This window comes from Cyanistes caeruleus, chromosome 1 (assembly GCF_971803275.1).
Source record: "Cyanistes caeruleus chromosome 1, bCyaCae1.hap1.1, whole genome shotgun sequence".
NCBI lineage: Eukaryota > Metazoa > Chordata > Aves > Passeriformes > Paridae > Cyanistes > Cyanistes caeruleus.
The window spans coordinates 48,793,713-48,937,891 of NC_141701.1; the positions used below are offsets into that span (position 1 = coordinate 48,793,713).

Below are 144,179 nucleotides of genomic sequence, written 5' to 3' on the forward strand. Positions count from 1 at the left end.
CATCTGTGACATCAGGGAAAAAAATTAGTTTCTAGACTATAAAAGACTTTCTAAAAAAGCATCACACAGATCTCATTAATTTTGAAGGGAACTAAACACCTCTATTTTTTTTTTATCCAGCTATGAGTCAGTGCTTTGTGAAAGTCATTGCTGAATACTTTCTGCAAGCTAAAGTTGTTCTCAGATCCTTCACTCAGCCCATTTACTCCACATAGCCTCTAAGTGTTCATTTAAATCACAGTAAGCTATGTGAAGAGCACACTCCTAGTGCAAATTATCAGAAAAATAACTACAGGCTTTTCAAGATTTTCAAATATTTTTGGGACTAGCAAGCGGCCAATTACTACTGTACAAAATGGGACTGTGTATTTATCAGCAAATAACTTATTTCAAGGATTGTTTGACTGTGTCTCTTTTCTAAATAAATAAGTAAATACATACATAAGTGTATATTTACTGAAGATGCACAGGAACTAATCTAAAATCACATTTACTCTAAATTTAAGTTCATGTATAGTTTAGTGAAGTTTTACTCTTCTGTAAGGAAAACTCCACTGCTGTGAACATGATATTTAATATCTCTATTTGTTCTAGGGTCATCAATAGAATACAAAGTCACTAAGTCCTTCAAAATACTGTTGAGTAGTCTTTTCTGAAAATTCCTTCCATAGTTTTCAATGAAACATGTCTTTCTGCGCATGGCCATTGATACCAGGCAACTTACCAGAAAGTAATTTTGACTATCACAGGTACAAACCAGTTCAGGATAGTCTTGGGTGAATAAGAACAGTGAAAAAGCTGAAAACATACCTGCTAGATAAATTCTGTGTGGAGATTGGTTTTTCCAATAGAACGTGTAAATTTGAGGTGCACACTTTCATCACACATGAGAGACACTCATTTTCAGTGTTTACAGTATCAATTTCAAGGAGATATCAATTTCTCCTGTTGTTGTGGTCATTTAATAGAGCACATATTTTCAGTTGTCATTAAGCCTAGCACTCCTGAGGCAATGCCATCCTGACAACTCAAAATTATTTTTAAAAATGCAAATGATGGTTGTCTTAGCATTATACTTGGAGAAACTTGGGAAACTTAATTCTGAGAAGCTACCAAATCCAGTGGCAGTCTTCATTTTAACTGCAGAAAGTAGGACAGACTAGCACATTCTCAAAGGAAAGATTTCAAAGAGTAATCACCATATAATTGAGAAGGTAGTAGTACCCACACACACTGCCTCACTTTCTTATTGTCCATATCTCTTGTACCCTGGACAAGTATTCCAGGTGGGAAACTGGAAAGGATTATTTCACAGGAGAAGCACAGACATGAGAGATGTCCTGGTGGAAAGCTGCATTAGGGAAACTGCCATTTCTTGCTTGAGATCACTCTCATATAAGAGAAGGCTGTAAGTGTTGCTGTAGGTGTATTATCATTGCCACCACTGCCCTGGGGAAGACAGTGGAGAATAATGAACTTTAATTAAAAACAACAGACTTTTTTCTGTTGAATTAAAAAGAAAAAAAAGATGGGGGGCAGGGGCAGGAGGTAATTTGAAACAAGTGAGCATTGGCAGGTGTCGTTGTTTCTTCCCCTGTTTCATTCAAACCATCAGATCTTGGGATTTCGACATTTCCAGAGGCACAGCTGGCTGTAGAGCTGGTGAAGGGGAAAGTGGGTTCTGTCCCCAGGAGCTCATTGTAATGCAGAGGAATTGCTCCATGCAAGACAATACCACTGCAGTTTAATGCAGGTTTTAATTCTGTATTCTCAACATGGTATATTTGGAGCCATTAAAAACAAAAAAGCAAATTTGGTGTAAGGAGTACATCATGTCTGGCAAGAGAGGCATCTGTCTGCACCAAGGCAGGCATGCCTCTGAGCACCCATAAATCAGGGGTCTTCCCTTCCCTGTCAGGCGCAGCGCAGCCAGGGGAGATCCACACCACACACCAGTGCCCCCAGCATGTGGGTCCGTCAGAGCGTGTGTGGAGGGGGTGGTGTCTTTTGCTGTCCCTCGAGAGAGCACAACTCTGCCAGCAGAGATGTTACGACATCTGTTTTTACAAACCCAATAACGCTCAGCATGCTGAGAAGCCAGGGCAGTTTTGATGGATGAACCCACTATAGCAGCACGATAACATTCTGTGAGCATGCACGAGGGATTAAGCAAGACACCAGCCCACTTCAGCGAGGTCAGGCTGTGCTCAGAATCTGAAAGGATGTAATATTAATGTCTATCTAATTGGTGAATTTGTCAATGCAGTGTTGCCATTAAACAGCCAGCCATCTGGACCCCCAGGTTTATGTGATCACAGCTGATTGTCAAAACAATGGCATTTTACTGACCTTATGAAATTTAATTAAACTGTTGTATTTCTTTCCATGCAGTAAAGGTACACAAACTGATAGCTAAGAATAAGGTTGTTGCAAGGGCTGCTGCTTCTGTTTTCTACAGTGTAAAATCATTTTCACATAGACACATACTCCTAGTAAATCTAAAATAGCACGTGCAATTGCACTGACACTTTGAGCAAGTCACGTTTCCTTGCTGTGTGTTCTAATGATTCAGCAACAACCAGAGGAGATTTTTCCAGAAAATAGTACTCTGCAATTCCATTCATCTTTTTTTACTTAATAGTTTATTTAGGACATTCATTGCCCAGATTACAGCTCAGAAGCTGTCATAGTATAAACCCAGTAACCCTTTCTCTATTATTAATTTAACTAGAGTTTTATAGGTCATGACAAAAGAAAAAAAAAATCTTCTTTTCCACACACTGACCCCTCAGATACAGAAATATGGGACAAAAAAAGTTTCCTGGGTGACTGAGTTTCCCCCTCCATATTGCATAGCTCTTTTCATAAGCATGTTGAACACCATCTTAAAACAAGTTAGTATTTCTCCTAGCCAGACTGAGAGGTTGGTTGAGAACTTCAGTGTTCCAGTTGTTTAAAACCTTCCTTTAATTTCCATCTTAAAATTATTCTTGGCCAGCTCATACTCCTTTGTTCTTATGCCAACATTGCCTTTTAGTTTAAACAGCTCTTCCCTAGTGTTTACCCTCCCTGTGAATTTATAGAATGCAATCACCTTCTCTCAGCTTTCTTTCAGCTAGAATGAAATTCACTTTCTCAAATCTCTAATAAAATATACTGGCTGTTCTCCTGGACACGTTTTCTCATCTGCTCCTCTGACACCATGAGTTCACATTTCTTGAACGGGGGTAGAAGGGATACAAGCAGCATTCCACATTATCTCTAGCAGATGCCCTAAAGAATGACAATGATATTGCCTTCCTTTGCTAGAAACCTTCCATGTAAGGAGATTTTTGCTTCCTCATAGCAGCTTCACACAACCATTTCCTCATTATGCTGGCCAGCTGGAACACAGACTCATCTACTGTGGTCCAGTTTGGTTCTATGGGGGGCCTGTAGCCCTTAGCAGCTTTTACAAGATTTCCAGTACTTCCTCACCACTTACAGTGGGATTTAATTTGTGTTGGTTTTTAAAGACATTTTTTATATGGTATTCTGTTTTGCTTTTTGCCAGTGACTGCCAAGTGGGGTCCTCACAAATTATATCAGCAAATTCACCTGTTTTTGTGAAGTGCAGTAAGGAGTATAAGGAATATATAAAATAGGAGTTTATACAGAGTATAAACTTCTGTAACTTTCTTAGAATATATCTTCATACTGGCTATTGTGTCTTCCCTTTGAGACCTCTTCTTACACAGCTTATGTCTTTGCTAATAATTTTTCACACAATATCACATCAGCTATTCTGTTGAAGATAAGTAAGATTGGTCAGAGGTTGAGAAAATGAAAGATTTTTAAATTAATTTACAATAATAATTTTAGACTTTTTATTTTATTTTGCTTCCATCTCTTCCATAATTATTTATTTCAAAATATATTTTAAAGTTTCATATGATACTGGACTCTAGGTAGCAGATTCAGTGTCTCATATTTTCTGTTGGTTTTTGAGGAAGTTTTTTTGACATAAAAATTATATTGTTACTATCCTTTGGTCAAGTGCTTTGGTCATGCTGCTCCAAATTTGATAATTTATTTTTTAATATTGCATTATCTGGAGTTCAGTTTCTTCCCATTACCTTTTGGGAAGCTTATAAGCTATTTTCCTTGAACTTGCTGTGTGTGGTGAGTGCATACCAATGGGAAATGTTCAACCTGTGCAAGAACAAATACACTGAATTACTCTATCATTTTCTCTTGTGCCAAGATGAGGTTAAAATAGCTAGAAGCAAGAAGTTTCTAAAGTAACTCAACAGCAGACTGCATGAAAATACAAAAAATCTCAAGCATATGGAAGTGATGCAGGTATTTATAAAATGCATCCAAAACATTACCGCACTGATGTGTTGCTTTTGCCATAGTGTGTAAGGTAGAGAGAGGTACTTTCAAATGCTTACTGGGCAAAGCCTGTATGGCAGGCTTATTGTTCTGTCACTTGTGAATAAAGCACCAACTGCAACTTCTGGTGACACGTTTGTTTCACTGACAGCTCATCTTTTAGTAGCAGAAGCTTCCATAAAATGAAACTCCCATCCTGCAGTTGCTTCCATGTCAGTGCAATATCAGTGCTCAAATCTACTGCATGAACATGATCATGTCCTTCTTCAAACTGTACCATAGGAAGTTGGTGAGCAAACATTTTAAGTTTTTGTAGCCTCTGCTAGCTGCAAAGGACTGACATTGTTTCAGTCCTGTGGGTCAGTCCTGCACATTTGTAATGCGTCATTGGTAGAGTGTGACAAAGCGATTTGAAACCAGACACTGATTAAAATGCCTGATCACATACTGGGAATATTGTTAGTTAGTTAGAACAAAGTTTTCTCCACTGTGAATCATTCCGCAAAGCTGACTGTCTTGAAGGTTAGTTGTAGTACATTTTTTAATCCCAGTCCACTAAAAATGAACTGCAGACACATTTCTCATCGGTGAATTAATTATCCTGTGGAGATCAGCCAGTGAGTGCTAGAACATGCTATTTAACAACCTTTGGGGAATTGGATCCTTTTTCAAATTCACATCCGCTCTTTATTAACATGGAGTTTGGTGGTGGGAAGGGGGCTTGTGATAAAGGTCAGAGCTGCTCATTAGAAAGCTAAATGAAATGTGGTAATGCAGTTCATTCCTCTAACATTACAGCTTATGCAAATGAAAAAATACATAAACACATTTCTACATGGTACTATAAAAGGAGGGCAGTTGTACAGTAGCTTTATGTTACTCTAAAGCTTACATTATCAAAATACTTTGCAGCAGCCCTTCCAATTATACCCAGTTACTTCAGGTAGGAACTACTGCACAGCCTAGTTGGATTTTTCCCTCCAAGAAAAAGTGTTCAGACTAAGTGTTAGAGTCTTAGAGAGGGGGAAATGTACCTTCTGCTCTCAGTGACAGAAGCAGAAAACCATTTGCTCCAAAAGTTGAGTGCAGGACAAGAACAAGGTGGTATTGGGTTATGCCACATAAACACTGAATTTCTCAGGGTCTGGGCTGTTGCAGCCCTGGAGGAAAGCTGGGTGTCAGCTCTCAGCGTCTTTAGCATTCACAGAAGTTAATATTGGCCTGTCAGGAGTCCATGAGGATCCAGGCCTGGCTTTACTTGCTTGCTGGCTGTCGATGCAGTCAGGAGTACCAGGTCTCCAATGAGAGCCTGACGTGCACAGTGGAGCCTGGATGGCTGCACAAGGGAACTCAGAGAAACCCACTACAGCTTTTGACACTAGATCTAATCTCCTGCTGGTAAATAATGATGCTGCTACTGACACCAGTATATCTGTTTTGAAGAATGGTTTTGAAACAGGAGCCTTGATGAAGCACCATGTAAATTCTCTTGGGGACTATCTACCCTTGTGTTATCATCCCAGCCCTCCTGTATCGGGAGCACAAATACTCTGGGTAAAAATGTGAATAAAGAAATATAAAAATGTTACAAACATGGAAGATGGCAACAGAGAAAACAGTGTATTTTTGCTTTCATACTGGACCAAATCCCTGGAGACTCTAATCATAGGGATAGGTCCTACCTGGAGGACTGACAGGGATGACTGCAGCTAACTACTCCCTAAGGAAGATAAAGCCACATGTGTGTGAGTTGTGAGAAAGAGTCCATTTACAGGGCTGATTCCAGTGCTTTATCCCAACCCTTCACTGTCTCTCCTCTCTAATTTGTATCAGCGTTTGACAGCTTGTTGACAGCTCATTAGGAAAAAAAAAAAACCCCACATGTGGCCAAAGCACTCAGTGCAAGCAGGGAGATCTGCTCTCTAATTGTGAACTGGATTGAAACCTGAACCAGATGTGGCACAGCAGATCAGAAACCAGCCCAATTAGCATGTTTATTAAGCGATTTTAAAATTTATTTAAATTATAAGATAGTATAAAATGTAAAAGAGCAGTAGCAGCTCTTGTGAGAGTCTAAGTGGCAAATCAAAGAAAACCAGAGAGGTTTTTTGATTTATTTTTTCCTGAAAGAAGGCATGGGGCAATATCAACGGCTTTAAACCTTGTCAGCTCTGCCATTGAACAGGAGCCATTTGTGGGCAGGTGCCTCTGGTCTCAGTCCAGACTGCCATCAGCTCTGAATGAGAAAGTTAGACTTATTGCAAAATCAGAGCTGTGTAAAATCCAGCCACATTTCACTCGTGGGATTTTTTTTCTTTTGACACTGGTTAAATTTAAATTAACTATTTGAGCTTATATTTCTGGGTTTATATTGGCAATTCTGTTCATTAGTCTCTGTTCTCAAAGAGTATTCTTGAATTAAGGGTGTCAGGTTTTCCTAATATAATGCAGACTCTACAAATCAAATTACTAGATTTGAAGCTTCTCTGAGGAATTGCTGCACCCTTAATCTGAAGGAAGTTTTTCTGAATTCGTTTTTGGTGTCTGAGAACTGGAAAGACGGGCAGCTCTTCACGCAATGAAAAGATCTGTTTGGGTTTTTTTCTTTCTTTGCATTATTTTTGAACTTGACACGCTTACTGAAACGTCAAAGCAAACAGTCAGGCTAGGAGGGGTTCAATATATACATGCAAACAAAGGAACATAGCTTAGGCCCATTAGGAAATACTTGTAACTTCTGCTGTGCAAAGACAAGCTGGCTGAATGCTTTATGGACCCTTCGAGATGATGTGTTTATGTCATGGAAATGGCACTCAGTGGTTAAGATGTAGGTAGTATTTTCCTGCCCTGTACTCAACAAAAAGAGAAATACTTGCACAGGGCTGAACTAAATTATTACCTGTGCACACCATGGGGCAGATGCATCTATCTCCCCCACAAGCTTCCCTCAGTCCCAGTAATGAGCTGACCATTTGTTTTTAAAAGTTTCTTAATTATGTTCAAAATACTTAGTGTAAGGCATGAGAATGCAGAATTTTCTGTTTGAATAAATTTAGAAGAAAAAGCCCTCTGAGAGTAACAGCTAATGCTTCATCTAAGGACACAAAGTCTTATTGAGGCTTTTGAGCTATAAAAGTGGAAAAGCATATTTTGCAAATCAAGCTCTGTAGCAAAAGAGTATAATGAAACAATGTCTTTCACTTTTAAATCCATGAGAGTGATAACCTGAATAAAGTCACTCAGAACAGGTATGCCTATTCAAACAAGATGCCATCAGGAGAATCATCTCACTATAAAGTATAACTTTTTAAACAAAACAGCTGACAGCTCTGTGCGTGCAGCTAGTTTACTGAATCCAAAATAATATGTTTGAAATTACCATTAATGTCCTCTGCATCTCCTTCCTTTAATCTTTTTACTAGCTCTTGAACATTATTTTCTTCTTGCTTTTAGAATGAGTGTAAATATTCTCATTTGCGTTCTACAGCTAAATGAGCTACAAAAACCTAGTTTTGTTGCTTCCTGGGTAATTGATCTGCATGATACACATTTCATAGAATATTTTTTTTAAATCCTGCAGCAATGGCATTTATGTGACTGTCCATGCACTTGGCAGGGTAGGGAATTTTTGCACTTTATTGCTGGCACCGCAGGTTCAACTTTTCATTCTGTAGATCTGTCCCTGTCTGTCTGTCTGCCTGCCATGAGATGTGGTGTGTTGTTTCCCAGCAACACACGCTCGGTGGTGTTTTAGCGTCTGCTGCACTGAAGCTGCTGGATCACTTGCAGAAAAAGAAAAACCAAACCCCAAACAAAACAACCCTTTGGCACCCCTAAGGGTTGCTAAAAGGGAAAAACCCACTTCATTTCACTGTCACTGAAGTGCTTTCTCTTTGGTTGTCTTTGGAAACATGGCAAAAACAACAACACAGGAATGAATCTGAGATTCCTGCCACCAAGAGAAGTATTTGAGTCTCTTGCTTGAGTTTGCCAGGTATTACCTCACTCCTACCTCACAACTGCCTGAGCTTTTGCTAGGCTTTAGTAAAGCCTTTCACTATCCCTGCTTTCCCTCAGGAACCATTCCTCTACAATTTGAGCATTGCCACATCATCTATAAGACGACACTGAAGTGCTTCTATCATCAGCACTGTGCAAATTGAACAGTACAGAGAGTACATCTCATAGCTGCATAAAATGTGTCATTGTTATAACCACACAAGAGAAAACACAAAAAAATGATGGATTGGAAATATTTGTCTGATTTTTTTTCTTGTTTTTTTTTCTTTTTAAATCTGGTTAAAGGTAGTTTTCTTCTTCAGGAGAACAGATGAGAGAAGAACATGCTTTCCTTTCTTGCTCTTGGGGGGTTTCAGTTGCCTGCTGGTTGTGGTCATCAGCAGAAAGCCTTTTAGGCAGAGCTTTTCATTACTTTATTTCATCAGCTGTAACAAGTGCCTCACTGCTTACCCAATTATTTTCTGTCACTATGAAAATCTTAGTTTTATATTAATTACTTAATAACAACCTTCAGATGTGCTGAAATCATAGTCTGATAGGAACTGCAGGATATTTACTCTGATAAGAGCTGCAGGTATTAGACATCTTCAGGAAGTTGATTTAATCTCCTGAATTGAATGCTTTTGAAAATGTGTTAAATTCTGTTCACTTCATTTTAGCAATTCCCAATTTTACGACTTTATTTTTTTTTTTTGCTTTTTAACTAGTTCCAGTCTGTCTTTCCCCACTGTTTTGAATCCTAGATTTCTGAAGTTTGTTCTATTTCTTATGCACATTGAGTCCTCCAAATCAACAAGAGACATGAACAGTGTGTTGATCTGTAATCCTATATATTAAGATAAGAAGCATTATTATGTTGTGGAATTCTATGATTTTCAGGAATCACCCCAAGCTTTTTATTCTTGGCACCATAACATAATGGTTCTCTTAGTCTGTGACTAACACTCATGGGGTGAGGTCACAGCCCTGGGTGATTGCTACTTCATTTATTTTTTATATACATAGCATTTTGTGAAGGCATTTATACACGAATCTACAGAAACAGTTGCACAATAAAATTGAAAAGTACCAATCAAATGTTTGTATTCAGAAGCAATAATATCATGCATACATGTCTATACACTGTCTTAAAGAGGAAGAGAATTTAGAAAGACCTAGCTCAGCCTGATGAAAGCCACGTGTTATATCCCCAACGACACTAAATTAGGGATCCAAAATCTTCTCGGTAGGAAAGACAACTCTGCTTAGCTTGGGAGAAAAGCTGAATTCCCAAGGATTCTATCTGCCAATTCCCAACACAAAGCTGTCAGGAAGGTGCTTAAATTTGCATCACAAGTGTTTCATATCATCTTCAAAAAACACTTCCTTCCAGCTAGACAGTTGAGCTTGCTCCCTTTGAAGCCCTGTCCTCCCACAGCTTCTTGGGATTGTTATTTTTGTTTCATTCAATAGACTGCACCTAAATTGTTGGTTGTTCAAATGCTTGGGGTTTGGGTTTTTTTTGTGTTATCAGTGATGTTAAATCAAAGCACTCCATTTGGACTTTACCTAGGAGAAAATTTAAAGTAATGGGCCCTCCTGAGACTTTAACAAGCATGTTGGAGAAGAGAGTGGAGGTGGAGCTGCTTGCAACCAGCATCTTCTCTTTGAAATGTTCATGCCCAGAAAGCACGTTCCAGACCATTTTAGCGACAGCGGGGGCGCTTTCACATTTCGGTGTGTTCAAAAGTTCAATCAAAAAACAATTTTGAAATTTTAATTGAAACTGAAAATAGAAAGGAGCCCAACTGCCCTCTGTTGATCACAGCAACAAGGAGGATAAAAGAGAAATATTGCCGCTATGAAACAAAAACAAGCACTGCAGGGATTTTCAAGGAGGATCTTGCTGTTGCTGCCAAGTAATTTTTTCAGTGATCCGTTGATATGGTCTAACAGAGAGTTTTAAAATTAAAATTCCCAGTATTTATTGGTGTTTCACCCCATCTTCAGATTGTTTGTGTGTGGATTTTATTCAGTAAATGTCAGGAGGTGAGGTTGCCTTTGTCGCCTGGATACACAGAATACTGGGGGTACCAGAAGGGTTGAAAAACTGAGTAGCAAAGCAAAATCCCTTCAAATTGTAAAGGAATATAGCACTGCCAATGGGAAGGCAAAGGCCACTTTATGAATGCAGCCAGGTTTTCATCTCATAAAGGACATTCACTCTCATTATTCATGACAAGTTTTAGCTTTGCCAAGTGATCTTGAAACTGCTGTTAGCAATTATCAAGGCCACTTGACTGGATTCCACTTCTGGGAAAGGATGCCATGGCCACAAGTAGGTGATCCACCATAAACACAAAACTTCAAGTAAAGCGAGTCTATTAAGAGGTATTTGCTAAGAAAAAAAAAACTTATTAAACAGCCCTGAGATCTTTAATACATCTCAGTCAGATGTGCTATTTTCAGTTCCTGTAAATATGTTACTAAGAAAGGATAATAACAAATGCTTCAAAAGAAGTCTTGATCATAACAGAATTTTTTAATTGAGTGTTGAGATTAAGAACAAATTAAGGTTAAGAATAAATTTGTTGGAATATCATATATCATAGATAAGATAAATCAATATCAAAATGTGTGTTGGTTGACACCAGCAAGTTATATATTTGAAATGAATGCAAGCACACTGACTCACAAAAATAAGCACCTTATTTGAGACTAATGGTAATTTTAAATACAACACAGTCATCTCATTTCTCTCATCCCATCTGTTGCCAACAGCAAAATATAAATAAATTATGAATGGCATTTTTTGCCTTTTATTCACTGTTTTGCAAATACAGAAGACGTTTCATTGAAGAGTTTTGAAGCGCCTTTGAGAGGTAAGGATCACTGCACACGACAAATTATTTCACTTTTTTTTCCCATCTTGGTGAAACAAAGCAAACTAAGGGCAAAATTTATTCCATTCATTTTTGGTTTTGTCTTTGGGTTTTGGGTTTTTTTAAAATAACCCACAGACATTGATAACACTATTAAATATAACACTTAATTTGCTCTCTGGAGTAAAAAAGGAAGTGATGTATTATATTTCCAATATAGAAAAATCACAATTCAACATAGTCTGAGCTCCAATGCTAGCAAGGACAGAGGCCAGTTTTGAATTTCCTTAGAATTTCTGGTGTTTATAGCGAGTTGTGCCTGCAGACCCCTCCCCTTGCCAGCAGGGACTTAACAGCAACAGCTTAGTTAAGCCACACTCAAGGAGAGAAGTGGAAACTGGACTGATGGCAGCAGCACTAGCTGTTTGAATTGTTGTTTCCTCTCCTCTCAGAGGAAACCAAGAAAAAGGCAAAAGTTTGACAGAAATTGACATTCCTCAAACGCTGTCTGGTCAGTCAATGTTTTTTTTCATGAGATCATGGAGAATGAATGATGAGACACTCTCAAAGATGTCACATAGTTCTTTTGAGACATGGACCAGTATTGTAGCTGGATGAAAACTGCAGTGTGGTGATCTGCACTCCCATCAGAGTCAGTTGTTTCACATCTGTTTAAAGAAATCTGAGCCAAACTGTCTGAACTGAGCTCAGGTAAATCTCTTTCTGATTAGCTCCAAACACTGAGCCAGAATCAGCCAAGAGCTTGGTGGACCTCACAGCATAAATTCTGCACGTGATGGACAGCATGGAAACTTTTTGTTCATTTCTTCTAGTGTGCCTGCAAACTGTTTAGCTGAAAAAATCACAAAATTTAAGACTGGATCTGTTTAGACTGGATCCACTTTTAGGCTGGATCTGTATTTGTTTGATACAACAGCTACATGAGTCAACAGGTCACCTAAGCAATCTCATCTGTATTAGCCTTTTATTATTCACCAGGTTACATTCATTTTCATTAATAGGTTAACATCCAAAACAAAGCAATTTGCAGGTACACTAATGCATATCAGTAAATTAAGAGGATTTCAGAATACCTCCTAGGCTGCTTAGTGTTCTATGCTGTCTGCAACCTAGTAAGAAAAAAAAGATATTTTTACCTTCTGACACCTCATCTTACCAGCTCAGCCTGTTGCCTTACTGGAAGAGAAAGTTTCACATTCCATAATTTTAAATTGCTGTGGGTTTTCTACCTCTTTGATTATTTTCACTGTGTGAGATCGATCTCTGTGCCTTCTGTGCTGATGTGAGGTGTGCTGAAACAGTTTCTGTCCCTTTCATCAGACCTGTTTGAGAAGAATGACAGCTGTAAACTGGCAACCTAATTTTCTGGCAATTGAAAAACATGTCATTCAATATGTCTCTACAGTCAACTCAATAGCACAAGTTTTTCTAGTCATTTATATTTTCTGTTAAATTAGCATAGGTATAGCGTAATTGAAGAGAGATGAATATTTATCTGTCAGTGCAGCATCCAATTCTGCCTGGTTCATGCCTGCCTTGTCAAGTGTCCCTGAAAAGAAACAAAGATTTATTGCATACAGGAGACTTATTTGATAAAGTTTTCTGACTCCAGGCCAAAGCCACAGATAAAGGTTTTGCTGAATGACCCCTGAGATAACAAAGAATCTTCCAAACCCTGTTCCATCAGGAGCATGGAGCCTGAATTCCATTCAACCCAAATTCCTTCAGAATGAACAGAGACTTTCCAGCACTTTCAACTCATTGAGAATCAAATCTGAAAACTGCAAGATGCGCTCCAGGAGCAGAAACACAGACTAAATCAAGGCTGTATAAATTCAGTAAGTTTCTTTTAATAATTTCTTAAAAGTACCATTCAAGTAATATGCCCCAAAATTTGAAGCCAAAGTACTCTTACTTTGTGTTTTTTGTTTTTTAAGTTTTTTTTAATCAGACAGATTCCATTCCTGGTAATAAGATTAAGTAGTTGAGCCAAGAGTACTTGCAAGCATTTCAATGTCTTTATGCTTTGCAAAGGTAAACACTGTATTATTTGGTGAAATTTGTACTCTGTTGTGGACTTAACCAAATAGGTTTACATATGTAAAATGTCTTAATGTCATGATATGTCACTCATGGTGAATTTTTGAGAACAAGAAGGCCTAGAAGTAGAGGGATGGAGGACATGTTTCAGTAAACTCAATACCTACGCTCTATGGAGTACATACATGCAAGTCACATAGTTCAGCCTAACTCAGGAACAAAGAATTTCAGAGCCCAATTTTGAACATTTAATTAGATAACAGTCAGCATTTCAATTTTTAACTGTCATCAGGTTAAATTAAGTGAATGATTTTAGTTCAAATAAAATGGAAGTACTGCTTTTGTAGGATATATTTTCAATATTTTATATTGAATTTGTCCAAGGCAGAATTTAAATACTATTTGAAAATCACACGGATGTCCCTGCTCACATTTAAATCTTTATTTTTCTTTGACAAATGCTGATGGTAGAGCTCAGGAATAAAAGGTCAAGTTACTGTTTTAATTCACACTAAGGATAGCAAAGGAATCTTGTTTTAGCTGTGGTAGTTTCTGATGTGATGATTCATGAGAGACACCAGATCAGAGCAATTTAATTTGGAAGAGCATTACACAGAAACACTATTATTATTTGGTTTTTTTCCTTGCTTTTTTTTCCTTATTCTCTGTGCATATAATCTATATATCATACTTATCTGCAGAATATGTTTTCTTTTCTGCATTATCTCCTCAATCCCAAATGATTACTGCATTGCTTGGTGCTTCTGAAAGTGTTAGTCATGTGAAATGGCACTGAAATAATTTTGCTTTTCCTGTCAAAGGAAATGAAAGCAAAAAGATTATTACTTTTCCAAGTTACAAAGTAGTATTGTTATTGACAGGAAGCAAGCTAAAGTAATAAATCCTGATGACGTGCCAATAAATAATATATAAGTTTATATACATTTGGCCTCATTTTACACCACTTCAAACCTGGAAAAACTTCACTATAGCCAACATATTTATAAATAAGAGAATACTCAGAGCCACTACATGCCTCTGAATTATGTATTAATGGCAAGAAAAATTTTAATTTATTGTATGCACATCTTCACTGATGGGTGAAAATGAATAATGTTGAAATGCTAGAAAGTGAGTAAATCTTAATCTTACAATAATGAAAGGACATTTCCTGTGCCAGCCTGAACTCATACAGTCAGATCCTCCTCTGTCCCAGGGAGTGTTGAAGCCAGGAAAGTTTTGGCAGCCATGCTAAACAAATTTTCTCACCAATTCAAGAGATCCATACAGCCTAGAAAAGCATCTAAATATTCTTTCTTACAAGTCTTTCTGAAGGTAGATAGTTAATGGCACAAACATAATGAGGAGAGTATTATGAACAATAATAGGTTCAGACTGATTGCCTGGCCTGATGAAATCATCCATAGATATGTTACTTCAAATGCTGCTGGGTTCATGTTCAGTCAGGCTCAGGCTTCCACTTCTGGTTTCATGGTAAAAATTTTCCTTCTATTGGGAACGGCGAGAAGAACAACACAGACTCTCTTGGAGTCAAACAGGAGAATTCCTCTCTAGCTTATTACTTCAGGTCTTTTATAGACTGATACGTGAAAGCACAGAAAGGTAAAACTCTTATTGGTTAGTAAACTAACACATCACCATCATTGGTCAGTGGGGTTCACCACCCCTCGACCTTCTCTTGCCAGAAAACAAGGAACAGACAAACAGCACCTGCAAGGCTGTTTTCTATCTCTGAGGATTGTTTTAATTCCTCCTTATGATTTCCCAGGCCACTTTCTCAGGCGAGACTGAGAAAATTATGTGGCCTGCTATTCCACAAGCATTGTGCTCCCTGCTTCAGTTAGCATCCATAGTAAAGCACTTCAATTGTTCCACTATGACCTTAAGGAAAGTATCTGACTCCTCAAATCATGCTGCTATTGATTGCTCTTCCTTGGTCGTTCAGGGTAAGCAGACTGTCTCCAAACCTCACAGCAGGCAGATCTAAGTCTGGTCAACTGCACTTGCTGCCACAAGAGAAGCAAGACAAGTGCCTCACCCCAGGATGAGTTCTGATGGTGGCTGCTGGAGGAAAAACAGGAAGAGTGCTAGGGCTGAAGGCTGACAATCCTGAGAACAGGAGGACATGCAAAGCTTGGAAGAAGCCTTGGTATATGTACCACAGTACCACCAGGTATTCTACATGCCCCAGAGGGGCAGTAAATCTGTGCTAACCTGATAAAATGGCCAACCACAGGTTTAGTTCTTGTTCTGGAGACAAATCAGTGTGTTTAATAGCAAACAATTTTAAAAACAGTAAGTAAGGGAATACTATGTGACATGAACTAGCTTTCATTCCGACCAAATGGACTTGTGAGCTGAACACTAAAGAAATGAACATGGTAATACTCCCTAGTCCTAATTTTGTATTTCTTAAGACTTGTTTACATGCAAAAGGTAGTTTCTATTAAGGTAAAGTATGAACTAAAAAATATAGCTGCTGTTGCTGAATTTCCCTTAAGAATTTCTGTACTTGGGCTGACAGATACACAGAGAAATCCAGAGTTAAAAATAAGAGTAGAGGGAAATCAAATGGAAGAAAAATTACTTTTCATTTACTTGACTTTTCAATTTTGATCTTAAATAAGTTACATGTTATGTATTTACTTGAAAGACAAACCTTTGATTAACTTTCTTGCTTGTAGAGCATGGCAAAGAATGTACCAGCTATTCCACTATGAAACAGAATTATTTCAAGATATTTTAAACTCTTAAATTTTCCAATTTTTCTAAATCACCTAATATGTATCCTGACATGGTCTGAAATGTTCTAGTGACCAGTGCATGCTTATTTGTTAAACTAACATATTTTTGCAAGGGGGCAGTCTTACCAGGTTCCAGCTTGAGTAATGTAGTATAGACTTGGGCTTAATGTATCCTTTCAGAGATCCTCCACATTTACACACATTTAAATGCATTTAGTCAGCTGCTGCCCTGATTGCAGAGAATATGGGTAACATGGAAATGAGCATGCATTCCTGGAAGTCTGCAGCAGTATATGGTGTCCTCTTAGATCAACAAGTTCTGTGTTCATCTTGTCTCTGCCACAGGCTACTTTTAAAACCTGGATTTTGGGCCTTTCTTTCTTCAACACTTTCTTCCTGTTTACATAAGCATACATTCACTCTTGATGTCCCCTCAACAACACTGAACAATTTTTGTGCTGACAGCTATAAGACGAAATGCATCCTGGCGGACAGGATGTTCAAATGTTCATTGATTTTCTTCTTTGTAATCAGTAATTTCCCTAAGTTCCAGGTTAACTGATGTGTTCTGCTCATTAGAAGTTGTTCTATTTAGAAATGGATTTATTACTATTAACTCACATAAGATAAAATTTTCCAAGACACATAGTGTGGATTTCATCAGATCAGCATTTCCAGTTCCTCACAACATGTGCAGGACTCCACTTCTTGAATCCAATTAAGTGAATAAATATCTGGGAAGGGGAAAAAAATGCATTGCTTTTAACATGAAAAAGATGACAGAATAGGCACAGATAGATATAGAAATTCCTCCTCTCAGATGTTGCAGAGTATGAACTTGCAAAAATCCATGTGGAAAACTATATTTGTGCATATAAATTTCACATTATACATGTAAAGAGTAAAAAAAGGTTTAACTAAATTTTGATAGCTTTCTATGGGCAAGGTTGGAGTATCACTATCTACCTGCTAGTCAGGCATTGATCTTTACCTAACAGAGTTTTATGTGACTGTTTAGGTCCAGCACTATGATACCACATAGTAAAAAAAGAGGAAAATTTGTTTTTAGAATATGGATCAAATCTTGGATGATGCTGTAAGCTATGTTTAATTTACTACTAAGTAGCTCAAAACAGTTTTTTACATGGAAATCTCATATACCATGAACCATTTGGCACACTTACCTGAGGGGAAATACAGGATTTTAAAGAACCATAGGTAGGACTGTGAAAAAATTTCAGGATCAATAGTAGTGCCCAAGCAGGGATGTGAAACCGGTGAGATCCTGTGGTATGTTAATCTAACCTTCCAGGAAAGTTTTTCCCCCTGCCACATATTTTAAGACATAAATAACCTAAGAACATATTGTGGCTGCCAGCTCTTTTGATATTATTGCAGCTCACAAAATTTGGTCTTTTTTTTCATGGAGCGCAGGCTCCTTGAAAGGATTCAAGAGATTTTCAGTTCATATCTCAGGAAAAAGAAATTTAAACAAACAAATGAATGAACAAGCAAACAAAAAACCACCCAGATATGTGTGGCTGTGGAGATTCCCTGCTGTAATGATAAATTTGCAAATGCAGTAGAATCTAATGCGTTTCACAGTCTTGGAAAGACTGAATGCAAAGGGTGGGCTAGTGGCATTGGTAGAGGCAAAACTGTAAGCTAAGAAACATGAGACAAATTCAAAACTATTTCTGACTCTTAGATAAATCTCTTTTTCAGCAAAATCGCTTTTGCTGGCTTGAGTCATGGACTTCTGAGAAGTAGGAACTGACGACTTGTGGAGTTTGCTTTTTGCTTTCATTTTTAAATGGAATGAGCTGGTGGGAGCTCCCCGGGTCTTGGCCTGGGCTGGTGCCCCCGTCCCTCCCAGGCCCGTCCAGGCCTGGCACACGGGGACAACGGGACTCTGTGGGCAGCCCGAGCGCGTTACAAGGTCTGAGGGGATGAGAATAGAGAATGGATGGGTTTGGTCATAATCCCTCTTCCCTGTCCCCTAGAACCACTCCTACTTCTTGTACAGAACAATCTTTTGTGCCTGAGTTTTGGTTTTCCTTCTGTTTGATTTTTTTTCAGAGCCCGAGGATACAGAACACACTCGCCTTTCAGAACAAGAGAAGAAAATCCCCCTTGTGGGTTCTGCCAGCTCCCCTGACCTTTAGGGCTGCCCATTCAGGCTCAGAGCCACCCCAGGCGAGTGGCTTCAGAGACAAACGAGCTCCACAGAAACACCCAGACAGAAATTTCCTCCCAACTAATTTAGCCAGTGAGTCCCTGCTCACACCCGGAGCTGCATAGCAGCCCAGCACCTGCCCTCTGTGCTCACGGCTGCCTGTGCCTAATAATCCCGGGGAAAACCAGATAACCTCATTAACTGTCCTTCAGCTTTTTCCCCAGGCAGGGTTTGTTATCCCAGTTTTCATCATTTAAGAGAAACGGGCCTCTCCAAGGGATCTTGCAGGGCAACAAGCAATAAGTGAGGTGAGGCTGTGAATATACAGCCAAAGGAGAGGCTTTTCTTTCTTGGAGATTTTTCTGTCTTTCTAGCTGAATTTGCTAGACCAGCTCCCATCACCTTAGTGACCAGTAGATTTATTAGTAACCTTGTACGGGTGGCTGACAAGAATCCTTCCCAATGGGGAAGCTTCTCCCTCTGTAATTCATAATCCTCTAGCGCTTCCTCTCAGCCACAGGTACACACTGCCACCACCAGATCAAACAGATTCATATAACAAATTTGGGGGGGCTTAGCTAGACCAAAACTGTCAAGTTCATCTGGTTTTTAACAAATGACAGTTTTTAGGATGCTGCACTCTGCTGCTTGAAAACATTTAACTAGAGCTGATTGGGATTTTTCTGTCAGATTATGTTTCGAGCAAAAGTACAGATAGTTCATAGAAAGTTCTGATTTTACTGTTCCCTGAGTTTCTGCTGGGAAATAATTTAGATAGATTTTTGTTTACTTGCTTTTATTGTTGTTTTGTTAAGAATTTGAATTTTCATTTTTTTAATATAGTACAACCTACTTGAAATTAAGTTTCATAGAATATGTAACTGTTTTGCCAGAGTAAAGTGTTGTAAAAATTTACTATCACCTCTGTTTGTGGCCAGTCTCTGCTGTGGGAAATGTCTCTTCTAACACACCCTGGCTTTTCATCTGGTCAGGCTGGAACAGTGCAGCATCAAGCACACAGTTCAGTCAGGAGGTCTGGCCATAGTGCAGAAAATAATCATCGGATTTCTAAGAAACATCTGTTGATGATTTTGAGCAGTCTTTTACCTAGAAGTCCATGTCTGGTGCTATCTTAAATATTTGGATTCTGGGTATCAGAAAACTATGAATTTCCTATACTTATCATTACTTACTGGCCTTACAATTTACAGGAAGCAGAGTGTCTGTTTGTGATCTAAGTTCAGGTGTGCCAATTATTTGTGTACTTCAGCTGGCAGTTTGGGTTCTATGGGAAACATGGATGCAGATGCGCTAGAATCACTCAGTTAAGCTATGACATACCCTGAAACAAAAAGGGTTCTTGCTTTTTCCAGGATACAATTAGCATGGATCAGTAAAGAAAGCAGTAGTGGCTTGGAGCTTGCTGTCATTTTCTAAGTTACTCTGGCATGAATGTCAGATATATGGCAGAATGAAAGCAGGGCAATTCATTAAAGGAATTCTGCTCTAGTTGCTAAAAACAGAATGCTCAAATCCTTTTGCTGATATGGAGCTATGAAAATATGGAAGAAAATTAGACTTAGCTGCCTCCAAAGAAGCAAAATTGTACCATAATGTTATACAAACCATTTATGGTAGCAAATTAAATACTGTTGGTTTTCAGCCTTCCACTGTAGTTTTGATGGTAAGTCTTGATAGAATGAAACAATTCTGTATTGCAAAAAACATACTAGAACTTCATTCAGCTCTGAAAACAATTAAAGGCTTGTTTGAAATTGGGATTTTTTTCAAGCCACACAAAGAAGAAAATATTTCTCACAGTTGTTAGCTGCTGTGCAGCTGAAGGCAGAAGAATCTATCATGTCCTTGATTATTTTCCAGAAAGCAAGGAGATTGCTGTAGGAATATTTAAAAATAAGTTACAGTGAAATTGTTTGAACTTTTGAGAACATATCATTATTCCCTGCTCACAGCAGTAACTATAACAAGAGTAAAATCTACAATATCAACATAGATTTTACTTTATTAGTTAGCAAGTTCACATTCTTCTTAATGTAGCAATACATGATAAAAATTGACATTTTTTTTAAAGGCCACAACATTAACATTTTGATCCTTTTCTTCAGAATTATGGGGGATATGACATTGTGTCAGCCCCAAACAGTTGGGAATGCTGAATATAATCTTTGCAATAATACTGTTCAGGCCAACCCAGAAGGAATCTTTTTTCAACAATTAACAGATCCTTTGTATGTTAGAAATGGACACCTAGACAAAAAGTTTTAATTCTTTAAGGCTGGGAATGATGAATACAACCAATTTTCAGTTACTGAATACTGTATCTATTTCACAATACACTAAAAGACATTTATGACAGAGTTTTAAAATAGCAACTCTTTTTGTACAGGCAGAAATGAATGACATAAAGCATTCACTGATGGATAAACTATAACAAAGAATGGATGACAAATCATTTAGTCATAAATATGACTCTTATCTGAAAGCACACCTTGGTGAAGCAGAACAAACAGCAATGTCATTCAGTGTTGTGTGCTTTAGTTTTCAGATACCTAAGTTCGTGTCACTTCTGCAAACAAAAATATTTCAGCCTGATTCAGATACTTCACAAATATAAAAAAAAATTAATTGCAAAAAAAAGAAGTGAGAGTTTTTCTGGAGCTCTAAGTCCTTTCTAATGAGATAGAATTTGACAAAAAAGTTCTGAATATGAGCTGCATAATATTGCTCTTGGAGATCGGCAGACTGAGTAGTAATTAAGCAGATACTTAATAAATCAGGTAAAGGGATGATTTAATATTTCGCTTTGAAGTCTTAGTTTTTTCAGTCTTTAGTTTTAGAAAATCAATGTCCTATCTTGCCTCCCAATAAACAGCTCCAAAAAAAATGCTTTCTCTGTTTATACAGGACACCTCAAGAGTTTGGCAGAAATGTGCCAATTATTGCTTCTGCTGAGGCTGAAACCAAAGCTGAAGTCAGTTCCAGTTTGACAGCCTGGTGTATAACCATGTGGTCATCTGCCCTCCAGAGCCAGTGGAGCTTGAAAATTCATCTTCCTAATCTTCTGCAGATAGTAAGGCTGCTAACTGGCTACAGTGTTTTTCTTCCTCTTCAGCAAACACTTCACATGATGGTGTCTGATATGCCAGGTATTTGAGTGCCCTCAGCCTCCCGTGTTTGGCAGCATCCTGAGTCTGTGCTACAGACATACTGGGATCTGGTCATGTACCTTGCCCCATTCTTAGTTTCTGCTGGAAGGCAAGCAGCTTGTTCCCCAGTCTTCCCACAGTCCTGGTCCACATAGTTGGGACTCCATTGCACTGCACTAGCTCTGCACTACTGACCTGACACAGGAGAGTTTCTGGTTTCTGCTGCTAATATTTACTACCTTAATTGTACATAGTTAGTACAAAACCTGTGCTCTGGCCCTAGATATTATCATTAGTTTCAAATGCTAATGTATTTTTTCTGCATTTAGACTTTTGTATTTAAATCTCTGGGTTAATCAACTTGAGGAGAAAGCTACAATTTCAAAGGCAAGCATTCCAGTGGTAGGAAATGTCAGATTTAATGCTGTCTGTACAGCATTAATCTACAGCTTTGTGCATTCTGATACAGCCTTCAATTATATAATCATTTGCTTCATGCAGTGCCCTAAATGAACAGTGAAAAGAAAGGAAGAACTGGAGATAGGCTTGTTAACTTGGTACTCAGGAGGTATGAGACTAAGAACCATTGCATGTTCTTGTATAAACTCTGTATTAATTCATTCAAAAGGCCAAGTCTGGGTGGCAGGGGCCTTCTTCATTTGATGTTTCCTAACTTTTCCTAACTTTTACATCATTTGTCTTGCCCAAGATTTGTTTGGTTTTTGTTTCGTTGTGGTTTGAGGGGCTTTTTGGATGGGTGTTGGGATGTAATTTAAGTCTTTATTATACATATTATAGCAGCATGCAGGAGGTTCATTGCCCTGGGCAGTATGCAAATCAGGTTTGCAGCTATCAGTTACTTTTATCTATTATAGACAGTAAGACAGGCCTATAAAGTTAATATTCTCTTCAATTTAGTTGCCCTTTCCTTTTTTGTCTCTATGTGTCTCCCCTTACAGCTTTATCACCTATTTTCCTTATTCTTCATTTTAACCAGATGTTTCCTTCTGACAGCAAGTCCCAGAGTTTCTTTGTAGGCAGAACTACATTTATCATTTTTGTTGATCGCTGCTATCTCCCTTAGGACTGATACACACATTTTTTTAAGCTAAACTACCTGCTTTAGGTTCCTCCCCAGTGAAATTTATGATTGTAACAGTTGAATTGCCTGCCTGTCTCCATTTTAATCATTATGTAAGTGGTTGATTTGGGATTTGTTTATTTTTTTCCTACAAATTTCAGATCTTTATTTATGTTTATGCTTTCTCTATTCTGCTTTACTGTAGCTAGCTAAAAGTGATCATGGAATATAAAGTCTGGAGTTCAGTATTCGGCATATTCCTGTTCCTTTGGAGACTAAGTGGAAACCTCATTGATATCTGCAGCATCCTCACAAGAGGAAGCAGAGGGACAAGCACTGATATCTTCTCTCTAGTGGCAGGACACAAATAACAGAGTGAAGCTCTGTCAGGGGAGGTTAGGTTGGATATCAGAGAAAGGTTCCTCACCCAGAGGCTCCCCAGGGAAGTGGTTACAGCACCAAGCCTGACAGAGTCCAAGAAGAATTTGGAGAATTCTCTCAGGCACATGTGTAGTTCCTGGGGATGTTCTGTGCAGAGCCAGGAGTTGGATTTTAATGATCCTTGTAGGTCCTTTCCAGCTCGGGGTGTTCTATAATTCTTCCAAATACGTGCCAATACTTTAGCTGCACCTATCGTATGCCACAGTTTTAGAGTTCATTGTCCTGCCTTTTTCCTTCTGAAAACTTAAGGTTAAGAGGATATGTCTTGCAAGGCTCTGGCTCACAAGACCACGATAGTTTCAGGCAATAGAATGGGATTGATCTTCTGGCAATAGATGGGCATGGATTAAACATTTGGGCATACATTCTGCATTTGGGAGAGGTAGAGAGATTACTGGATCTGTATCCAGTGTCCAGGTTAATTGTTACTAAAGGGATGGCTTGGCAAGGGGAGTGTCCCATGGCACTTTTTTTCATATTTGCTCCATTGTCTGCTGGTAGTCCCAGGTGTCCTGGTGCTCAAAAGGGAGGGGTTGGTTGCCTGCACTTAACCTGCTGCCATATGGTTAGCTTGCACTTGCACTGAACTGCCTCCTGTGGTTTGTAGGGCGAAGCAAGAAATGAGGAAAGCTGTCTCTGCATTTGTGCACAACTGGTCCTACTGAACTTTTGGTGAGCTTGACTATTTCCAAAATTGGAATTCAGAGAATTGTATTGTATACCATATTCATATTGTGAGATTAGCAGTTATTTAAAGACTGTAAAGGATGTGCTGGGTAGTATTTAGTATGAACCACTGAGCATGGCAAACGGTACAGTAAATCCTTTACAAACAGTCATTAAAATAGCAATCCTATTACCTCATCCTCCTGGGTGCAGCAGTCCCAGCACTCTGCAGGGCTCTCTCATGCCTGCTCTGCAGAGACAGCAGCAGGAATGAGCCAAGGGTCATTCCTTGTGTGTGCAGGAGGAAGCAAACATTAAAATAGCTGGACTTCCATTGCTTATGTCAGTGAATCAAGAACATCAAACAAGCCATGGGCTGCCTACATGAGCCCATGCTCCTAAAGCACATTCCCTGGCACCTTCTGATGTAGCAAGGTTTATTACATCACTTACTTTGTCTCTTTTATATCACATTTGATATGCTCAAGTTGACACTGGGAAGGTAGCAATCACTTGAATCTAAATGGTGGACTGAAGTTCATTTGTCCTAGGCTTTTTTCTCTGTCGAGACAGAAGACATTCAAGTATGAGTAGACTCATTATTTTGCTGTAGAAACCATTTCCCTGAGGATTTTCAGTGTCAAAATTTAATCCCCATTGGCACTCTATGAGATAATAGAAACCTCTTACATGACTGCATGATATACTTGAAAACCACTGACACCAGCATAGTCTCCAATCAACAGGGGTTTATCTTCACTTTCCTTGCCAGTGATAATGGAGTCCCTGCAGTTAAAAAACACCATTCAACAAATGAGAATACTTCCCCGCACATTATCTTGCTCATTATAATTTCCAGTTTTAACAAACAAGATAATACTGTTCATTGAGAATAACAAAAAGGAAAAAGCAGTGATGGAAAGTCTCTCCTAGTGAATTCAAGTTGCCTAGCTTGGATTCCATGTGAAAAATGTTGCTACATTAACCTACACAGACAACACATTGGCTCCAGTATTTTCTTAATATCAGCAAAAATGTAATTCTGCACAAGCTCAATGTGGCTGCTTTTCTTCCTATTTTGAAGTTTTATTAATAGTTGTAAAAGATGTTTGAAGCATCCTTAAAGCTTTACTCTATAATTTTCCTTGCAAATGTCTTTTATTTTTGATGCACCATCATTCAGACTGAAGCGTGGTAAAATGTAATGGTGAGCAACTCAACATCACAGAAACAGGGGGTTTGGGAAATTGGGCTGAAGGAGACTTCTTGCAAGGTGTGAGGTGAGAAGCCCTAAACCATCAAATTGTTCAGTTTCTACTGTGAAAGCCATGACAAAAGACATTTTTGGACTCAATGATCCTTATGAGTCCCTTCAAACTTCATATAGTCTATATTCAGTGATTTTTAAAATCTTAACAATTATTTGCTGTCACTTCTTTGACTCTTGTTTCCATTGTTGGATTGATTGTTCATAACAAAATCTCTTGGAGATACAAGAGTGTCAGGCTCTTTTCACTCTATCCTGTACAGCCTCATGTGCTTTTGGTTAATGTTGGGCAATATTAAGAACATTTTCCCCATAAATTTCCCTGGTACACAAGTTTTAAAGAGCACTAAACAGCTTAAGGGAACATCTTATTGTATTTTAGACTGATGGACACTGCTAGAATCATCAGAATCCCGGGTCTTAGGGATATATCCCCTCAGTAGAAATGAAATATTTTACTGTTTGATAGTGATCTCTAACACCAGGGTAAGGTAGAAATAGACAGAAACACAATCTTCATCTAAGGGAACCCTAAACCTACAGTGTGAAGCTCTCCTTGGGAAGGTAGAACTGCATATTTATTTCTTTTTCTCATAGCCTTCCCTAATATTCTGGTTTTAATCTCTGTGTCCATCTGACCCTTCAGAAAGGATAGGCAAAAATAGACATATTTTGGAGGAAAGATTTAAATACAAGGCAAACTTCTCCCAGGAAATGGTGTAAGCTTGTATAAACTTGTTACAAAATAATAAATAAATAAATAAATAAATCATATAAAATTGAAAAATAAAATTAAATTAAATTAAATATAATTAAATAGAAAATCAAAAGCAACAAAAGTTGGAAATGTATTACCTTAAAAATCAAAATGAATATGAAGGGCAAATTCCCAGACATTTAATTTCTTTGAAGGTATGCACAGAGCTAGTAGACTCCACTCAGTACTTTGCCCTCAGGTGTGAATGTCCAAAGCAATCTTTCAAAAAGCTCCTTTGCAAAGCTTGCTTCTGCTGTGGCTGTGAACAGTTAACTTGAGGAAGTCAAGGAGCAAGAGGTCTTAAGATTTCCCTGTGGCCTTGTTATGGATGAAAGGATGTGAAGGGAAGTTAATCTGGCATTAAATGACCTGGAAAAGCAACATCAGCTGGAGCCCTTCAGGTGCAGAACTCATGCTGCAGAAGGGACATACACCATAACACTCCATTCCCAAATGGAGTCCCTAAAGGGCTCTTCCTAATAATAACCTAAACATCCCATGCCATTACAATGGAATGAGACTTAGCCCTGCCTCAATACATTGAAAAGATATCCCTGGATTACTTTGCCTAGAAAAAAGAAGAGGTGCATTTTGAATGTCATTCAGAAATGACTGCAGAGCAGAGACATGGAGGAGCACCATAAAACCCATAGGGAATGGGACTGCTTTCCCACACACTGTCTGTGGGCCACTGTTTGCTGGTACCTGATACATTCTACATTCTCTATATTCATCCAACCCTTTGAGACTGGAAATTCTTGAGTTTTCATCTTAGGAAAATGGTGATACTCACACATGCCTTCTAAATATAGAGTTGCAATGTGTTCAGAGATGATTCTGTGCAGAAATAAAATCCTTTATATCAGCCCATGCTTGCATCAGTTCCGAAAGGGTTCTTAGTCTCTGAATCAGCCAGTGGTCAGAATAGCAGTACTGTTTCCCAAGGCTGGGGATGAATTTCTGGTTCAAGATCCTCAGGTTTGGCATCTTGGAGGACAATCTGGATATGGGGATTTATGTTCCATCTCATAACCCAGCCTCTTTGATGTAAACAGTTCATGTTCACACTTCTCCCAGTTCAACTCTAAAAGGATTTCTCAACTGTTAAAGTAGTCTGATTATTAGTTTTTTAGGTCTACTTAGGGAACTGAATTTCTCTTTTCCTTAGGAACCCTCAGCATTTTAGATGCCAACTGAATAAAGTCATTTTCTACTAAAATTGAAAATTTATCCTGTTACTGACTGTGCCACAAGTTGAATAACTGCAAAAAAATATAATCATATAATCACATACTATGTAACTGGTTTCTGGAGATCACGCAGCTCGACTCCCCACTCAAAAAGCAGCTAATTTTAAATTAAGATTCACCTTCAGAGTTAAATTAGACCCTTGTCTAATTAAATTTTAAATAACTCAAGATTTCTTGAGTACTTCACATAGCCTCTCTGAGCAACTTGTTGCAGTTTGACTACCCATAGTGTGATATTCTTCTTAACAGCTAATTTGACAGTTTCTAAGCTACAATTGGATCTGCTGCCTCTTTATTTTACTCAACTTTTCTTTTTCTTTTACTCCACTATCTTTAAACATCAACATTAGGTAGATGAAGGTAGTTCAAGACAGTTCCAGATAATTAGATATATCCATTTCAGACTACCATTTTTGTCTGCTGTTCCTCATTCATCTTGTTCTGCACTCCCCTTAGCATCCTGGTGTCCTTCTATTGTACTCGCTTCAAAATATGAGTATCTTTCCTGCCAGGGTACCCAAAAATGGATGGAGTACTTCAGCACCATGTTCAGACTGCTGAACACAGTAGAGTGTTTTTTGCCTCACCCTGCAATCCCAACAGTTCACTTTGAGGTGTGGTTACTTTTGTCACGGCAGAGCCACACTCCTGTTTCATATCCAGACTATGCTGCTGAGCATTAGGACTCCAAGGCTTTCTATCCATTCTGCTCCATACCTGTCCTGTTGCATGAGGTTATTCCATCACTTGTGGAAGACTTTGCATTTTTATTCCCAAGATAAATCAGTGTTGGTTATTCCAAGTCACTCAGTTGTTCCCAGTCTTCTTCAGAAGTCAGAGTATGATTTCCAGGGAGATTTGCTCTACATACTTCTCTGGATCTAAGATTAGGCTGACCAAGCTGTAATTCCCAAGTCTTTTGTGCTTTTCTTCCTGAAGAGGTGCATGACATTTTCCTTCCTCATGAGGGAGATTCACCAGTTGCTGTGACCTTTTGCAGGTGATATGAAGCAGCCTTGCAATGGCATTGGCCACTTGTCATGGGACCTCTGGAACACAGTTGATTTGGAACACAGTCACAGCCAGTCAGTGACTAACCATGTCTTGACTTCCTTTTTAAGTGAAGGGCATCACAATTTATTTGGATTAAATAAATATAACCACATGATCATCATCTCTGGCACTTAGTCAACTGAAAAATTTTTAGGTGAGTGATTTCTTTTCCTACAAGAAAGAATGTCTGCCAATTTGTAGCTAAAACTTAGTTACCTTATACAGCCTACAGAACATGCTGCATTCAAAAATTACTGTTTAAGGGTGGGTTGTAATCAACAGATACCCTGTAGGTTGCAGTCCATGAAATAGAATTAATTTTCTTTTTCCTACACATTACACATGATCACTTATCTCTCTTGAGGGGTCAGAAAGTCAGGAACAAATGTACTTTAAGTCTGTACTGTTTCAGTGATTATAATGTTAATCCTCAAAATTTTTGGAGGACTTATGATCCTAAACCATCCAGGATTCAGTAGCAGAAAACTGCTTATGAAAAGGAAAAAAAATGCACCCAAATTTCTACCATTCTCCTTTTGGAACAAATTATTGACATTAAGTTTTGAATTCTCATTGTATAACTTCCCAGCAAGCTTCTGTCAGCAACAATTTCCCTTTTATTCCTCCTTTCTCACTTCACATTTCTAAATCTTCTTGCTAATCACCTGTATTCTTACTTTGATACATAAACAAATAATTAAGAATGGTTTACTTGTATGCCCTTTTGTTCTTGTAAAATACTTTTTTTAGTGAGGATTATGACTGAGTCTAGCTTGTTTTATCTTTTTCTGTCTTCTGCTTGCTAAAAGTTCTTGGCAAGTTATGAATTTCTTTTTTAGCTTATACAAAACAATAGTGCTTTGAAACACAGCTATGAAATAAAAGCTGAGGAACTAACGCAGCACTATTATTATTATTATTATTATTATTATTATTATTATTATTGATATTAATATTAATATTAATGTTAATATTAATATTAATATTAATATTAATATTAATATTATTATTACTTTGTGTCTTGAAAGAAATTGATTTTTTCATTGGTGATGAATAATGGATTATTCTTCCCTAATACTGAATGTTCTCTTTTGTCACGTAAGCTGTTTCCTTTGATTGCTTCTATATTAGTGTGTAATGTCCATGATCAGGTGTTTCTACTTGAGTGTTTGATTTGATTTAGGTACTTTTCTCAAAAACCTGTGCTTTTTCATAGATGTTGATTTCTTCACTGGTAGCTGTATCATTAGCAGTTAAGGAACTGTGCCCAGGTCTGCACACACACTGCCTTAACATAGCACTCTGTTGTGTGGTCTGCAGCCTCTCTGCCCCCTACCTTAGGCCAATTCTAGTACTTTGAATTAGGTACTGCAGAAAACAGACACAGAAAATTGTTTTCCTGACCTCTTATTCTTGCAGTAGCCATGAGGACCAGTTTTGAGAAAGAGCATTTTTTTTAATGTAACTTTTAGTGAAAAAAAAAATTACAGACAGTGTTTTCACACTGTGCAAGTAGCACATAGAACTGCAGCCTGTCTCGTGGGAGAGTCTTTTGGGATCCGCAGAGGATATTGTGTCTGAGCATCACAAGAAGATGCAATGTTCCTTTAACAAAGGATATGAAAGAGTAAATCCATGTCTTTATTGCAAAGGAGTGAAATAGCCTTTATCCATCCTTCAGAAGTGTCTACCCTAGCTCAGAAGTGCAGCTATTATCAGTATTTTTCACACAAGCAACATGAGAGTACTGGAATGCTAAAGGCCAGAGGCTGCCTAGTTTATCTGTCCTATTATTCCCTCTAACAGAAGGTCCAGACCTATCTGATTTCTGTCTTCAAAAGCTGTAGTTTTTCAGATACTATCAATTGAATCAGACAGCATTGCTTCTTTTCACCTGTACTGTACACACTGATTTAACTTTTTCAATTTCAATCTGAGAAACACATTTCTTCTTTAACTTCCTAAAGTCCCCTAGCCCTAGCCTGCTTTGGGGTCATTCCCTTCCCTTCCCTTCCCTTCCCTTCCCTTCCCTTCCCTTCCCTTCCCTTCCCTTCCCTTCCCTTCCCTTCCCTTCCCTTCCCTTCCCTTCCCTTCCCTTCCCTTCCCTTCCCTTCCCTTCCCTTCCCTTCCCTTCCCTTCCCTTCCCTTCCCTTCCCTTCCCTTCCCTTCCCTTCCCTTCCCTTCCCTTCCCTTCCCTTCCCTTCCCTTCCCTTCCCTTCCCTTCCCTTCCCTTCCCTTCCCTTCCCTTCCCTTCCCTTCCCTTCCCTTCCCTTCCCTTCCCTTCCCTTCCCTTCCCCTATTTTCATTTCCATTTCCCTCTCTCCATCTTGGCCCAGGAATAAAATCTGCTGCTTCCATTCTGTGGTGCACCTCAGACATATAATCAGGATTTGTTCTGTACTAGATGTAGCCCAGCAGATGAACCTGTATTGAAATCTTGACATTCCACAGGCTGCATTATAATTAAGTAAATTCAAGGTGATGCTGCCTACAGATTCACAATGAAAACAACAGATGTAGTTTCAACAAGAAATTTTGAAGATGCTTATTTTTAACTTGCTGTTATATGGGAATGTTTTTAGTGTACTTTCTTTAGTTTGTTAAAGGTGAGCAGACTGCATTTTTATTTACAGAGCTGCTGAGAATGAGACATCATGAACAAAAGTGCCTCCGAAATGTAAAATTTAAATTACAAATCAAATCCATACAAAAATATTTCAAAAAGAAAACATAAAACTTGAAAAAAATAATACTTAGACATCAGAATATTACCCCAGTTCTGAGATCTACCAAAAAATGTGAGATAGAAATAAAAGCTAGAACTTTCCATTTCAGGTTAGTCACTCACTGGGGCAGCCTGCTGCTATAGTCTTTAACTCAGAGATGTAAAGCTCCCTCCTCCAAGAAGAAACTTATGCTGACATTTCTGTAAATTATTATCTCTCTCATACAAACATTCTCCTACCACTAGTACTGATACTCCATTTCTATAGAGCTAAGCCCAGTCTTTTCTTCATCAACATTTCATTGATAATGGTTTCATTACAAACAAAAGTAGGTGTCTGCAGCCAGATCTTTCCATCATGCAACTTTAGAGAAGAATTTAACCTGAAAATGAGTCTTTTTTCCCCTGATACCAGTAAAATCAGGCATAAATCTAGACCAACACAGCCAAAATAGTTTTAACATTTTTTTTTCCTGGTGATCATGAAGGGCAGATTTCAGATAATTAATTTGGAGAGCAGCCTACCATGTATTATAATCCCTTCATTACTTCAGCATGGCTTCTCCTGATAGGATGACTTATCACAGGTCAGGAAATTTAAGGTTGTCATGAATGGAAGGTAGCCAACAAAACCCTCCTGGTGAGAGAAATATCTTTAACTAGCTGGCTTCTCTCTATCTTGTGATAACTGCTGGTTGCGACAGCTGTCCTTACACCTTGGTGTTTGAGCACGCCTGAGGGAGACAAAGCAAATAAGGGACATGACAGTCACTTAAGGACTCAGTAGCCTAAGTCTGAAAACCTCTTTGAGACACAAAATTTTCCCATTACATGTATTTTCAGGGGCCATCATTCCCAGTGCCAAGTTGCTGTCATGAGATGTGCTAACAGTCTAACACAGGAGTTTGGGGTGGCATGACTTATAATCACCACAGAAAACATTTCTGAACATCAAGAGTCCTTCTACACAGAAAGTATCAAGCAGTTGGGCATGAAAAATGTGTGGATATGAAATTTTGTATCTTATGGTTTCTAGATGCTGTGAAGGTGCAAAACTCTTACTGGTCCCTGTTTCTCACTAAAACTCCCCACCATACATGAGAACACTCTGTGTATATTACTTTAATAGTTACCCTATAATGCAAAAAGCAGCTGCTCTTTTCCCCTTAAAGTTTTCCAAATGGAAAAGGTCTGTATTGACTACATGCAAAACAATGATTGCTCTAAATCAATATTTGTATCACCTCAGGATTTCCCTTTCTTCTTTTTGTTTGAATAGTTGTCAGACAAGGATTAAACTACAGAGATTTGGGCAATACAGTAGAACTAAACTATTTGTGGAATAAATTCAACCAGTAACCCTGAAACATGTGTGTTTAACAGCAATGCAGATGTGCACAGTAAAAGTGGGGCAGCTGGTAGGATAACTGCTAATGGTTTCAACTTTTCTGAAGAGCGCCAACGTGTATTCATATATACATACATACATACACTGTTAGAAAAGAGGGATAACACACCCCTGAGAGCAAAAACCTGTGAAACATTTCTTGTTTGTGTATTTTTCCTTTCCCCCTTTCCCTTCACTTTTCTGTCTCTTTCTCCTTCTGCAAATCAGAATCACAGAGTGGGTCTGGTTGGAAGAGACCACAGAAGGTTCTCTGGTACAGTCTCCCTGCTCAAGAAGGGTCATCCCAGAACATTTGGCACAGGATTGTGTCCAGAGACTTCTTGAATATTTCCAGTAAGGGAGACTCAACAGCCTCTCTGGCAATCTGTTTCTGTGCACAGTCACCCACACAGTAAAGAAGTTCTTCATATTCAGGTGTAACTTTCTGAGCATCAGTTTCTGCCCCAATGCCTCCTGTCCTTCTCCTTCTCCTTTCAGAAAATTAAACAATAAATAAATAAATATATAAATAAATGCATTCTAGGGGACAAAGACCTTATCTTTGCAATGAATGACCAAAGATTTTAATACTTCTCTTCTTCAGAATAATTACAGTATTGTCAGGAGGCTTGATTGCAGCACCTGGAGAAACACTAAAGTAGATATAATTTCTGTCTACTTTACACTTGTTTTCCACTTCCTAGGCACACTACAAAGTTATGTCTCTGACTATTGCAAGCCTGTATCTTTTAATTTCTTAGTTCATTTCTCTATACCATCATACTTCTCTTTTCATCTGCAACATTTCCTGCCCAGAGCACCCTTTTTGCATTTCCTACTTTATCTTTTGCTTATCTACCTTGCCCTTCTCCTTCATTTCATCTTTGCTCTCTCTTCTTCCTTAACAATTACATGTCATTATCTGTTAACTGATATGACAATAACATCTCATTCAGTAGAGTAGACTCTAGAAATAACCCTAGGTGTAACTCTACAAAAAGGAAAAAGGACACCTATTTGTTATTTTATCTGTCAAGTTTGCAATCTAAAATTTAAGAAAAAAAATCTAAATAATTTCTTTTTTGAAAAATTATTTTGCTCAAAAACTGAGGTAGTTCATTCTTTCTAAGTGCCAATTTTCAAAAGCCTGGACTAAAGTTATATCTTGTGTTTGCAATTACCGAAACACTTAATGGTCAAGTTCACCTCCCTTAAGAGATGTATATCAGACTACAGACCCTAAAAAAAACCCAGTCTTGAAGAATCTTCATATTTAATCAGTCAGGTTATTGATTTGGTTTTGTTTGGGATTTTTTTAATTAGTATTCTATCTCTTAAAGAGATGTGCAGAAAGTCAGTTCTGGACTGAAGTCTAGTTTGAAAGAACCTGATGCAGAGGAATCTGGGAATCAAGAGTCAAATATCTTCATATACCAACTTCACACAAGCCACTGTGCTTTTCAGTGAGACCTGAAATGAACTACAGCATTGTAGAGAAACATGGCAAAAAGACAAAAAAATTAAACAATAAAGTTGGTATCTGAAGGTGGGTCCCACGAGGAAAAGATGAAAAGGGCATATTTGCTCACTACTATGTGTAGGCTTCCCAGAAAAATACCTGTGACCCAGACTCTGAGGTAAAACAACTCTTTGAAACTCAACAGGAAAACACCTTCCACTAACAACCAGTCATGGCTTGTCAAGCTCTTCATCCCCATAAATTGTCTCAGCATTTCTGAAAGCATGTGATAGCAAAGGCAGATTGTATTAAATATTATATTACAATATAATATATTGTAAATTTATAATATATTTTAATATTATATTAAATATTAGGTCAGGGTTTGTGGCTTTTCTCACTCTGGAAGGCACCCTACATGTGTTCTTTCATAAATGTTCACCGAATTCTTAGCCACAAATTCATCCAGTTTAACAGCCACATCATCCCATCCTGCCTTATAAATGCATCCATGTGCAGAGCTGTGTAAACAGCTACTGCTGCATCAAAAGATGGAAAAACACTAATGTCACAGGTTGCAGAAGGTGAAAGTAATTTCCAGCTTTCAAAAGCAAAAAGCAGCCTTAAAAGGTGGAACAGTGTCACCTTCCCATTCAAATATTCTCAGAAAAAGACATTAAATTCTGGAATATTCCTGTTTGTACAGCTGACCGTTCTTTGCTAAAACTCCTGAAGTATCTGTTGATCCAACATTCAAGCGGTGAGAAAAGTCCATTTAAAAAGTGTCTATGCATTTGGATCAAAGGCTGAGTAGGTTGAACTGATTTCAGAATAAAATTAAGGTCACAAAGTTGGCATCACAGAACTACAATAAACAAGCAAAACCTTAGTGAATTAGTATTCACTACAGATATATTGAGAGAAATGAGTTCTGTGAATCATCAGAGTGGGACTTCAGCAAAATCTCTGGCAAAATGACACAGGCAGTATCTGTGATGGTAAAATTTGCCACTCTTAACCACCCATATCTGTATCTCCATAAAGGGAGAAGGAATAAAAGATAAACCCAAAGCATAATGTCTTGCAAATACATATTTTAGCCAGCCGCAGTCTCACCTGTACACAAAGGTGACATTTTCTTGCCAGCTTGTCACTCTGGTGCTGTCAGAGCAGAGTCTTGGCTGGTGTTTTTCCACAGAATGGATTGGAATAAAAATCTATCCTTCCTTATTGTCAAGAAAGGTGCAAGTTCATGTGCATTATGAAACAAATTCAGCAGACTTTTTCTGAACTTCTCCTTGCTATGCAGATATCCTGACAAAGACCAGAGTGATTGTTGTTTGTCTCTGTCAAGTTTTTCAGAGAACAGCTGAAGTGGAGGGTGAAAGAACAAAATCTAAATAGAAAGATTTCCCAAGTAATCCCAAGTAGTTATCCTGTTTCTGTCTTGGGATCATCATAATATATGTAGTCTCCATACAGAAAATAGCATTTATGGATGACAACACATCTAACCAAGACTAATTTAGATTAATGTGCCAGCATTGTGAGTTAATTGTCCATATTATATGCAACAAGAAGGTGGCCTCAAAATAGAGAAAGAATATTACATTTGGACTCTATTTCTCCCTCTGTGGGTTCATTTATAATCTTCATATATGGACTTATGTTGGGCAATTCTTCAGAAAAGAAGAGAAGACAATGTACATTTGTATATCAGTATTTATTTATTTTTATTTTTTTTTTAATCTGAGAACTAATAAATCAATTTGGAGAAGTAGTGGGACTATTTCCCTTATTTGATTATTTGGTAGTGAGCTAACTTATTGCACATCTTTATCTCTAAAAATTATTTACTTTTTAATTAATCTTTGGTCTTGGATTTATTTTCCAGTATTTGTTCAGAATTTGTGCTGTTCATAATGTGCTGGTCATTGAATCAGTTCTATTTTTTTATGTACCTGAGCCAGCAAAATGACAAATCTTCTAACTGAATCTTTTCTTTTGAATATTTTAATGTTTGATATTTAAACCTTACTCAAAGCTGTGAGGAAAATTAATATAAAATATTTGTGAAAATATTTTGTAGTGTATTTATGCCATTTGTTTAATGCTGTACTTGGAATCCCTACTGCTGCTCAAGAGAAACTGGCAAAAATGGGTCTTAGATGAAATGAAAATTAATCTGTTCAAGGAACTTTATGTAGAAATAGTAAAGGGAACTAAAATTTCTATTCATACGTAACAGGAGCCATGTCATCCCATACAGGTTCAGAAACATCCTCATCGTGCCTCTCTATTCTCCACAGGTACATTTTGTTTGCTGGGTTGCTCTCTACCAAGAGAATGGGATAGACACATTGCTCTGACCTGCACTCCTTAGTCAAACACTGCACTTCTCAGTATATCATAAAAGGAAAATCACAATATTGTTTCACAAATTATCATTTCACGCGTACTGAGGGTCTCATACTGGCCATACTAAAATATTATCTGTATTTCCTGAAGGATCTGAATGAAAACTTTCACTTCAGGTACTTTTGCACTTAATTTTGTGTACCAGTTGTGACAAAGGAAAAAGTTCATCAGAGATCTGATTAAATCAGTGGTTACATTTTTTATACTCCAAACAGAATATTGGGCCAGTAGCATAAACATTAATTTCTTTTAAAAAGGGGTTTGCAAAGGTAAAAATAGTTATAAGCCTAATCTGTTGGTATAAATATTAAAGCAGCAAAAATTAAATGTCAGAAAAATCCAAAGAAACAGGAAAACTATACAAGCACTTAATAATTAGGCAGAGAAATGGGAGTGTTCAGCAAACATTTCTCTTTTGTATGTGTGGGAAAAGGCAATGGTTTTAATGACCCAGATCATGATGCTGAAATAAATTCTTTTACAGTAATAACACCTTAAAATGTTAAATACATAACAAAACTATGATCTTCTGTAGTTTTTTAATAATTGGACATAGTTTAAAATCCTCTCTTTAAAATGCTGCTCAAGCTCTCTGGACCAGTAATGCCAACTTTCAAAAATTCCAGGAACTCAGTGGATGTCCCAGAAAGCTCCAAGAACAGAAACTTCACAACATTTTGAAAAGGACAAACAGGATGAAATATCCTAATGTTGATCACCAACTAAATAATGCAACAACCACTTGAGGAGACTTAATGGATAGTAATATAATTAATATCAATCAACATGGCTTATGAAAATAAATCTTGTCATATTAACTTTCTTTTTGAAATGAAATTTGGCACTTGACCTAGCACTAGCTGACATTTAATGGTAAATGGAGCACTCTGAATGGATTAAAATCAGGCTAACTTCTCAGTCCCAAAACATCTTTATAAACAGGCAATTATCCCTGAATGGCCATTTTGCTATTAGAGTTCAACAAGAAGTCATCTAACCTAAAGAGGATTTATGCTTCAGTGTAGAAATTTTGTTCCTTCACTACCTGTGTAGCACAAATAAAACCTTGCTCTCTCTCCTGACAATATCCCAGCAACACAAACACAGCAATTTGCTACTGCCACACCAGCTACACCACGTACCACGCACAGCACACCAGACCATGGATTGCTGGCAGTTTGTACCCAAACATCCAGCGGTGACAGGAAAGGAGAGCATGGAGAGATGCTATTCCTGCATTTCAAGAAATGCATTCCAAACTACAAATGAAATAAAGGATATACAGTCTTTCACTTGACTAGAAAAAGTGGCTGACATGGATGAGAAAACCTGGACTAGACAGTAACCAATAAAGGAAGAAACATATGCTTGTTTTTGGGTGTACAAAATACAATTTAGAATACAAGCAAAGGCATAAGTAGTATGGAAGAGATATTTGGATGTATGAGACAGGTGATGTATGTAGCAGTTCAAAAGAGATAACCTTATTCCCATCAATATGTGTGATTTTAGAGTGTATTGTAGGACTGACATCCAGGCTTTCCCTCAAGAGCAGAGATTTCTATCCTGAAATGCAGGTTAGCCAGAGAGCACAGCATTGAGGCAGAAATGAAAAATATAATCTAAAAAGGCTTGTCTGCTAATTCTAAAATAGAAAAGCATAGTATAAAACTCTTTTGAAAAACTGTTTTCTAAATGAATGTTAAGCTCCAAGGGGTTACCCAGGGAGCTATATATTACACTGACATTAACACCAAATGGGTTCATCTTGGTTAATGTTCTTACAGTGAATGCCAAAGTAATTCATCACTAGTGGTTACATATGGTAAAGTATTAACACATTTCATCAGGAAAACATTCTTTGAATGTCATGGTTCCGGCACTTGGGACCTGAGAGTAGTTCAAGATGCATGACACAAACCACTATCACATTTTCAAATGCTATCTTACAAGTTATAGATTAATCTGGTGTCTGTTAAGTAGGTACGCAAATATTTGATTACTTGACAGCAGCTCACAGTCTACTGAGAGCAATCACTCATAAAAAAATTAAAGGTGAGTTCATTTTAATGCAACATTTTTTAAAATATTGGAAACCACCTTTTTTCCCAAAAATCAGATTTGGGAATATATTTGTTTACCCCCACCAGATACTCTCAGATAGTCCAGATTTTATCACTATTGCCTATAGTAGGAAGCAAACTCATTCCAGAAGCAATAAATACACAATGGAAATAGGGATCTGCTGCTGTCTTACCCAAAAGCAAGGGAAAGATCATAACAGTGGAATTGTCCTTATGCCTTCTGGAGTGAGAGTATGCACTGGATGCCAGCATTGGCCACCAGAGGATAGAGGAAATGTTCACACCAGTGACAGTGCAAGCCTGTAAACCTTCCTGTGAAAAGAGCCATTTCACCACATATTGAGTCCCTGGCCCAAATTACGGCATTCTTGTTGCACAGAACCATATATATCCATGTATACATCAGGGCTGGATGGTGGAGACTGTAAGAAGACAAGTTTGAAGTCCATGGAAGAAGGATAGAGAAACTGTTAATGACCATCCTGTTTGCTCAGATTTTTCACTCTTCTACATCTTCTGTGTACATGAAAACCTTCTTCTCCCATCCACAGTGGTATGAATGGAGCTGTGATAACTGAGGAAGAAACTGGTTTCATCATCTTAGGTCCTTGACATTGACGGTAATGATATTACCCAAGAGCTCAAAGAAAGGGATTTTAGATGTTGCAGATGCACCATTCTGTGACTTTTCTCTTTGCATACTGTACTTGTGCTGTTCCTTCACAGGTCTGACCCAATGCACAGGTGCTGTGTGTTCTGTTTTCCCTGACAGGGAATCAGGACAAGGGAGACAAATGTCATAAACAATACTTATGGGTATAACCTTAAATAATAAAACTGTATCAGGATAACAATAGGAAGAAGAAGAGAAGAAGAACAACAACAGTAGTATCAGGCTTCTGTTATTATCAACAGCAGAAAACTATCCCCATGGTGTTTATTCCCTCACATAATTTGCTCTCACTCAGCACTGCCCAGCTGGAGCAGCAGCTCAGGGGTCAGACCCAGCTGTTGACTCAGAGGCAGAGAGACAACAAATCCCTCAAGGGATCCCTTGTTTCATCAGCATATGTATAATCCCATATTCTTTCTCTAAACAGAGCACATAAAATCCTTCTTGGATGTAGTTGGATTTACACAAGCTGCTGTTGCTGGTAGCCTTGTGCAGATCTGGACAGTTTGTGGTGTCCTGAGTTTGTCAGCTCTGATGAATCCAATAAGATAACTAGTCTGACAAGTTTATAAACTCTCAGCAGCCTTTCATACAGTACTCCTAAGCATGTATTTTTTCTCTCTTTGACCAGCTATTTTTGGTAATTTTTTCTCTAACCACACCCTATATCAGTAGAACTCAGTAATACAAATTGACAAAGGCTTTTGTGACACAAAGCTCTCACTTCAGACATATAAAATGTTTATAATCAGCAGAGTACATAGCATATCATAGCAAGCACTCTCACTCAACACCTTTATTAAGTTATTTTTACTGATAAATTATTATTTCTACATACTTAAAAGTACAGAGGTCAACTGATGTAAGCAGTGAGCAAATTAAACACAGTCTGGGAGATTTCATCCATGGCAAAGGTAAAACCATTTCTTTTTCTATTATTTTATCTTTATTACAGAGATCACCTGCTATGCTTGGTTTGGGCCTGTCACAGTGATATTCCCTTTATACAGGGAAGAGTGGGTAGGACATTAGAAGGCCAGAAAGAAATGATGTAGGGAGAAAAGACGGAAGGAAGGAAAACTCTTGGAGATTTTCTATCTCTTCTAATGAGCTCAACTCATTATACTTCTTGTTTTTAGAACATTTGAGGTAGTCTTTTTCACCCCAGAGAAGGAAACTCTAAGCCTCTAAACTCCCAAGCCCCAGACAAGAAACAATAACCTCTCTCTACAACTCTCTAGGGCAGCATACTGACCTTTAACAATGCAGCAACACCCACGCTTTTGAAGATAGAGTCTTCCCTGAGTCTTTTCTTCCAGCTTAGGGAATCCAATGGGTCATGGCCATGGTGCTGACAAAGGAGAAGCAGAATAGAGGCAGTTGTCATGTTTCATCCATGTGTCTGAAGGAAAGAACTGACACTGAAGGGCTCCTACATACGCATAACTTTTATATGCAAAATGTCCTTTTACCTGTCCTTGGATAATAAAAGCATTCATGAGAACTTAGATATGAAGTGTACATTTTTTGTCTAACAGTCAAGCAAGTGATATACAGCTTTTCCTGTCATGTCAGATTTTGAGGAACAATGACAAAATCAAAAACTTCAAAATTTTCCTACTACTGTTTTACTGTGGCAGGTTTGACTTGAAGGCTTTGTAAATTATAAAAGAAACAAGATACTGACTTTCCCCCAGTGTAGCCCTTGATTAAACCAGTGCTTTTTTAGGTATTCGAGCTTGGCAGCACCCTTTGCAAAAGAAGTCATATACACTGTGCTCACAAATCTTCATCTGACTGCAATACATATTTATTAGCACCAACAGTTTGGAGGGCTGCTGTTCTCCATTTTGTCATAAATCACTTTTAATGGTTATAAGCAAAACTTGAATTTTCTTCTTTTCTGTTCCTAAAGCTTAACAGAGTGTCCATACTCCTGTTTGAAGTAGCAGTTCTCTCATACACCTCCTTAGGACCTAGCATTTTTATACCAGAAGCACAACAACAATGAAAGGTATAAATGGCACAAGCCCAAATTTGGTATTTAGAAAGAGTCTCAACTAGCTCCATCTGTGGACAAATGATTCCAGTGGTGTGGAAACTCTAGCCACAATCAGGCAAATTAAACTTGCATTAAGTTTAAGATGAAATAGGTAAAAAATGGAAGGTTTCCTCATGCTCATTTCCAAACCTAAACTTTTCTCCTGGGGTCTTGTAGCTATAACAGGAAAAGGGAACACCAGTCATCCATCCCAACTGTGCTGGGAAAGAGAGGATGCACATCTGGAAAGCGCTGACATGGCACTCTCGTCTCCTCCTTTTGTGACCCACTAACTGCATCGGAAATACTCTATATTTTGGCTGACAGGAATTGAGTGTTTACATCATGCAGAGGTGCCAGAACCAGCTTGGTCCAGGCTGGTGTGTCTAGACAGGGCTGCGTCACACTGGCGAGTTAGCTCAGGACACACAGCGCTGCAGCCTGGCACTGCGCCTGAGGCAATTCATCTTGCTTTGTAGCGGGACTAATTAGTCTGGGGGAAGCACGCGGCTGACCGATGGACCAGAGCAAGATTATTCAAGGCTTTTGCAGGTGCCACTGCACTGTGCAGTGTTGGGCAGCATAAACATGCCCGCAGGAAAAGTGCATGGCAAATCCCCAAGGCATGAGGCTGTGGGGGCCTGAATTTGATCTTCATTAAGGTCCTGGTGCAAAGCAGCCTTAGTGAAGTCATGAGAGTAATTGTCTTTGGGAGAGGATGCTAACAGCTGGGAAAGGGGAGAGCCTTGGAGGCCCTTGTGCTTAAGGCCCTGGGATCTTTGCATATCACTTTCGGAGAGCTGATCTCAGCTGAAGTTTTTGGACAATATCAACATAATGAGCAGCAAACCAGAAAATTGGCAGTCTGCTTCTGATACTGGGGATTTTGCAAAAGTTTTTCTGCCTGAAAATTCATCCCAAATTTTTTAAAAAATAGTAAAACCCAATATTATTTTATAAGCCAGATGAGCAACCTGAGCCAGCTGGCTGTCCAGACACCAGATTCTTTGTGCTGTCATAGGGGAATGAGCAAGACAGGGAGCAGGCAGAGAGGCAGAGCTGCCCTTTGGAGGCAGCCTGCAGTGAGACTGAGCTACATGATTTACAGTCATGGTCATCTACAAGGGATGGAAACAAACAAAAGTGAGCAAACTGTGGGTGAGCAACTTTATTTATAAGCCTCCTGCAAGCCAAAATGCAAGCAAGGCTTTCTGACAGAAATCGCCATCTCACCATTTAACAGTGACACATAGGACTTTTTTTCTTTTCCTTTTGACTTTTATTTCCCTTTAACTAAATATTGATGTGTTTATTTCAAACACTGGCCCCAAACTCCTTTCCATTACTTTTTATTTAAATGGAGAAGTGCAAAAGATACAAGAGTTCTGGTTTTTTCTTTTTGTCTTTCTTTTCTTTTTCTGTTTGTTTTTCCTAAGGAAAAAAGAATAAAAAAAGCAGAGATGTACAAAGGATCAAGGAAGGCCACTGCATGTTAGCTGAAAATAATGGATTCACTTAATCCTGCAGAGGTAAATGAAAGCTGACTGCTAAAGAGAGCCACTGCATCATAATAAAGTTGAATGAACTTGGGTTTCAGGTCCTGGAGAGGTTTTGAGGTAAAACTGTGAGCCAAGAAGTGTTTCTTTGAAAAAGAGTAATTTGAGTCTACATAGAAATAATGGCATATCTCCCTTTTTAGGTATCATGCTTTATCTCATTTCTGGAAAAGTAATAGCTTAGAGGTGGCAGAGACACATGAAATTTCACAGATACTAAATGAGAGATAATGAAAACTTTTATAGTTGTCATCACATCATTATATTATTTGCTTGTCTGTAAGATAAATCAGTGTTCTAAGAAAGAGAGCAGGGGAAATGAAGACATGGTGTCTAAAGACATGTCATCTGCAAATCCAGTGGATCTCTAAAGTTTTCCAGTGGATCTCTATCAATTCTTCCAGGGTCCTCATAAATACTAGATGGGTCATTATCACAATGGTAAGCTAATTGATGCTGCTTCTCACCCTTTATGTAAATTCTATCAGAATATTAGATTTTTTTTTCTTCACCTTGCTTAAAATTAGTGGAGAAAGACCACAGCCAAAAGCATAAATCATAGATATAAACTGTGTTTCTAATGACACTGACCTCTGCCAGGTGCCAGGGTGGCCCACATAGGGCAGAGCTGATTGCCAGATTTGTGAGCAGTAATATCAGAAGAACAAAAACTAGCTAGAATGTTCTTATCTTTCCTGGTGGCAATGGGCAATATCTATTTTCTCTCATCAGCTGCAATTTCCACCTCATAAATAAATATCTTTTAATCACAAAGATCTATGACATTGGCAGTGATAAATATTGTCACACCTTTCTGTGGTGCCTCATAGTCATGACCTTCTGGGCCTTTTATAAAATTGTAGCTTGCTGGTGTGTGCTTTATACAACTGTGAGTGAGGATTTGGTATTTTGAGAGTGATTCTAGATCAAACATCTTTTTTAGCCTGAGAAGACTCACTCTTTGTTTGTTCAGTCAGATCTTGTGTTCACAGGAAATGCATTCAATGATGACAAAGTATTTTTTAATCTTTCACCTTCATCCTTCTTTATTTACTGAGATCCTGTGTCACCCTGTAGTTTCACAAGCTCTTGAGGAAGAATCACAGGCAAGGAGATTCTCACATCAAAATCCATGCCATGACTGTGTCTGTCCAGCAAAGGTGTGTCAAAATCATGTCTACCATCCCACCAGCCTTCCAGTCCAGCTGCTCTGGTGGGACCCTTGTTGATTCCTAGGGCTGTCACACATGTGACTGAGCCAGTTTTCCTTGTGTTCTGCAGTTAAACATTTGAAACTGCCATAGAATATTATAAGATCCAGAGCCTGTTGCAAATAAATGGTATGGATGAGATCACACAGGGCAAGGAGAGGAGGATTTATTCCCGCAAAGGGGGTGTTGTTCCGTGCCTCTTGTCCTCATGGACAAGGAATGTCCCCTGCCCTTTTGGTTACCAGCCAAAGTGAAGGTAATACTGAACTCTGTTGTCTATGATCTTTCAGAAGGAAGTCTAAGCTCACCTGTTCTTCAAAACCCTCAGGAAGAAAACCTTATCCTTTCCTGCATGGATGTAGACCACTGTAGCTGTCCTCAAACTCTGTGACTGTACTGCTACCTCCCCTGGGAAGGGGGACATGGGTAGCCTTTTGCTGTAGGAAGGAGAGGCAGGAGCACCAATACTTCTTATGAAACTACAGCACTAATCTTCTTACTTCTTTGGCAGTTCGGGGTTGTACCTTCAGAACTGCAGAACTTTTAAACAGCAGGACTAGAAAAGTATGGAGAGAATTGCAATGGCAAGTGTGACCCAGGAGGGCATTTGCTTCTATGCACATGAATTCTTACGTGGCACCAAGGAGGATTTATCTTCTGTCTGAGTACCTGAAGAGCAATTGCTGGAAAATTTAGAAGACTTGAATAGTGCAGCATGAATAGTCTGGGTGTCAGTAACCCAGTAATAATTGTGTTGTCACTTGCTAGGCTTTGATTATTCGTGCAATAAAAAGAGATGTATCACGATCAAGGAGCCAGAACGGGGCAGAATGATGGTGGTTTAGTAACAGCAGACTTAGTGGTAATTAAGAAGAATACAGTGGTGCTGTATGACTAAGGCAAGCCATTAGAGCCCACTGTGACTGCACTATTGTCAGGCCATGCGCTGCTTTGTGTCAGTTTGTGAGCAAACTGTACTCAGCTTCTGTATGACTTTGAAATGAATTGCTAATGACCTTTTGGAATCTTAGGAAAATCATTTGATTTTGGAGGTATATGCCTGTTGTGCAAGACAAAGGAAATGATAAGTAATGATTTTTCATAAGATAGAAATGACACTGAGTAGTCATAAGGAACAACAAAATCTGAGTTTGCAAGTCTTATCTATTGCTTTCTAATAAAGAGGCACTATAATATAGTAGATTAATATCACTATAACAGAACCAGGTAATCAACCCAGAAATATACACTTAGCATGACAGTTTGCTCCTGAACTAATTATAGCATGTTTACTTGGTTTCTGGCAATAATGTTTTGTGGTGTTCCTTCTGATGCAGCTGTTGGTACTTGTGCCTCTTTCAAGCACTTCTTTCCCCTCATGGGTTTCTCACGTTTGGGGAGCTGGGGAGATTTGAACACATGCTTTCACTTTTCCACTTACCCTTTTCATCAGCTCTTTTGCAATTATTAAGGAAATGCCTGTCAAATGCTCAGGACACCACTAAACTTACTAAAGAAGCATTATTTTTTTCTTAGACTTAAGACATATTAGAATTAGAGGATTAAAAAAGTTATGCATTAAAACCCTTAATATATTTAAGGATTTATCATAACCCAGGCAGAGGTTCATAAGGCCAGATTTGCCTTTCAGATGACACTCGGGGAAATTCACCAGCTCCCAGCATGCTGAGGTGGTGAGGGCATTTACTTAAAATTTGTTCTCATTGTGACTGTGCCAAAGAAGGGAAAGAGAAATTATCTCCAGGTAATATCAAAATAAGCCATTTATCTTATTATTTTGGTATCTCCTAAAGTTCATGTAGAAGGAGGTGATTTTAGCTCACATAATATTTCTGAAGGACCCAGATTCTTAAGGAAAACAATTGCAATGAGGAGTATTCTATTTGTCTGTGAGCCAACATAAGGTTGTCTTTCCCAAAAGAGCAATGAAGCTGTTAAGGCAAGGTGTCCTTCCCATACCAGGGGAACAAAATAAGTTGGATTCCCAAGCAAGTGTAGTAGGACTGTGTCTGACACCAGGAGGCTCCTTCATCTCAGTGTCAGTCTTGTGGTCTACAAATGAGAAAATGTGCCATCACTACAGACTTCTGCAAAAGCAGCTCAGCAAGAAAATTCCCTTTCTTCCAAAGGACTTTGCTTAAAATTGATAAATTACCAATTTAATTAGTTTTTCTTTGGAAATAAAAAATACGGTTTTTCTGCTATATTTTTCTTCTGAATTTTGTTTAAATGTTGCGTGACCTACTTCAGTGGAGGACTCTTTCTACTCAAACTGTTCCTGTAGAAAATGTGCTTACTGGCTCATCAAGAACATGTCATGGTTATGTTCCCATTGTTTAAATTCACTCATCATTATTTCAGCTGACTTCCAGAAAGCACTTTTGACATAAATAATGCAGCAACCACATGAGAGTTGTCCCCATGCAAAATGGGTGGCAGAAGATTTTGACCTTTGAGCAGCAGGCTAATCTGAGTGATACTCACTCAAAGTCTTACATATCCAGACAAAAAAAAAAAAAAATAATTACTGCAAATGCATGCAAGGATGTGTGAACCTAGGTCAGACTTGCAGGCAGAAGTGTGTAGTCCAGAGGTGTAAGCAACTCAGGAGACAGGTGATTTTAGTAAATTTCAAGACCTCTCACTCTTTCTCAGTGGGAAACATAACATGACGACAAGTATATCTTAGTCTTAAATATCACATTTCATGAAAAAAGAAAGCCTCTTCTCTGTAAATGTTATGCTCCTGTCCATTTCTATGCTTTAGCAGGTTGAACAGTCATTTCAGGTTTTCCATGGAACCAGCCTGCAACCAATTTGAAAAATTAGGCAAATCAGAAACAAATAATAGAGTAATTTTCCAGTGATTGAAATTGTTGTCATAGAATTAAGGCATTAGCAGGACCCAACCATAATAATTTTGTAAGCATATTATCTTCACTGGACAGCTGATTTCACATAGTATGAATGACTTTATTCATCAGTTCCATCTCTTGCTTATGGGGAAGAGCTTCCAAAAAAAATTCCCTGTTCTTAAATCAGCATTATTCTTGCATTGCATTTCAAATCCCGTAATCAATATTCAGCCTTTGCCCTTTTTTTACCCTGCCTTTTACCTTTAGGAGAACTGTGTGTGTGTGTCAGCCTATTATAATTTTAACAATGTATCACAGTTGCAAATCTGATTCAGATCAATGGCTTGAAAGTGACAAACTGTAATGATCTAATCTCCTATTAAATATTCATGAAGGAAGCTTGGAGAATACACACTCCCCTCCTTCCTAATGGATGTAAAAGAACCAGCTGCATTTTACTGATTGATCATGTGCATTTTCTTATTACAGAAGTGTATTACAGAAAGTACTCTACATTCTGAAACTCTTGCTTCAATCTGCAGCATTTATTTACCATTAAAGAAAATAGCAACATCATTCCTTTGATTGATAGATAGATATGTCAAAAGCATATTTATGCTGAACATACCCATTCTTTATAGTAGCTTTCAGGTAAAATCCTTTGTGGGATATAAGCCATATGGGATCCACAAGGATCCAGAGACATAAAGCCCTGGCAGCCATGAACTCTGAACCTCATGATGATTTCTAGGTAAACAACCAAGGACAGCATATAGAAATAACACAGGTCTCTACCATGCTAAAATGCTACTGGGAATGCATAAACCTATAAGAAACTCCAAGTACTTGATGATCTAAATAAGGAAATGTATATAGTAAGATACACACTTTTGCTCACATCATCTTCTCTTCTCAGACATGGCCTTTAGATTTTAAACTGTAAGAAAAAATATATGATTGCAAAGAAGCCCTGACAATACTAGCAACTCTTCATGAAACACTCTTGAGAATATCAGCACCCTGGTCATGTCAGGAGGCTTGTGATTCTCTGCAAACACTGAGAAATGGAATTAAGTGAATAATCATCTTCTTCTGCCTTAATTTCTATGCTGAATTTTTGCTTTGATTTTAATTATCACTTTTTAAATATTAGGATGGGGAGGGGGATATCAAAAGCCACAACGTTTGCAAGTAAAAAAATAACTTCCCACACTTTCCAAACTAGCTGCTTGATAGAATAACTAAATTTGAGACTTAGGCTGACTCAGCACTCAAAATGGGCCTGATTCGGAAGTTGTTATGCAAGTGATGATCTCTGCTGAGATCAATGAAAGTATTGCCTGTGCACATCCTCTGAGATCAGGGCTCATCTATGACTCAGAGTCATTCTCACCCCCCCTTTCTTCCCTTATCTCAAAAGATCCTAAATTTGTTCCAGCCATAATGTCATTAGATTTAATCTATTTTGGTACAAGCAAACAAAATTTAACAGCTTTCCATGTATATTTCTGTGCTGTCCTGACTAGAAAGGTTTTACTGCAGCAACCCCTATATTTCCTTTTTCATATTTAATTCATAGGACATAACAACTCAAAAGGCTCACTACTGTATTCCAGCCAAAGGATAGTTTCCAACAAAGTGATATTAAAGTGTGCCCTTTTCTTTCCTGCAACACACCAGGTAGATGAATTGTGACTCCCACCGAAAACAGAGATGGCATCTGGAGTGTTTTGCAGATCATGGTTTGACATCTTGGCTCTTTTTGATTTACAAAGGTCAAATGGTTTGAGAGTACAAACCACAGACAGTGAGACTTCACAGGAAGGAATTTGTCTAAGGAATATGCAGGTTGAGTCTTCTGTCTGGACCTGCTGGTGTTGAGAAAGAAGCTGGTGTTTTATAATCTAATAACAATGATACGCAATGATTATATGAATAGCGGATGCAATCTAGTCAGGGAAGTGACATTACTGCGTAAGAAGTTAATAGTCTATTCAGAAAAAGTAGGGACTAGCTAAATAAACCAAAAAGAAATGAGGATGACTCCTTTCACCTTGGCAATAGCATAAATGTCATCAAAATAAACAGGAAAGGAAAGAGCACTTGCATCAGAACAACTTATTCCAAGCTGTGACACAGATGTTTGGCCACTGCAGAGAACAGTGTCACTATGCAGCTCAGGAGTGATTTGCACTCCTGAAGGGGATGGAAGGTTATAAAAGGGTCCTGCACAGCGGAAAAACCTTTTCCTTGACACCAGACAAGACAGAGATGACTGGTGAGTATGACACTGCTGCCTGCATCCCAGCTGCTTTGTAAGAGCTTTAGGACACTGTGAGCATGTGGGATCACCATATGGAAGACAGACAGATGCTATACAGCCTACACATAGCTACAGACAGTTCACTGAATCCTTTTTTCCTTTAAGGCTTATGCTCTCAATAAATTATGCTTCACTTGTAGCAGACTGTTCACACAGGGTCTGTGAACACCCCTGTTACCCCATGTCTCCTGCTCCTTTTCAAGCTCTTGTGGTATGGGTAGAGTTACATGGAGCTGAGTGAAGGCTGGGGAGTTTGAAAACACAGGTAGGTTTGGAGGCTGGTAGCACTCTGCAGGGTCCATGTTCTTGGAAATACCTTTCTGCCTTTGACTCCAGTATGGACATCCCCTAGTAGGTCATATGCACAGGTTGAACACCACTTCAAGCACTGCACTCAGTAAGCCCCAGAGACAGCCCCTGGGGTCAGTTTGAAAGGGCATTATCAGTTCCCTGCTGAGGAAGAGGTTTATTTGATGGAGGAGACTTTTGGATGTGTTACGGACCCTTTTTGAGTCAACTTGCTATGGTGTCCTTAGCCAGGCACAAGTTTAGCCAGGATACACGCAAGTTAAAAGTAGAAACCAATTACTTGGTGGTTAACTCACACAAAAGACAGCTAGGATTCACCAGCTACTGAGCTAAGCTTTACTGTGGTCACCATCCCTGACAAGGCACTGGAGTCTTTCTCAAGCAAGCAAGAGGGCAGCTGCTACAGCCCCAGGGCAGACAATCAGCATTGGGGAGTTTTGTGTTTTGACCCCATCCAGCAACTAAGCAACACTCAGCCACTCAGTCTCTACCTTGCCAGCAGCATAAGAGAGACTTAAAAAAAAATAATAATAAAAAAAGTGAAAAAGCTCTGGGTTCAGATAAAGACAGTTGAATAGGGAAAGCAAAAGCTGTACATGGGAGAAAAGCAAAACAAGGACTTCCTCACCATTTCCCATGGTCAGGCAAGTGCTCAGCCCAGGAAGGTTAGGCTCCATCATGTGTAACAGTGACTTGGGAAAACAAATGTCATAATTCCAAGTGTCCCCCCTTTCTTCCTCTTCCCCCAGCTCTATATGCTGAGGATGAATCCATACAGTCAGGGATATTTCTTTGGTCAGTTGAGATCAGCTGTGTCCTCTTCCAGCTTCCTGTGTGCCCCCAGCCTCTCCACATGCACGGCAGTACCAGAAGCAGAAAAGGTCTGGATGCTGTGCAAGCACTGCTCAGAATTAACCAAAGCATCTCTGTATTATCAACTCTGTGTTCAGCACAAATCCAAATCATAGCCTCATACCAGCCACTGTGAAGGGAATTAAGTATCCCAGGAAAAACCAGCCCTCTGAGTTACCATTTACATCCCCTTTGTTAATGTAGATGGTACCAATAGTTTGGCCTGGCAACCTGACGATTCCCTCTTTTTCTCTTTAGGATTTCACACTTTTTCACATAAACCCTATCTCTTCTGGATCCTTGAGCTGCTAACAATCCCAAACCAAAATCCTAATTTTTGCCTTCCTTTGCTCCATATGGACTTCATCATAGGTCTTTCTGGATTCCCTTACTCAGCGGTCTGGGACAAGGTTGCACACTTGTGCTGTGCCACAGCCGGGTCCTGAACACTTGATGATGAGGGAGCTAAAGCCCTTGGGGCAGCAAAAGGCTTTCACAGACTGAGGTTGCAGAAGAGGCAGGCCTGAAACTGGCAAAGGATCACCCTGTGAGAGCAGCAGCATCCCCTGTGGCTTTGGAGGAGCAGTCACTAGTGAACACAGCTCTGCATGCTGCACTGTCTGGGCAGGGATGTTTCTGCACCACCGGCAATCTATTCAAACCTGAACCATTCCCTGCGATGAATTACAGAGCTGGTGAGTGGGAGGGCGTGTACGAGTTAGCATTCTTGCTAAGGTGTCATTTCCAAGGTGCTCTTGCCTGCAGGCTTCCAGTCTACAGCTGAATCTCAGGGATAATGAGGAAGTGAGGAAAGCACAGCAGAAAGTGTGTGGTCACAGCACTCATCCCTGAACAACCAAGCATTTTTATGATGTCACTAGTATTTAGATTTTTGATATTCACAAGATATTTGATTTAATAATTGCTATTTCTTTTATAACAGAAGTTATAAAATTATATAAATGATGTCACTGGATCGTCATTTCAAGAATCACATCAGCCTTCAGTGTTGTCATATAGGTAAAAATAGCACAAAGCTTTGTATAAGCCTTTCTCACAACTCTACCACTGGAATATCTTCTCTAAAACAGGAACAGGAGAACTTATAAGAACTTGTGTATCAATTTCAATCACTTCCCCTTCTTTAACTTGCCAGAGTCATTCCTGAGATCAGCAAAATGGACCCAAAAAAGGGCTTATCTGTTTCATGATTTCTATGGCTCTATAAAAAGTAAAAATAAAAAAATAATAATAATTTTTGAAAAAGCCCTTCAGCAAAATAAGCAGTGGAGATTGTGATAATGAGTCACAAATAGGCTGGATGATTTAGTGAGGACTTGTCAAAATTCCTTACTTGAAGAAAAATATATATTTCCTAATACTCCAAATATATGAAATATTCAAGGGCATCTTATGTGAGTGGAAACCCCCAGACAAGAGTCTTGGGTTGTGTAGATACCGATTTTATCTATACCTATGCACAGACAAGAGCACATCATTATATATTTTATGGCAAATTGCTAAATCCCACATATTTAACCATGACACTACAGATTAAGCGGCAAAATTTTTCCAGTGGCCTTCAGTATGAACAGAGCTGTTTCATCCTAAATCCTAAATCTGCTTGCATCAGTGAAAATAATTCTCATTTTGGCACTAGGAGTAAGCCACTTCAGCATACCTTGTTCTGCTTTCTCACTTGAAAAAAACCTACTTTTAATAAACAGGCATACAAAGCTGTATGTGAAAGGGGCTCAAAATCCAAAATTTTCCTCATTTACCTCTTCTTTCATGCAGAATTAAGGCAAGAGTATTCTTTATCCAACTCAAATTAGAAATATTTTGGGTTATCATTTTGTAGTAAATAGATAGTGAGAGAGTATTTGACAGGCCAGAAAAAGTTAAAAACGAACTAAATTTATCTGCTTACATTACAAGCTCTTTTATGTGCTAAGGAGATTAAAAAAAAAAGTCAGCCCCAGAGCATGTAAGACTATTCCAAAATTAGACATAGTTTTATGAAGATCATCTCAAATTAAAAAAAAAAAAAGTTACACTTATTGCCTGCAGGAATTTTTATTTTTACCTATGTTAAGCTACTTGTTTCTAGAATCTCAAAATAGAAGACAGCATTGAACAGCCAGAATCATAACAAAACCAAAAGATTCAGCTAAGTTTCCTTGGTCTTCCACACTGGAATGACTGAGGAGCCCCATGGCTGTAATCAAAGGTGTGAGAGGAGTCTCCAGCATCACATTTGGCTCCCAGCCCCCAAGAACTTCACCCTGACTCATAGCTGGGTTGATGGAGAACAGTCTCAGTGTGATTTTGATTTGAGGCTTTCCTTGCCCCTTTGTTAGATTTCTTAGCTTCCCATATGCACATAAAAAGAAAAGTATTTTTACTCAAAAGTGCATTTTTAGGAAAAGATATTCAGCTGATATAAATACACACCTGTGTGGCTCTGTTGAAGACTGTGAACCCAATAGTTTATACGAGCTAATAAAATGCCTTCAATATGAGAAATGTGCTCATAATAAACAAAAGAGAATAAGCTCAGTAGTGCAGCTATAACATATTAAAATACTTCCTTGCATAGCTCTACTTAAATCTGGTGGAAGTTCTGATGACTGGAGAAAGCTATAAACTGTATGATAAATGCAAATGTAGACTGGACCCAGTAGTGATAATACCAACTGGTTTCTGTAAGATATTGGATGTCAGGAATGAGTAAAAAGGGTACCCATATAACTTATTTCTCCTTCTAACTGTTTCTCATAAATTGATTAAGGGAATTACTGACTAGGAAACCAATGTAAATACTTATTTGTGCTAAAACTGTGTAACTTCTATTTTAAAAATTACTTGTATTCTAGGAGTCATCCAGAAAAGTGAAGAAAAAACAGAAAAGCATTTAATTGACCAACTATCCAGTACAAGCAACAGATAAGGAATAGCAAATAGTCAAAGTAATAATGTCTTTCCAATCTTAGTGAGCAATTTAAAAGATGAAAATAGTCCAGATAATTTTTTTTTTTTATTAACTTAATGTAGGAATCTGATTTAAATGAAATGTAGGCATATACCACCAGTGAAAACAGAAGATAATTCTGCATATAAATTGTTCACTGCAAAGCCTGGGACCTAGTCTATTTATTAACATAATTTTAGTGACAGTATCATTATTACAGGAATGGTTCTGAAACTTACAGGGTTAGACATTGAAATAATTGCCAACAAGATGGCCTGATAACAAAGAGAATATCCAAAACAGTTGTGGCATCCCAAGTGAAGTTAAAGCAGCCATAGATAGACTCTCAAGAGATCTTGATTAACAGTCTGAAGTAGGGGAAACTCTTAATAATTTACTTTGATATGTTTGTTTCTTTTAATTCCACTGCCTTTGTTTGACACAGGTACAAGTCGTGCAATTAGAAGCTGTGTTCTGCTAAGAAATTTGTGTTAAATGACATTGAGCTCATTTATCAAGTCAGAGTAAACAGGCCATGCAGATTCTTTCAATCTTCTTTCTCATCCTAAAATTAAGGCAGAACACAGTAACTGGTATTTGACATTAAGAGTGATTGGAGGTTTTCGAAGTAACTTATAAATAAAGATTACATGGGAATATATGCTATAAATCCAATATATTTAAAAACCAATATGTATGTGGGACCTCACAGAGCAGTTTCCTTCCAAAAAGAGACATAATTTACTTTTATTAACTATTTTTTAGGTATTTGTGATCAATAGTTCAACAAATTGCATTTCTTATTTTCAGATACATTTAGACAAGGACTGCAGGAAAGAAAACGAAACTTTTTTAATTAAAATTACTTTGAAATTTCATTCATACAGTTTTCCAGTAGGCTGTTAAATGAATAATACATCTGCTGTCTTTCAGGGTTAGGAAAAATGAAATCCATTTTTGCATATTGGAAAGTGGCTGTGGGAAGGTCTCATGTTATTTACCTTGCACACAGGGCTTCATCCTGCTGTCCCAAAGACTAAAACTCTTGTTATTCCAAGTCAAATCTTCTGTTGAGCTGTAATAGGGCAGAACAAGAGCCTAGAATTATGAATCTTTGTGAAATCCTTGGGAATTATCATACAAATTATTAATCCCAGTAATTATTCTTGCTCTTAGTAAATAATAAAATTTAAAAAGATCTTGCTGAATTGTCTATAAAAGAATACAGGGAACAAAAGACAGTTTGACCTTAATCTAAGTTTTTGCAGGTTATTTGCTCTTTTTATATCATTACATTTTGAAAATGCAATCAAGAATAAAGCATTCAGAGTAAAGCAATAGAAAAGTTAAATGCTCAGCGGGCTCTAGGAGATTTAATAGGATAACCTAGATATTTTTAACTGATTATTTTTACTATTTTACCACACTGTTAAAGACTCTCCTAATTCTTCATAGACTAGTCTGAAAGAATGCTTAACATCCTGTTACACTATTTTTAGTGACAATAATCAATATCACAATGCAGATGAAACAAAAAGCTATAAAATTTAAATTAACTTCTGTCCTCTGCCACGTTGATCAATTGCCTTTGTGTTTCCAAATGCAATACTGCTGTTATTGAGTTTACAATTCAGGTACTGCCTGTTTTTTCTAAATATATTAAAGAGCTATTTAAATATGAACTTCATAACTCAGCAGCTGTTGATGAGTACACAAGCAACATAGTTTGCTAATGTTCATAAAGACCTGGAGATAAAGTCAAGGAAAGATGCAACAAGATAGGGTCAGAAGCAACAAGAAAAGATGCTACAGATATGCTGAGGTCCTTTATATTCATGTCAATCAATATAAGAACCATTGATTTCAAAATATTAAGACTTTGGTATTCAAAGAATTCCCCAAACATTTAATACTACTGAAAACGATCATGACTAACAGATGCCAATAATCTACTCATTTTCCTGTGCAATTCTTTGATTCTCAAGAGACAAGAATCTATAAAATGAAACCAAAATTTTATTTATGAAGATAAAACTTCTATGTTAACTATCAGCTTGCAACAAGAGAGATAGGAAATTCCCAACAGAAGGTTGTATCATCTTATTAATTTAAAGCTCTGTTTTTTTCTAGACAAAGGTAAAGTAAAACTGAACATGAATAGGAAAAAAAGGCCCCATAAACACACAGAAGAATAAAATAGAAATCTTAAAGAAGATTGACAGGTTCTTTTAAGAACCTGGATGTGATGAGACTGAGTGCAATTATAGCTCAGGAAAATGAATGATCCCCTCAAATGTGTATGCCTATTGTCAGAGCAAAAAATACTTAATTTGGGTTCTAGCTCTCACTGCTTTGGAGAAGGTAAGGAAAAATAGCTGGGTTCAAAAATAATAAATTTCTATTCCTGACACAGAAAGATTAATTAGAGGTAAAGGCCCTTAGGGAGAAAATGAGGAGAGAAGGTATTTCGAAAAAGCACAAAGGCAATTATTAGATCTGAAATATATCACTTTAGCATGCAGAAGATGGAATGTGGATTTTTTGAATCACAGACTAAAGAAGAACTTGCTGGTTTATTCTGAATCTCACTTTACAAGAAAACTAACTCTCTAAAGAGAGAAAATTTCAGGTTTGAAGCAGTCTTTGATAAAATGACAATTATTTCAGTTGCAACAAGATCTCAGCTGATTTCTGAGGTGTGTTTGTGCCCTAGATTTAGTGGGGAAGAAACTGGTGAGTTGGATATTCACAGATGAGGGAAGATCACAGACTGATGTTTCTGTCAAACAAAATGTCTCAGGTTCCCTTTCAGTGCTAACAGGCACAGTTTACAAACTAGAGTTTTTGGATGATGGCTATTTCTCTTGCTTAAACCCGCAGCAATAAGGGTCAGCCCGATGAAATTTAATTCAGAACAAGTCATAGCGCATTTTGCACAGAAAATTCCAAGCAAAAGAAAAATCAAATAGGATTTTAGAATTCTGTGTGTGGAGACACGCAGTTTTTAAGGTATAATTAGTTATGACCCACTCTGCAAGATTTAAGTCCTGTGTTTTCAGAAAACGTTATGATCGAGGACAATGTTACACTACATGCTTTACTACAACAATGATGATTTTATGGTCAATGTGAAAAGAGCCACACAAAGTTTGCCCTACAGACACTTGTATTTAGCACTGGCACATCACTTTGAAGACATTTTGACTTTTCATCCCTAGCCCAGCTAATACAGACTTCTGGTTTTCACTTGTGCTTGGAATACAAGCATGATCAATACCATCAAATCACACATAAATACAATTGTTTACAAATTGCCTCAGAGATGATTTCCTGTATGACTGCTTCCTAAGTGGTGCACTGCTTCTCTGGCCCTTCAAAACCTAAAAAGAAATTGCAATGTGCGAAACCACCACCACTGACTCCTACTCTGACAGAAGAAAATCCCTCCAGCTATAACTTAAGCTTCTACAACAATATAATTTTCACTTACCACACTCAGTTTGGATGAGAGGAACCTTATTTTCAATTAGAAATAATATTTTTGAATCAAAAGTAGATACCAATTATCTGAACACTCTGTGCATTCTTAGTATTCATGTCACAGCTTGTCATATGACATATATATGTATAGGACCAAGGAAAAGCTCAACCTAATACCAACCAGCTCCAGTACCAGTCAGTTTCAATTGTAGATCTCCTAGTTTCATCTGAGACCCCAGTTCCATATGATCTGCTCTGTGACAACTTCAGTGAGTGAAAACAACCTTCCCCATTTAAACATCACGCCACTTCAAGCAGTCAGGGACAGGAGAACCAAGCTGTAAAGTTTTGCTCTTGAATTTTCTACCAATCAATTATTGGTAATATAATGAGATGAAAGTCTGGTCCATCACCAGAATTTTAACTCAATGCAACATAATAAAAAGTCATTTCACTGTAAACACCTTTTAGAAAACATCATCAGACTACTTCTCAGTATATTAAGATAAAGATTTTGAAAACACAAAATATTCCTTTTAAGTAAATCAGCACTTGTTCAGGGAGACAAGAAAAAATATTCAAGCATGTCAACCAAAACATTTTCTCCAGTTCAGATGAGTTACTGTTACATTTGCCTTAAGTACAGGTAGAAATAGAAAAGCTGACTCCAGGGTTTTGCTTTTGTGTTTTTCTTCCAGGTTATCTTCATTTGACTGGCTGATTTTCAAAGACACACAGGACAAGTATATAGGTAAGAGCCAAACTCTTGGAATATACTTTGGCAGGACTACTTTGTAATTTATGTATGGACTCATCCAATGTCTTACTTACTAACACCTGATGAAACTTTTTAAATGTCACAATGTCAGCTGGAATTGAATATTCTTCATCTGTGTGTATGTTTAGTGCACAAAGATCCAGTTGCAGAACAGATTCAATCTCTGATACAGACCAAGATCCAGACAACAGGACAATTTCCACTTATACAGTCAAAGAGTGTTCATGAAGGACTAGCATCATTTGTAGATGGTAAATCCATTAAAAAAAAGAAGAAAAAAAAAGCCTAGGTTTGTTTTGTAGGTAAAAGCAGATATTTTCCACATTGCTACAAGCTGGGTTTCCTAACTGCAAAAAGCTAGAAAACAGTAAAAATACACTAGGGAAAGATGTTTTCCCATGTTTAAAATAAACTTTCACGTGGAAAGCCTGCTCTTACAGATGACAATATTTGCAAAGACATTTTCTCATGGACCTGTTCCCTCATCACCTCTATCTTTAACATCCAACTTGGTGGCATAACAGGTGTTATATAAGCAACACACCTTATATATGTCAACAACAGATTATAGGTTTGTGTGGTGTTCATTTTCTTATTTGCAATGGCCCATGGGGACTGAAGCCTCACTGGAAACAGCTGCTCACCAGGAAAGCCATGCCATAGACTCAGCCCAGCAGAGCCAGCCTTCCAGTCAAAGAGCCCAAGAGTTAGGGCTGCTGTAAGGTTTTAGTCAAAGATGGCAGAACATATGCCATTTGCAGAAGTGAACTTCCCGGGAATTGTCCATGCAAGGGGAATCTTTCTGAAAGTATTGACATTCTGAATCTCACTGCCAGTGTAAGAGAAGTCTCAGGTGGTTGCTGATGCTCCCTTGGACTTGCTCCACTTCAGAAAGCTCATTTAGGGTTACCTTTACGGCTTATTTGTGGGTTTTATTGATGATACTGGCACTGTGTCATGAAAGAAAAATTTTGGAGTAGAAAAGTCCTTTTCACTAGCACCTCAAGAAACATAGAATAGCCTTTAAGTGGACATCTCTAACTGGCACCAAGAGACTGGATGAATTCTAATATGTGCAACTGTAAAGGTAGTTCACAAGGCAGATTTGTGCCTTGCTTTGTAATGTTGCTTTGTATTCTCACTAGCTTCACCCTGAGTGTAAGAAGAGGAGTAAAGTAGTTCAGCAATGTGACCTAGATGTCCCGATGACCCAGGTTCATTCTCCTAACTTAGGGACTTATGCCTTCTCTCTCTGAGAGATTGTTTTGTGAAACAAAGGAGGTTCTGGTCTTGAATGTTGTATGGAGTATATAAACACTTGCTCACTTCAGTTCTCATCATGCTCCACATCCATTTTTGTCATTGCAAACAGCTAAACCACAATGAATATGTGGGAGATGTCTATAAGGCAGTGTTAGATTTATACTTGGGACTTTGTCCATGCAGTCCCTCTTTTATCTCGTCAGGAAGCAAGTCCTACAGGCCTGGTGGCAGTCCCCCCACAGCACTTCAGGGAGTTTCCTCCCTCCTCACCGGTGGGAGAGGGGCTGCCCTCACCTGCATGACCACTAAGCTGGCCCTGAATCCCAGCAGACAGCTGTCTGAGGGTGGGATGTTCTCCAGGCCCTTGGAGTGATTTGAAGGCCCCTTGCAAGGGAAAGCATCCAGAACAGAAGGTCTAGCTCCTCGGGAGGGCTGTGGGAGGAACTCTTGGTCTCAGACAGGATGTGTGATGGAAGGAAATCAGCAAGTATTAGTTGGAAACCCTGCAAAGGACAGAGATCATCTCCACAGATGTGCAGGCCAGCCCTGCTGGCTGCCTGAAGCACAGCAGGAAGAACTCCAAACACCACAGCCTCAAGGAATGTGTGGAGAGCAGGGAGACACTGAGGTCCCCAGACACCACAGCTTCTTGCAGCACAGACTGCTGCCCACAGCTGTGTTTACTATGCCCAGTATACTTCAAGCATCAAAGGAAATAAATAATCTCCCTGCATCCAAGCCAAATGAGCTAAACTTGAAGCAGACCACTGCATTTCACTGACAACATGATGATGTCCACTGCATTCAGACTACCACTGTATTTTCACTCTTTGGGTTGCTTTATATTTCTGACTGGAACTGCAGCAGACTAAAGAATACATATGAGTTTCTTAACTCTCTTTGTATAATTCTACACATTGAAAAAGACCATTTCACTGGATGTTCCTTGAAAATATATCAGCAAACTCTCATCCACACAGCTCCACCGATTTAATTTTTGAGGACCTGGTGCCTTTTATTTTCCTTAAGAAATAAAAATTATTGTGAGGCTCCAGGTGTCTTGCAAATTTTCCAAGTTCTTTTGAACCTCAAAGAACTTTAAACTCCTCTGGATTTCCTAACTTATTTAATGCTTGTTTCAGATATGATGAAAAATCACTGCTATTTTGTTTGGCTTATGCAAGCCTGGTTTTGTTCAATATTAAAAAAAAAAATTGGAAAATATCCAGAGACTGATTTGTTGTTTGAGAATTTAATATAAACTGGATTAGTTATGGGACTAATAAATATATGTATTCTGTGGCTGTATTGAATTTTAAGTAGATGATTCTAGGTCCTCTGAGAATCATTCTGAAAATAGAGAATTATTTGTTAAGATTTATGTCAAGGTTGGAGAGGTTAAGGGTTAAAATGAATTCAGAGATTGATTATGCCAGCCATTACTGCTATGAAATTTTAATCTTAATGGCTGTGCCAGTGAGTCTCTTTCAATTCTCTCCCACTGTTTCCAGTGCTTTGTGCTTTTGTTGAATTCTACTTGTACACAGCATCACAGAACTTTGGCAGAAGCTGACATAGTATTTTAGAAACAGTAAATTTTAGAATCAGACAGCTATTCAGAAATCGACTAGAACTACAGAACCATGGCTATATCTGTAATTAAAATACAGAGTTAAACACAGAATATAAGGAGATGTAAAACTTCATGGTGTGTGAATATATTGATAATTGTTCATGTTTTAAGGAAAATTTTCACCCTGAATTTTGTTTGAGGAAATAGGCTGGTATATTAGAGAGAAACTGGATAAAGAAAACTTCATCTTCTCTTTACTTCAATGGTGAACTTCTCTCACAGGAGACACAAGGGTGAAATACTTTCAGCCCTTGGATTTATGGGGTTTGAGCTGTATTTTTCCTACCTGCACATGGTCTCTGTAGGTGATACTCACCCCGTGCAATATCCCAAGACTACCTGTGGAGATGCAGTACCCTTTGTGTAACAGATCACCATCACTCTGTCCCATTCAAAACTGAGGGCAGCTCCTGTCCCCAAAGCATCATAGACATGCTCCACACTAAATCTTAGATTTTAAACATTTTGCTCAGGTAAATGTGGCTTGTCCTTAGCTGTCACATGAAGTTCCCTTCTCTAGGTAAGTTGACAAGTGACATTCTCTAAGTTTTCTTCTGATAAGAGGTGCACAAATATGGAGAAAGTATTTGAAATAAATGGTCCTAGTCCTGTTACTCAGAATGAGCAAGTGTGGTGTAATCTGCTACATTCAGGGTCTAAATGAACACAGCTGTACACACTACATCACATGAGGAGCCCTGAGAGCATGTTTCTTCTTTTCCATAAGGATTTTAATTTTCCCTGGCTTCCCATGGAAGTGGACAGAACGTTCAAATGCTCCACAGTTTGCATACTGCATCCCCTATTTTAATGCCATTTGGCTCTTGCAGTTGTAGAGTTCACCATTCACCATAAAATCTACACTTTAGGACAGAAAACAATGGAATGTCTCCCCTCTTTCAGGAGCAATTCAAGGTAATATCCTCAACTGTCTCCACTGGACAATGCACTAGATCACCGTATGCATGCACTTAGTTCCTTGTGTAATTAATGTGTTTACATGTACATAGAATTCAAGGTAAACGTAAAAATGTAAAAAAGTGAAAATGAAATTTGTGGCATAAGACCACCTTGCAACAAAAAGAAAAGGAAGGCCAGAAATTTTCTGGTCACATCTTATTCAATAAAAGAAGCACACTGCTCAGATCATGAGAAACACAGATTAGAGTTCAAAGTGCTCACAAGCACAGTTAAGCCCTTGATGTTCTCCCTTGGTTCAAATACCAGAATTATCAGCTATAAAATAGGCATGAGTTGGAAGAGAATTGACACTCAGAGGAGTTCAGTAAAAGCACACCCTGAAGTACTGTATGCAGTTCATTTCTTTAAGCCAAGCAATGGTGTGAAGTGAATTAAAGTAACTACCTTTTAAATTTTTAATTATGACAACAAAAATGAAAGCACTAAAGCAAAATGAAACTTAAGATAAGCTTAAACCCTCAATAAAGAACAGCTGAGCTAGTTTAAACCTGATAAGCTGAAAATTTAAATATCCATATCCAGCAATATGAATTGCAGAAGGAAAGTTTCTACATCAGCAAAAGGAAAACTATATAAAATGTGAGTTTGTTGCTGATGTCATTGGGAGGCCATTCTCAACTGTCTTGGAAAGGTCATGGTAATAAAGACAAGTTCCTAAGGAATTGAACTAAACAACGTCATTCCTTTCTTCAAGGACAAAGCAGAAGACCAAGGATCTACAGGCTGCTTGGCTTTACCTCAACATTTGGGAAAGCAGGAAACCAAACAACACTGAAAGCCATTTCCAAACATAAGAAAGACAAGAAGGGCTTTGCAATAAGCAGCACAGATTTGTAAAGGGGAGATCACACCTTACCAACTTCATATTCTTTTGTGAGGAGGTGATTGATATGGTAGATGAGGAGGGAGCAGGGGATGTTGTTTATCTTGAAATATAGCTGGAGGCTTGTCACTAGTGGTGCATCCCAGGGCTCAACAGATATGCACTGATAAATAATCAGGCTCAAGTCAACACATATATATGTAGATATAAATATAATCACATACTTATAGCAGTGTAAGAAAATCCGCATGAGGCTTTATACATTGTACTGCTCAGCCTTGCTCAAGATTTCCCAGAAAAAGGAGCCACTCTGAAAACTGACTGACTACAGCCAAAGGATATGACCCAGAAGGATGCTGGTATGAATTTTTTGTAGGGTAAAGTCATTGACAGATCATGTAAAGTGTAAATGAAGATGAACCAGAATAATTATTTCTGCTAAAGATATGATGCATTATTTTAATTACTTATCTGCATTTTAAGGTTAAAACAACTAAATGCTTAAAATAAAAAAAGGTTGCTTCTGAATCTGTAACACACATTGAGACAACATAGTACTTGAATTCTGCCAAGTCACTGAACCATGATTTTATATAAGAAAACATCGATTCATCTATGTTTGTGTAACTAACAGCCTCTGATATGTACACAATTTCAAAGCAAAGAACATTTCAAAAGATGGCTGGAGGGGACAAATCCTACATTTCCTTTTAGAATAGCTTTCCTCCTCTCCTTCCTTGCAACTGTGTTATTTCCTTTATTGTTAATGAAAGCAGCTGCATGCTCCAGAGAATACAGCCATGAAAGCCTACCAAAGCCTTGTGGAAATATTTCTTTTTTGCCTAAGTCGTAATCAATGAGTGGAAGAAAGAAATTTCCCCTTTTTCCCCTTTTTTAAATTCTCTTATCATCAGAGACACTTGCACATGACAGAATCTCACTATCTTGAGACGTTATCTGCTCCTACTGTTAGTACATGATACCCACAATCCTTTCTCTGAGACCTCCAACCCCTGGCTACAGTCAGAGCTCATAGCTACAGCTCAGTTATTCTAATGGTAACAGCAAATAGTTAATCCCCTGAAGGAAAAAGCAGCAGGCAGGACGCCAACCTTAGAAACAATATACATTTTCTTATTGGTGGTTTTCAATTCCTGGTGTAATGTTGATAACCTCACTGAAAAGTTGACCTCATTGGGATTTCACATGTCCAACAGGTAAGCTTCATCAGTACTATACAGAGTCACATTTGAAAAGCAGTGTGTGTTAGTATTTCAACCTGTAGGATCCTGTTAAATCTTTGGAGTCCACCACTTCCATCCCTCTTGGACCTTCCCACCTGCCCTGCCACAGGGTGACTTGGGATTTCAACCAGAGAAGAGAAGGTGATGCTGCCCCAAATGGCATTTAATTGCTGGCTGGGGACAAACCATGACACCTACTGTCCTAGGCTGACAGTTCCCTCCCAAATCTGTCCCAAACCAGAACACATGCCACAATATGAAAGAGGTTGTTTCAGCTTGGAAGAACCAGTCTATGTGGAAAAACAGTGGAGCCACATGGCTGGTTTAGAAGGCCTTTTCAAGAAACATATTGTGGACAGAGCTGGTAAACACAATGCTTAATATTTTCAAATATTTAATACAGTCTGATGATTTTGACTGAATTATATGTTATAGAGTTGCTGATAGCTATTTTTATATTTATTATGGTTTTTATCTATTTGTTTGTTTAAAGGTGCTTATTACTTCCCACTTCTAGAGAAGTGTATTGAAGCATATCTAAATGCATTGAAGATTTATACTGTGCACCATCTTATATTATAGAACCACATATTTTTTAAGAAACTGATTTTATTACCAACATTCCTTTCATTATTAAATTTTCATCTGACTATCAACACATTTGCGTCCTCTTCTTCCTCCTAATATTCCATTTCCATGATGTTCCACACTCTTATGCCATCTGAACTGCTGCAATAACCTCCTTCCTTTACATCTTAATAGAGAAATAAATGCAAAGCATAAAAAAAGGCAGTTTTCAGGCCTGGCCTAGCACAGACAATTTAATCAATGTCATGAATTAGCATTTTCTAGTTGCTAGGAAATGCCACCTTGGAACATCTGACAGGCGGATGCACTTAGACTTGCTCTCCACGACAGGAGAGGTTAATTTGATTCCAACCACTTGCCAATAAAAGGGAATCTATTTGTACTCCTATAGCCAAGACTTTCCTCATAGCATTTCTGCTTAGATTCTGGGCTTTATTTTCATGAATTGTCTATTAAATACATGTATTACTTAGTATCCAAAATGCACAGCTACCATCTTTAAAATTAAGAGAGAGGAACCCTCAGATTATACCACCATTTGTCAAAGGGAATAACCTCTCTACACCTACAAGCACTGTTCAGGTTTCCTTGGTATTTACTTAAAATAAAATTTTTTACAACCCCTTAAAAATAATCACCAGAATAGTTACAGTGAATTTCCTTGTTAAATTGTATTTATAATTTTTAGCCTATTAAAAAATTGCTTTGGAATATATCTTTCCTTTTATTAGAGTATTAAAGAAAATGAAGTTTGAGGCTATTAAGTAATGAAACCCTGTTTAAGAGTATCTAATGAATTTACCTGAGGCAGTAGAACTTCCCAAGAAATTATTCATCTTATTTTTTAAAAATTAGTCCAGGTGTTATTAAATCAATAACAAATGTAATAAAGTCACCTGGTATATTTTCTCTAGCAGAAAACTATATATAAGGCTGTGTGAGAAATATTTTAAGAGTTTACTAAATGTGTGCTGAACATATTTGCTGAAATCCATACAAATTCCAGTACTTTCCTATACAAAACAATCTAGTCACTGAGAGCTAACACCAAAATCATCTCAGAGAAAAGGATTTAAATGCATGAACTATACTGTTCAGAACTCAAGCTAACAAGCTGACTAGGAAAAAAAGTGTATTTCAGACCTAAAGGTTGAAATGCGGATGCACAAATATCAGATGGAAAGCTTTTAGGGCAAAGATTTATTAGTAGGATGATTGGATTTTGTCTTTGTACATTTCTGCTTGAAACGAACCTTTTTTCACAAATGAGGGGTGACCTATAAATAATGTCTGTGGCTGTGTTTTTATGTTCTTTTCATGGTTTAATTATACCGGTTGTCCTTTACCAATTATGCATCAGTACCAAAGCACTGCTTTCTCATAAATGTGAAGTGCAATGTCACAAGTGTGACTTTGGAAAATAAAATAACTCAAACTTCAGCAAGCTTTTGCCAGTGAGTTAAAACTCAGAAGTAGGCAGGGTCCAGTCCTGCTGTAGTTGTTCAACTCCTTTGACTGTTGACTTTAATAAATGGCAGTTTTGACCATTAATTGATTGAGGGGAAATACAAAGTTTTGTTTCCACTGTGAAGAAGGAAAGAGAGAGTAAGATGGGGAGCAAGAGAAAGAGGGAGAGGAAGGGATAGAGTGAAGAAGAAAGCCACTGTAATGGACTTCTTACAGCATCTATAACAACTTTCTGCTGAGAGCAGGGCCAGCTGCAAATCCAGATTGTTTATGGTCTAGTCCTGCTAAGTTTTCACTACCTATCTCCAGCACTGTGGAACCCACATCATGGCACCTGTCACAGTGCTCAGCACTCTGAACCACCCCCAGAGGAAAGCACTCCCAGAGAGAAGCTCCCCAGATGGGGAGACCATTTTCAGGGTGAATGTGGGTTTCTTCAAATGTTCCATCCCATGCAGGCTCTTCAAGTGTCAGAGCAAAGACCAGTGCCCACTGCATTCACTGAAACCTGGTAAAAGCAGATGCAAGTGCCAGGAACTGTCTTGGAAGAGCTTAAAAATTAGTTTAGAAGTATAAAGAATACAAATAGAATAAAGAAAGTTACAATTAAGGGAAAAATTGTAACAATTCCAGAGCAAAACAAGAGATGCAGGGTTTGTGCTAGTACATAAGAAGAGCCCAGCCTTACCCATCGACAGCTGATTCACCAGCAGAGGAAAATGGAGCTCATTTGTCTGTAATTGTCACACCATCACTAGTCTTGGGATTTATTTTAACTTAGAGATTAATTTTAAAGCATCAGTTAGCTGGGATTCGTGTCCAAAATCCTGTCAAACTACAAGGACATGTTCTTCAACCAATATAACCTGGTGTAATTCTACTGAGGCCAGTGAACAGGGAGGAACCAAAATCAAAAATGACATGATGGAGACCATCAAAACCCAGTGTAAATTAATCTTTGCATATTCCATTAACAAAAATTACACAAGCATAAAGGCTCTGGAAGAACATAACACTTTGAACCTGCTGGTCTGCCCCATTCAGAAGATGTTTTCATATAGCAGACTATAAAGATTTTTTTAATCAGTTCTGTCCAGAATAGTTGCTCAATAGGGACAAAGAGTGTGTGATATGGATTGGTTTTGCCATTCAGGGAAATTCTCTTTCTTTTCTCTTCATACAACAATCTGATTATACCCAAGAAGCCTGGAAAAATATATTAATTTTTGCATATTTTTCCAAGGAATGTTTGGCTGAATGAAATAGGTCCCTGCTGTCTGTCAAGCTAGTGAAGCCTTTCTGAACCTATTAAGGCAGGTGCTGAAAAGGTATCCTGAATATCTATTGCAAATAATTAAAGCCTGTCTTCAATACCTGCATGTTCCCTAGCATTCACCCTTTACAGTTCCAATCCATTTCTCTGAAAAGTTATTTCTAAAGTAATAGTGTGCCATGACTCAACATTCTCCTCAGCAGATGCCACAAAAGCCTAATGGTCATATTATACAAGCAGAGTGTTGCTAACAGGAGGGAGCAGTCAAATAGTAATAAAGACAATAATGTCCTGCTTTCCTTAAAGTCCTATAGCTGCTTGGAAAATCCAAATTTAATATTAAATACAATTAATATTTTTCAATCCTCAAAGCATAATTGGACCAGATTAAAAAGTGTAAGCAGAGATGCCAAAACAAAGACAAGTGTAAATAGAAATTGCTTCCAAAGCGAAGTCTACAGCATGCAAATGGAGTGCCTTTGCCCTATGCATGTAGCCTGGAAATAAACTGAGATGTGAGCAGCACAAGGCCTTTAATTCCTGCTGTATTTTCAGAATGGTTTTATGAGAACAAAGATAGATGAAAAGTTAATAAACCTGAAAAGAGCAAAGTTTTTATGCAATTCTGGTAGTAGCAAAGCAGAGAATTTTCACAACCCACCTGTCAGGAAAAGAAATCAAATTATATACAGACTCTGGAATTACAGGGTGAACACTGAGGCACTTACAAAGCATCAGCTAGACATGGACCAGATACATCTGATACTCAAAGTTACATTGAGAAGGAGAAGTCTGGAATGAGAAAATCTCAAAGAGAAAAGCTGGAATGCAATGAGCTAAACTTTAAATGAGGCATTGAAAAAATATTTATTCTGGGTATGTGTGATGCAAGTCAGAGATCATGCAAAAGCTGAAATTATACAGTTTTCGTTGTTATAAGGAATTGAGTATCCACCAAGGAAATTAAAATATGCCGTAGAAGGAGAGACCAAACAATAAAAAACAAGTGATAGAAAGAGCAAGGGGCCACGGAAGGAGACATGGGCAGGTGAGGATACAAATCAGAGCAATGAAAAATGAGTAGCAATGTTTATACTTCTTTGTAAAGAGAAGCCACATAACGAAATAATGTTTACTAAAGCAAGTCAAGACCAAAACCTGATTTTTTTGATGTAAATACTCTTGAGAAAAGATAAGAGACCTAGCAAAAACTCATCAGTATTTGTTTATCCTGGGGAAAAATAAAGCATACAACACAATGATATTTCAGGTGCTACTGTGCATTGCTTACTCTAAGTTCAAGGGCTTTTTAGTTTACATGCACTAGCAAGAGGTGCATGAGAAGCCAGAAGGGGCATAACAGGGACAGCTGATCTGAACTAGTCAAAGGGTTATCCCATGGTATAGAAAGTCCTGATTGATATATAAACTGGTGGGTTTATAACTCAGTCGCTACTTGAGGAGAGGCTGGGTATCAATCAGCAGGTGAAATTATGTTGCACACCTCTTGTCTTTCTTGGGTTCTATTTCTCTTTCTCTCTCTTTTCGTTGTCTCCCTTTTCATTGCAAGTTTTATTATTGTTGCTATTACTGTTTGGGGTTTTTTTAATTACTAAACTGCTCTAATCTCACGCCATCAGGAAGGCTCAGGGGAGCTTCAGCAAGCAGTTGCATGGTACTTAGTTGTTGTCTAGAATGAAACTATGACAGTCCTGTTTGGCACTCTGAGACACTTTGAGACAGTGACAAACCTGACTAGAACATGCTAGAACAATTTTTTTATAAGTATTCTTTATATTGGTTAATAGTCACAGGTCACAATGTTGATTTTTTTGTTCTCAAACACAGTGTACTCATACTTAAAGGTGCATTACGTAGCACTTCACTTGCAGCTCCCTGTTGCGCTGTTTTTAATCCATGAGAAATGGGCTATGGGTTATCATGTTGTACTTTGTAGCACTGGTTTATGAAGGAGCTGCTGATCATGGAGCTAATCTGGTGTTTGTACTCAGCATTGCCATCATCTCTGTACTTCAAGAGACATCTACCGGAAACTATTAATAATCAAATCTTTTGCATTTTCTCCTTAGAAACCCAATCTTGGTGGAATATATCTCACTTCATATTCCCCTTCTCGTCCATGCTAGATCCAACAGCTCTTGAGAATTCTGAATATCCTTAGGATGTACAAATCAACATGTTCCTATTACTTTGTCCTCTGAATGTGTTCCAGATCTTGCTTTTCAAGAACACCACATGGAGTTCTGCCCCAAGGTTGGATGGCTGTAAGTGGTAGGGCATGAGGGATAGATAGTGTAGTTAGGTACATAGGACAGTGGGCACATCCAGTGCTTTGGAATTTCACCCCTGAACAAGTGTAGAATCCAGAAAAACTAGCAAAGTATTTGGAATAAGTATTCCATCTTTCTGGCAGTTCCAGAGTAACACAAATCATTTCAAGGTTCTGGTGCCTGGCCCATGCCTACCAAGCCGTGTTCAACTGTTCAGAACCCCCAAGGGGAAAAACAGGCCTGAATCTGAATCTGACAACAGAATGAGCTGGCACAGGAGCTACTCCAACCTCTTTGACTGGCACTGTGGCTGAACAGGAGAAGCAATCCATGCTGGTATCTCTTGCCCTTAGACACAAGAGGAAATGGACACAAAAGTCAGCTTGTTTAATAAAGGAGGGCGAAGCAAGGCCACCACAAGAACTGGAGGAAGGGGCAGAACAAGAGGTAACCACTTGATCCATATCCCCAAATGAGTTGCAGAAGATGCAAAGAGATTTCAGCCACTGTCCAGGTGAGCACATTTTCACCTGGCTGCTCTGATGCTGGGATAACAGGGATAATAGTTTGGAATTAGAGGGTAGACAAGCCAAGCAGCTGGGATACCTTTCTAGGCAAGGGAGTATTGAAAAGAAAATTGTGAAAGGGACTCAAGGCCTCAGCCTCTGTAGGTGATTTCTGTTAAGTGTGAAGGAAAAATATACCTTCAATGAAGTTGTTATGTCACCCAGGTAAGTGGAGAGAGGTATGTAAGATTGAAGTCATCAGATCTCAATGGACATGATCAACAAAATACTAGTTGTGTCTCTACCAGCTAGTGAAAAGGAAACACAAATTATTTTTAGGCATTGTGGGTTTTTGGAGAATGCACAGTCTGATTGTAAACCCTCTCTATCAAGTGACACGGAATGATTTCAACAGGAGCCATGAGCTATGACAAGCTTTTGCACACAAGAGGTAGCCTGTGCAGGAGCCCCCAGGGGACTCTGGACAGGGCAAGATCAAAAAAATGTGGTCTACACAGCAAGCAGAGTCCTAGCTGAATGCTCCTACCTAAAGCACCTGGCAGAAAACAGCAGGGGAGAGTAAAAATTGACCCCTGGTTTTTGGAATCAGGGGTAAAGATGCCCTCTGTGTTCCACCTGCAAAACTACTGGCAGCTTGTGAAAGAGTTTTAGCTTCTTCAGAAGTAATTAGAACTGAAGTACAGCTCCTCCTGTACATCCTCCTGCAGCTGCCAGTGCTGGGCTGGATGTTCAAAGGAAGTGTCTCCTCTGCACATCATGTAACTGTTGCCACATGGAGGGTTATGTACTGATCACACAACGAGCTTGAATAGGAACCCTTAGTCATTCAGAAATCTTGAAAATGATCACTCAGAATGTTACCAGAAGAAGGTGTGTCACAGAGGTTTACTAATGGATCCTGCCATATTGCAGGAAAGCACCCATAGCTGTATGGAAAATTCTGAAGGAGAAGGTGAATCAAGATAGTTTGCAGAGGTGAAAGCCATGCAGCTGTCTTTAGTTATTGCTGAATGAAGAAAATTATTTCATCTCTACACTAATTCAGGCATGACATCAAATGCCCTGTGGGGATGGTTGCAGTGATGGAAAAAGCAACAGGCAGCATAGAGGTAAACCTTTCTGGGCTGCCACACTGGGGCAAGATACTGCTGCCCAGGTGAAGAACCTGGTTGTGAAGGCATGTCATGTAGATGCTCATACACCCGAGAGTTGAGCCACTGAAAGAACAAAACAACTAGCAAGTGGATTAAGCTGCTGATATTGAAGTGGTTCAAGTGGATCTGGTTAGGTAACAAAAGTTTGAATTACTTATAGCTTGGTAGCCACATTACACATTAGAACCATCAAGAAAGAGATGGAACATATAGCTGGGCTCATGACCATGGTGGACTTGATCATGGGTCACACTATCACACAGGTTACTCATGAAAGTGAAATATGTGGTGCAATTTAGCAAGCCAAGTTGTCAAAGCCTCTTTGATAGAGAGGATGCTGGCTGAAATAAAAATATGGGGAGGAAATATAACCAGATTGGCCATATTGTGGTCACTCCCAAAAACCCACCAAGGCCAGTTTACCATGAGCTTTCCATGGGGGAAACAACCACTGGATGGCTGGAAACATATCCTGTGCCCAGTGACACCACTTGAAACAGTATCCCGGGCCTTGAAAAGCAAGTCATCCTAGAAGGAATTGAGTCAGTCAACAGGACCCATTTCAAAAACAACCTCACAGACAACTGGGCTAAGAAACATGGCATTGAGTGTATCACATTCCTTACCATGCACTAGCCTCCAGAAAATTTAACAATACTGTCAATGGTCTCTTAAGACTGCACTGAAAACAATGGCTGGTGGTGTCTTTGGACACTGAGATTTACATTTAGCAAAGGCCAACTGCCCAGCCAGTACTTTCATTCACCCTGAAACACCATGAAATGTCAGATCTGTGCACCTGTTCTTCTCTTTCATGAAAGATTTTATTTGCCTATAAAAATACCTTTTGTGACTTCTCTTTTATTTGAGGAAATTGAAGCTTTTCTTTTTATTTCTGCCTAATTTTGGCAGCTCACATTCCATGATCCATTCAATTTCCCTCACTGTCTTCTTTTGCAATTACTTTCCCTTACTATGTAGAGTATAGATTAATAGCTTGTTTCTGTCTAATAGAAGACTTTTTCCCTGGGTTACAATATCTATAGATCGTGAAACTCAGCACTGTTAAACTAAATGGATCAAACTAGGTATTGTGGTTGGGTGGTTTTTGTTCTTACAAGCAAGTTATTTTCTGGTTTGTTGCTAGTAAAGAGTTTATTTTCAAAATTGAAACTGCTTTTAGGATTTTTCTCAGTCATCAGAGAAAAGTCAAGATTCCTTCGCATTTTAGTCACTGCACCAAGCACACTGGCACAGTCATTTTGGGAGCCAGGAGCCTTTTCTCAGAGCGTGTACTTGTAGCCTGCTACTCATGAGTGTGGAATATTCCCATAAAAATATTGTGTAATTCCTTCAATTCCATGGCTTTCCCCCTCCATGCATATCTGTGACATCCCTCCAATGCCTCCAGTCTGCCAGAAGCTGTCACTCAACAATGGCATCCTTCAAAAAAAAGCCAACAGTAAATGTCTCAAAAGTAATTGAGAGGTTAAGTTTTGCAAGTAAAACTGTGCAGTCCTGTGTCCACCTGTCACAAAGGAGGCAGAAGCTTAAGAAATATGTTTTTTGGGATTTTGTGTTGTTTGCTTCTCTGAGGGTTGAAATTCGGAAAACCCAAATGTTGATGACATCACCTTGGCTTCCAATGGAGACTTCTTGCTTCCCATGGAGACTACTCCCAAACTTATCAGTCCAACCTGAGACAGAGCAAGGAGCTGCAGTGAGGCCAACATGAATCTAACTTAATTAGCTGCATTAAAACCACATCAAATCTGCCTCGCAGCCTTTGGCCTCAGTTCTGGAAAGCAAATAAGCAAAGAAACATTAAAGGGAGAGACAACATTTATCCTTAAAAATAGAACCCAGGAGGTTTCTCCCCACAAGAGCATCTTCCTCTAAGCTGTGCTCCTTCTTCTGCCATTCCTCATTAGCACAGTTAGTAGGGGACAGAGTCCTGCTGGTAAAAGCAAGGGCTTCTGCTCAGTGGCCTAGAGGAGCCCACCAGGAGGTAAGGCATCAAAATCAATGTTCACTCAGACATAAAAAGCAGCAAAAAGTCCTGTCCTGTCAATATATGCTGGGGGAGGCCAGGCTCTCAGAGTTTAACTCCTGTGTTTTCTCATTTGTGTTTGCTCCTGAACATCTGAGATTTTAGAGATATATGTGGAAGCACAGCACTGGCATATAGAAAAAGAAAACAATCGATACTGTGCTTAACCTGACCTGAAGAATATACAGCTCATTCACTTTTAGTCTCTTGGTTTATCTCATACTGTGGGAAAAAGTAGTATTTCAAATTAATCCAACAGCAGGTCAACAGTAGTGAGAACCAAAATGTTTTCAGTCAGAGCTTTTGGAGTAGATGGAGCTTTATCTGTGATACAGATAAAAACCATATATTTTCCCCTCTTATATAATAGCAAGTCCAATGCCAGAAATCTAGCAATGTGTTTATAACAGGCACGTCATTAATACAAACACCAGGAGGGAATTCAGCCCCTTTATGTGATCAGGGCATTTTTTTTTGTTTTTCTAGCAACTAGAAAGTCTATGATATTAACAATACTTCCAAAAATGGAAGTATCTGGAACAACAGCAAACCTGTATGTTACATCTGCAATACTGTTTGCTATCAGTGAAGGAAGGGAGAGGTTTATAGGAAATGTCCCAGGCCAGTAACAATCCAGCTACCATAAATAGCATGTTTCTCCTGATTTTAAGCAATTTCTGGATGTGATTGTAAATTGTCAGTGCAACAACCTTATATTTTGGAGTACAAAGTGACTTGGATATATTCAACAGAAATGCATGACTTAAAGTCACTGATGGGAGGCCTTGAACAAGGGATCAAACCCAGCTGCGCTACCAACCAATAGAATGGTCCAAAATCATATAACAAAATGCTTTCCCCTTTTCTTTTTTTTTTTTTTTTTTACATTAGAAAGAAATTGTGGCTTCTCACTTTATTTTCCAATGATGTGAAATAAGATAAAGAAGAGTAAGCTGAAAATATAGAAATTTTCTAATTGGAGTGGAATTAAAATTTTCAAACTAAACGAATTTAGATTTATTCAAAACATTTTTTAAAAATTGAAAATTGTATGAAATTATATGCAACATTTTTCCTCTCTGTTCCATTGAGAGAAAGACCTGTGTTTGGAAAAAATGCATCAGAATGTTGTTCCATGTAAGAAAACATTCACATAACTTAATACCCAACTTTTCAATAAAACAGTGGCATTTTTCACTCATCACCATTTACTGCATGATAAACAGGTATTATTTTAATTTGAAAATCTTCAGAGTTAACCTCAAGTATTCAACTACATGTGTACTAGAGCAAATAACACCTCAAACTTCTACAAGGATATAATGACTGACTGATTGATGAAAGACTGTGTCTTCTTAATGACTCCATTCCCATGTGCATGTCCAACCAATTTTCTAGAAATTTCAAAGCTAGATATTTTGCTGGTTTCTTCATTACTTTTCAAGGTCCCTGACTGCTATTGATCACTCCAGGTGCTTCCTAAGATTTCAACCAGACATTTTTCCACAAAGTCAAAGTCATAAAAAGTCAACAATGACAAGGATATTTGAAATTATTTAAATCCTTCCCCACTCCATCATGTCAGAAGGCAAATCTTATTTACATAGCATCCTTTGAAGGAATGCAATTATGTCATTAATCAAAAGCAAACCTTGAAGGCAAACCAGCTCTGTAAGAGATCCTTTTTTATCCTTCATATTTATAGCTCTCAAGAGAGAGCATGTTGCCTAGGAATAGAGTGGGCTGATTAAAAATAAAGTCAAGGAGCAAGCTACCATATTGCCATGGGATTGTGACTCATTTTACCATGCAGGACATTCCCTTTCCAATACATATCCTTACAATGAAACTGTTTTCTAGGATATTCTGTTCTCCTCCTTTTCTTTCTGCAGTAACTTGAGACACAGCAAGTAATTTGAGGTCTGCCCCACTGCTGGGTTGTAGGGTATGCTTCCAATGTAAATGCTGTAATTAAAGAGGTGCGGTAGTGGGAATTATTTGGTGTATTGGCTGGGAAACGAAAATTGGCTAATCTAAGTTGCTGCAAAAGGTCATGTCATAATTTAGTGTTTATGTGATAAAATTCTGTCATTTTAGGGTTTAATGCTGCTAGAAAAAAAATACTGGACATGTTGTCATTTGTAACAATCACATGATAGAAGTTCCTCAGACCTTCATATACTTCCTTCTGTTGATTATTTAGAAACAGTTCTATAACAAGGGCTCCAGTTGTATAAGGTTTTTTCTTGCAGGAAGACAAGCAACAAAAGGTAACAAAAGATTTCTCATTGGTTCTGTACAGTAAATGAAAAGCACTTTGATTATTTTGTAGGAACTGATGGATGTGAAAGATCCTCTCAAATTCATTGTTGTATTAACTAACTTTGGTAAAGATGTTTTACTTTTGATTTCTTCATCATACCAGCAAAAGGAAAATATTGTTCTAAAGTTAGCACAGTATCAGCATTATTTTTATTAAATACTACAGAAGCAGCAAAATCCTTTTTAGGAAACTTACCTAGGATTGCTGTACATAGTCTATGAGAATTCCAATTCTCTTCTCAGATATTCCTCACAGTTCCACTCTCTTCATGTTTTTTGATGGACTCATAACTATAAAGTCATATATGACTTCAATATGATTCTCAATATGAAAACAATTAATTCAACCAATTTTCTTTTTCTCATTGTAACAGCAGTTTTCAATAATTTTTGTTCCATTTTGCAGCCAAAAAACTGGCTCTCTGGAACAAGGCATAACGAAAGAAATTACAAAAATGAAGATTGACTCTTGCAGTGCAAGCTAATCCATTTTCAACAAAACTTTGGAAAAAATGTAATATAAGATGCATTGGATTTGTCTGAGCTTTGCACTGTGTTTATAATAAGTTTACATTTTTGGGTAGGAATTTGCTATTTTTGGGTGTTTATAATAGCAAACAGCACAAAACCCCACTGTTCCACAAAATGAGGCTCATAAACAAAAAATAAATAAACAAAATAATAATAGCAATGTGCCCTCTCTGCAGAGGTCTAGCACAAGGCTGAAACAATACTTCTAAACTTTATTCCCTGGAAATGCTTCTAGGGAAAAAGAAATATCAAGGTTGCCCTAGACTAATTTTTTGTGATCTTAATGTTTGCTGGATGCCATTTCTTGGAGATTTAAAGAAGCAGCTACAAGCAAAAACAGATCTCTGCTTTAGTTCATGAAACTCTAAGGAAAGCACACAGGTGCAAAACTAACTTGAACATGTAGTTAGTGTTTTTTTCCAGATTTTAGACATCCTGACAGTCAAAGAACCAATGAGGTGCTTTGCATCATTTCCAAAAGAGTGTTAACAACCTTCTACACACTACAAGCTGACTGAAAAGAAAGGCTGATAACATCCTTCTCCATATCTGCCTGTGAAAGTTGGCTTGGCTGAACAGAGCACACCTGTCCCCACAGCTGCAAATGAGGGAAATGTATCTACATGTATGTGTGTGGTGGTGGTGATGATGATGATGATGTTGGTGGTGGTGGTGGTGATGGTGATAAAAACAAGACTTTCCCAATAAAAACTGATCCTATGGAAAACCTTTCTTGAGTTGAGGCTCCCTGTCAAGAATGCAGCTGCATTTCAAGGAGTGTTCCAGGACCTCTGTATTGCAGGTAATTCAATTTCTTATAATATAACTGTGCCAACTCAATGTGTCCCCTGTAGAGTGATCATGAGACCTGACCATGTCCGAGACGGCATGACTGTATTATCATTTATCCAATTATGATTATTATTCCTCTGCATTATCAGAGCCAAAGCAGGCTTTCTCATCAGAACAGCTAGTTCTGGCCTCTCACACAGTTGCTGCTCCCTGCTGTGCTGGCTTTCAGCAGGGCACAACAAAATAAGGCAACTGAGGGCCATTAGCCTTCTCAATCTCTTTTTAATATCAGGCTACACTTACAGATAGCTGCTAGGTCTTTTTGAGTAGATATTGTGTTTTCCACTGACATGGCTGATATTTGACAGAGCTTCTGAAATTGAAACCCAAGCACTGGTATTTTGTTGTTTTTCAGTTCTGAAGCATGTTTGTAACACACCGTCCATCTCTGTTAAGGTAACAGCTTGGAAAGGCAATAAAATACACAACTCTTCCAGACCCTATTTCTGTGGATTTCTGTCAGTCACGAATGCCTATAAGTGGCATTTCAGCAGGTGAAAAGACTGCAGTGCCGTTCAGAAAATTGAAATTACAATTATGCACTTTGAACTCAGCCACTGTGAGAGAGCTGCTGCTAAAGAAAGACGTTGTGCACCGGCTTGACTATTGTGGGAGCATTTTCACCATCCAGTTTCTTTTTGCAATGATATTTCACTAGCTCATTTTCAAATCATTCAAAGTAGTGTGCAATTGCACAGCACTATCATGTCCTTCAGGCATCCTACAGTCACACCTCACTCTGTGTGCTGGGAAATCAAGTCACTGTGAGAAACCAGGCTTACAATGTACTGAAACTTCTGAGATGCTAAGCAATGTTTAGATGCTCTTCTAGAAATTCTTACCTCTGACAGCAATGCTTTGCTTTGGACTGGGGTTGAACAGCCATAACTCTGGTATGTGTTTCTCAGATAGTGTCATCAACCAAGGTAGCCAACATTCACATCTTAACACTGCAAGTTCCTGGAAGATAACCATTAGGTTGAGAGGAAATTCTAAATATGGTTTTAGCGGACCCTCATTTCTCATATAAAACTTATTCATCACCTTTATATGTGAACAGAATCCTGCTATTTTTTGTTTGTTTGATTGTTTGATCTCATCTTGTTTTGACAGAGAAGTTGATCACTTAAAATAATCCCTGGGCACTCTTCAAGGCCATATTAGGTGAAACAACCAGCAGTGGTGGTCTCCTTCCTTTATCAGTTGCAGTAGTTCTTCTGTGGGGAAGTTTTGCATATTGGTTGACTATATGCCATAGGCATCTGTCATGTCAAAATTCAGACACAGTACTTTTAATTGCAATCTCTGCTGACTCTATTTTACCTTTTTCTGGTGTTGGTGGAACATAAAGCCGTGTTCTCTTTTCCTCAGACCTTTCATTTTTCATTTGCTCAGAAGTTACAATATCCAAGCCCAGAACAGACCACCAGGCAGAGCAAGCCAAAACCTCCAGCTTGTTTGTTCTTTAGTGTGACACAGGGTAGAAAATAAAGTGGGAGAGCTCTGATAGGTACATTGACTTTGCCTTCAAAGGATGGTTCTGGCAAGCAATGCTGTATCTAGGAGAAAGGAAGTGGGTTGTGGGAAGACATTGATAGCCTGCATTAAAATGCAGCAGGAGAAAGTCTTCCTTGTTAGCAGACTGCCAATGTTTGCACAGCTGAACTGCGTGAAAGCTATTTCACCTACAGGTCTCACGCATCAAGAAGCAGAGCATATGTAGTGCAAGACAGTTGTGTTCAGCTCTAGTGCATTGGAAGCACATTTATCAGGAATACTTGCCTGTTTGACAAGAGGAACGCTTCAGTGAACAAATCGCCAACCAAAACAAAGCCAGGTTAGAAACCTAAAGTAAGAATCTCATTAGTGATGTGTTTAAAGAATGAGCAATAACTATGTCTGAAACTGGTGATGCCCTTCTGGCCCTATGAGAAATGCATACATGGTGTTAGAGCATTTTTGAATGAGCTCCTACAACCAGATTAGAAAATTTCTTCTAAAGGCAAAGTACTATGTGAATAAACACATAATTATTTTGCTGAGTGAGGGAAAGACTAAATAGTTCTGTAAAAAAAAAAAAAAATAGAGTAAAATAATCCCTTTTGCCCTAACTACTATTGTTACACATTATATAACAATTTCTTACCTTTGATTCTAAATATAATTTTGAATAATACTGTACCCCTTGCAAGAAAACTATTATGAAAACACACTCATTTTGAGAAGTGAATATGTATTTTTGTCAAAAAAGAATTGCAGTGACAGGTTTGTTAAAGAAAACTATTTTCTTGAAAAGCACAGTGACCCACTTTCATCAAACTGCTGTCCTTTTTTTGGCTACTACTGGTTTGGACACATCTGTATTGCCTCCTTTGTGCTTTTACATGAGATCTGCATGACCCTTCCTCATACATCATACCTGCTAGCTTTGATTTTACTGGCTACTGGGAGACATTTAAGAGAAAATTAAAAATCATCCTCCAAAATCTATGGGCCTGAGTGGAAAGAGCAGCTAAAGAGATGATGTAGGTTCAGATATTTGCTCCCAGGACTCCTTCTGCACTTTAGCAGAAGGAAACATTAGTGCAAAATGGGAATAACAAGTATGCACAGGAAGATGGGCGGGCACTATTTGCAAGGACAGAGAGTGATAGAAAAAGGGAAATTACATTAATCTGAAAGAACACAGATTTAGGTTAGATCTTAGCAAGAAGACCTATTCCTGGAGGGTGGAAAAACATTGGAATAGATTGCCCAGAGAAATTGTCAGTGACTGATCACTGAAAGTGTTCAAGGCCAGGCTGGGCTGGGCTTTGAGTAACCTGGTCTGGTGGGTGATGTCCCAGTCCATGGCAAAGAGTTTAGAACTAGATGATATTTAAGGTTTTTTCCAATCCAAACCGCTCAGTGATTCTATAAAAGTGCATAGTGATGGGGGAAAAAATATCAGCACATCAACGATGTCACTTTTTCAAGTGCATGACAGAACTTCTTGGTGTCCTAGAGCCATGTTTTGATTCAGGTGTGCACCTGAATTTATTCATTCCAGGAACAGTATTGTGTGGTAGGACAAAAAAAGTATCTCTTCTATTCACCAGTCACTAGGACTAGGATGTTGTAGAGAGCAACCCAAGAGAGTTTGTGCTGGTCATACTATACAGGTTCAGCTGTGATTTTGCTGTGAAAGGACTCCTTTCCAGGATAAATGGTGCTTAGTTAGAAAAGGATTCAATTGGCAACAGGAGATGACAGTAAATAAAATTCCCCATTCACCTCAGGCCAGTAAACAAAAAAAACTCTTGACTGTGATGAATCTGGATTTTTGCACCAATTTCAGAATACTGGGGTGAGCAGGAAGATGTTTCACCTAACGGCATTGGTCTTCCTTGAACCTGTCTTTCCTTTAATTAAGATGTTCCACCAAGCACTGTGAAGCATGTAATTCAATCAACTGCTTTAAAAGGGAACAAAATGGAGCATGAAACAACCATGTTGAGTTAGCTTGTGATTTCAGCTCGAGAGAAAATGATAGGGGTGGTAAATTGTGTGAAAAAGAAAAAAAAGCTGCCACTACAGCCAGAATTTAGCAGCCAGGAGGTGTAGGCTACCCTAGCAGCCTGAGGGCATGAAGAATTAGGGAACATGTTCCTTGGAGCTAAAATTACCACTCCATAACAATTTTCTGGGGGCTCAGTTCTCAGATAGCCATTTTTCCAGAGATGTAACAAATAAGCAATATTCACATCCACAGTTGCGTCTGTACCTGTTTATAGGTGCATGTGGGCTACAGCAGCTAAAACTGTTTCTTTCTGAATATTACATTAACCTTTTGCCTGAGAATGTAAGCTGTCTTGTTTTCCTTAAATTCAACCTGCCTTTCATTGAATTTGTGCATTATATTTAAAGTTGGGTTTATGGTGTTGTGTAATTTGTTGTGGTACCAGGTACAATGAAATGTCAAACATCTGTGACTATATTTATTGATCTGTCTACTGTTCAGGTCTCAAATAAAATTAGGTCCCATGGCATTTCTAAATATTAGGAAAACTATCAAATTTAGACTTGCAGAACATTCTTAAAATGCTGTAATATATTTACCAACCCAAAGATCCCAATCCTTTTGGTAAGGCCACATCAGCATAATAACAAATTTGGAAAAAAAAACAAGGCAAGAATATATTTTTCATGCTGATGAAATATAAAAGTGGTAAAAGTAACTTTCTTATAGACAAAAAATTATTTGTGAAAGAAAAAGTTTAATATAGATTTTAAGCATCCACCATTGATCAACATGATCATAAACTGTTAGGTTAACATTATCACTGAGTAGTGACACCACTAATTTATCTTCACACTGGTTTTGTCACAGGTTCATTTTTTTTTTTTTTTTGCTAAAGAATGTGGAGGATTACAATGTTATATGAAGAGAGAAGTAGAGAATCTAAACCAAACCAAAAAAAGGCCAAACTCAGTGCTCAAGGGAAAACGAATGAAATCCATTTACATTTTTAAAATATGAAACAGGTCCGTAACATAGCAATATATTAATTTCCTTTGGGGTGGGGGAAGGGAAAGAGATACAAAGAAAATATTCATCACTCACAGACACATTCAGATTAAAAAGATAGATTTCTCTTGGGAGTTTTAAGTAACAAGGCACTGACATTTTGTCTTCAAATCAACAAGCTTAGGTTTTCATATTGAAGCCTGAGAACCTTTTTACATTTTCTCCCTGTTACACTCACTTGAAGGATCTACACTTTCTTCAAATAATCATGGATGGGAAAAAAAGGACTACAATATAAAGGGGGAAAGCACCTTATTAAACCTCCTACTTCACACACTAAGATAATAAGCATCCCATGGAATGAGAAGACCATTCTGGATTTAGGGTTAGGCACTTGTACACTGTCAGATTTCTGAAATGGAGTCTGCCAATGTAGGGGCCACACCAGGTCACTGCACTAGCACATGCACGCCTAGAAGGATGCTTCAATCAAACACAAGCCCAAATGACTAAAGGGAAAATTCTAAATTGATAGCTCTAAAGGTCATGAGGAACAAATTCAGGTTGGGAGGGAAAGTAATCAAAAAGGCTCAGTACAGAAACATTGTCATTCCTCAGCTTAATGAGTCCTTTACAAGAGTAAATGAGGGGAGAAGGATGAAAGTAATTGCTAGTTATGTGTTGAGCTCACTGTGGTTTTGATGCCCCCTAGGATGGCATTTGGTAGAATGGCTAGCTGTGATTTGGAGGAAGGTGTTATTGGTAATTTTCATTTTGAGTTCCGTTTTCATTTGGAGGATGATTTTCATTCATCCTTCCCTGGCTTCAGCCACAGAACATACCTCTTTGATGAACTATAACATCAGTGTCATTTTACTTAAGTCCAAAAGAGGAACAGTGTCCATTTTCCATCCTTTCCTCCTCACTTCTTTTCTTTTGTTTCTTTGGGACTTTTTTTTACTGCTTGGATTTCCATGTGCATTAAAATGGGTAGAAAATACAATAGATACTGGAAATAACCTCACATGAACTTCATTTAGATAAATAATAGTGACTTGTTACCATTCTTGGGCTTAGACCATGTTTTGTTTATAAAGAAAGAGATAGTTTGTCCCTACATACAAATAAATACCTTCTATCCCTTCTAATTTGGTTTGACAAACATTAAGCTGTTCTTACTTTGTTAGACTGTTCAAGACTGAGACTAAAATGAGGGAAGAGAACCACAAACTATTTTAGGTTCCTGAGAAAATAATAGCTATCAAACATTGAGGTGAATGGGTATTTTCTCTTTTCTCGTGCTTCTGTTGACAGATACAATTTATTTGGTTTAGCTATTTTCATTTATTCAGAGAAGTGGCTAATGTAGAATGTGACAGCTGAGAAATGCTTGACAGCACTGAAGTTCTTTGTTAGAGGAAAATCTTCAACTGGTATAAGCTGGCAAAGCAGTATAAAAATAGTGGAGCAAGACCAGCTTTTGCCAACAGAAAGGCTATAATTTCTACAGATAGAAATCCCTGACAGTTGACTCAGGTTTTCTTGCCTGAAGGTGACACCACTTCTCTATAGTACTTTGTGCTATATGATGTGGGTTAATGACAGCACAGGGTGCAGAAAAGTTGCCTGGAAGCAACTCCAAGTCCCTGATGCACTACTTTGATAAGCACTGTGCTTGCTTTCCAATCTAAGGTCAAAACTTACAATTTAAATAATAAAGAGTGCTCACAATTGTGGGCACATCTGAATTAAACTGCTTCTGAATTAAACTCTGGTGGACAACAATATAGTATTTCTTTTGCCTTAATTACAAGTGGCACCATCTTCTTTCCAAGCAGGTACTCACAGATGAGCCTTCTCCAATGGCATCATAAATTTTTTGCCATGTAAGAATGACCTTTAAAAATGAAATAAATAAATAAATAAAGAGAGAAACCCTGAGAAGCCCTGCAAGCTGCACACCATTTACACAAGAACTCTGTAGAATTTACTCTACCTGTGCCATATGCTTATGCTGGTATCTAGAGGGCTGTGTTCATTGAAGAAAGGGCAGAGTTGACAGTAAGTGGCTTTCGTAATTTCAAAAGAAGATTGATAGAAAATTGTTGGGACTTTTTCATTCCGAAGTCACACATGCCTTCTCTTCTTGGATAAGGTCGGAATGACACCTAATGGAAAAAAGCAGTGGCATTTCAAGATCCCAGTGCTGGAAAAGTCCCTCTCCATGTCAATTTGCAACGACAATGCAAACATTACTGTGAAACCTGTTTTTTTAAATAGCTCAGTGCAAGCTCATCAAAAGAAATTTAGCTGACAAGGCTTTTAGTTATTGTCCTGAATTTTACCAAAAAATACTCAGAAGTGCGTAGTTACTGTGACATAAACATTGCCATAACAAAGTCCAAAGTGAAAAAGGGAAAATAACATTTTTGGACATTATCAGCTTAGACATTTTGACATTTTTGCAACAGAATGCTTTCCATAGTGCTGAGAGCTGGTGGACATCACAGAGATTATGATGAGCCCCTCATAATCATCTTTGAAAGGCTGTGGAGATCAGGAGAGGTGTCTGAGGACTGGACAGAAGCAGATGTCAGCCCAGTCTTCAATAAAAGGCAAGAAGGAGTACCCAGGGAAGTGCTGACACATCAGTCTCACCTCAATCCCTGGGAATGTAACAGAGTGCCTTATTCTGGAGGCCACATCTATCCACAGGGATGACAAGAAGGTGACCATGAGTAGCTACCATGGATTCACTGAAGGCAAATCCTCCTTGACCAACCTGATTGCCCTCTACAAAGAAACAACTACATGGATGGATGAGGAGAGAGCAGTGCTGCCTTCTTCAGTTTCAGCAAGGCTTTCAGCGCTGTCTCACAACATCCTCATAGGAAAACTCAGAAAGTGGGGTGGATTGAGAACTGGTTGCGTGACAGATCTGAGAAGGTCATAATCAGTGGCATAGGGTCTAGCTGGAGGCCTGGCACAACTCATAATGTTCCAGAAGCACTTAAGATTTATGGCCACAGGAAGAGAGTCCTCTGACTGAGTTGATTAACTTGAAGGCAGTGTTAGTTAAAACAGGTAAAACACCCGACCTGACCTTCACAACACGTTCTTGTTTGGTTTGGCACCCAAAAACCCCATCTGAATAACCAGCAGTAAAGGTCTGAACTCACCTCAACTGTATTAATATCCTTAGTGCATTCATTTCCTTCTTTCACCTCCTTGTCTGAGTTTTTTCTGTAACCAATCTTGTGTACATTTTCACATCACAATCATTTTATTCAAATCCCTCCTAAAACTCACTGTTATCCATGATGCAATGACCACAAACCATGCCTGTGTATCCACGTTTTGTTTTCGCACCACTTCTAAGAGTGGGATTAAGAAAATGGAAAGCTGAATAGATAAAATAAAGATATAAAAACCTCTGTATTAATTTCTTCCTCAAACTCTCCCAGGGCACCTTATTTTATCTGTGGGGGTTTCTATGATTAATTCTCTCCATATCACTCAAAATCTTTACTCATATTGAATGCAGTCTGAATATCTCACTGAAGCTTAACAATATATAATAGTAGGTCTGTAAACAGAGACAGCAGGAATTTTGAAATATCAGCAAGCTCACCAATTCCCAGGATTTTGTTGTTGCCCACAGATATGCCAAAACTGAAATTACTTTTTCAAACTAAAAAAGAAAAAGCCATTAGAATCAGAGTTTGCTGCTTTAGATGCTTATCACTCTAATACATCACAAGTGTCACAAAAGATATAACTCTGGAAGGCCAATCCCAGCTAAATTTAAAGACAAAGGATTTGAAACTTGTTGTCCAAGAAGCTTCTAGAGGATATCAGTTTCTAGAGGACATTTGCTCTGGACTTGAGCAAATTCCAAGTTCATTAAATGGAATAATTCAGCTCTGCTCTTAGTTCTTTTCTCTCTTGATTAATTATTCAGCTCTGGTTGGCCAGTCAAAGTTTGGGCTGTGACTTCATTTGACCAGACACAGAGGTTTCAGAGCTTTTCTGTCTGGCACAAGATTCGGAGTTTCATTTATTTTGGGGTGAGACCTCTTGTGAGCTGCTGATTGTTTTTCTGTGAATTTTTGTAGCTGCTAATAAACTGTCTGGTTCTGTCTCCCCCAGTGGGTACCGGGCTGGATGAGGCTGGGATAACCTGGCACTGGGAATCTGGGTTGTCCTGGATGAATGCATATGACTTGGAATCTTAAAGTGAATGTATGTTTTGAGAATGGGCTGGACCACCTTGATATGTTGAATCAAATTAAAAAGAAAAGGTTTGGCGCTTTTTTACCTAGCATCAGCCAGATAGATAGAGAAGGAGCAACAGGTATGTATGTACCGCACCAAGACTTCACAGCAATCACATCTGGTCAAGGAGAAAGCTAAATAATTCTCTGATACAATCACATTAAATGTTCCAGAGTTCAATAACTTCACTTGATTGTGGACATGAGAGCTGTCCACAATCAAGTGATGATGTGCAAATTATGTGGTAATCAGGAATGACATCAGTGGTAGATAAGAATCTTTTGATTCCAAGATGGAGCAAATCTGCATAGACAGTCTTGCCAGGTGTGCCCAGCAACCCCATGTTGAGTTAGAGCACAAAACCACTTGTGAAAATTGAGTCTTTCTGCAAATGGCTTGACTTGCTCTCACCTAAACCTGTTTTTGGACCCTGGAAGGTCCAGTCCAAGGTCAGGGGCATCTACACTTGGACTCAATAAGCCTAAAGGTCTTTTCCATCCCAGCTGGTATTGCTCTGTGAATATCCTTGTACAAATGCCATCAGAGCCAACAGGATTACGGCTGTATTTCACCTGTTATTCACAGACATGGAAGAAGTGCCAGCAAATGTGCCTATAGATTATAATTTGAGTTGCAGTGACCATGAAATTATTAATACAGGGATCCAGAGGATGTCTGGGAATAAGAACTGCAGAGTTAGGAGCCTGAACTTGCAAACTGAATTTTTTAGAGAATTTCTAAGTGGAATTACCTGGAAAGGAGCCATGAAGGAGATAGGTGCCTTGGCCATTTGGGATGATTTCATAAAGAAACTCACTGAGAATTCTGGAAAAAACTATTCTGCTGGACAGAAATACCGGGAATCTCAGTGAAAAATCCACTTGTCTGGATACAGAGTCCCTCCATGAAATAATATTTTTTAAAAAAAATCAAACAAGAAGTGGAAATGAGGATAACCAAAAATAGAGGATGTAAAAGCATTGTTCTAGTATTTGTGGGCAACATCAGAAATTACAGTGCTGACATTAAGGTAAAAACAGGGATATATTGGGTAACAGGAAAAGACTTCACGGGGTTGTTCAGAACAAAAGGTTGCAGAAGATATTTGGCCATTGACAAATGGGGAAAAAAACAGACTCATAATGGCTGATACCGAAATGGTTACAGCCAAAGCCTGCTCCCAAACATCTCATATACCAGCCTAGTCAGGGAAACAGAGGGGAAACCATGAGTGGATGTAACATCCTTAGTAAACATGTAAGGAAGTTGGATGCATTCAAATCCATGGGGCCAAGTGGAATTTAACCAAGGGTGTTAAAAGAGATGGCTGCCTACCACCTCTGAAAAAAATGGCTATCAAGGAAGGTCTCTGGTGATTGGAAAAATAACATCTTTAAGAAAAATGAGAATCCAGGAAACTTCAGACACATTGGCCTTACCTGCAGCCCCACAATCACATAGAGGACAAAAAGGCAATCAGAAATGGTCAGGGTGGCTTTACCAAAGATAAATTATGGTTGGTTGGTCAGCTCAGCCCTTCTACAGTGTGTGCCTTCTACAGTGAAATTGCTGTCTCTGTGAGCATGGTGGGAGCTGTGCATGTCATACAGCTCAAATATCATAACATTTTTGACATCAACAAGAGCCTCCTAAGCAGGAACAGTAATCTTGAGCTGCTAGTGCTAGATGGGCTGCAAATTTGGCCAGACCATCAAGTATTAAGAGGAAAACATCCCTTTTGTGGCTGATGACTAGAAATATGCTTCAGATATCAAAAGTGGGGACAGTGTTTTTCACTTTATTTGTTGATCATGTATACAGTAATACAGGGTGTGGATCCCAGAAAATGGCATATTTAATGAGAAGGAATGGCTGACAGCCCAAAGCCCAGAGCTTCAGTCTGGAGGAAACTTGCAAGGCAACAGAACCTCACAAATCTGTGTTGAAATTTTGTGATTAGACTCATATATTGATTTTTGTAATGTTAGGAACCTGTTGTTATAATTTGAATTCTGCTGGAATATGTTACCAGCTTTAATATAGGTGATCATTTCATTTATTGGTCTTTTTTTTCAGTTTAGATTTGACTCATTTTTTAAATGTAACTTTTTAAGCATTTTTTGACCAAAATTAGACAGTCTTTTCTGAGTTTTCATGTATTTGGGTTTGTATCAAAAAAGTGCTTTGTGAGTATTTTTTTTTCTTGCTTGAAGTAACATCATTAATTTTTAGATTCATATTTAGATTCTAGACATCAAGCTTGCTCTTTTCAGAAACAACCAGTTTGGTCCATTTCTTCATGTAGCTGCCACATGTTTAATTGGCTCCCGGTATATCTAGGTGAACTTTTACAATGTCAAGCTAATTTTTGAAAATGTGTGTTTCCTTTATCATTGTCTCCAGCCTTGAGAGAGTGGACTGAATTCTGTATCAGCTGCCAATGTTTTTCTTCATAAAAGAAAAATCTACAAGTTCAATAGTTTGAATGGATTGGTTTCCTGACCACATTAACTTGCCTTGTGTCATGAAGCCAGCAAAACATTTAAGCATGAATATAAATTTAAATATCTAAGATTTATTCAGTAAGAGCTATAATCACATTCTTATACATTTTGTCTTTTTGGGTTTATGTTCTGGATTAAATGTAAACAAATATATGGGAGACAAAAACATTATCAAACACTGTATAGAGTTTTAAGTGTTTTGTTATCGCTTATGGACAGAGTTACCTGGTTTTCTTTCAACACATCTGCATCTAAGAAGACGGGGCTTTTCACTTTAAAGAGCATACCTTTTCTGAAGCATCAATTTCAGTGTCAACATCAATTATAGGATTTTACTCAAACTGTTTCATTATCACTGTTATCCTCTAATTAGATCTCTCAATTTTCTTTCTTGTTTTTCTGTTAGAAATTATAACAACAAACTCAATGGTTTTTCAACGATATTGTCACAAACTTCTTGGAAAATGTTAATGCCAAGTGAACTGTTAAGGAATTTCTTTTATGCCAGTTTCCTTTTCCTCTTTGTTATAGGATCAAACCCATCTCACCTGTACCTCAATTTACAACAGCTGTAACCCATGATATTTTTACACTTCTGAGAGAAGCATCCATTATTCCTCATAGCTTTGTTTCTACTCTGAAAGAGTTTCCTCTTTTATATATTTTTGTTATAAATGCCATTACTACTTCATCGAGGTGGTGGTTCAAATATTGTGAAGTACAGTTTCTCAGAGGAGCACACTTTCAGTAAGGAGGAACTCATCAGATCATGAAATAAACTCGTATAAGGAAAAACAAATGCCATTATGCTTCTGTAATAGAATTCTGTACTCCAGCAGAGAGACTGACATCTCTGTTTCATATTTGAAGTGTCTAAGTCATGTGTGTGTCTGTGTGCGTGCAGAGAGACACAAAGACAATGAGATTTAAAGCCATAACTTACTCTTCTCATGATGTGAGCATTTATGTCATCACTGAAAGTATTGTACTATTTCAAAATTGTAAGAAAACACTCTAGGGAAAATCTTCACAAAAGTCAAAACATTCTGTGAATCTAAAGAGCAGCAGAATAATATCTGAAGCAGAAGATTTTGTTTTGCATAAAATGTACAGAGAGCTCTCTACAGCAGCATCGACTCAGAGAAACTACATACTGTTTAAAGACATGAAAGAGATCAAAGATTAGGAGATAACATGGACAGCCTTATAGGGCAAGCACTTTTCTCCCCTTCTGAATAGAAGAAAAATAGGAAATTCCTCTAAAATCATCTTTCACTGATCCCAGCATAACATTGGCAGCAGCCCTCCAAAAATAATGTACTGTTATCAAAATGGTAATGGTGCTTCTTTAGAAATTTTCATTTATAATGTCAAAATCTTGTTAAGAACTTAAATATTCTTAAATATTCAGCAATATTGACTAACCATGACAATGAATTTGGTTACCTAGGCTTGATTTTGCTTACCATTTGATACAGTAAGGTTTTATCAGTGGGACTTCAGCCATATCTAGCAGAAGTCTTTTAAGTACTTCCTTTCTGATATTTTGCTGTAGCATGAGCATCATAAAGTATATGAAACTTGTCTTTCTTGTGTCTTCAAGACAAAAACAAACTCTGCTTTTGCTGTTGCAGAAGTGTGACACTGAGATGCAGAAAGTGAGCTCAGGGATGTGTCTCAAAAATAACTACCCAGGAAGATTATCTCTTGGACACCAGTAGAATTATAATGGTTATTATTATGTATTTTAAACAGCATAAAAACCAAGGGAAGTATAATTCTTTCTGCCTTACATACCAAATAATGTCAGAGAGGCTCAGGGCTCTCCACATATCAAGGTGCTGTCACATCAGGATGCCCTGCTTTACCTTTTACTGCAAAATAGAGCAGGCTGGGAGGCCTGATCCTCTGGGGAATTCTTGTGGTTTATATAGCAGATACTGGGGCCTGAGAAACTCCCAGAAAGACTCTGATAAAAATAGACATTTCAATAAATATTGAAATATAAAACATAGTTAGGAGTTATATAAATTCAAACTTGTACATACAATATTTCTGCAGCTCTTGCTGAAAAACTGTGTTGTTTCCACATTTTTAGGAAGCATGCTGAAAAAAACCCCAGATCTTTCAGAGAAAAGCTATGTCACTCTGTAACATAAAAGTCTAAATCCTTGCTCTATTTACTGTTTGAAGAAAGTGATTAGGTTATGCCCCAGACTCACCAAAAATGACATGTTCAGCAGCAGAAGTTTCAAGGTAAAAAGCCCAAGGCAAGATGTGTCATGCTGTTACCAGAGGTCCAGCTGGGTATCAGGAGATCTGACAGATTTCTACTGCTCAAAGGGGCAGGTGACACACTTCTCTAGATAAATCAAATGGCAATATGTTGTAGTGCTCAGATGGAGCCTTTCCTATCACTCTAGTTTTCAGGATAGTACTGTAAGGGATACCACATTCCTCAGTTCCAGGATGTGTGTGTTTCACCTGTCAGCTCAAGAAGAGGTGGCCATTGTGTTCTCTTCCCTTCTGTGCTTACTGGGCATATGACATGAAAATAGCAGGACCACAAACACACTGAGAGGTTATAGGTCTCATGACATCTCTTTTCAGACCATATTTTGTAAGTGTTTTCAGCAGTTTACATGTTTTCAACAGATGTATTTCCCCTACTGAAAGTCCTGGCACTTATTTTTACTAGTCAGAAGTGCATCCTGACTTCCATAACTGTTGAACAACAAGCATTTGTCAAATGACTGCTAGCACTGCAGGCAATTAAAACTAGGACCTGAAAAGTATTTCTGATTCAAGCTGTTAGAGAGAGGCTAGAGATTTATGATAACAGAATGTGGCAGATCTATTTAAGTTTTGCAGATACCTCAGCTGAAAGGAATATATGCATGGGTGCTCACTTCAAGGCATGGATTGATCTGTTTTGTGGCAGCATAACAAACCAGCACCTCTCTCAAGCTGTTATTTTGTTCTGATTTCTCCACTTTTTATATTTTTTTTTTCTTTCTGTGCATCTTTTTCTTTCTTTTTTTCTTTTTTTTTTTTCAACGCATAACCCAGAAGTTATGGTTGTCAAAGAAAATGTTCAAATTTTTGCCAGTGCAAAGTTTCTTATGTGAGTTTTTAGGTATCTCAGAAGAGCAGCAAAGCTTAAAGAGCCCAGAGAAACAAGAGACACCCATACCACCATTCCTTCACAGTTGGGACCATCTATCTTGAAGGATGCCTTACTGGAACAAGAAAAAACAAAGTGTATTCTGATTAAAAGTTGAGACCATTCCTCTGTTCAGTCTTCCTTGACTTGACTTCTGGTTCACTGTAGATCATTTAAAACATATTGAAGCCAAAGACACAATTCTGTTCACTACTGAGCTGAGGGCTTATTATCTGGAGATGAGATAAATTTTTTGCAGTCTGGTGGTTACTGATTTCTCTGTGACCTGTTCACAGATTTTTTTAGAGCAGTGTGTCAGAGCAGATGCAAATGCATTCATAACTCTTAAGATGTGACAGAATTAAATACATAAGTAATCTCCAGGTTCCCTGTTATAGGGCCAAGCATTCCAAAGAAGCTGAGCCTGGATTTCAGAGACACTCTAAACCCCTCCAACAAACTCCAGAGCTGTCAGACTTGAGACCAGCATGCTGAGAATGTAACCTCCAAGCAACAGAAATCAGAAGCCTGGACAGGCCTGGGGTAAAACCACTGGCAATTCTCTCTAATATTATGAAAACAGGTGGATTTCCTTGAAACACTTCTTTTTTAATTAATCAGCACTCTCTAGGGAAAATTCCTGACCATCTCTCACCTCAGTCTTTGTTAGTGCTTCCAGGATCAGTTTTAATACCAAATAATACCACTAGAAAAAAATTTTCTCAATTCTTTTCTATCTGATTGTCTACTCCCGTGGAAATTATCATTTAACAAACAATATACACATCAGTCTTGCATGAACCCTGGAACCCTTTTCTGATTTAAAACTGCATTAGGTAACACTGTGTGATTCTGTGGGATATAGAACTTAACTTAAATGGGTGAAATATAATGACCATCCATTCTTCTTCCCCGGAACTTGATCTGTTGAAAAAATTAACTGTACCCTAACTTCAGTCTAGCTCTAAATCATGTTTGGCTGTTTCCAAGCATGTTCTTATTTGAGGCACACATAATGAACAGAAACACACTTTTCTTTTATAATACTCATTATGCCAAAATATGGCAGCATATTTTAATTCATGTTTTTAGCTCTCTTTTTTAAACCTTGAGGACATGCTGAGTTCCAGCAACTGAGAAAAACCAATTAAATTGAAGATTAATGAATTTCCTCTTTCTGAAAGTTTTTCTTGTTAAACCATAGCCACAAAGTTGTTGAATAGGCACCTGAATTTCCACACTGCAAGGGAAGAATTAATTATTATTCTGTTCAGCAAATCAAGGGCTTTTGCTGCATTGGTAGCTGTCAAGAGTTTGTGCTCAGGATGATGAAGTCATAAGACATAAACACTACAGTCTATTGTCATGCAAAGGTGAATTTAGGAGATGCTTATTTTGCTATGCCTGTTGTGCTTTTCCTGAAGTATTTTAAAAAAACATAGAAATAACAGAAATTATTAACTTCTGCTCTGAATGGAAAATTTGAATTAAATCAGAAGAATAGAATCAGAAGAATAGAATCCTGGCTAAACCTCTTCTCAGTCAGGCTTTTTCCATCCCCAAGCTGCAGGTGAAAGATGGAAAGTATTTAACACAGCATTTCAAAATATACCTTATAAACAGCCAGACATCCAGTGCTAACTGAAACTGGGCACACACTGAGCTATTTTTTTTCTTCTCCCACAAAAAAACACTATGAAACCATTGCCTAAAGTGAAAGATAATAAACATATATATATCACCAAGAAACATTTTCATTAAAATGCGTGCCTGGACTGTCAAACTCATTTAACACAAGACTTTACTTAGCCCAGGCACAGCAGCCTTCTAAAAGATTTAGAGGGCTCAGGCCACTTTGGTGATGTATACACACATTGTTTCAGTGAAAGAATAACAAATAATGTAACAGAGAACAACATTTTTTTTTCAGTGCATAAAATAAGGCACTCCAGGAAAGCTCCCCTGAAAAACATTCCCATATGATTTGTTTCGTTTTGTCTTCTGAAAAATCTTAGCACTCAGCAGAGTTAGGAAGAAGTCACTGAATTAAAGACCACTCACTCGAATCAGTCCAGTGTTTCCCATATTGCCTTTTTACGTCTTTCTTGTCAATTCATTCATCATTGTTAGTGGCATTTCTATCTTATTTTGTGGTTTTCAGCTTGTGGTAGGTGAATTCCTGGGATCCACGTACTGCTTTCTGTGGCATCTCAGAAGTTACCCACCACAATGGGATTGATATTTTTTTTCCCTTACTGATTTTTGATTTATTTATATTACTGCTGAAAATACACACATTTGACTACTTGACAGATGGCAACCAATTCCAGAACTGATAAAGCCAGGAGACGGAATGTATTCTGTATTTCAGGAAACAATAGAGCAACAAGAAATCTGGCAGCCTTGGAATAACATAACTTTGAGAGGAAAGCCCTGGACAGATAAAATTAGCCTAAGTATATTTAGCTATAGAGAGGGAGTCTGAGGCAAAGCCTTGTGCATTTGACTCTTGCCATTTGCTCTGTCTGTAAAAAACTGCTAGGCTTGACAGTCCTTGGGTGCAAGAATATAATTCATGTGAGGAAAATAACACTGTTCAATGAAGAATGGGAACAAGTGAACTAGAAAGACACTTTGTCTGAATACTGAGAGAGTTTTAACATCAAAGGCACAGTGAATATTTGTATCACTTGTGTGCAGGAAATAGCCTTAGACAGACTGGTAGCAGCTTTACCTGAGATTCAGAACCTGCACTTTCTCCATGGGAGAATTTTAATTTAGGCGTCAGTGGAAGTTCAGGAATCAAAAAAAGCCAGACAGAAGAGAAAGGTAACATATGATCAGGCTGGAATTCAGCTGACCAGCTGAAGGATTCAAACACTACATCTTTGCCTTTTTTAGGTTTCTTTCCTTTTCTATATTCTTCCTTTGAATCCCCTATGGAAAAAAAAAACCAAAAACAACTGTCATCAGTCTGAAAATAATAAGTCATTGAAAATGAAAAATCTTTTTGCTTTTTCTTGATAATGTGTGGGATTGTCTGTAAGCACACAAAACTGATTTTCACCCCCTTTTACCATTTTTCCTTCTATAGCTGATGGATATTTTGCATTTGCAACAATATCTGTGAAAGCAGTCAGGCCCATATGGTTTTAAGTTATTTCAGTGCGTCTGAGGTTCTTAGGAAAAACAGTAACCTTTGTAATAATAGAATATGAGCTCTACTTAGTGTAATTCATCAGGGCTCAAATGAAATCATTGCAGCCATATGTATTTACTCTAGGGGATTTTTGTAACCTTGTAGTTCTGACGTGCTAAAACAAAGGTTTTAAAGCTTTTTCTCTAATTTTATATTTATTCTAAACTGAATAAGGAAATTGTACACCAATTAAATGACAACTGTGAACTGCATTGTTACTCTCTTTAATATTCTTAGTACTACCCCAACTACAGGGTCAGCTCCTTTGCAATCAAGGAGATGATGTGGTGAAACTCCTAAATTCAAGGGTCTTTCTCCTTTACCAGCAGTGAGACATAGCACCCAATATGAATGGCAATTAAATTTATCTGTATCTCCAGGTACACTGAGGATTTTAGGAACAGGAAAATAAGACTTTATACAGAACGTTGAGGATAACATGTTTTCTGTTTAGAAGAGAAATTATATAGCAGTGTTGCCCAAGATAATTTGATTTCATGAAAAAGATGGAGAAATTTTGGTTTTCTGGAATGCCATTTTTTGCTAGGCCATAAATGTCCATGTGCCCTTTGCAGACATGTCCATTAACCTGGGAAGTGCTTCAGACCTATATTTGTTTCTACTTTCTTTACAGAATAGGTAAAGCTTGAGTGGACCACAGTGGGTCATCTGGTCCAACCTTCCTGCTCAAGCAGGGTCACCTTTTGACAAATCTCCACAGCTGTAATAAGAAGGTGTTGTTGAATACATATCATATGTATATTAGCATAGGTTAAAAAATTTTAATCTTATCACAGTCTCAGAAAAGTTCAGTTTGTTCTCTATGCTGTCAGAATGAAAAGAAGTGCACACAAGTATAAATATTTTATTCTTCTGGTGCAACTGCGATTAAAATAAAACACAGAGTGCTAATGTGTTCTTTATGTCACCATCATTATGAAAACATGATCTGGGATTTGGGAGAGGTTTTTTGTTTGGGCTTTTTTTTTTTTTTTATGTGGGCATTTTTTCATGAAGATATTCAATTTGTTACACTAAAAAAGGAAGAAGTTGGTTCGTTAAGAAAATGAGATACTTTCTTATAAAGCTGTGACTTCTAATGCAAAGGATCATGAACTCAGAAGTGGCTCTAAATAAAAGAAACAATGACTTTAGGGAAAATAAAAAAATATAAGCAAATAAGCTTGTTAACTTTGAGATCTTGCTAATGAAGTTCTCACATGGAGTTAGCCACAAGAGCCTCAGGCTCAAGTGGCTGGTCTGAATCAAATCCAACAATGAACTAGCTGCTCCACCAGGGAGAGGGATTTTTTCCCAAAAGAAATATATTTTGTCACTATCTTCTGAGCTTTACATTGCAGAGTGTCTGTGGACTTCTACTCACTACCCATGAGGTTTTCCCAGCCTGCCAATTGTCATAAGGCTTACCAAGGAGTGTGGACAGGGTGCTGGGAGCATTATATCAGGATCTTCAGCAGAGATTTACAGGATTCACATTACATGCTGTGTGATATTGTACCCAAAACATAAAATAACTGTGCCTATACTGTTTTTCTTGAATGGATCTTTAGCTTGCTTTCCAGACAGTCTCTCCTCGAAATTCAGAGACCATCTGTGAAAGCAATGCCCCTGAGGTTTTGTTCCTAAGCTGCTTCAGAGGAAGGTTTCTGAAATTACTATGTCTCCATATGACACCCTGAGGAACAGGGGCTCTGGGCAAGCATGTGCTAAATAGTTTTGAATCCAACCAGCTGCTGATCAGGCACTTCCTCCATGTACTGTGTTGCAAGAAGCAGCACCAGCATCTCAGACAGTGACAGAGACCATGCCATGCTTGTACCTGTATGAGTGTCTCCCTGCCCCATAGAAGTACATTTTCTCTTGATGTTCAGACTGGGAGTCAAGGGAGATCTCTTAAAGCCAGGGAAGAGCCATGACACTGCTGATGTGGAAGCAGGGGCTGGATGCCATGGTCACCCTCACAGTCTCCACACATGATCCTACTCCCTGACACCCACACACTGGTGGTGCGACTGTCTGTCACACCTGACCCAGCAGAGAGAAAAATGGTGGCAGGCCTTCCAGAGAGACACTCAGGATGCTGTTTGTTATGCTCTCCCTGCTGGCAACCAAATTCATCAGAAACCTTGGTCACATAAACATGCTCTTGCCACCTGTGCAGCTACACAATTTCTACAGTCCACTCCTCTTTACAAACTTCTGCATTTTAAACCTCAAGGAAGAATCAGCTGACAGAAGATTGTGCCAAAATTACCAAAGCAGAGTGAAATATTTTGAGTAACTGCTTTATCAGCTGTGACATCTCCATATTTCCTTTCTTCAAACAAGAGAAAAGCCAATGAGCTCCAACACTTACAGCAGGGCCAATGTTTAGGAAATGTTCAGAAATGCCCCTTGGGCATTGTGACTGAAGTCACAGCCTGGAGCAATCCTAAGGACTCTGTGCAAGCAATTTATGCTCACTTATTCATCATCTCCTTGTCTTACGTAAGCGCCCAGACTGGCCTCTCCAAATGACCCAAGAATGACCCTTCAAATATTCCTTATTTAGACTTGCTGAAGCCTTTCCCTGACTTTAAAACGTTAAAATGTTAATGCTAATTCAGTCATGCCTGTGATATGCATTTTTATGGAAGGGGTAACAGAACTATGTTCTTGTCCTTTATTAGCTACTTTTACTCTCAGTCTTGAGTAGCTCAATTCTCCCCATAGCAAGAACTGTCAGAAGTTGATCAGTGACATAAAGTGACATAACCTGAACTGAGGTGGGGTTTTTTTCCCAATTGCTGCATCAAAAAATGTGAGTGTGGTCAGACAGGAATTTTCCTTGCCCTCTCAGTTCAGCAGCTTTATTGGCTCAGACTGCAGAAGCATCTGCCACCAAGCAAAGGCTCAGCTGCAGCAAGGACATGCATTTCAGGTTCAGCCAAGACCAAAAGGTTTTTATCAGCTTGTGCAATAATATTTTATGGTAACTGTTGTTAACCCATCCTGTCTAGAGGCCTTTTAGCCATGCTTCCCCCTGAACATTCTGGAGACAAGGCTGGGGCAGCCATCATTTCCTGCATGGCCTCGGCCTCACTGACATCTACGATGCTGAGGCAGTGGCTATCATGCCTTTTGAGTTAAATTCAGATTTCCCATCACATCACTCCTTTCAACAAAAAAGGATGACCCTCATCTTCACAAAGCAATTATAAAAATTCACTGCAACTGAACAGCGTGATTGAACCCAGAGATAAACTAACAGAGAAAAAGCATGGGCAGGAAGCAAGATCACAGTGATGATTCGTCCAAAATATAAACCAAACAAACCAGATCATGGAGACTGCTGATCCCACTGGAACAGCATCAAAACAGAGGGATGTTTCCAAGCATGGCAAAAGGCCTAAATGGTGTAAGGAGTCTCCTGTGCCTTACGTCTTCTGCACCCACCAGAGTGACCCCTAGATAGGCAGGAACTGCTTTCATGCAGCTCCTTCAGTCCTCATTGCCCTCTGCCACTGTAAGCAGACAGCCTACCATGGAAGAGCACTGATACATATCAAGGAACTGGAGCTAATGCTTGTCAGATATGGGAGATCAGGCACGATATAGAACAAGATACATGTGTGCAACTCCATGGCTTCTACAGTGTTTCATGAAGGGGTGATGATGCCATATCATCAGGAAATCCCATGGAGATCGGAGGGCATCCACATCTTTGTTGTGCGCTCCCCCACAACAAAGCTCCCTTGCTGAGTATCTTCACTGTCCATGTCATGAGTCAGTGGATCCTGGTCAAGCAACATTGAATATGAACCCACACTGCAGTCTGAACGCTTGTGACCCAAAACCTTGCATAAAACCACCAAATTAATTCTAGATGAACCATCAAAGTGCCCTTCAGCCTTGTCAGAACTTACTCCTTGTCTTGCCATGGATTTCAGTGGGGTTTGGAACTGGACTAAGAAGAGCAATTACAGGTTGGACTGCTTTGAATTAACAGCCCACCACTGAAGCAAATCTCCAGCGCAGATTTGTATCCATTTTTGTATGTCAGGCTACCATGGAATGTAGTTTTCTTCAGTTTATTTTTTCATACTGATATTCTAGACTTACACCACTAAGTAAAATACATTTAGGAGTACATGAAAGTAACATGAATAGAAGCAGCATATGGAGCAAACAACTTTCAGAGAATAACATCATGTGATAGTTTTGTCTGGGGTAGTTAATTGTCTGCACAGGGGCTGGAAGGGGGCTGTGTTTTGGATTAGTGCTGAACACAGGGTTCATAATGTAGTGATGGTTTTGTTACTGCTGAGCAGAGTTTATACAGAGATAAGGTCTTTTCTGCTCCTGGTACTGTCATGCTGGTGAAGTATGAGGTGCATGAGAGGCTGGGAGGAGACACAACCAGGACACATGATACCCAGTGACCAAAGGGATATTCCAGACTGTATGACATCATGCTCAGCATATAAAGTGGGGAGAAGAAGAAGGAAGTGGGATGTTTGGAGTGATGGCATTTGTATTCCCAATTAACTGTGACCTGTGATGGGGCCCTACTCTCCTGGAGATGGTTAAACACCTGCCTGCCCATGGGAAGCACTGAATTAATCCCTTGTTTTGCTTTGCCTCTGTGCATGACTTTCTTTTCCTGTAAAAGTGTCTTTCTCTTTCTCTCAAAGCACAACTTTTCCGGCTTTCGCCTTTCTGATTCTTTGCCCAGTCTTACTGGTGGGGGAGTGAGTAGGTGACTGCGCGGTACTTGGTTGCTGGCTGAGGTTACACTATGACACACACCTTCCTTAAATACTTTCTTCTTCAGAGTTTTTATGAATCAATAATTTCATTATTTACTTTATATTTTAGAGTGACATTTTATGTTTGCTTATTGTATCCATTAAGGGCCCCAGTATGACTTGCTGAAATTTCTGCTCAGAAATTTTGCTTTTAAGGATTTGTCATTCTCAGCTCAACAACAGTGACCTTAGTTATCTGCTTTAATGTGTTCTGATTCACATGCTTCTAAAAGGAGGTCTTAGACAGATGCATCCACACTGTGCAGCAACACTTGAGACAGAAAGGTGAAAAACTGAGCAGTCCCAGTGACTGTGCTGCAGCTTTGCAGTGCAATGCCCTGAGCAGAAGCCCTGTTTGGAGAACCCCATCAGCACAATTGCAATGTGCAATTGCAGACCTAGAAAAGCTAGGGTTGGAAGGGACCTTAAAGATCACCTGCTTCCAGACCCCCTGCCATGGGCAGGGACACCTTCCACCAGACCAAGCTGCTCAAACCCCATCCAACCTGAACACTGGTCAGAGATGGAGCGCCCACATCTTCTTTGGACAACTTTGCACCACCACCCTCACAGTGAAGACGGTCTTCCTAAAATCTAATCTACAACTCTCCTCTTTCAGTTTAAAATTGTTTGTGGTGTCACCATATGACCCTGTAAAAAGTCTCTCAATGTTCTCAGGTACAAGCTGAGCTGTGGACAAATAGGGGTAATGCTGGTCAGGACAGCAGCTTTCATTGTGATGCCAAGCCATGACAGTGGCTGCTGGAACTTGCTTCCAGCTGTGGAACAAACCCCTCCAAGAGCTGCCTTTCTTGAAGGAGCTTTAACCAGCAGAAGAACATCTCATGGGACTGGTATTTTTTGGTGCTTTTCTTGCAATGGAAATATATATAAATGGTGCCAAAGGACAGAGCAGTGAAGCAGCTCCTGGAGAGGATGCACCATTTCCTAGCACCTGGTTTCTCCACAGGACTCACATATTGCTGGTGTTTTGGGGGAGTTAAGTCTTCTAAGGCCCAACTCTTCCAGGCTAACCTGGAGTGTCAGAGGGAATTTTAATACTGTTTTAATGGTCAGACTTTCATGAGGAAGATGAAACATGGCATCTTTTTCTCCAAGTCTTTATATACATAGTTTAGCTAAAGGCAAAATCTCCCTTTCTCACTCTTCTTGTCTGTGGCTGTCTGAACTTGATATTATTTCATTTTTAGCAAAGTTATATATAAAATGTAAGCAGAATGACCAAGATGGTGGAAAACATGAGATCTACAGTAGTTGTAGTCTGATAGCACATAGGCATCCAAAGAAAAGTCATAAAATGCAGTTGCCTGAGGCCATCTCCTGTACCACTTGAGCTCTTTTCATTTCCATTTCTCTTTTGTACACTGGAATACTACACCTCTTGCACAGGGCACTAGCCATGTTATTGTCATTACTGAGTGGGAACCACAAAGACACTTGAAAAAGACCTGTGTTCAAAAATGAAAAATACTTCATTTTCCTTGTCGGATCCTTTGTTCCACAGGATGTACAGCAACTACAGAGAACACAGAGAGTTAACTCCATTTGTCCTCAGCCCCAGAGAGTATCTCTCACTCATCTGTGCTTTCTTGAGACTATGATACCACATAGTATTTCCCAAAAACATAGTTTTATGTCAGTAGAATAAATACCAGCCTAAAAAATCGTTACATCAGAGGGGTTTTGCATCCAGTTTGACTCAAAGAGCATGGATGTAAGAAACTTTCAGACACAAACTCAGCCTCATGGGCAGGGGTAAGATTGAGTCAGCACAGAGTTCTAACAGTGACAAAGTTTGAGTCACATACACTACACAAACCTGCTCTCAATCAGAGGCTTCCTGCCCTTATGTTCATCCCCTTGTACTTAATAACATAGCAGCAGGAATATTTTTACACAGTTGCAGCTCTCTCTTTTATTTGCATTTTTGGGATCATTAAGTGCTACCAAAAGCAGAAATATGGTTGTGTCCCTGTTTAGCTCTTCAGGTGAGCACTGGAAATGGAAAATACTTCCAGAGAAACCTGGCTGAGTTTGCAGAGGGAACCCTCACGTCCCCACTGTGAGGGAGCAGCCCAGCCCCTGGCTGAGTCACTCACCTCTGATCAGAGGCTGCCAGCAGGGAAAATTGCCTCTTCTGAATTCACTTTGCCTTCCTGGTGGGTGAATGCAGATCCCACTTCCAGGATCATGGCTTTCTAGAGTGACATTAAAGAGTCCTTACTTCCCAGAGAGGACTTGCCACCCCCTCTCCATCCCACACTCCACGTGCTGTGACAAGTATCCTGGAACATTGCTGCTGTCAGCACAGGTCCCACCAATGCTGGGAGTTGAAGCTCAATGCAGAGCTCAGGTGCCACCTGCAATTTGTGTGTATTTGTCACTGAAATTAGTTTCCACAAGGTCTTATCTTTTCTTGGGTATTGCTCTGCATTTTTATATTGTTGATGGCTTGAAAAGAAAGCTAGCTGGAAAAAAAGGCATAGAAGAAAAAAAAAAAAAGAAACCCCTTAAACAGACAAAGTTACTTTTAAATTTATCTAACACTGCATCCATGAGGATATTTAACCACAGCAATGAAAAACTCAAAATCTCCAGGTTTGAAAAGGATTTCATTATTTATAATATTTATAATTTTCTTTATTTATAGATTACTTGTCATTCAAGTATTTTTCTTTTTTCTTTTGTTTTTTGGGGTATTTTTGATTTTCTTATGTTTGGGATTTTTTTGTTTTGGTTTGTTTTGTTGAGGATGGTGTTACAGCCTTTATATAGGTAGAAGCAACCCTTAAGATACTATCTTACTACCTCTTTGCTTTTTTGCCTTTCTTAACCTCAGCTTTAATTGCAATAAGTGCTGTCACATGAGAAGAATTTTGCTTCTTTTCATTTCTGAGCTGCAATCAAATCACTTCGGGTTGTTTGTTTTTGTGTCTGTGCATGGATACGATTTTATTCTTTTTTTCTTTTCTTCTTTTCTTTTTTTTTTTTTTTTTATGTAGGCTATGTACCTCTGTATCCAAAGCAACCAATCTCTGGTTAATGATTCTCTAGAAATTCACTGTAGAAGGTTATTAGTACTCCCAAGAACTCATGAAAGAAGCTTCTTAAAATTAAAAGAAATATCCACCCTAAACTTACAAGCTAAACAACCCAAGGAAAGCCCACAACTAAACAATTTGAAGTGGGGTTTCAGGGAGGTTTGGTTTAGGCTTCCTCTTATGGAAAGGAGAAGTACCCAAAAATGAATGTCAAAAAAACCCATTATCAATACTTGCTGAAACTGGTTTAGAATTTGACCAGCTGGCAGAATATAAAGAGTGAGAATAAATAGACAATTTATCATAAGAAGAGGAGAGTGTCTGAAGATATTTGCTTTATTTAATATATTTACAGTGCTCCAGAAAAATGAAAGAAGAATTGTCACAGCAGCACAACAATCTTATAAGATTATTTAGGTTAATCATGCCAAAGTAGCTCTATCTAGTTTTTCACTCCAGCAGAGACAGCTTTCCACTACAAGGCCCAGGGGAAAAAAAGGGCCAGATCAGAAGAACAGCAGCCTGTCTGGTCTCTGCCACAGTTAGTATTCACATCTTTACTCTCAGAGGGCTATCATTTGCCCAAAACTGAGCCATGCCAACATCACTTGTAATTACTGGTGACAAAGCGTAGGGCTTCTAGAACTCTAGGAAAGAGGATGTTAATAACTAGAATAGAGAAATTTGGTTTATTTCCTCTTCTCCCAGGAAAAAAAAAAAAAAAGAAAAAAAAAATTACAGCTCAAATTTTCCAGAATGCTATTGCCTCGGGTACATAAGCAGCATGAAGAAATTCAGCCCAGAGATGTAGAGTTTGCCTGAGATAAAAACAGCTGTAGACATCATTTGATAACTGGAAGTGTGAAAATTGCAAATATTGCAAGTAATTACAGAACAGGTGTAATCAATTTCCCCAATGTAACAGGGATATGATGCAATTATAGAGAGGAAGGCAGAAAGCTCCTCTTGCTAATACAAGTTGCTTTTCTTCTGCGTAGCATTGACTGTATAAACCATTGCTTTTGTTTTTCCCTTTAAGTTTCTTTATATTTCAACAGCTCAGTAGAGGAACTTAATCCAGAAGGAAAAATTTACATCTCACCTTATGCATCATTAAAATCTTCCATTACCTCTTTTGAAAGCTTTTGCTCAAGGATTTTTGGAAACTTAATTCTCCATTGTTTATTATTTTTCTAAGTAGTTCTGGAGAATTAAAAGGGGTCAACTAGGCATAAATTCCCACCATGGAAATCCTGCTGATGTCCTCAAAGATATCATGCTCTTTAGTTATTTTATTCTTAATTGTCATGTCTCCTCATTTACTTTGTACTAACATAAAGCTCACCAACACATTATTCCTAGTATATTTTGAAAAGAAATATGATTCTCTTTCCATTTCTGCTATTATTAGTTCATTTAATGACCATTTCCTTGGTCACTAAAGACAGCTGCACAGTCTGACATAGCTCAACCTTCACAAAATAAATAATTCTTTGCATTTAAGTCAGAATTTCAACTGTGGCTTATTCCAGATTTAATTACTCCTTCAATTTGTAAAGCTGGGAAGATATTGTCCTATGTTTATTATAATTCATTAGAACTAATTGCAGAAGCCTGTTTTTCCCCACTGCCAAACTAACCCTGTCTGAACTTCCCTCTGCTCCCTCTCAAAGCCTTTTTCTTTAAGAGCCTCTCTGAGCTCAATCTCTGCAAAACCCATTGTTCCTATTAACTTCACTGGAGTTTATTCCAGTCCTGCCTGGGAGCAGGTGAAGAACAAGCACTACCATGATAGGCACTGAGTTATCACTAAGGCCACCGAATAAGCTGATCCTCAGACAACTTAAAACTGATGCAGACTTGGTGGACATGGGATGGGTGAGAAGCAAATCACATCCTGTCTGATGGCAGCAAAGAGGAGCAGTGAGTACTGCCTCCTCTCAGCTCACCTGGGCCAAGCCTGCTCTCCGAGACTGCTGCTGAGGATCAGATCCATGCACATCCTGCTGCTGCCGCCTACAGCATCCCTCCAGATTCTGCTCCTCCATGCTGACATGTGAGCGCTCATAGGACAATTTGGTTGAGGGAAGTTTAAACTGCTGCTGAATAACACATTTCTTAATACAGCAGCACAATTTGCATCTTGTTTACTACAAAATGAAGTAGCTTGTTAGGAGGTTTGTTTTCCTATCTCCTTGACATTCTCCTTGTTGGTAATCGTTAGGTGTGCACATACCTTGATCAGAATTTTTTTCTTGACAACCACAAGCCCTGAACTGATGCCTACAAATTAAAAATAATCTTGACTACATTTTTGGTTGCAACAAAGTGTATATTCAGAATAGGGTGGACTTGTCTTCTCCCTGACTCTGATTTTCATATTACATATTTCAGCTCTACTGAAAATATCACTATGTTCTGTAAAGATGATGAAAACAGTAAACAAATAATTTCCCTGGGATTTTTGTTTGTGCAATGAATCTTACCTAGTCCCTAATTGCTGTGCTTCATGTGATCAGCCAACTGAAGAAGCTGTTTAATAAAATTGCTATTAGTGTCTGAAGGGATAATAAAGGCTATCACTACCAATTTACACTTTTAATGTTCCTAGCTTTTTCTCTTATTTTCGTGCTATATTTCTACAGCTGCTTGGTGCATTGAAAAACATTTCTGTTATTCAACAGTGCTCACCACAACAGCCATCATTCACTTCAGCAAAGCCAGATATATATTGCATGGTAAAAGGAATAAATCAGCCCAAAAGGCCTGCCCAGGTATTCAGATCCAGGCAGATAATACCACTCTGAGGCTGTCAAGGAAAGCAAAATCATGGAGGCTTGTTTGGGCTCAAAATAACCCTGAGGAGATGGTGATGTTTGTGTCTCAGAAATGTCCTTGCTCCATGGAGTCACTTCTAGATCTCAAAACACAGGAGAATTACAGAGACAGCTCTGCCATTCTTAAACTTTCCACACCTCTTGTTTGACACAGGGAAGTTGCAGTACCCTCCACATGATGTTGGGATAAAATGTACATTCACAAGCATAGAGCAATCAGTTCCAGCTTGAGACTGATAAAAAATTGTGACAGCCCCTACTTCTAGAGATTTATTAGTACAGTATATTAAAATAACACCTATTTCTCTAGATAGCTTTATAGCTTTTCCTGAAGCAGAACACAGGCATCCACTCCTGTACCTGTGCAACACAGATTCTCTTTGACACAAAATATGTCTTTTTTTCTACTCAACACAGAGAAGTTTCATTACCTGCATCCATGTCCATAGTTGATTTCAGACCACCCGGGCTAGAGGGAAGCTGGTATAATTTCTCTGAACTTGGGTGGAAAGCACTACTACCCTGACCAGCAGCAATTTCCATATAGGTTGCCCAGCCTCAGGACACAACAGGGATCCTCAAGCTTTCCCTGCTGCCCACATTGTAGCCAAATCCCTTTAGCTGGGAGTCAATATTGTCCAAGAAAATGAGCCAATAAAATTTTCATCTTGCCTTTCAAAACACTGTTGATTAAGTGATACTATCACCTTATAAAGAAGAATGATCTGGGTGACATAATTCACAATGAGTGGAGATAGCTGAGCTTCATTTGAAATTATCTCATTTCTAGACAATCAGATTTTTGATTACAGCTATGCCTGAAGCTGTTCATTCTCTTTCCTCTGGATGCTTGGCCACCCAAAACAATTATTTACTCTTGATCATGTTTCCGTTGCTGAACAAACAAAAGTCTGGTGTTTAATTTATGAGCAAAAATGCTACAGGATGTGAAGGTGCATGTAATAGGAACATGAAAATCAACAAGACATCATTTATTTGATAATATGTAGTCCTGCAGGTAAAACTTTGTATCAATTAGGGCCAAGCTTTAGCTGCACTAGCTTGTCTCAGCATCCCTCATAACTTTGCATTACAAAAAATTAACAGGAAGACTGGTTTTAGTGGTGTCTCCTATAACACAACTAAAATACGCTTTCCATTTCTGTGTTCCAGAACACTGACAGTCTTTTTCCACATTATACAAAATTCTTCTGCAAGTCCTTGAAATAAAAATCAAAATTAGATCTTCTAGAATGTTACAAAATTGTAGCTACTTCACTCCTCCTATAAGACCCCTACACATCACCTGGTCAAGCCCTTAGTAAAATATGCTATAATCATTGAACACGTATATGGAGGAGTGATTAAAATCTTCTAAAAAGAGCAAAAGGAACACTCTGTGGGAATTTATGTGATTGAGGAGGATTCAAGCAAAATTTGAGGAATGTACTGGATTTAATCCTAAAGTTTGTATATGTTTCTTGAAAGTGGAAGTAATGCATTACAAAGGAAGATAAATGCAGCTGAGGACCCCAGAATATGCTGTTCCATTTGCAGTTTATCTCTAGTAGCTCCACAACACAAATAACCTTACTTTTGCAAAAGGAAAGGCTGAAACAAGAGCCAGAGACTTTTTCTCTTCTTTTCCCAAATGACAATTGACTTTAAACAAAAAATACAGTCAGAGAGGAGCTCTGTTCCATCTTCAACTTTGGTTGTAGTGGCCAGAGCTTCTCTATCCTACAGCTGCAAATACTGGCTTGACAAAAGTGCTCACCCTAGACCCTCCTTAGAAATATGGTGTGAAAAACAAAGAAGGGAATTAGGATTCAGAAACAAATTTCCACAACCAGACCTGGGAGTAGTGGGGGCTGGGAAGAAGTATCTGTTTCATTTTTATGTTTTAAGAATAAGCTGACAGTGTTCATAAGGTGATGATGTAACTGAAATTCTGTGTTATTGTTTCCTCTGACTATTCATCCTTCCTCCAGACAACATATGCATTTTCTTTATCTTCTGCCATTGTAATTTAAAATAATACAACATGGAATTTTGTTTCTTGTGCTTTATTACCTCTAGTATAAAATTACCTAAGCAGTTCTTCCTTTTAAAACCCTTGCCTCCTGCATTCAGATTACCTTCTTTTTCTTTCTTTTTAAGTATTATCCTACAGTTTAAATTTTGCATTCAAGACTTCTTCCAAGTACATTTCATCAGACTGCTCAAACAGATTTGCCTCTTAAACCAAATAGGAAGATATATTAATACTTGTGCAAAACAGTGCCATTTCATCTAATGCATAAACTCATTCAGATTGATTTCCCAAGCTAAAAAAAAAATGTTTAGAAATTGATAACAGTGAGGCACAAGTGCAGCAGCAAAGATTGGCAGCTGGGAACCTCACAAGTGGTTATCAGTGAGATGCTAAGTGGTGTACACACTCCATGAAGCACAAGCTGCAGGGAAAGGCAGCCCCACTGAGGCATGGCAAGGTCTGGAGTGGGACAGGGAAAGGGCTGGGAAAGAGAGATGTGAAAGATGAGCAAAGGCAAATCCATGGAAGACTTTAAAGCTGGAATAAGAGCAATGGTTAGTAGTTAATAAAATAGTTAATAAAAAATAAAACTGATTCCATGGGGGAGGCGTATGTAAAAATTGCATCTGTTCTCAAATGACTTAGCCTACAGTAATGTGAGCAAAGAGCTCTTGAGGACACTGTGTTTGTTTTGTGGATTGCTTCCTGTGTCTTTAAACAGCTCCAGGTATGATGAAAAGAAAGAGTCTTTTTACTCTGTCAGCTTCCTATGGGAGCTTTCACTTTCCTTCACTAACCTTTTCATTTGCGCAGACTTAATTGTCTTTAAACAGCAGGATATTTAACTTAAACTTTCCTTGCTTCAATACATGTTGTTAAAAAGGTTTTTTTTTCCACAGGAGATGTCCTATATTTTTGGCTGAATTTCACAATGAAGAGTAAATCTTTCTGAAAAATTGGCAGTATGAACTATCTTGTCAAAAAATTTATTTCGAATTTCTGAATGTTAATTGATTTCACTCATTGAATATTTCATGAGTTTCTTTTCTGATTTTGGGAGTTTAGCAAACATCAGAGCATTTTTCATTCGGACAAAGATAAGGAAATCTAACCTGACATCTTGTCCCCCCATTCTCTCTTATGGTTTGAAGGTTTTTCAGGGAAGTAAACTAGAAATAATCCTGTGATTCTCAGCAATATGTTTCTGTAATTAATTTTCTGTAACTGATGAGAAATATGTTAGGTTGGAAATAAGTGTGGGGAAAATGGAAGAAGAAAATAGGATGTCGTTGTTCTCTTTAGCAGGAACCAACATTGATAGGAGCTGATGTTTCTTTATTTCCAGCTTGTCCTCTGTTAAATTTTGTCTAAGCCTGTAACATTATTAATCCCCCTCTGCAGCAAATATTGAGCTGACCTGCATGAGGAACTTTAGACAATTCCCCCTTTTCATGACACTGAAATATTTGGTTGAAAGCTCATGGAGACTTCTTCAAATAAAGTCAATATATTTTGCATCAGATACAAAATGTTGTTCTAGTTCAAAACAAATGACTGAAAATAGCCCCAAGAGCGTCAGTGGTTTTCACCTGTCAATGATTCCCATATGAAATATGCTCAAATTACAGGTAAAACAATATACCTCTTCCTTCCTTTTAGACATAAAATCTCTCCCTGTCATCTGAAGTAATTTAATGTACTTTCTATAAACATTCTGAAAGTTTAGGAGATCAAACTGTGTCATGCCGGTAAAAACGTGAGGTTTTATCATGTAGTGGTTTAGATTTGCCAATTTGAGTTTCCTGGCCAATGCACCAAATAATGTGGTGGGTTTTAGCGCTGGCTAAAATCACCAGTGCACTTACTCATTTCTTGCTGTGAGATATGGATTAGGAGAAGGGCAAAGCAGGCTTAAAACTTAAAAGGTATAAAGAAACTTTATTAGCAGGACTACAAGAATAAGAAACATCAGTAAAAAACCTCCAGAATACCTTTCCTCCCCCTACCCAATTCTTTCTTTTCCCAACTGTCCACATAGAGACAAAACCTAGGATGGTAAAGCAGTACCAGTCTTTCATCTGTTCTTGTAAGGAGAGGAGTTTTCTCTTGTCATGCCATGGAGACTTATCCACAAGAAACAGTTTCCTCATGGCTTTTCATTTCCACGAATAGCAGCCACCGAGGCAAAAATTCTACACTGTGACTTTTCTCTCATTTTCACAGCCCTCCTAGAGGTGTGGCCATGGGCCATGAACTCATGGGGTATTATTTTAAGGATGAGTTGTTCCGAGGCAAAGGTTTACTTCATCTGTCTCTGTGATCATCTCTGGGAACAGAGGTTGTCTTCTTCTCTCCCTGGGGCAAAGGGTCTTCATCAGCTCTCATCTTTCTCTGTTCAAGCGTCTCATGGGATCACAGCTACTCCAACATCTGCTTGGCTTCTTCATTGGATGCCTCTGCTCAGATCTACAGTTTGAATTCTTCATCCCCCCCATACTCTGTTTCATTAATTAAAGAAGATATTTCAGTATATCATTGTCTATCGCCTTGGCCCTACCAAAGGAATATTTCAAGCCCCATTCCACATCTCCTCATCCTTCTTCCATCTGGGCCTTGACTCTTTTCTTTACTGATCTTGATGTTTCCATGTTGTCTTTCTACCTGTCGTCACTCTGTCCTTTTCTCTCCCTGGGCAGAGGAACAAGGTCTGCAGGTCTCATCTGTGCAGTGAAAGGGTCAATATCTCACCCAGTGCCACGGCGGTCACGGTGTTGGATTTCAGGCCGCGCTGGGCCCCTCCCTCGGCCGGCAGCCGCTGGGAGGGGTGGGCAGCCCTGGCTCGGCCTGGAGCTCTCTGTGCAGGCCGGGGCAGGGGTGCTTTAGTGTCGGTGAGGTGTCAGGAGCCATGGCCCAGCCCAGCCTGGGACTGGGGTCCCACAGCCTCCATCCCCTGCCCAGGAGCCGCTGGGGTCCGGCCCGGCCTTCCCCAGGCCGCACAGGCCGTGGGGGAGAAGGGTCAGCCTCACCAGAGCTCTGCTACTTTCTGGATCCGGAAGCAAAGAGGGCCAGTTCCCGGGCTTGTGGTTTTTAAAATGTGGATCATCACAGAGGCAAATCTAATTTCTAAATGGTGTGAAATGTTGTCAGTTCTCAGAACTGGCCAGCTACTGGCCTGTCTCAGGCAGAGAGGAAGCTCCCAGAAGCTTCTGTCAGAGAAATCAATTCCGTGGGTCGTTCTTTCCCTATATGTCAGTTAATGTCAAACTACCACACATCACCAGCTTGGTATTTCTGCAATATCCAGCTCTTGAAGGAAGGAAAGAGTAATTATTACAGTCCTCCCTTTCATCTTTTGCCATGAAATCTGTGCATGAATAACTGGATGGGTGATTGTGAGTTTCTTACATCCTATACACACAAAGGGGAAGGATGAGACCAACAGAGATGAGGAGGCCTGCAGTGGTGCAGCAAACCCTGCTCGTTTCATGGCCTAGGAGCAATGAAATAACATACAAGATAACCCATTCCATCACCGTGTCTGCGCTTGCAAAATGAAGGCCCTGCAAACTGCAGCAGGAATCTGTGTGGATTTAGTCCTTTCAACAAAGATTAATCGCAATGCCGTACATCAAGTGACTTGGAGAATTAGGAATAGGTGGTGGTAGATGAAAATTAAAGAAAGGAGATGGAAAGAAATATGGTAGCAGAGAAGCAGAGTTCAGGGAGAAAACTAGCCGGTGATTAATAAGTACTGCTGGTTTCAGTTGTCAGCGCACACTACACGAAAATCTCTCCTTAGCAAAGAATTATGAGCAGCTGTAACTGAAGTAATGTTGTCTTTGCCAGGCTGATGGCCTTGGAAGGGTGGTCTCCTAGGAAATAGACTATATTAGCAGAGATTTTATTTTGAAAGAGCGTAAAGAGTAAACCTTTTTTCTCCCCTCTTATGTTTTAGCTACCTACCAACAAAGATTTCCACAGGATTATCAGTTTTATCCTAAGAGAGCTTTATAAAGAGCTTGTGGCAGCCCCTTTCCATGTGTGACCAGCCTTTGATGTCTAAGGGTTACACAGAAAATGCCAGTGAAAGATGACTGTAAAGACAGCTTCAATCAATAACGTCAGCAAGATTGATTTTCACTTGCCTTTGATCCTATGTATAAGTAGCCTGTACCTATTCACATGGGTTCTTGTGAAAGTGCTGCAACCTCTTCTCCCTATGATTATTTTCATTCTGGAAATTTGATACCTCAGGTAGTCAGCATGACCAGTATTCTGTGTTTCACCAAGCAGGGAGCTGATGCATTCCCCTCTCCCAGGGCTGAGCAGTAGGCTCCTCACTATGGATGCTAAATCTGAACCACAGTGCCTGTACAAATTACAGGCTGCATAGCTCCTCAGGCTGCCTGGGAAGGTAGCCTGGGAAAGATATGAGAAAGAATTAAAACAATTCTCAGGGACACTAAACAGCTTTGCAGGTGTTGTTTTGCAGTCTTGTTTTCTCTTGCAGGAGAAGGCCAGGGGGGTGATGAGTGCCCCTGACCAATGATGGTGATGTAACACTTTGTTAACCAATAAGAGTTTCCTTTCTGTACTTTCCACGTATCTGTCTATAAGACAAGCCTAGAGCAATAAACTAGAGAATTCTCGTGTTGAAACTCCCTTGAGAGTTTTGTCGCTCTTTATAGCCGTTCCAAATCGGACCGACACCTCACCTCATGCTGCTGGATGATATACTGAAACAAAAGACTTCTGTCTTTACTGACTTTACTGTATTTCAGATAACTCACTGGAGGAAAGAAGAAAGGAATGTGGAATTAACCATATAGGCTGAATGGACAGAAATTTCTATATCTGATAAACCTTTATCTTTGATAAGTGCAGATATTTTTAATCCTGGAGTCCAAAACAGAACTAGAACTTCCATAGATTAAAGCAATCAATTAAAATAGATGTGCAGTACGTAATGTATTTCCCTTTGCCTCAGATGAAAGGTCTTAGTCTATCCTTTGTACTGTGCTCAGGGCACTTCAGGGTTTTCAAAAGTTCTCCATCAATCTTCTCTGACAGGTCCCATGGCTGCTGGTGAATCATTCTTGTTAGGTAAGACCAGAATCTTTATTTGAATTTTAATTATTGCTTTTGGCATTTAGGCACTGCACAAATACCTAAATCAGGCATACAGTCAGGCTACCTACATTCTGAAGTACCAAACCCATTGTGTTAGGTCACAGATATTTTCATTTAACCTTCAAGGGATCTGGATTTTTAGACTTAAATTATATTTCTATACATTTTCTCCAAATACTTCTGATCATTCACCTATCCCTCTTCTCTATTCCCTGCCTCACTGTCAGGGATAAACTGAAATTCCCCCAGGCAGGAGTAGAGTGGCAAGCGCTACAGTGGTAAGAAAGGCAGTTTTCTCAGTAGTTTATGCTGGGTTCATGCACAATGCAAAGATATATTTTGTGGCAACTCAAAGGCAACTCATCCATTTCATTGTAAACTAATGCACTACTCTGGCTTGAAATATCTTTCAATATTTTTCAGTCTGCAGAAAAACAATATCCCCAAAAATGTGACATTTTCATAGGTGTTCATTTTGATTAATGTCTCTAGGTGGGGGGAAAAGGAATCATTTGTCTCGCTCTGCATTATTTTCAGATTGATTTGCCATGAAAGGAAGGCTTAAGCTGTGACACTTACTGTCCATCTGCCCATTCATCTGTTGAGCTGTCTGTCAGTCCCTCCTTCTCAGTAGTTTTTGAGTTCACTAGCCACTTCCAGTCAAATTTGACAAATGGCATTGTAAAATCAGTAGTAGGTACCAAACGATGAGGGGATGGCAGGAGCCAGCTGGCCAACAAGCATGTGAATATTGCCTGGCCAGCCAGTGAGCAAGGGACTCCTGACACAGGCCAACAGGCAGGAGAGACTGGGGACATGGCTCTGGTGATGTGTAAGACATCTGTGCCACTTCAGCCACTAATGGAATACTTGTTAGCGTGGCAAATCCACTCTGTAACTGACTGGCTACTTGGTGCATAGCTGCCCACAACTCCTGCCTTGCTATGAGCTTGAGTTTTGCTGCTGGAGAGGAGGGACAGAGTCTTCTCTGTGTCCTGCACTCAGTTAAGCTTAGGACAGCATCTGCTCTGTACCCATTCTGCCAAAATGCCACAAATGGGCAGAGAGAGAGGAGGAAAGTTGCCTTCACTTTGAAACACAGGAGAGATTCCTCTTTCCCTGGAAGCAACCAAGCTCCTTTATGGTGGAGAAACCCACACACACACGGAGGAATAAGGCAGGCAGGAGAGAAAGCAGGAGAGGCAGAGGCAGGAACTGAAAAAGTCCTAGGCAGAGCAGGGAGACAGCAAACAGGCAGGTGCTGTACTTGGGGAGAAAGGCATGTCCTCAGAGCCCAGAGAAAGAATTCAGTGGCATTTGTTGCACCAAACAGCTGCTGCATCACAGTCATTCAGCTTCTGGCCCAGGAACAACCTGGAGGTGAGGATCTATCTCACAAAGGCACAGCAGTACTTGACTGTGCATCCCTTTCCCATTCATATTCTGATTCAGCCTGAGCTTTCCCTAGTTTAAAATGTTCCATGTTGTAGTGTGTGTTCCAGTAAAACCTTTTTCCTGTTGTTCAAAGGCCATCTGGTGCTGCTAACATGCTTGGTTTATATTAATTGCTTGGGCAGAGTCACCTCAAGGTTCTGGCTGGCTCTGAGTGCCATGACTTCGTCCAACCTTTTCTGGTGTTATTTCCTACCTTCCTCATGCAATGCATCGCCCTACCTGCTGATCAGGGTTTGAAACATCAGGGAGGGTCCTTGCTTTCTATTGGATGCAGCAGGAGATACGGAGAGAGGAATAGGTGACAGGAGCAGCATTCAAGGATTGCTGGCATTGGCTTCCCTCATTTTTTATGTCATTTTCCCCTTTGCATTCCTCTTGAGTCCCAACTGCCTTCCAAGTCAGAATTCTAGCCTGCACAATGATTCCAGCTACTCCAACCTGGTAATTGAAACTCCCAGAAATGTCTGGAAACATCTACATAATATATGCATATTGTCAGCGAAGACCCTTGTAACCACACAGAATTTTGAAAATAAAAGAAAACTAAAATTTACGGCAGAAATTATATGGGACACAGTTACACAGGTTCATAGGTGGAAGGAGTTTATTATATTCTATTTATAATTGTTTATATTTTAATTTTATAGATATTTATATTTGTGTCTATTTATATATTTACTTTTATTGAGAAAATATACTTGACATATGTTGAAATGTTGAAACTTGTTTTTGTTGTTTCTGGTTTTTTCACACAAAAATTATTGTTAAGGTGTTGCAAGCAGCCAGGGTGGGGAGAGGGTGTTGCTTTCTATAAAAAAACTAAATATAGGAAGAAACCAAAATAGGAGACTAAAATAGTAGGCCACCAATAAAAAAGGAGACTTCAAAAACTGAAGGAACAGGAAGAGATTGAAAGACAACCTGAGGGAACAACAGATCTGAAGAACTGAAAAATTGAAAAAAAAAAAAAAAAACTATGACAAAAATATAATATTACATAATTCCATTGGGGGAAAAATATGGAAATCAAAATAGGACACCAAAATAGCTGTATTAGGAATTTTCTAGGCATTTGATAATATTGATTGAATCATATAAAAGAGGAAATAAGAGTAAATAACTTACTGAAAAGCTTAAGGAGATAGTAGATCATATCACCTTTTCTTCTGTATTCCTAATAAATAAGTGTTATGGATGCGGTAAATTTTGATGAGACATACACACTAAAACAGGTTTTGAAAGCATTTTGTAATAAAAAAAAAAAACAACAAAACAGAGTTTTTCAACGTGACACAGGCTGATCAGATCCACTCCTGTTTGAAGTGCTGCCCAAACTGATGTTAACAGATCTGCTGCAAAAAATGTGGGAGCTGCAGAAAGCAGTGATTTGGGTGAATAGTCCCATCAGAGCATCAAGATCCCTGTAGTATTAACAGGACTGACAAACCCAAACATAGTAGAAGTCATTGTTTTGTCCTATTCAATGCTTTTTCGGACACATCCCTAGAGTTTGTTTTCTAGGAGAGAAGGAAGAATGCTAACAGACTTGGAAAACACAGCTTGGGAGAAATGGCTGAAGCTTCCTCAGCCTAGGAAAGAGAAGGGAAAGAAAAGCACACTAATTCCATACTAATGTTTGAAATGCTTCTGCAAAGAAAATTCTTACCTTTTTTTGTCAAACTTACTGGGGATATGACAGGAAGAATCTGATTTGATTTAAAACAAAGGAGATAACGGTTAGCTGCTGCAGAAGTGTTTTTAGTGATATATATACAGTTTTACACTGGACTACACTCACCTAAAATATAGATAGATAGACAGATAGACAGACAAATAGATAGATAGATAGATAGATAGATAGATAGATAGATAGATAGATAGATGATAGATAAATAGATAGATAGATAGATAGATAGATAGATAGATAGATAGATAGATGATACATACATACATACATGCATATATGCATACATACATATATGCACATATATATATATGCAGCAGCTTTGAGGAGTTTTCTCCTTTGGATATTTTAAGACTGATTAGACTGAAATTTTTTAAGGACTGTGTCTGTGTTTTTGACCACATTTTTGCAATGGCATGGACTAAATGACCTCTTATAGCCTTTCAACCCCATGATATTTTTTATTTCCATGCAAGAATTAGATACAGAGTTTTTCTTGAGAATCAAACTGTGGCATTTATTTAAACTGGGATTGGTTTATACACTGTATGAATGCCACACTTCAAAAACTCTATCAAGAGATTAAATGAAGCAGGTTATGCCAGCAAGGTGTCCATCTGAATCACTTGAGATTTTCTTTTCACAATGTCTTGGCATCTGCCAATATTCAGCAGAAAGAAGAGAAAAGCTTTGAAGAAGTCTGGCTTTAAGGTGAGGTTCAGCAACAGTGAAGTACTTTGTGCCTTGATTTAGGCATGCATCCCCTTTGAATGACATTTTGGACTCAAACCCCAAATTGCAAATTTTGTGGTAGGGGAAGACCAACAAAACTTTTACAGAATTTCTGTGAGTATTTCTTCTCTGTGAGAGTTTGTTTATTCATTATCCTTCTTATGCTTGCCTGATAAAAGTCATGTAAAGCTGATTGCTTTTGATGCAAAAGAAAAAAAAAAAATCCCTTGGACAGAGAGAGTTCTCTTTAATGCCTTTTCTACTAACAGTTAAATAGAGTAACTAACTGGTTCTTCAGATTCAGGACTCTTAATTTCCCAGGCTGCAGCACACCACGTCAAATTGTATCAGCCACGAGGTAGGAGGATGGAAGATAACTCAGTGTGACTGACCCAAGCAGCTCAGATGTGGGCATGCACCCCTCAAACACACCTCGTCATCAGGCACATCAACCATGTCAGCCCAGAGCTTTCTTCCATCCCATGCAGCCCTGGTCTTGCCTTCTATTCAGCACTAGGAACTGAATTAGCAATTGCTGGAGGCTCAAGCTACAACTGTGTTTATACTTACAAAAGGAACCAACCTCACTACACTGAGATTTCTCTTCTAGGATTTTTGGTTGCATCTCCTCTCTAATGCTCCCTATCAGCCTTTTAGGCTTTTCATACGTTGATGCTTACACAATTCATATCATACTAATGTCAGAAATAAACCTGAAGTGTAATAGTTACCCTTTTTCCTCAAGAAAAGGAATTTTTTCTAGTTGGGAAATGGAGGAAATGGATTATTTATTAAAAAACAAACACAAAAAAAAGTAAAGTTGGGATCCTGGTTTCCTAAAGTTTTGAAGTTGTTCTGAAATATTGCTCTGGCACAATCTCCAAATGCCATAAAACATTGAAGAGCTAGAGACAGATTAAATTAAGGAGATTATGTTCTCAGAAATATACACTTTTCATTTCAGTGTGCTGGAACAAACTGAATGAGCAAACAGAGAACTCACTGAAGGATTTGTTCTGCTTTTGCTTATTTTCTTGTGCACTTCATTGTTTTAAATTACTGAAGTTGTTGGCTCTTCACATTTTATTTTCCTAGAAAACCTAGAAAATAAATTATTCTAGGAAATGCATTTCCTTCAGCTTTAGTTTTGGTACCTTAAGCCACACAGCCCATTCAGTGTTTTCTAATTTCACAGTTAAATACAGTAAAGCCATGCACTGTATTTAAGTCCATAAAATACTGGGTTGCATTCTCAACACAGTGATGCATAAGTCACACTTCCCAAAAGGACAGAATCAGTAATACAAGCAAGAGAAAAATAGTCCCTATTAAAACACAAACTGCACGTACCAGTAGTTTAGAGGAAACTGTGGAACAGGCTTCCATCATCAGCATCACTGCATCTTCAGTCAGCCATGTCTTTTGTGGGCTAAGTGCTCACTGAATATTTAAAAGTTATGCTAAAACATTTAATAAATAATGCACTAAAGGTCTGATGATCTGTCAACGCCAACTACATCGGAAAATGTTAAGAAAAGGTAAGTGCTTTTACCACAGATTGAGCTCTCCACCAGTTTGTTATTTGCACTCCATGAATAATTTGTGATTCTAAAAGTAATATTAAAATCCTTTTCCCAGGGGTGCCTACACATATTGCACTGTTCTGCTATGTTTTACTCTATGAAATATTTAAATAATTTGAATATTTTCTGTGAGACGGGAGAAGAGGCATTAGCAGTGGAGGAAAGTACAGAATGAGTAAAATATTTCATCGTTTTCTAAGACTGTGCAAACAGAACAATGCAACATTAATTCTGATGTAGAAAGGTAACTTACTAAAAGGCCATTTCCTTATGCTCTCAGTGATTTATTGTTCTTTTTCTCTTTCTCAAGTTTTTTCTGGTTTTATTCCTTTAAATTCTCTCTGTCTACAGATCTAATTCTTTCAGATAATGGACTGCACTGCTCAAGATGGAAATGCATCAGTCAACAGAGAAGTTGCCACTGGTTTCAGAGAAGATACCACATTTCACCAACTGCACAAAGATTTAGCAGAATAATTATTTTCCAGCAGCACTGATTTTTTCTAAACAGTCAGTACTAAGGAAGGTACTGACTAAGAAGAATTAATTGGTTCTCCTGCTTGAAAACCAAATGGCATTTTGTATATTTTTTTTTTGAAATTTCACTGTGAAAATTCCCACAGTTTTTAAAAAAAAGTTTCCTTAAATACTTTGTCTCTAAAGACCTTGTACCACCATGAGTCCTGGTGTGGTCAGCTGAAATTTAGCAATATTACAAGGTTTAGCAGTTTGGATTACTTAACACCAAAAGCTTCCTGTAGAGTGATAAAACATTTTGGAGAGCTGATAACCCCCAGATAACCTCTTCATCAGGCTTCCAAAGGGTAATTGTAAAACTTGCAGAATTACAAGATGTAACTGCAGATAATGTAGATACATTTTCACAGGTGCTAATCAGTCACAAAAATCCGGTCTAGTCTAGTGGAGGATTTCTGTCTTCCAGTAACCAGAATCTAACTTACTAACCAGTCTTTTGAAACATTGCCTCCCAGAAGTTCACCACATTGTAACAGGACACTTTCTCATCCTTCTGAATAAATTAATGTGGGAAATGGGAAAGACCGAGACGTTCACTAGCAAGTCAGATAAAAGGCTTGGTTCAGAGAAATTTTTCCTTTTCCATTTAAACACTTATTTCCTTTCTGAAGCCCTTTGGCTCTGTGGGCAGTAAAATCCTCAGGGCAGAGGAGCAACACTTCTTTATTATATACATTTACAGTGCTTCACACAATAGGACCTTTACTAATAAAGGACACTCAAACGGTAAATCTGTCACCTTTCTAAAAATACTTAGTTCATTAAAAGTAGTACAGGGAAAAATCATTACACGCACGTCATACATGCTTGACCACTGACTTGAACTGTTGCTTGGGTCTATTCCTAACATTTTCATGAGGTGAGGGTTCTTCTATTTCTCCCTCCTATTCCCTCCCTTATGAAAACAGAGATAATATTCTGATTATTGACATGGTTTTCCTCCTAGGCCTGCATTTAGTGCTTAACCACATGTTCTTTTGTGATTTTATTAATAAGATGTTGGGGGATACTTATCAAAATCTTTTGTGTGTGTGTGTGTGCGTGTGTGTGTGCATACACACAGCTACACATTAAAAAAGTGTATCTGCAAAGTGGTATCTTCTGACAGCTGCGTTGTCAAGCTACTGAAGAAATGCCAAAGATGTAAGCTGTGATGAATGAATGAGATAGGGCTGTAAAACATCTCCAGGAACTTTTAAAGAACACAGCTGACATAATAAATTCAAAAATTGTGATGTGCTGAAATAAAAAGGGGAGCAAGTCTACACAAAGCAGCAGCAATCCCCAAGAATGAAGGCCTTTCTGAGAGGAACTTTTCACACAGTTTAGACAAGGAGCCCACCAGGAATGGCTTCTGTTCCCATGGGACTCTGCATTCAAGTCCAGGCCTTCTACCCTTCCCTTCTTCACAGTGAGCTTTCCCACTGAAGCTATGTTGATCCAGTATTCATCTCTCACTCTGTGTAAGGTCATGCACTGAGTCTTGTTCTCCTCTTACATTTTCCAGCCAGAGTTTTCTTTCTTGCGAAACACTATTAATGACAGTGGTAATTGGAAAGAAGATACTCAAACTGAAAGAGTAGAGAATGAAGGAAAAGCAGATGATTAACTTTTCCTAAAACTTACAAACATTTCCAGAGAAAAATCTGGGATCATAAGACAGACAAGAATTCTAATCTACATATAGTTTCCAAATGGACGGCTGTAAAGACCCCTCAGGGAAAAGAGATGTTACGTGGCTAGCAGCTGCCACAGTGCCCCAGATGTGACAGGAGAGAAAGCAAGTGCTGACCACAGGTTCCCAATAAAGATTAGCTTTGCCACAATCCATGGTTCAGCCATTTTCTTTACTAGAAGAGAGGAATTGAACCAGGACATTTGCAGCCAAAATTGCAGCCAATGGTCTTTGATAAGGCAGCACGCTCAATACAGCAGAGAGAGCAAAGGCATTTTGGAGACAGTGACATTTAAGAGTAGCAGAGAGACAGTGGCAGCAACAGGAAATATAGGTAGACTATTAAAGGAATATTCTCAGATTAAATATCATACTTTCTAAAAAATTGCCTGTGTTATAAAGAGATTATTAAAATCAAAAGAGTTTAAAGAACCTAATTTACTCTCCTCAGTCTAAGGTGTTTACTTCCTGCATTGCTCCCAGCTTGCACTATTAAACTAGTTAAACCATTTCACTTTTAAAGGTAGTTTCTTGTTGGTTTTATTGTGGACTCTAATTCTATCTTATTGCAAATTGCAATAAAGCCTCAAGGCTTCCCAGCAGGCCATGGGAGTCTAGTACAGAGCACAATACAGATGCAATAAAGAGCAACCTAAAAGTACAGACAAAAACAAGCTTCTGCAGATGAAATAAAGGGGCAAGAAAAAGATTGAGACTGCATGAAGACATTGGTGATAATTATATAAATATTATTATAAACCTATAAACTATACATATTGTATTTGCCTAATATTGTGCTAACTGTGTGTTTATTAAAAGTATTTGTTGTCTGTTCATCACATTTATTGTTAGTTATAATTGCAGTCCACTGTTCTTTTCTCAGCTGTCAGTCAAGACTTTACCATCAAGTTATATTTGATCATAGAATGTAGTAACATCAAGAAGGCTCCAGGGGTAGACCCTTTATACTTGTTGCTTCTCCAGGATAAGTAACATGTTATAAAAATGTCTTACAACTTGCACTGAAGAGAACTATTTCTTTTTGCTTCTCTTTTCAAAGCACTTTATGCTTTATTTTTACAAGACTTAGAATTGGAGACATAGGTGCAAAATCACTTCTCCAGCATGGGATCTGATCCTCTCAAGTGTGCTTTCTTACTCAATACACAGAACTGGCATTCTCCTTTCCACCACTGAGATACAAATGTGTACATCCTACTATATTCCTGAAAACCTTTATTGCTTCAAAATTTTCATAAGAGGACTCTGATTTAATTGACATGTGACATGCCCCTTGGTTTCTGCTGCTGCACTGCACCTTCTATCATCACATCTGCTACCACATCCCCTTTCAAGACTTCAGGGAAGGGTTGGACCAGTTCTATTTTTTGCATCCTTAAACTCTTTTAAAACAAGAAAAACAGTTCACCCATTATTTTAATTGAAAGGTTTTCTCTTACTTATGGACATGAAAACCTCAGTAGGACTTAGAGCCATTTTCCATACCTAAGTTGTTCATAAATGATTGCTATGCTTCAGTAAGACATAAAAGTTTCCTGTCAGCTTTTGATGCCTACTTGTCATTCTTCAGTGCAGGAAGCATCTTAACTGGAATTTATATCAATTTATAGATCAAAATAATACAGGATAAAAACAACTAAAAATATGTATATGTTGCACATTACTGGCTCTTGATTGAAGCCAGACATAGCAGAGATAAATTTTTTTTACTGATCACTAACTTATACCCCCAAGGCATTATTCCATAATCATGTGTTTTTATAATATCAAGAATATTATTGAATCTGTTTATAAAGTTTAAAGCAGAGACATGAGTGGCAGGTAAGATAAGGATGAATACTAGAGATGAATACTGAAAGTAAAAATCCTGACACAACTGAGGTTGCAAAAAAATAGCACTACTTTTACAGCAATATACCTAAAGCCACACAAGAATAATTTTAGTAACTATATGGGAAACATTTAAGATTTATGAAAAACATACCTGAACAAATTGGATTCCAACTTTGGCAGCACGAACATTTCATACGTGCATAATCTAGAGTAGCAACAAGTCTTCACAGGGCTCACCCTAACAAAATCAATTAATTACCATCTCTGAGGTTATCATATTAATGTGTTTCACAGTTTTTCTCCTTTTAACATCAGTAGATAATGTTTAAATCCAGAAAATATTAACCAGGTTCAAATCTTCTCTCCTTCGTCTCCACACAGTCATGAATAAGTTAGGGAGCACAAGTCTAATTATTCTACTGCATGAGAGAGTAAGTCTAGAAACAATTTACTGAAAATAAGAGCTCCAGCCATAGCTTCAAGACTAAAAAGCAACTAAGTACCTTACCAGGTTGCCTATCTTTCTAAAGTACGCACTAATTTCTATCTCTCCAGATTCCAATCATCAGTATGAACCAAAGGAATTTCTCAAAGAAACAGAATGTTTCTGTTAATTCTCCATCTTCACAAATAGGTTAGCTTGAGAGGGAATAAAAAGTTGACTACTTTCCATTCAAAGGTTAGAAGGCAGATGTTTCAGAAAACGTACTTTAGCTGAGTGCCTGTGGTAATACTCTCAAGGTACTGTGTCACATAAAGTGGTGCTGCTCCCTCAACATGACTGCAGCATGATTGAATGGAAGAGGCAGAAGCACCTGGGGATATGGTTCAGTGGTGAACTTGGCAGTACTGGGCTAATGGTTGGACTTGATGATCTCAGAGGTCTTTTCCAGTCTTAATAGTTCTCTGGTTCTATGGGAGGCTTGGAAGAAATCACTGTAATTAATACCACTTTCTGCTTGCCACCTGCCAAACATAAGATTTGACAGTGTTGCAATTGGGAGGATATGTCATAATATACTTTGGTGTATGTGGTAATAGCACAGAAAATATTAGACTTCTAAAAGACTAAAAGACTAGCTAAAACTACAATAAGAATAAACCTGATTACGCATGAACTCCTTCCAGTACTAGGAAACACCACAAAATGCTAGGTGTCGCCCTGAAAACTCAGCTTCTGAGCTTGCTGACATGGTTTTCTAAGGACTTTTCCCAGGACAGTAACTGTAAACATAGATATGTGTACATTCTTTCTGTTACACGTCTTGTGATGGGCATTTCTCATGGCCAGTGCAGTGAGAAAGTGTTATCCTGACCATCCAATCCCTGGCCATGGTAAGAAACCTATAAATCCTAGGAGGAAAAATAAACTCTGCTCTTTCTTGTACCACACCTCAACCTGTGTCCGTGTGATCTATTGATTTTTAGCAGCAACACTAGGTACCAATAAAATACTTATTTAGGAGAAAATATATTGGTGGCAATAGGAAAGTGAGTTTATCCACTTAGGTCAATAGTTATAGGTATGATTAGAGAAGGTTTGCTTGACCAGGTCCACAACATCTGGCAAAAAGTAAAAGTAAACTGTAAATAAAAGTAAACTGTTGTCCTCACAAGTAGATGTTTAATAAACTATGTCATGTAGGTAGTTTCAACCTATACACAAGAGAAAGAAATAAAAAATAGGTATTGTCTGCTACTAGTGTTTTAAATGCTTTGAAATTCACAGCATTTACTCTGACTGCAGGTGTAGTCAACAACCACCTATTATAATTTGCTAAAGTATTTGACTGGTAGCAAAAAGAAATCCTGAAAGAAGATACAGACCTGAAGTATCTCATGCTGAGGCCACTTCATACTGAAGAGTTTTTAAGTGCTGTTTTTTCTCCCCCAGCTTCACCTTCATGAGTTAGAAGAATACACAAACCTCAGTGACTGACTTTGCATGGCTTATTAACCTTGGCTAAAGTCCAAATTCACACCTAGCCACTCACTCACCCTCTGCCTCAGTGGGACAGGGAAGTAATAGGATGAGAAAATTTGGGTCTGGAGACAGGGAGATTGCTCAGCTATAATCTCATCTGTTCTTAAACAAACTGCAGTATCCAGATCCAGTCTAGGCTGCTGTCCTAGTCTGCTACTCCCCTGATGTCCTGTCATCACCTGCTGATGTCAACGCACAGTGTCTGCAATTCCCTTCAGCCTGGTGCCCTCTTGCTCCTCCTATCACAGTTATGGGGTACACAGAGCCCCAGAGCAGAAGAGCAGGCCTAACGCTTTATTTCCACACGAAAATGCTTTCATTTTACTTTTCTACACCATCTCCTGATAGGAGATCAGTACCCACAAATCTGCTCCCCATTGCTGTTTTCCCAGAGTCACCTCATTCCTAGAGCTCTGCCATTTGCTCTGAACTCTCCTGCTTCCCCCTCCTCACAGTTTCTCAGCACTATTTTTAAGCTCTTCAATTTAGCAAAAAAGCCCTCTGATGGAGGGGTTTAAGAGCATCACAAGACCCTTGACCATAAATGCTGACTATTCCACAAAAGTACCACTTCAATTCACACTCTTCCCTTTTACTTGCACAGACAAGTCACTATCCAGTAATGGCATCAATCAGCTTCAGAGCACACATCAATAAGGATTTAGGAGACACAGGTGTTTGAGCTCATCCTTGATCTTTTCTCTATCAGTACAAAGAGTGTTTGCATTGCTTTTTCCATGACCAACTTGTAAATATCACAGCTGAAATGGGGAGGATGAAGAGATTATTAAAGTGTTGGAGAAGAAAAATAGGGGTGAAAAGAGGAAAGCAGACCTCCTAACATCATTTTAAATGTACATAAAAATACAAGACTGAATGCTGCTGGTCTTAATCCTAGAATCCAGACCACATAAACACAAACTAAGGCATCATGGCTGAATAGCTGACCATTAGCGGGCCACAGAATGCAAATGCATCAAAGGGTTTTGTTCCAGTCTGTGGTTGCTGCTGCAGTGATACATATGGGAAAAGGAAGAGAGGGTTAGCTAATTGCTGACCTCAGTAGTCATTCAGTTATAGAGTGGATTGAAAATTTATCAAAAGTTTTTTCTTTTGAAAATGTAGCTGTGTCAACCTAAAGTTGCTGGGGGCAAATTGACATCTCTAGCTTAAAAGAAAATTTAAGAGTAATTGTAAGTTTAAAATATTTTTGTTTCATATTTTTAATAAACACTAAAATGCTCAGGGCTTACATTCAAATTGAAACAGTTTCAGTTTATCAAACAAAATGTTTTCATTGTCTGATTTTTAAAATATTATTTTGTTCCACTTAACAAACAACTTGTTTTCCACACAGGATGAACGTTTTACTAAACAAAAATATTCTTTATTCAATAAAAAGGGGCAACCTTAAGGATTTGTCCTAATTATCATTTTGTTTCCCCTTTACTTTTCTAATTCTCAATGCTTTTGCTAGAGTAAAATGCAGACAAATCTTCACTGATTTGCTTTCCTCTGTCTGGATTGTTTTCAGAGCCTGCTTGCTTATTTCTAAGCTTCTGTGCTAGTTTTGCAGTGGAGGAAGGGAGAGCAGGACAAAATTTATAACAACATTCTCTTTGGGATGCTGTTCTCATAATAAACACAAATTGCTCCCATTTATCATCTTGTGATGTAATCATATAAAAGCCTTTCCCGTCCTCATCCCTATAAGGTAACTGTTTTGCTGTATTGGATTATAATGACAAATGACAAAATCTTTTGCATGACTTCAACTGTTCAAGTCTGAAGGGATTGTTACTCCGTAATGCCACTGTGGATTTCTGATGGATGAACCCATGCTGAAAGCTGCAGGTGGAAGTGTACAGTACACCAATAACTTAGCTATGCAGTTCTGGCTCTTAGAGGGGGGAAAAGAGAAATAAACCAGCCCAAACAAACAAAAAAACCCAGCAGTGGTCTTTAAGACAACCCAAAAAAATTAAACACCACAGGGTGTAAATTGTGGATACATATTATATCCAAATGGGGTATAAATCCAGGGATTCTACTTTTTTTGAATGTTTTGTTCCATAAAGAAAACCAGTTGGTTTTGTCAAGATATTTATGTTCATAGGGTACAAATAACCATGGAGTTATCTGCAGGATTTATTTGCCTCATGTCTTTTGGAATTTGATAAATCCATTCCATTCAGGGCTGCAAAAAACATGCAGAGTTCCAATAACAAGTGGTCGAAGTAAAAGGTGCTCAGCAATGCAACATCACTGTCTACCACTTCTCAGGAACCAATGGTGTTGGTATTTCAAGCAGAAGGCACAGAAATATTTCCCAGTGTTCCAGGAGAAAACTTCGCTATTTCACATTTCCCCAGAGTATGCCAGCAGTTTAAAATTTGTGATGTACTATTTGCAAACAGTTAAGTACATAATTAATACACACCTTGAACTTAGAGCATTTGCTCTGTTGAGCACAGAATTTGACACATGAGTGAACTGCCCTTTCAGGAAAATCAAGGACAGCCATTTCCATGAGATACACGATCTGCACAAGTCCTCAACATGCACTACATAGAAGCTGAAGTATGCTTTTTCTTTTGTCTTCCACAAGATTTTTCTGGAGATTTTCATTGAGTACCATGGACTCTTACATCATTACACATCAAGTAATAGAAAAGTTGAGTCAGCTTTCTAGTATCATTCTTTTCTTCATTTATGCCTGCCTGTCCTGTATGATTAAATATTCAAATTACTTATAAACTGTACTGTTTTCTTTATTGAAATGAATAGCAATATTTTTAATCTAAATCACACTGTAACACATACCTTCCATTGAAATAATTGAACTATATTGCAAAAAAATTATACATATCTACTCTGCATTTCATTAAAGAGCTTTGCAGGCTTAATCAGCCTTGAATACACCTGTGCTTCAGCTCTCCACAAGACTAAAATAAAACAGTAGCATACTACTCTAAATATAATATTGACCTAAAATCAGCTACCAGCTCTACTGAATTCAGTCAACATAATGGTGATGGTACTGTGATTTTCTTTTTGATATTATTATCTGGGGAGAGTAGTAGTTGACACAAAGAAAGTCGATCTCTTAACACCTGAGGAAGAAATGTTATGTTGTCTATGTTTACCCCCTGAGTAAATATAACAGCAAAACCTTTGCTCATGACTTAGATGCTTCCCTTTCTATTAAAATGACTGAGCAATTTGTTTCTCCCACAGTTTAAAGGCTCTGCTTTGTGAGATGCCAAGCAGCAAAGTGATGGAAACTTGCAGGTCTTCCATGAAATCTCCTTTGCCCTGTACTATTTTGACAATTTTATTGAGTGTTTCTAATACCGTGGCAAGCAGCATATCAATGGCACTAACAGTTGAATAGACTAGGAAATGGGAACAGGAGTACCATAGCTTTTATCTGATGCTAATCTGCTACCAGTGAGAAAGTTTCACCACCACATTCCCTGAGTCTTTCAGTTCATTAATTGATATTGGTAATACGTTACTGCATAGTGAAAATTTCAGAAGAAAACCACAGGCACACAAACATGGGGCTCAAATCAATTCTGAGAAGTGCCACAGTCCATCCCCTGCCCCAGTTCAAATCATCTGCCAGTCTTGACAGGTTGTGTCTAAATACTTCCTTAATCCCCAAGTGGAGATTTTACAGTTCAGCTAAACATTTTATTGTTGAGTTAAAATATACTTAATAAAATAAGTCTTATCAGTGCTCAAACTGGACCACCATCACCATTGTTGGAATTCAGTACCAGAAAAAGCTCCTTCTCTTAACAGAGACTTTTTATATACTTGAAGACTGCCACAAGCTCCATTGAAGTCTTCTCTGTAATTTAACTAAGTTTATTCAATTTTTCTGCTGAAGTGACATTTTCAACATGTCCTGTTTCTCTCTGCAGGCTCTCTCCTGCAGCTCCATGAAAGCCCATGGGTCCACAATGGCAACTTGTAACAAACTGTCACCAAATATTTGTCACATCACAAAAATGCGGAACACCATAAAAAATCACTGCAGAAATAATATCTGGTTCAGCTATTCTTGCCCATAAGGGACAGATACAAAACCCTGCATAGAAGAGCATGTGAAGCACTTCATCAACATTAATTTTTAACTTACTTTTATTAATTCACTTTGATGGAAATATTTAATTAGGTACTAGGAAGTAAAGGAGGGTTGGTATCCAAAAAACATGTCTTTGGATGACTTTCCATTTCAGGGATCTCACGTCCTGCCTACTCCAGCTGTTGGCACTGCCAGGTATTTGTCAGAGATTCCAGGCTATTCTCAGTACGGTACAGGACTCTCAGTGGGTATGAAAGGTTGGAATAAACAGAATCCACATAAACATAAACAGAATCCACAAAATCCTTTCAAGTTTCCAAAATTCCACAGTATCTGTGGTGACGATATTCTCTTGAAAAAATGCACTTCTGTAAGAAATAAAATATGTGGTTTAGCTATTACTCAAGGTCCTTTTTTAATATTTGGAATACAAGTCATTTTGCTAGTTGAGCTATGAAGGTACACTAAGCTGTGGATAAATTACCCTATATTTTTGGCTGAAAGCCATTCTTTGTATAAGAAACTATGCGCAAACTAACATATTTTCTTAAAATATATCTGCTTTTTCAATGACTGACTTTAAGGCTGTCACTTTTTCCAAATGACTCTCTAACCTTCTTTTAGAGTTTTTGTTTTATTATAAGCAGTTTTTATGGTCATTTTTATGTTTATAATGTAGTCTTGTCATAACATTCAGGCATTTGTCATTGTCATAACATTGTCACTTTGTAGACTAAGTACCCAATATTGAAATTAACTGGAGGCTGACAAAATACATATTTTTACAAATCTCTCTATGGCTTGTGCAAAGCATCACAGTAATTTCTGAGATTCTGCCTATCTTCTTTCCTGCTTGGGGAAGATGGAAGGATGGAGATTTTGCAGGATATCTCAGTTTTTGAGTCACAGCCACCCTGAGATTTGTATTGATGATCCTTGTAAGAGATCACTAGCCCTGTCTTGCTCTTTTCTTTCAGTGTCAGTTGCTCTTCAAACACCAACCAAATCTGAAGCAAAGCATGGTAAGGGTATCTTACAAAAAAAATCCACTTTTTAAAACCTGATACTGCTGCTTCTCTGAAACCTGGGAGACACAGGCAGCCAAATGCTCACTTCTGAACAGGTCAGGTGCTCTCATTCCTTACAGCTTTAATTTGTTTTGCCTTCTTAACTCTCTGGAGAAGGTCAAAATGAATGGTATTGACCCGAGGCATGCAAAATTTCAAAATCTCATTAACTTCATTGTTTCAACACTTGGAGATTTTCATTAATTACCCTTCTGCGCCTCTGGTGTCAGCAAGAAGTATCCTGTGGGTTGCTCACAGCTTCAGAAGCTGACAGATCTTCAAAGATATCCTTATAAAGCTAATACACAGAATAATTGTGGCTCCCATACCACAATATATTCAATTTCATTGAAAACAGTTCCTGTGGCAGTTGATTTAGGTTCATATTTTATAGCTTTATATTCATAATTTCTTATTAGCACTGATTTTTTAGATACTCTTTTCAGTACCTTTGAAAGTCAGTTCCTGTTCCTCCAGAACATCATCTGCCCTTATGCTGATGGAACATATGAATATAACTTCTGAGGCTTATGTCTAGCTGCATGTCAAAGGAATCAAAAAACAAGATGTTTCTTATGTGAAAAAAATAGAACAGTGCAAAGTTATTATGTAGTCCAAAGCAAAAAAAAAAAAAAAAAGCTATTGGCTGAACTAATTAAGGAAGTTGGAAATAAGAAAATACCTTTCCTGGCTTCTCAGGAAGCTATTTGGTTTTGCTCAGGAATTTAAACAACCATGCCATTATCTCATGAAATCAACAGCTTGGCCTTTCATACCATTGTATGTAATGTGTTCACTCTTCCCTGGATGATGTGAAGCAGTTCCCAGGCAGAAGCACACATTACTTAAATTTTTCATTATTTGCCTGCAGGCTAAAAAAAGAGACTGATAAATTATACAATTTGAAAAAAATTATTCTGTTTTTGCTGTTTTTAAGAAACATGGATCTTGTTTTGACATTTTAAGTTCAATGTGTGTGAGATATCACATGGAGTTGGCTGACTCAGTATTTTGGAGCTGCTTTGAAAAAATGGCCCCAAGTAGAAGAAAACTACTTAAGAAGTAGGATTAGCATCAGAACTTTTAGGACTATTACAATCTTTTAGAAAAATCAGATTAAATTTACAGGCTTTCGGGAAAAGTTGTTCTAAAATGGCATCCTTGTTTGTACAAGGAAAGACAATTTTGGGATCTAGTTCTAAATTTTGTTATTTATGGTTTAAAAAATTTTAAACCTAAAAACAAGATATTTCTGACTATTATAAACCTAAAAACAAGACATTTATGATTGGGAATAATGAATAAGTAAACTTTAGTCTCTTTTTAAACATGTTGATCAGTGACAGAATCCAGATGAGAACAGTATGAAGCTGAGTCAGAGGAGGTTTAGGTTGGATATTAGAAAAAAAAAATTCCTCTCAGAGGGTAGTGGGGCTCTGGAACATCTCCCCAAGGAAGTGCTCACAGCACCAGCCTGACAGGGCTCTCAGGTACATGGTGTGGGTCCTGGGCCTATCCTCTGGAGGGTCAGAAGCTGGATTTAATGATCCTTGTGGGTTCCTTCCAACTCATCTTATTCTGTGATTCTATAATAACTCAAAAAGTAAGTTCTGTATGCACTCTTTTTTCAAGTAACAGCATGATCTAGATTTCCTGTTCACCATAGAACAGATCTCTATCACCATCATTAAATAGTCTTACTAGTATTTTCATAGTAAGCAATATTTCCACATGATCTGTGAACAAGTTCTTGAGTTGAACCAAGTTTCCATAAAACCATCTATTTTTATCACTGCACTGATAAAAAATATTGAAACCCATTCAAGTTAAGCTAGGAAAAAAATCTTTTCCATATTGAAAGCTGTGGTCTGAATTTCCTAGGATTTTATTAAATACTAGAAAGTAATGAGAAAAAGAACAAAAAAGTGAAAAGAGAAAAAATATAAATAATATCTGGTATGGAGACATGAATGCAAAAAGAAATATTTTTTTCAGGAAAATTCAAACAACAAGTTGAACTTGTGTGAAGTACCTCTGTAGATAAAAAGAGAGGTGAAGAGGAAAATCAGGTAACAGATTAATGAAAAATAGGTAGAAAAAACAGAAACAACTTTAGCCAGACACAGACACACCTATGCCCTCCTTGCCCAAGAAAGGGCTAAGTCCTTGAGGGTGGTTCCTATCATACTCCCACCATGTATGAGCAAACCTCAGCATTGTAAGAGAACCTTTGGAGCTCTCATTTGGTGCTATAACTGCCTGGCAGACACCTAAAAGATTTTCACTTACAGCCCAGTAAATCAGCTGTCCAACATCCTCTGCAGTTATCTGTGCAGCCTGTGAACCTGTGACTGAAGTCAAGCAGGAAAGCCAATTCCTGAGCCTTGCCCAGAGAGACCTTGGTGTCATATCCTGTTCAGAGACATCTCCTATACCTGTTCAGAGCTATCTATGGGAATTCACTTGTTCCCTAGCACCAAAAAGTGGAGGTGAACTCACTGCTTTTGCATTGCACTTCGTTTCATACATTCTGAGGATGATGGTGAGAGAAAATGCTTTTTCTGCTCCAAAAAATTATCAGTATGTGGTACTCCAGTTACTGCCAAAGCCCATGTTTTCAACATCTGCCCAAATCATTGAAGAACTATTTGACACAGAAGTGCTACTGCTAAAATGAATGGTGTAGAAGAGATTAACTGGTCACCAAATGGAGTGAGTGAAGCATTCATTAATGATACAAAGGACTGGCCCTATCTGAGAGGCACTGCAGATGAGCCTGAAATAAGGTATTTCCACTCATCTTAAGGACCTTTTACAGCACATCTTCAGCACCCTAGAGAAACCCTTCTTACAGCTGACTGTGTTCCAGCTGCAGGATGGGAGTTTTTATGTTTATTCACACCTAGTTACTAAGAAAGGTGGAGTCAAAATTAACCAAAACCGCTTGCCTAATGTCTTTAGTTGGGTAGCCAAGGTTCTAGAGATTAAATCTAATATGTCTGTATACTGGAATATTTTATTCCAGTTCTATAACATCACCTCATTGTGAAAGTCTTAGTGTCATTTAATAAGTACAATTTTTTCAAGCATCTTTTTTTAAATATTCACTTACCCCATCTCCTGAAATACCAGCTACGGGTTCTACTAGCTGTTCCTGAACATTCACAAATAAAGGAAGGAGTAAGAAAATCAAAACACAGACTTGGTTAGCTTTGTACAATCCATGAGTGATGTTGAGTTGTAAGTCAAAACAGCACACCACAATACAACAGTGCAATACTCAGAGAAATCTATAAAACAGAGCCAAAGAGATTATTTATGTTATTTCTTCACCCTAAGGATCAACTGTCTTTCCTGACAGATTTCCCTCCAGCCTTTTCTTAAAGACAATCTGATAGATTCCAGCATTCTCCTGGCAATCTGTTTTGGCACTTCATTGCTTTGTTAAAAGAATATTTTGTTAAAAGAATATTTCTCATTCTGAAGTCAATTCCTCAACTTAGCATTTCCTGTCTTTGAAAAGCAGCAGATGTATGTTGTTCTTCCTTCTTGTCTCTCTTTTCTTTCTTTTTTTTTTTTTTTTTTTCAGTTTTGAATTGGAACATGTGGGAAGAGGTTAGTGTAAAAAAAAAAAAAAGTTGAAAAGGAGAAATATACAGTAAATTCTATTACTTTAACTGGTCAATCTTACATGATTCTACAGTTTATTTTATCCTTTTTTATATCCTTTTTTTGTCATTCATACACTTCTTAAATTTAATAGCCATACAAGCCACATCTCTGCAGTGGAGGCTGTGCCACCACAGGATGTTATTACTTCATGTATCTGAGGGGTAGTGCATTAGTTTATGTACACCATGTGACATTTGCTCTACCACAACACCATGACTGATGTTCAGGTTGTGAACTTTTGTAACTAATAACCTCTTCTGCAGTGTTCCTGCATTGCTCTTATTCTCCATTCTGCACCTGTATATGACTATCCTGACCTACATTTGCATTTCTCTTTTGCTAAATTGCATTCTTCTTATTTCTAAACAGTTGCTCTTAAAGCAAACAAAAAAAACCAAAAACCTCTACTCCTATTCTTCAGCAAGTTTGACATCCTTAGGAACTCCAGCTTTAGTAAATTCTATGTTTAAGGACTTTTCCTCCACAGATAAAGCTTTGCAGTCCTTTCAGACCTTAGTCTCGTATTCCAAAGAGTCCTCCTTCAAAAAAGTCTGGGAAGGAGGAAAAAAAACCCAAAGTAATGAAGTTGCATGTGTGTAGCAGACAATATCCACATCATATGAAGTACAAAATTAAATATTCAGGCATGCTAGAGCAATACTTACTAATTCAGTCCTGGGAATTAAACTAAAAGAAGGTCTTCTAGACAAAGGCATATTTTGTTCCACACACAAACTATGTATAAAATCTTTCCTGGTATTTCTCAATCAAATGTTCCATCTCTAGAAGACAATAATAAAATGGTTATTTTCAAGCTGTGACTATGCTAATGTAGTATTTGGTTGAATGCATAAGGAAAATAAAACCTCCAATTATAAAAAAAAAGCATGGAATATACTTTTTTAATTCTTATGATGATTTGTCTTATTTTGTAAATTTTGTAAAAGCAATCTCATCCAATTTAAGAGTAATGTATTTCGTTAGCTATCAAAAGGAGTGTGAGTACTGAGTATGACCTCACTTTCCAACAGGGGAGGTGGGGACATAAAAGCTGATTATAAGTGTTGAACAAAGCATGATCCACTTATGGCAAATTCTTCATAAAAATGCCTTTTTTTTCCTTTCATTAAAATTTATTCAAAGAACAGATGGGCATGGGTTTTTTTAACATTTAAAATGGTCTCTTAGGTGTTTAGAAGCAATGATACACGGAAGCTTGTCAACAAATGGCCTAAGGGGTAAAGAAGCTTGACAGTAATAGAGGACCAAATATCGTTTCAAATACTTTCAGAAACAAGAAAAACATTCTTTTAGACACACAGGACACATAAAAGAAAACTCTATATTAATTTTTTTATGATTTAAATGTGTGGCTTCCTTAACAGTGAGGAAAAGTGGATTCTTCTTGGGTTCTCCTTCTGGTTTTCTCTACAGATAACTTCTATTTGTGCTTTCCTTCCACAGATCTTTCTCAGATATTAGCAACATCAGCAGAAAGGAGGACTAGTAAACTGAAACATTTGCTCCTCAGGCTGCAAGTAGAGGAACCTTGCATTCAGTGCAGACCAAACACAGGTGCTCCTGTGTGTGAATGGAATACACTCCAGAATAAAGTCTCCCAAATTGACTCCAGAGGTATCCTAACCATGGCTAGTTTATTTAAAGTGATTCATCATTTGTCTTTATTATAGTTTATCTCATCCAAAGGAATAAAATTTTCCTGGTCAACAGCAGAAGTGGGATTGGCTATTTAAGTGGATGGCTTGGATGTGTTGAGGGCAACCAGGTCTAAAAGAAGCCTGATGAGTGAAATATTTGGATATTTCTGCTTCATAGATGAGTAGTGAATGTGAGTTATGTATGAATGAAATTCCTGTTCTCTCTGCACTAAAGACAAAAAACCTTCTTTAAGAAAAAAGTCTCTCTTTGCATTCCTGCAGTATCATCAGGACTTTTGGTGAGCAGTGGTCTTGAGCATGTGCACATGTTGACAGGCTGTACTGAAGAATAAACCTCAAATTAAATTAAATCTTTCCAGCAGGGATATTAGGAAAGTCACAAGGATCACTGAAGTTCCATTGCTTCCTGAACTCCTCAGAAGACTCCCAAAAACCTATTGCCTTCAAGGTTAGCTGAAAATTACTGTGACATCAATACTAATTTTGCAAACACCTACGAATCCTTCCATCACACTTAAGACTGTCACACTGTGAGAAACATACTTGTTTAAAAAATAGTAAAATATAACCAAAATGGGCATGGAAAAAGCAATATTCCTAGGGCACAATGAAAGTTGTTATCTGTTTGATGTATGCACCTTCTCAAAGATCCTTTTTTTTTTTTACATACTCAAGAAAAGCATACAGATGTTACCAGAGACATGAAAATATTTCGCTATTTTTAAGGGGTTAATGGAAAGCAAAACAAAGCAGCTGTAACTTTAAATCCTGATAATTTAAAAGATGTTGCTCTGTCATTATTACAACTCATAAAAAATGTATTGTTGCCATAACAACCGACTCATCACATGTGAGACTGCCTGAAAAGCTTTCTTTAATCAGACAGATACATGGGCCCAAAACTGAAAATATTTCACTAATACCTTCATGACATTTCCTCTCTTGTAAAATGAACTTTAATGCACACAATTATTTTTTAACAATCATTATAATAAGAAAAAAACCCCAAACACTATTACCAGAAGACTCTAACAGATCCTGCTTCTCCTCCTAGGCAGAAAATTTGTGTCAGGGAATGATTGCATTTCTTCAGATGGAATAGGGTCGATGAATGCGTTCAATGTACATTCTCTTCACTGCCATCATTTTCCTGGGGCTGCACTATATATCATTTGAATAACACTCCACATAAATCCCAGATGGTGGCAGGACTTGCAAATGATCTAATGTGGCAGCCCCTGCCTACATGCAAGGATTCATTGAAGAGAATAGCATTTTAATGGCAATAGAACGTACGCCACCTGGCTCCATCTGATGAAAAGCCTACACAAAAGAGCAACCACGTTTCCCATCCTGTGGGCCCGAGACTGATGGCTGAGTATGGGACCTGCAGCTAAAGTTGCATAGTTCAAGCAGAAACATGGAGCTGGCTGGGAGGATGGCCATACAGAGGGATGGGCAGCATGTCCCCATGCCCTAAGGCAGGCCATTCCACAGCTGCTGCACAGCACAGGTGTGTGCTGAGATGGAGAGCAGTGCGGTCACGCTGCTCTTGGCTGCCCAGAAGTCATCCCTGCAGCAGTGGCCACGTCATTCCTGTCCCAGACCTCCACAGGAACCGTCTCCTCAGATGGTCACACACAGATCCAGCCTGAAGGAGCCAGCAGAAGGACTTTCACCTGAAGTCCCATTCCCAGGGGAGCCTAACCACCAAATTAATAGGTATCTGGGGATAATCGGCTGGGCTTAGAACAAAAATTTTGGCTTTAAGTCTCACCTTCCAAATTTTAGTTTCCACAAACTGAAGTTTTCCAGGAAGGTCTTATTTTCTTGGATTTTTGTCAGTCAGCCCTCCTCTGCAACACAAATGATGTTTAATGTGCTACATTTGATAATACAATATATCCTTTCTTTCCATATGGGTATTTTCTTCAAGTTTTGCTAATTTTCAGTCTCAATTCTTCTTAAGTGACATTCAACAAGTAAATGCATTCCTTTCTAACTTATTATCCTCTTCCTTAATCATGGTTTAATCTGATTTTCAGCTTTGGATTTTAGGTGTCAAAGTGCTTGACTCAAACCCAATAGGAATATTGCTTTCTGTGCTTCCTTTGCTTTGTGTTTCCTGATTTTTTTGTTTTCCAGGATATCCCAAAACATTTTCAATGTGCTCATACAGTCACTGGTGCTATGTGCCCAAACTAGCTGTATAGGTGGTAAGAGTGTTGTGCAATTGTCATTATACTATTCATGCTTCAGCAAATATTCCTCATAAAAATGGAACAGCCCAGAAATATGTTCCGATTTCCATTTCCTTCAACTGAAATTCTATTGTGTTCTGCAAATACATATTTTTCTTAATCCCTTACTTCCACAGACTGAGCTAAATTTACCTCTAAAAAGGAGAAGGAAACAAGAAAACAACACAGAGAATTCATATGGTTCAGAGGAATATGTGTCTAATGTCAGAGAATGGTGGATTAGAGAAACCACAGGTCTGATTCATTCTGGCAGTTCCTGATGTTCCTCTGTTTTTCTACAGAAATGCACAAGCAATTGGTAAAACGCCAGTCCATGGCATACACCTGCCTCACTGGTAGCTCCCACACACACAGGGGAGGTGAGGACAACTTTGGGAAAGCTTTCAGCAAAAGAGGAAGAGCAAAAAGAGGATGATAGAACAAAACTGCAAGTGAAGTCAACCCACAGGTTCAGGGAATGGTTAAAGGCAGAGTAAGAAAGAAAGATGTGATCCTCAGCCACCAATAAACCATTTCTCTCACGAGTCACCGCTAGAAAACACATGCTGAGTCACGGGCTCTATAAGCAGTAATTTTAGGAGGGATGATTGCTAGCTAGTTGAAGTACAGAGTAAAAAGTCCCTTAAAACACTAATCTGCTTTGGAAATATTTTAAGTCATTCAAGAAATACACACAACAATCTTCCTTGAAACCCATCTGTCTGTCCAGACAGTTTTGGATCATGGAGAATTAGCTGTTTCTTTTGCTCATATTTCTATTAAAAGGTTATATGTTAAACTTGGTACTAATGAGAGGAAAAATAATGGCATTCAACCTCCATCCCCAAATGAATCCCTCCTAGAAGTGTTTCATGTTAAATGTCGAGATTGTTATGCAATTATATTTCAGATTCACACACAGATGTACTGTGCTTGCATATTTAACTATGTTTTCCTATACAAGGCCTGCTTTCTGTCTTAAAGACTGAATCACTAGCTGAAATGTCCCTTCTGGCCACATTTAAAATCTTGATTATAATCTTTGATGAAACAAGTAAGTGAACAATCCTTGTATTTAATCACAATAAATTAAACTAATGAGCTTTCCTGGCAGATTTATTGCTTTTCCTATGGATGAAGTTCCACTGGCTGATCATATGCAATCCAAAGAAAGTCTTATATAAGGGGAGGGGGTGGGGAAATGGGTGCATTATATTTTACTTAAAAACAGTACATTACCGATACGTTCCTAAGAACAACTAGGTTTGTGATTTTTCCTTCACACTTCCATAAGAACCAGAGAGGAAGTGTCAAAGGCAAAGTTCAGAGACTTTGGAGTGGAGTGGAGAGATGCAGGATAGTGCCAGGAATGCTTTTAGCCAATAGCAGTCCTACCTGACATGAGGAGATAGGCTTTAGTTCTTTGCCATCATATTCACTGACTACAATGCAGTGACTCTTTTGGCAGCACTCTAAAATATATACTCCAAAATTGCATGTACTTATTTAAGACTATACATGAGAAAAGGTAATCTTTTCCACTTAAATGCAAGAACCTGTTGAAGCACTTCTCCTTTTTCATCAGGTAAAGCAGCTTAGGCTAGGGTTTGGTCTTGACACTGCAGAGATTTTTCTCTGTAATATGGAGACAAAGCCTCAATCCTGAGCTGCAAGCAGAATCGGACAGGAGGGCTTTCCTCCCTGAGTTTCCTGGCCCCTTTCAAAAGCAGACACAAAAAAAAAAAAAAAAGTAAGTATGCCCTCCCTTCACATTTGTCTCAGGGCTGCCCTAATGCTGGCTGATAGCAAACCAGAAGGCATGCCCCAGAGTGAGGTGACACACTGTCCAAGAGAGCTGTGACCATGCATGAACTTTGATGGGCAATTGTTAGCAACAGGATTGCAGATGGTGTAGCAATAAACGAAGTTCAGTGCATGAAATGACACAAAAATCTCCACATCCAAGTAATAGTAATTTTCCCTTGCAATTCTTTCCCTTAATTTTCTCCTGACAATCAGATAGAGTGTGGGAGGCCATCTGTCTGCAAGAAGAAGACAATCACTGCTCTGCAGTCCCCAACAGGGTGAACTTAGTCACTGCTTAGGGAGAATCACAGGTCTGAGTCAATTACTGCAGACTTTCTACACACAACACGCTTGCTTCTTTACTCCACTCAGATAGAAAACTTTTTTAAATGCAATCCTACAACTTTGTTTTCAGACCTCTTGTAATAAAACAGGAAGTGCTTAATGTTCCTACTTCTGAAATTCTGGTCACTCATACTCAGTCACTTTAGACCACCTAGTGCCAATCCAGGAACGTGGCTAAAATTTGTTGACATTCCTTTCAAAGACCGGTCAGTTTGCAAGCACCTTGTGGAAAGAAATGAATAATGTTGCCTTCTGTTGCAGATAAAAGTTGTTCCAGACACCAGCGGCCAACTTGGGCATCAAAGAATTTCTGGGCCAGTGGAGCCCTCACAAGCCTGATCGATACCTCAATTGGATACTGCCCAGCAGGGCACTATCTCTGTAATAATTTTCTTTTGACTTTCTTCTCACCCTGTGAAATATCAGGTGAGAAAAACCTTCAATCCAGAAACAAACAAAGACACAGAGATATATTGCAAAAGTGCTGGTGAGAGAGCTGGGCAGCTGCTTCACTACAGGGTTACAGGCCACTGACATTTGACTGACATTCCTACAGCAAAAGACAAACAAGCTCTGGCTACTAACATTCATTTTTCTCCCTCCTGCATACCTCTTTCAGAAGTGGTAACCCTTTGATAATTGCTTCTCGATTCTCCCCTAAGAAATGGGTAAGATGGAGCTCCAAGCACACTGTGCAAAGGCAAGCACAACAGAAAGAGATGAAATTCTATTAAATTCCATTGTTCTTACTTTCTTCTTGTCTAGGTTTGCTGCTTCTGGGTGACTATGGATTCAGCATAGTATACATGGAGAATTTAATTAAGGAGGTCCAATGAAAGCAAACCTTTCCGTGCTCAGCACGCGCACTCGGATTTCAGGTTTAGAAGCTTGCGTGATTACTGCAGGAAGCAGTTACACAGAAAAGTAAATTTTGATTTTCCTTCATTCTTAAACTCTGTTTGATTACATCTGGTAAATATTGTGCCCTAAAGTCATTTAATTATTCAGCTTTTCCACTTTAAAATAATATTAGTGCTGTATGAAAGGTTACCTGGAGGGCCAATTTTAATGGCTGAATACATCCTGAATATTCAAAATTATTTCCAAATGTTTACCAACCCCAGCTTTAATATTCTTTTACAAGCATAGCTAAATTTCAGTGTGCCCATAGAACTTCATTTATATTTCTGATTTAACTGCTGGGCTACTCCAGCTGAGGGTTTCTGGATATTTTGGAAACAGGTAGCTGTTAAACTAAGTTCTGGTTGAGAGGATATTTATCAGTATATTGCAATTTTCAAGACCTTAAAACTTGAATCCCCCATTAAATCTAAATCTACCCTCACAAGACACTAATTATGGAAATGCATTCATATATTTCAGTGATGTTGGTTACACATTGACATCTGCCTCAGACAGATGAATGAAAAAATACTGCTGCAAGTTAAATATGGGTCTCTTAGACACATGGGAAGGGAGATGCAGCACCAGGCTACCACCCATTGTAGCAGAATTTCATTTCTATGCACTTATAATTGTTTCAAAGATGATAGATATTTTCCAAATATAATCACAGAATAGAAACAGACAAAAATCAGAAGTTAGTTGAAATATTTCAGTATAAAAACCTCATATTTTTACATTGATTAAAGTCCCAGACCGAGCAAATATTCATTTGGAGTCACTAGACTATACTCTCCATCATTTTACATGCTGCTATTTTGTGCAATAAAAAGTATAGGAAGCACAGCAGTATCTGTCAAAAGTATTGGCAAAAATAAGGCACTCAATTTCAACAATTTTGCTAGTTATAGTATGAAAAATTGTCCTATTACCCTGCCTACAATAAATAATAATCTTCACAAGGGTTTGAAAAAGTGATATTACAGTCACATGAATTCATAGCTCTTGGGATATCTAAATGGGGGAATAATATCTAAGGTAAGCAAAGCCTTCTGGAACCTTCCCTTACAAACCACAATCATACAGTAAAGACAGTGCAAAGTTCAGCAAAGCCAGCTGGAAGGCTTCTGTGAGCCTCAGGAAAAATTGATCAGACTACGACAAAGGCACTTCAGTCAAACATAAATAGAACCCACATTCATTCAATAATGGTATATCACTAGCTTAAAAGATGAAGAGCTTTTCTGTCTTCTAAAAAAGAACATCTGAGTTGGAAGTGTGATGTAAAATCCCTTACAAGTAGATGAATCAAAATGGATTTTCACCATCTATTGGCTCACACATCTGTAACCCAAGTCCCTTGGTTTCCATCAGATTTAGTGTCTGTTCCAAATCATGAGGCGCTTTCCTGTTTAAATTGCTAAGGCTTTACTTTTAGCACTGCAACAATATGGGTGGTTTAGGCTGAGGTAAATTTCTCCACAGGAAAGAAAATCTGGTACAGCTTGAACTCCTTGGAAAAAGAAAAAGAAAAAGAAAAAGAAAAAGAAAAAGAAAAAGAAAAAGAAAAAGAAAAAGAAAAAGAAAAAGAAAAAGAAAAAGAAAAAGAAAAAGAAAAAGAAAAAGAAAAAGAAAAAGAAAAAGAAAAAGAAAAAGAAAAAGAAAAAGAGACTTGACAGACAAGAGCCATGTAATTTTTCAAAGTGAAAGGCAGCTATTGGACAAGGTTATAATAGACTCAGATATACTTGTCCAAAGGAATACCATGCTGCCTTTACTGGCAGCAGGACTCTGCTATGATGAATATATCTATTTCTTCAGGTCTCCTGGGAATGTATGTCTGAGGTTGGGGGTTCTGGTCTCAAGGTGAGGTCTCACTTGGGATTGAGATCTGGTTTACAAGCACACAAAATCAATCAAACAAAACCCACCCGGACAAAAGGGACATGTCTACATTTTCTGTCACTGAATTGAAATTCTCTAAAGTGATCTGAAGTTGTTGCACTTCCTGGTCAAAGAATGGACTTTCCTTGAGGTATCCCTAGCGCCCATTCTGGACAAAACAAGAGATGCTACAGGGAAACAGGAAGTTCTCCAAGGAACTTAGAGGAAAATGCTCAGCCACCAGAACTTCTGACAGAAAGTCCATGTGGTTTTGCAGGCATGAAAGAAGACAGAACTTTAATCTCCTGAGGCTAATCATGGTTTAGAAACTACATCCCAAAGTCTTCACTGTGTCAATGCTTCATTTCAGGAAATAAAAAACAATAGGGAATAAGGGTGAATGCTGAACTTCACTAGCTGAGCAGTCTTGGAAGAGATTCCAAGAACTCCTTCATATACTTGAGAGTGCTGCTGGCACCAAAATCATCTTATTTTACTGTGATGTTGCCTTCACCTAGGTGGATAAACGTTCAGCTTCCAGTTTCCAAACAAACATCATCTCACTTGTGAGGTTCTTTGTCTTCCAAACAAAGCTTTAGCATTTTGGTGTTTTTTTTACTGAAGAATTTCTGCCTGATAGATATTGGCAGTGGAAGGCATGTTAAATAATGCATGAAGGAAAGGATGGACACAAGAAGTGTCAGTTTTCCATTTTATACCCTTTTCCCCTGAAGCCTTTGAAACATATTTTATGCAGTTTCTTTATAATTCATACAAATACATAAAGGCTAACCCTTCACATTAGGGTCTCATGAATATACTGTGCAAATTCATATGCAAAGCAGATGTAACCCTCAGGCCATTGCCACATGCCCAGCTGTAAAAGAGGTACCACTGTGTCAGGCAGCATTTTGTTGTTTCTGGCAATCCCTCTGAATTTAAGTCAGGAATGAAACAAAATGGAACAGACAAAGGCAGTATATTTTACACTCCTTTACACTGGAAGTACAAGTACAGATCAACACACTGTCTCTAACCTTGTGGGATTTTTAGCTGTCTCCAGGGTAAATAAATCAGCCTCTACTTTTGTTCCTTCTCTTAAAAAATGCCCACAGTTCTGTCAATGATTTGAAAGTAGTAGTGCAATGATTTGAAAGTAGTGGTGTAGTAAGATATTTTCTCAAAAACTGATTCCATATGTACAAGAAACATCCTTTATTTCAAACACACATGTATTTGCATTGCTTGCTCAGAGCTAGACTATGGCAAAACAAATGGATGATCTCATTCAAGAAAATCTTTCTAATAATACATGTTGCCATCATATTTTGATAAGAAAAATAGCTTACTAAGAACCTGTCATTACACTGGTGTCAATATGGAACTGAAGAGAAGCATCTGAAAACTTTTGCTTCAGCATGATCCAAAACCAACTGAAACCACTGGAAAGACTTTCACAGTCTTTCCTGAACTTAGTCTTAATCCCTTCCAGGCATCACACTCTATCCTGCATTGATACTCCCACCTAAACAAAGTTGAAATATTTGTGCATCAAAGAACAATTATTCTGAGAAGAGCAAGAACAAAAAATACTTTCAAAGAACATTTTCTACTAAAAATTTAATATTAGTATTTTACCACTAGACTAAAACAGCATAATATAACCATGAATGTTGACATAAGACATCCATTAAAATCTTAATTAAAGTGCATTCTGCGTAACAGCAATACTTGGCAGTACAAGTCATTTACAAAACACTATGAAGTGCATTTGAAATTTGAAAAGAGCAAGTGCAATTCTTCTTAAAAAATACATAATTTATCTCAAGAGACAAGGAAGTTTTCAAATTGCCCAGCACTTTAGGTTTGCCTGAAATTACACACACATCATATAATTTGGTCCTTATAAATGTTATTATTTATCCTACACAAAGCTATCATGTTATCGAGGTTGAGGTCCCAGTAAACTGGTGCTTTTGCAAAAGGGCTTAACACTTGTAGCTGTGATCTAACAAATTCTCTCCACCATAATCTCTTTGGAATTAATAATTTATTATACTTAACGAGACTTCTAACATGCAGAAGATTAAGACAAGTCATTATGTCTTCAAAGGATAATTTCCTGCCAGGCAAAAGTAAGAAAGCAGCAGACACTCAGTAGGAAGAATGATCATTCAGCCTTAGACAAACAGCTCACTATTTTTTTTTCTAAAGGTGTGAATTAATCAACTCCAGTTATCTCTTATGAAGCCATTGTTGCTTAGTTTTTATATATAACTGTATGTCACAAATCTTTATATTCAAGTGTTGCACATCTGTCAATTAGCATTAATGTAATACAAGGCTCTGTTTGTTAGGCTTTATGAGACCTTAAAGTAGTTAATTTCCCCTCAGGTTACTCCTAAGCATTGAGCTTAACTTCAAAACAGTAAAATCTCACTTTCCTCTCTTAAAACATCCTTCATTTATCTCTTTGTCAGCAGAAATTCTATTTCTTTTAAACAAATGCTGTTGTTTATTGTTGTTTATTACCATGACAGCAAATTTGCACAGCAGTAAAACATGGTCCTTGTCCTCTACTGCTTCTTCCCTTCCTTTGGATCTCAAGTGCAGCACACTGGATCAAGACTTAAAGGGTCTTCACCAAAAGAGACTACCCCAGACATCTTTCCTGGGTGAGGTTGACCAGTTCAGATTAAAGCCTCGGACTCAGACACACTCAGAAAACTGCTCTTGCTTGAGCAATTTTCTCTGTAACACATGGTCAGAGGAGGAAGCAGCCCTTGCCATGTAAGAAAGGCAATTGCACCCTTGTGAAGAACTCATTGTGCTGTCTGTGTTTGGTTATACTTTTATTTCAGACAGAAGCATGCTCAGTAAACCTGGTAAAAGGAAGCTATGAGAAAAATGGGAAGATGCTAAACCAGGGTTGAGGTCACCAAAAAACAGATGCCACCAAAAGAAGGTGGGATCGATTTAGAAAGAATAGGGTATGGCTTTACACTAGGGAAATAAGTATGGTAGGATCCAATAATGCAGGTGGGGATAAGACTCTGGTGTGAAAATATCTGTGAACAGGTATTTTCAGTCCTTTCTTATCTCCAGAAGATCAGATACTTTTCAGGATCTGATCTGGTTTCCATTTTTCCGTTCATATATGACAGATCCAGGTTTCACTTCCTTAGGCTGTGGGACCAATCAATGTGAAAGGAGAAAAGTGGGAGATGAAAATGTTGTTTACCCATTTAGAGGCTAAATATTTGCTCAGAACTGGCCATTCTTTCCTTAGGGGACTTTGGAGGAAGAGACTGGAATCAAGATACAAGATTCATCTTGCTTGTTTCAGCCTCTTGCACTCCCAGATAGGAAAACTGTGCAGTGTGCA

At 38.4% G+C, this 144,179-nt stretch overlaps 1 protein-coding gene across 1 annotated transcript; it reads left to right on the forward strand.

The window, feature by feature from the left end:
• Positions 1–17,961: 17,961 nt before the first annotated feature.
• LOC147655491 (uncharacterized) lies at positions 17,962–120,106 on the forward strand. The gene is made up of 5 exons (XM_086891082.1): positions 17,962–18,020; positions 21,183–21,348; positions 23,554–23,618; positions 57,003–57,055; positions 117,407–120,106. The coding sequence occupies exons 2-5, from the start codon at positions 21,283–21,285 to the stop codon at positions 117,550–117,552; spliced, it is 330 nt and encodes a 109-aa protein (XP_086747208.1). The 5' UTR covers positions 17,962–18,020; positions 21,183–21,282; the 3' UTR covers positions 117,553–120,106.
• The last annotated feature ends 24,073 nt before the right edge of the window (positions 120,107–144,179 follow it).

Bases quoted from the DNA above. Each gene is read 5' to 3' on its own strand.
- LOC147655491 (XM_086891082.1), top strand. From the start codon at position 21,283: ATGTGGTCATCTGCCCTCCAGAGCCAGTGGAGCTTGAAAATTCATCTT. The intron at 21,349-23,553 runs GTAAGGCTGCTA...TGTGGTTTGTAG, and splicing joins TTCCTAATCTTCTGCAGATA to GGCGAAGCAAGAAATGAGGA. The intron at 57,056-117,406 runs GTAAGAGCCAAA...CTCTGTCTACAG, and splicing joins CACACAGGACAAGTATATAG to ATCTAATTCTTTCAGATAAT.